This window comes from Xyrauchen texanus, chromosome 27 (genome assembly GCF_025860055.1).
Source record: "Xyrauchen texanus isolate HMW12.3.18 chromosome 27, RBS_HiC_50CHRs, whole genome shotgun sequence".
NCBI classification, from domain to species: domain Eukaryota; kingdom Metazoa; phylum Chordata; class Actinopteri; order Cypriniformes; family Catostomidae; genus Xyrauchen; species Xyrauchen texanus.
Window position 1 is genome coordinate 41,175,961 of NC_068302.1, and position 144,179 is coordinate 41,320,139.

General features: G+C 39.9%; 6 protein-coding genes across 11 annotated transcripts in view; 1 reads left to right on the top strand and 5 right to left on the bottom strand.

Annotated features, from left to right (window-relative positions):
* Positions 1-13,989: 13,989 nt before the first annotated feature.
* Positions 13,990-67,342, bottom strand: loxhd1b (lipoxygenase homology PLAT domains 1b). Its single transcript, XM_052093891.1, has 41 exons — positions 66,694-67,342; positions 62,994-63,108; positions 58,770-58,850; positions 58,493-58,677; positions 58,202-58,300; positions 55,907-56,055; positions 52,110-52,233; positions 51,769-52,019; positions 51,492-51,627; positions 51,255-51,415; positions 49,224-49,310; positions 48,997-49,132; positions 47,085-47,239; positions 46,842-47,002; positions 45,892-45,968; positions 45,594-45,790; positions 45,303-45,495; positions 45,049-45,209; positions 43,633-43,948; positions 41,238-41,389; positions 39,220-39,350; positions 38,878-39,023; positions 38,512-38,616; positions 37,010-37,138; positions 35,344-35,508; positions 30,989-31,170; positions 30,798-30,914; positions 29,226-29,388; positions 28,202-28,356; positions 27,808-28,017; positions 25,988-26,114; positions 23,791-23,999; positions 23,344-23,529; positions 23,084-23,211; positions 22,856-22,973; positions 20,300-20,477; positions 19,962-20,147; positions 17,229-17,399; positions 17,008-17,143; positions 14,544-14,696; positions 13,990-14,470 (listed from the first exon to the last, which is right to left on the bottom strand). The coding sequence occupies exons 1-41, from the start codon at positions 67,340-67,342 to the stop codon at positions 13,990-13,992; spliced, it is 7,161 nt and encodes a 2,386-aa protein (XP_051949851.1).
* Positions 67,343-73,039: 5,697 nt separating this feature from the next.
* ptger4a (prostaglandin E receptor 4 (subtype EP4) a) lies at positions 73,040-79,212 on the bottom strand. The gene is made up of 2 exons (XM_052095000.1): positions 78,389-79,212; positions 73,040-75,537 (listed from the first exon to the last, which is right to left on the bottom strand). Exons 1-2 carry the CDS (start codon positions 79,163-79,165, stop codon positions 74,989-74,991), a joined length of 1,326 nt encoding a protein of 441 aa, XP_051950960.1. The 5' UTR covers positions 79,166-79,212; the 3' UTR covers positions 73,040-74,988.
* Positions 79,213-102,654: 23,442 nt separating this feature from the next.
* Positions 102,655-111,557, bottom strand: mrps27 (mitochondrial ribosomal protein S27). The gene is made up of 11 exons (XM_052095002.1): positions 111,475-111,557; positions 111,188-111,265; positions 110,866-110,936; positions 109,286-109,344; positions 107,753-107,867; positions 106,803-106,881; positions 106,560-106,675; positions 105,323-105,425; positions 105,068-105,210; positions 104,552-104,692; positions 102,655-103,085 (listed from the first exon to the last, which is right to left on the bottom strand). Exons 1-11 carry the CDS (start codon positions 111,548-111,550, stop codon positions 102,846-102,848), a joined length of 1,221 nt encoding a protein of 406 aa, XP_051950962.1. The 5' UTR covers positions 111,551-111,557; the 3' UTR covers positions 102,655-102,845.
* Positions 111,558-118,209: 6,652 nt separating this feature from the next.
* Positions 118,210-127,966, bottom strand: LOC127621415 (zinc finger protein 366-like). 5 transcript variants are annotated; one of them, XM_052094991.1, is made up of 5 exons: positions 127,718-127,949; positions 124,947-126,129; positions 122,217-122,408; positions 118,792-118,966; positions 118,210-118,710 (listed from the first exon to the last, which is right to left on the bottom strand). In XM_052094991.1, exons 2-5 carry the CDS (start codon positions 126,078-126,080, stop codon positions 118,334-118,336), a joined length of 1,878 nt encoding a protein of 625 aa, XP_051950951.1. In that variant the 5' UTR covers positions 126,081-126,129; positions 127,718-127,949; the 3' UTR covers positions 118,210-118,333. The 5 variants fall into 5 exon arrangements, with proteins under 5 accessions (XP_051950951.1, XP_051950952.1, XP_051950950.1 ...); XM_052094992.1 differs by having other exon boundaries at positions 118,210-118,703; positions 118,792-118,901; positions 124,947-126,132; positions 127,718-127,836; XM_052094990.1 differs by having other exon boundaries at positions 124,947-126,132; positions 127,718-127,836.
* Positions 127,967-137,101: 9,135 nt separating this feature from the next.
* On the top strand, positions 137,102-138,204 carry LOC127621435 (fatty acid binding protein 1-B.1-like). Its single transcript, XM_052095022.1, has 4 exons — positions 137,102-137,245; positions 137,340-137,512; positions 137,591-137,683; positions 137,795-138,204. Exons 1-4 carry the CDS (start codon positions 137,119-137,121, stop codon positions 137,846-137,848), a joined length of 447 nt encoding a protein of 148 aa, XP_051950982.1. The 5' UTR covers positions 137,102-137,118; the 3' UTR covers positions 137,849-138,204.
* Positions 138,205-139,474: 1,270 nt separating this feature from the next.
* smyd1b (SET and MYND domain containing 1b) overlaps positions 139,475-144,179 on the bottom strand; it is a 17,653-nt gene continuing 12,948 nt past the window's right edge. The window contains exons 7-10 of one of the 2 annotated variants that reach the window (XM_052095011.1): positions 141,591-141,683; positions 141,344-141,507; positions 140,234-140,402; positions 139,475-139,948 (exon numbers count right to left, since the gene is read on the bottom strand). In XM_052095011.1, the coding sequence (XP_051950971.1) occupies positions 139,793-139,948; positions 140,234-140,402; positions 141,344-141,507; positions 141,591-141,683 (582 nt within the window). In that variant the 3' untranslated portion in view covers positions 139,475-139,792. The remainder of the gene's footprint in view (positions 139,949-140,233; positions 140,403-141,343; positions 141,508-141,590; positions 141,684-144,179) is intronic. The other variant, XM_052095012.1, reaches the window with a different exon arrangement.

Below are 144,179 nucleotides of genomic sequence, written 5' to 3' on the forward strand. Positions count from 1 at the left end.
GAGTTTGTGTTTTGTGCAAATCATTGTGAAATTCTACTATTGAAAATGCAGTTATCGATAAATAATTATTTTTACTAGTAATTTATGTGTATTTACGTGAGTTATTTTCATTTTTGATAAATAATTACCGTCTTCTCTGGTGAAACACTAATTACTGATATCAAAAATGAAAATTTTCACTAGTAGTAATTCCATTGCTGATTTCAAGAATTAGCATTTTTGCTAGTTCTAATTCAATTGTTGACATCAGCAATGGAGATTTGTACTATTGCTACAATGTAATTATTTGTATCATGAATTGGTATAAAAATAATATTTTTTACTAGTTAAAATGCAAATTCTTGATATCAGCAATGGAATTACTGCTAGCGAATACGCAATTTCTTTTTAAAAGTAAAAAAAAAAATAAAAACGAAAATTCTTGATTTAAAAAAACGTAAATTCTTGATTAACAAAAATACTTAATTACTTGCAGAAATACCCATTCCTGATATCAAAAATGGGATTCCATCCAGTAAAAAAATCCTGAAAAATATCAATAGCAATGGAATTACTGCTAGCGAAAACGCTAAATTCTTGATTTAAAAAAGAAATTAAAAATTTAATTTTTTTAATTTAATTAAAATAAATAATTACTTGCAGAAATACCCATTCCTGATATCAAAAAATGGGATTCCATCTAGTAAAAAACCTAGTTTTTAAAATTGCATTTTAAGAACTTAAAAGTTCGTAATGCATTTTAACTAATCGAATTTCACTCCAGCTTTAAACGCAAGAACGGATATCTTTACTATAAATTCTGACAAGTTGATATTCCAATTTCACAAATCAGCTTACTAGTACAAATATAATTTTTGATATCAATAATTAAATTGTTAATCGTACAAATCTCCATTCCTGATGTCGACAGTTTAATTAGAACTAGTAACGATTATATTTTTTGATATTGGTAAAATGTAGTCAAAATGCCGTTATCAATCAAGAATTGTTTACTTGTAATTTCAATGTATTTCCTTGAGTCATGATGTTATCTTTGATCAAGAACGTCTTCACTGGTGAAACACTAATTAACGATATCAAAAATGAATGTTTTCACTAGGTAAAATGGCATCGTTGATATCTATAATTCATATCCTGCACGTAATAGAATGTCAAAAGGTCTTGCGATGGTCTCAAGTTACCACGAGTGAAATATGAACCTTAATGCCTGTAGCACAAGCACACGTTTTACTAGTAACAGCATAACTGGGTGTTTTCATTAGCTCTGCGACTTGTGGTATCGCTTGGTCGTACAACAGCATTTTAGAGCAGCTCTAAAGTCATAATGTGCATGAAACCTGTTTGCTGCCATTTCTAGAGGACATAAGGGAGTAAAGCCATTTGTTTTATAGAAACCAAACATAACTTTTCTAAACTGTTCATTATCACGTTTGTCTATTTCTTTTTCTTACTGTTGCCAACCTGTGTGTGGGGCTGTACAGCTTCTCTACGTCAGTAGCTGCGATGCTGGAAATAATATTTATTGTCGTCTTAATGTAGTTAGCGTTATTTTCGTGAATGCACTCTTTCTCTCTCTGATGAGGTCAGCCTGATTTCTGTGTGATTGTTATTAAACTTCCTGTTTCTGCATTTGCACTCTGTAATTGGTTTCCTTGCGTATCATGCACTCTATCTTAGACTAAAACAAGGGAACGGACTGTAACAGCGCTTTTTATTTTCACGTAACAGTAGTCGTTGCTGCCTCACTGACCACTTTTTAAATATATGTGACTGTTTCTGTAGCATTTCAGATGTTTCGAAGATGTGTTGAAGTGATGTAGTACATTTGACAAAATGACGTTCTTGATTTAGCTTTTTTGCGACATTTCCGGGTGGCTAATTCTTGAAAGACTTTAATTTGATCAAACGGTTCCAGTTAATCGTTAATGTAGCATGTCAGTGTGCATTACACGTGCATTCGTTTTTTGTGACTGCGTGGCGCCTTCTGCGTTTTATAGTTTACACATGATATTGTGTGTCAGAATGCCTTAAGTATTTAACAATCATAATTTATGACTAACTTTACCTACTATGGGTGCATACTTTAAGTTATGTATCACAATGTAATCAAACTATTTATTTACATAACGCGTGTATAAATACCTCATTGTGCTATACTTTAATGGGAGTGCTTTGCATGTGGTTGTGCTTTAGTTTAAAGGGCCATACGTGTAAAAAAAAAAACCCAAGGGCGTGCTAAAATGTGCTTGTATGTGGTGCTGTAGTTTTTGGTTACATTCCATTAAATGCAATTTTAACGCATCTGTGAGCTAGTAGACAGTAAACTGTTAAAATGGACTGGAGTTGTTTTGCATTTGTCTCTATTTTTGCACTCTCAGCTTCGCGGCCTCTCACTGGCATACTGAAAACATACGTACACCACATGTCCGCTCATCTTGTTTCTCTTAAAATAATAATTCACCTAGAAATAAAAACATTGGCATCATTTACGTGCCCTCATGGCATTCCCAACCCTTATTACTGTGCCACACAGAAGGAGAATTCCGTTCAGTGACCACGACTGTCAAAAAGACGAAAGTATCAAAAAGTCGTTAAATTGACTTAACGACGGGTTCGTTATGTCACGAAAAACGTTTACGCTTAATACGTTAAAATCTACGAATACGCAAGTCAGGCATATGAATTATCATTTGAAAGATTAGAAACTTAAATTTTCAGAGATAACCATCACCAAATAGCAAAGTAAGGCTTTAAAACATTCACGTAGAAATGTAGCGCCCTCTAGAGGTGATGCGGTAGAAATGTTTATCCATCCATCCATCCATCTTCAACCGCTTATCCGAAGTCGGGTCGCGGGGGCAGCTGCTCCAGCAGGGGGCCCCAAACTTCCCTATCCCGAGCCAGTCTTCCCCGAGTCTTCCCCGAGGCCTCCTCCCAGCTGGACGTGCCTGAAACACCTCCCTAGGGAGGCGGCCAGGGGGTATCCTTACCAGATGCCCAAACCACCTCAACTGACTCCTTTCAACGCAAAGGAGCAGCGGCTCTACTCCGAGCTCCTCACGGATGACTGAGCTCCTCACCCTATCTCTAAGGGAGAAGCCCGCCACCCTTCTGAGGAAGCCCATTTCGGCCACTTGTACTCGCGACCTAGTTCTTTCGGTCATGACCCAACCTTCATGACCATAGGTGAGGGTAGGAACAAAAATTGACCGGTAGATCGAGAGCTTTGCCTTTCGGCTCAGCTCTCTTTTCGTGACAACGGTGCGATAGAGCAAGTGCAATACCGCCCCGCTGCCCCGATTCTCCGGCCAACCTCCCGCTCCATTGTCCCTCATTCGTGAACAAGACCCCGAGGTACTTGAACTCCTTCACTTGGGGCAAAACCTCATTCCCTACCTGGAGTACGCACTCCATCGGTTTCCTGCTGAGAACCATGGCCTCAGATTTAGAGGTGCTAATCCTCATCCCAGCTGCTTCACACTCGACTGCCAGCTGATCCAGTGAGAGCTGAAGGTCACGGACCGATGATGACATGAAGACAACATCATCTGCAAAAAGCAGCGATGAGATCCCCAGCCCACCAAACTGCACACCTTCCCCACCCCGACTACCTCGATATCCTGTCCATGAATATCACAAACAGGATTGGTGACAAAGCGCAGCCTTGGCGGAGACCAACCCCACATGGAATGAACTCGACTGCGTGCCGATGACCGGACACAGCTCTCGCTTTGGACGTACAGGGATTGGATCGCCCTAAGAAGGGATCCCCCACCCCGTACTCCAGCAGCACCTCCCACAGTATCTCCCGGGGACCCGGTCATATGCCTTCTCCAGATCCACAAAACACATGTAGACCAGATGGGCATACTCCCAGGCCCCCTCCAGGATCCTTGTGAGAGTAAAGATCTGGTCCGGCTGCTCCACGGCCAGGACCGAAAACCGCATTGTTCCTCTTCAATCCGAGGTTCGACAATCGGCCGAACCCTCCTCTCCAGCACCTTGGAGTAAACTTTAGCAGGGAGGCTGAGAAGTGTGATACCCCTGTAGTTGGCACACACTCTCTGATCCCCCTTTTGAAGAGGGGAACCACCTCCCGCTCTGCCACTCCTTAGGCACTGTCCCAGATTTCCACGCTAATGTTGAAGAGGCGTGTCATCCATGACACCCCTCCACATCCAAAGCTTTCAGCATTTCTGGTCGGATCTCATCAATCCCCGGGCTGTGCCACTGCGGAGTTGTTTGACTACCTCAGTGACCTCCCCAGGGAAATAGAATCTGATCCCCCATCATCCTCCGGCTCTGCCTCTACCATAGAGGGCGTGTTGGGATTTAGGAGTTCTTCAAAGTGTTCCTTCCACGCCCAATAACCTCCTCAGTTGAGGTCAACAGCGCCCCATCTTTGCTGTATACAGCTTGAATGGTTCCCCGCTTCCCTCCTAAGGTGGCGGACGGTTTTCCAGAAGCACTTTGGTGCGGACCGAAAGTCCTTCTCCATGGCTTCTCCGAACTTTTCCCACACCCACTGCTTTGCCTCCCTCACGGCCGAGGCCGCAGCCCTTCGGGCCTGTCGGTACCTTGCAACTGCCTCCGGAGACCTCCGGGACAACAAATCCCAGAAGGCCTCTTTCTTCAGTCGGACGGCTTCCCTGACCACCAGTGTCCACCATGGTGTTCGAGGGTTACCACCCCTTGCGGCACCTAAAACCTTGAGGCCGCAGCTTTCCACCGCGGCTCGGCAATGGAAGCTTTGAACATTGCCCACTCCGGTTCAATGTCCCCAACCTCCGCAGGGATGCCTGGAAAGCTCCGCCGGAGGTGTGAGTTGAAGATCTCGCAGACAGGGACCTCCTCCAAACATTCCCAGTTCACCCGCACTACTCGCTTGGGCTTCCCAGGTCTGTCCGGAGTCTTTCCCCACCCCCTGACCCAACTCACCACCAGATGGTGATCGGTTGACAGCTCTGCCCCTCTCTTTACCCGAGTGTCCAAAACATATGGCCTCAGATCCGACGACACGATTACAAAATCGATCATCGACCTTCAGCCTAGGGTGCTCTGGTACCACGTACACTTATGAGCATCCTTATGTTCGAACATGGTGTTTTGTTATAGATAATCCATGACTAGCACAGAAGTCTAATAACAAACATCCACTTGAGTTCAGATCAGGGAGGCCGTTCCTCCCAATCACGCCTTTCCAGGTGTCCCTGTCATTTCCCACGTGTGCGTTGAAGTCACCCAGCATCACTATGGAGTCCCCTACTGGGGCCCTATTCAGGACTCCATTCAGGGTCTCCAAGAAGGCCGAATACTCTGAACTGCTGTTCGGTGCATATGCACAGACAACGGTCAGAGTTTTTCCCCCACAACCCGTAGGCGTAGGGAGGCGACCCTCTCGTCCACCAGGGTAAACTCCAACGTAGTGACGCTCAGCCGGGGACTCGTGAGTATCCCCACACCCGCCCGTCACCTCACACCCTGGGAAACTCCAGAGAAGAATAGAGTCCATCCCCTATCCAGGAGTACGGATCCAGAGCCAAAACTGTGCGTCGATGTAAGCCCCACCAGATCCAACTGGTAACGCTCCACCTCCCTCACTAGTTCCGGCTCCTTCCCCCCCAGTGAGGTGACATTCCACGTCCCCAGAGCAAGCCTTTGCTGCCCGGGTCTGGTCCGTTGAGGCCCACGGCCTTCACTGCCGCCCATATGACAGCGCACCCGACTCCTGCGGTTCCTCCAATGGGTGGTGGGCCCAAGGGATGTAGGGGGGGTTCCACGTTGCTTCTTCGGGCTGTGCCCGGCCGGGCTCCGTGACAAGCCCGGCCACCAGGCACTCGCCGACGAGCCCTCCATCTGGGCCTGGCTCCAGACGGGGGACCCGGGCTTCCTCCGGGCAGGGTAACTCCTCCTCTTGCCGTTTTATCCATGAGTCATTTGTGAACCATTCTTAGTCTGGCCCCTCACCTGAGACCACTTTGCCTTGGGAGACCCTACCAGGAGCACATGGCTCCAGACAACACAACCCTCAGGATCATAAGGGCACACAAACCTCTCCACCACGATAAGGTGCTGGTTCCCGGAGAGGAGAAATGTTTATATAAAAATAAAAGTCCTTCACATAGCACATAAATGGACAATGTCATATCTCAAATGAAAGCTCTCGCTCTCAGGAATTCGACTGTACTGGTTATTTTGTTGCCCTAATATCACAGTTCAAAAGATTATCAAAATAATATTTTTTACGTACCGCTATTGAAACGGTTCACACGGTTGCTCCGGGATTATAGTAGTTGAGTTGAAAGAGAAAACTCACCATGAAAGTAAACAGTTAATACTAGTTTCGCCATAGTGAGTTCTGAATTGAGGTCGTTAAAGTGACTTAACGACGGGTTCGCTATGTCGCGAAAAACGTTTACGCTTAATACGTTAAAAGCTACGTATACGCAAGTCAGGCATATTAATTATCATTTGAAAGATTAGAAACTAAAATTTTCAGAGATAACCATCACCAAATAGCAAAAAAAAAGGCTTTAAAAAATGTGTGTAGAAATGTAGCGCCCTCTAGAGGTAATGTGGTAGAAATGTTTATATAAAAATAAAATTCCTTCACATAGCACATAAACGGACAATGTCATATCTCTAATGAAAGCTCTCGCTCTCAGGAATTTGACTGTACAGGCTATTTTGTTGCTGTAATACCACAGTTCAAAAGACTATCAAAATAATATTTTTTACGGACAGCTATTGAAACTGTTCACACTGTTGCTCCGGGATTATAGTAGTTGAGTTGAAAGAGAAAACTCACCATGAAAGTGAACAGTTAATACTAGTTTCGCCGTAGTGAGTTCTGAATTGTGGTCGGACATATTTCAGAACGCAACGACACGTGAAATCGAGCTTGCGTTTCTAGTTGATACGCACTTGCGTAGCGTATGTTTCGACCCGTAAGATGCTTTTGTCATTTTGGGAGTTTGACAGACATGGTCACTATGAACTGCATTACGATTGTGTTCAATGGAAAATATAACATTACGTCGGTTTTTAATGACAAGAACTTTCATTTTTGGGTGAACTTTAACTTAGTATTTGAACGGGTGGTGATTAGCGAGGAGTGGATTAAATGCTGATTATAGCTGATTGTCTCTTGTCCATTTGGCTTTACTTTAAGTGATGCTTATTTTGCCTATTAGTAGCAAATTTGTTTACTTTTTTTGTGTAGTTACTTCACAAGAGGAGCTTTAAATCGTCTCAATGCATTAATACCGTTAGTATTGTGGTACGTTATAGTATAGAGACCGTATCATTCATTTCTTATGGTGTAATATTACACAATATTCTGCCAAAACAGCATTGTGTTATAAAGTAGAAAACACTACCATGTCGATGTGGCGGATAACCCAGATGAGATTTCGTTTTCTGCCACACAAAATGAAGCCGAGTGGAATTGTATCTAGTTTTGTGCTCGTATAAACACTTCTGATGGTTTCAGAAAACGATACAAGGAAAAAGAAAAGTGTAAAATGGCTTTATATTTCATGATTTTCTTTCTCTAGCCTGTGTAGCCTTAAAGTGTCTTTGGTTTAATCCATTTGTCCTGCAGATTTTGGACATAAGCAATAGTAGTTTCATTGGGATTGGTAGATTCTAAAGCACAAGCTCTGTAATGCATGTCTTTCTCAGGTTTTAATATGCGTATGAGAATGGATACATACTGTATGTTAAAATATTTCTGATGTTTTTTCTGCTGCTGACAAAAAAGAAAATAGAAACAAAAAAAAATAGTTAACCTTCCAGTGAAGGGAAGAGGCTCTTTGTACGAGACACTGCTGTGTGCTGTTATTGCGCAATGTTTCTGACATCGATATTTTATAGCTCAAGTAGAAAAATATGTATTGACAATATTTAAGCAATAGCTTGGTGATTATAATGTATGATAACTAGATAAGTGTTCATTGCGTTAAAAAAAGAAAATCTTATATTCCCTTTTGGTGGATTTTGTACTGTATTTATTACTAATGATGATGCAAAAAGTTGCATAGCTTAACCCAAATTTGTCTTTTTTTAATTTCTTGTCTTGTATATGACCCTTTTTGTATGTGTTTTTTTTTTTTTTTTTTTTTAAATAAAATGTTGAAAATGTTTAAAGGTAACAGTTGTACATTGCACTTTGTAATCTGCACATTGATTGGTGAATATTAGATATATTGATTGATTAATTGGTGGTTGTTAAAGATTTTGACTATCGTCATAAAGTCTGGTCCACTTTGCATCTTCTAGCATCCACTTACACAGGAAGAGACCGCCGGACTGAGACGTTATCAACCACACGCAGCGTGTTTATCTGAAACAAAACCAATAAGGGGGGTGTTTACTGTACTGGAGAAACTAACTAGCTAGTCACAACGGTTTCTGGTTGATTTGAACCCCAAAACATCTCCAAACAAATAAAAGATAATAATTGTACATAAGAACTAATTACACATGCAGACATGATTTTAGTCATGAGATTTCACAGAATGAGTTTCATTCTGTGTCATTTGAGTCATCATTGAGTCTGTGTCGTGTATTTGGCGCCATCTCCTGGTGGTCATATGTAACATTGTTACACGCACACACACGCACACAAACAGACAGAAGCACACACACGTAGACAGACAGACACACACATGCACGCACACACACGTAAACAGACAGACAGACAGACAGACACACGCACACAGACAGACAGACACACGTAAACACACAAAAAGAAAGACAGACACACATGCACACACACACGTAAACACACAGACAGACAGACACATGCACACACACACACGTAAACACACAAGCAGACAGACAGACACACACATGCGCGCACACACACACAAGTAAACAGACAGACACACACACACACACACACGTAAACACACAAGCAGACAGACAGACACACACACACGTAAACACACAAACAGCCAGACACACACATGCACACACACGTAAACACACAAACAGACAGAGACACACACATGCGCGCGCACACACACACGTAAACACACAAACAGACAGACAGACACACACGTAAACACACAAACAGACAGACACACACATGCACACACACATGTAAACACACAAACAGACAGACACACACACACGTAAACACACAAACAGACAGACACACACACACACATGCACACACACACGTAAACACACAAACAGACAGATACACACATGCACACACACACGTAAACACACAAACAGACAGACAGACACACACATGCACACACGTAAACACACAAACAGACAGACACACACACACAGACAGACAGACAGACACACACATGCACACACACACACACGTAAACACACAAACAGACAGACAGACACACACATGCACACACACACACGTAAACACACAAACAGACAGACACACACATGCACACACGTAAACACACAAACAGACAGACACACACACACAGACAGACAGACACACACATGCACACACACACACACACGTAAACACACAAGCAGACAGACACACACACACACACACACGTAAACACACAAACAGACAGACAGACACACACATGCACATATATAATGTATCAATATATCGTCACTTTCGAGGGGCAGTACTTTACATATACACACACAACCACTCACCGATAATAATAACCCATAATATGAACTCTAGAAGTATTCTTATATTTTTAAAAACTGCAAAAATCTTTGGCAACAATGGACAATACGCCGCAAAGCTCATTTGCATGTGAAAATGGTCAGTGGCGAATTTGCCATAAACTCTTGATTTTCAGGGACCGCTTTTAAATGCATTAGTTTTGTAACTTTAGGCCAACTGTGGCAGGATATTCAACATTATCCAGTTAAATCAGAGCTGTGGTGCGGGAGATGCTCAAAGGGATGCAGGTTCTAGTTTGATCCCCAGTGATAACATCATATTAAAATACGGTCCATTCATTTAGCAAGAACTCATCCCCACTTATTATTGTCATATATATCGGCATTTTCAACTTAAGTTATTTAAGGGAACATTAAATAACTTCAGTATATATCCAAAAGAAACCGATAAGAACTAAGAATAAAACCGTTCAGCTAGGCTTTGCTAGCATGTTTTAACACTAAGCTAGGTGTTGTTAGCATGTTGCGAAGGGTTGCTAGCATATTTAGCATGTTGCTAGTATGATTTATCGTGTATCTTAGTGTCGATAGCATGTTTTAACTTGTAGCTAGCAGTTTTAGCATGTAGTTTGCATGTTATTAGCATGTTTTAGTAGACATTACTAACACATTTTAACTCTTAGCTAAGCATTGATAGCATGTTTTTGCACTTTACTATGTGTTCCTAATATGTTTTATCACTTAGCTTGGTGTTAATAGAAAATCTTAGCATGTAGCTAGGCTTTGCTAGCATGTTCTAGCACTAAGATAGGTGTTGTTAACATGTTGCGATGAGTTGCCAGCATGTTTTAGCATATGTCAAAGGGTTGCTATCATGTTTTAACATGTTTCTAGGGGTTTTTGCACTTTACTATGTTTTCCTAACATGTTTTAGCACTTAGCTTGGTGTTGATAGCATATCTTAGCATGTAGCTAGGCATTGCTTGCATATGCTAACACTAAGATAGGTGTTGTTAACATGTTGCTAGCTGTTACTAGCATGTTTTAGCATGTAGCTAAGATAGTGTTAGCATCTTTTAAAAAGGCATGCCATAAACTCTTGATTTTCAGGGACCGCTTTTAAATGCATTAGTTTTGTAACTTTAGGCCAACTGTGGCAGGATATTCAACATTATCCAGTTAAATCAGAGCTGTGGTGCAGCGCACTGTGCATGTGTTCAGGAATCAGGACATGCGGGAGATGCTCAAAGTTTGATCCCCAGTGATGACATCATATTAAAATACGGTCCATTCATTTAGCAAGAACTCATCCCCACTTATTGTTGTATCATATATATCGGCTTGACAAATGTTGTAAACAAAAAACAGACTAGAGGAAATGAATTAATGACCACTGCGAAATACCGTCAAACTCAACTGTAAGAAACACACAAGCTTTTATAAGCCTCTCCACAGCTGATCAAGGTCAGTCATCAACACTTCTCATGACATCATCAGAGCAATCAGCCAATGAAAGACAGACATACATTGGCTTTAATGCAAGACACCCACAATTAAAGGGCACCACACCTTTAAAAGTGGAGCAGCGACAGATAGTGATGATTTATATGATGGTGATTTATACGGTGCTTTAATGAACAGTTACAAGATATTTAATGAATGTAAATGTAGTGATCAGACTTTTGACCGGTTGAATTCAATCCAAATAAAGTGTCATGGTTTGGGTTGCCATAAGTCTAGGATTGTCTGCATCATTGCAAAAATCCTGGATGCAAAAAACTCCATTCCAGGACGCAAAACGTCCAAATTCAAACGTTTTCCCAATGTCCTAGACTCTATTCTAGGACAAGAAACCGATCAAACAGGCTCTCCTAAACCGCTCTCTCATATCCATCATTAGAAAGTCTGATTCATTTTAGTGAATTAGTTTGTTTGGATGATTCATGTAGATTTATTTACATAATGACATATCTGTTCAAATGCTGTTTAATGCTGATAGTTGCACAGTGTATTTAAAAAATATAATGCTTTAATGTAGTTTTGCCCTGTTGGTAAAAGCTGGTAGTGCAGCTAGCTGTCTTCAGATATTAGCTTCAACTCAAAATTGCTCGGGGACAGAATAAGTCATTTTATTAAACTTTTACACAATCAAATTATTGATATTATTGTCTGAATTAATTATATGATGTTTTGTGGTCATTTCCATCTCAAACAAGGTATAAATGGTCATAAAAGTTATTGCTTGAATGATGACCAGCAGTAAGTTACTTGTTTATGTTATCTTTAGGGTGTCCAGGACTTGTACAGGGCCAAGGCGGCACCACTATTTAGGGTTTGAACATTTCAAGTGTACTCTCCTGAAAACAATGTTATGGATTCAGAATATATGAGATATGAAAAAACTTCAACGCTGTATGGTACACTTTTTGTTCTATTGGAATATTGGAATATTTTTCCACATTTGATTTTTCTGACATGAAATTGCTCTAATAACAATATAAATAGACATTTTTGAGAAAAGAAAGAATTGTCCAAATTTTGGGAAACATTGCCACATGGCAGCGCTGTACCTGTATGTAATGGAAAATGGCCCAAAAACTAGTTTTTTTCAAAATGATTAATTTCTCCTTCAATTAAATAATTATTTATATACATATGTATATACTGTACATGGAAACATGGAACTCCTACAAGCTCAAATGAAGTGAAAAAATATGCATTCTATAATATTGCTGATATCGATGCCCATTTCATTATCTCGAAGGCCAAGCTCTTCTATTGTTATTCAAAAGAGCTAACTGCACTCTTCTTGCCTTTTCCTGAAAAGAAATATAAATCATGATTGTTTTGTTCCATTTATGCATAATTATATGCAATTATATTGTGGTTAAATGCAATAATGTAATTGATGCACATGTCTGTTAAAATTACCAATGAGAAAATGCAAACTTTGAGGTTGGCTGGAAAAAGTCTAGTCTGAAAGTTTAAAGTTTTATAAGCATAGAAATTTAAATAATGTGTACTGTCTTGCATGTTTTAGCATGTTGTTACCATGATGCTAGCATGTTTTGCACTTAGCTAGGTATTTTTAACATGTTGCTAGGTGTTGGTGACATGATTTAGCATGTTGATAGCATGTTTTAGCACTTCACTATGTGTTCCTAGCATGTTTTAGCACTTAGCTTGGTGTTGCTTGCATGTCTTAACATGTAGCTAGGCTTTGCTAGCATGTTTTAACACTAAGCTAGGTGTTGTTAGCATGTTGCGAAGGGTTGCTAGCATATTTAGCATGTTGCTAGCATGATTTATCGTGTATCTTAGTGTCGATAGCATGTTTTAACATGTAGCTAGCAGTTTTATCATGTAGTTTGCATGTTGTTAACATGTGTTAGTACTTAGTTAGACATTACTAACATGTTTTATCTCTTAGCTAAGCATTGATAGCATGTTTTTGCACTTCACTGTGTGTTCCTAGCATGTTTTAACACTTAGCTTGGTGTTGCTAACATATCTTAGCATGTAGCTAGGCTTTGCTAGCATGTTCTAGCACTAAGATAGGTGTTGTTAACATGTGGCGAAGGGTTGATAGCATGTTTTAGCATGTTTCTAGGGGTTGTTATCATGTTTTAACATGTTGCTAGGTGTTGCTAACATGTAGCATGTTTTAACACCAAGCTAGGTGTTGCTAGCATAATTTAGCACCAAGCTAGGTGTTGTTAGCATGTTGCTAGCGCATTTTAGCATGTAGCTAGGCAGTGCTGACATATAGATATGCAAGTAGATATGCGTTGCTAGTCTGTTGCTAATATGGTTTTGCATGTCACTAGGCATTGCGTTCCATTGTGGTACAGTGTTGCCATATGACAACGTTCATATTTTCTCAATTTCCTGTAAAGCTACATTAGACAAAGTTGATCAGTTTACAACAAATATAATTAACTTCTTGAAGATGAAAAAAAATGATGTAGAAGAAACATACTAAAATATGTTTAAGACATTTGTGGAGCCCTTCAGGAGGCAAAATCAAACAGCATGTGGCTTCAAAAACTACATATTACAGGGTACTTTAAAAAAGTGCCCTTTCATTTACAACAATGCATTATGTTGTAGTTTCTTACGCAAGGTGAGAATGTGAATAAAAATAAATGGTTAACAACTCAAGGTTGTTTGGCTGCTGACACAAAGGTTGCAGGTTCGATCCCAAGAGAACATAATCCTGCTCATCAACAAGGCTTTTGGTTCAAGAGATTTTCCCTGCAGTAAACATTAATTCTGATAACAAAAGAGGTTTATTTGAATTTTTGTAAAAATGTACAAATTAGTCTTTGTCCCGGGCCTGAATCAGGCTTCAGGTATAAAAGCATTCGTTTAATATTTGGGGTAGAGCACTCTTTGAATTTGCCCATCTGCTTTATTTTTGTCCAACCACTTTCCACAAACGAATATGGTGGTGACCCAATTGGCGGTGTTTGTGACCTCCACGCACTCCAGGAACCATCCGGGTGACGTGCTGCTGTTGTCATGTTCAACTCTGACCCTCAACAGTTCCCCCAAATCCAGCATCTCCAGCAGGAAGCGGTCCGTGCGTCCTCTTTCAAACAGGTTTCTGAACTTCTGCTTCAGCGCTCGCTTGCCCGAGTCTCCGTTGACGCCGTAGATCGTGATAAAGACGTTGGCATCGGTGGCGGCTCCCTTCACGTCTCCCGTGATGATGATAATTTCATATTTGACCGGCACCAAACTGTGGACTTTGCTGGCGAAACTCTCCACAGTTTTGGTACACTCAAAAGTCATGAATTCATCTTTTTTGGCTGCCAGTGGGATCTGAGCGTCACAGGTGAAATAATATCTGTGGAGGACAGACGGAGCCAGAATGACTGTCTGTTGTGTTTGAGTAATGAGAATATTACAAATGTACTCACTTGTTTCCAAGCTCTTTCTCGGTCACCACCACTTCCTGCACGCGCCAGAAAGATCCACTCTTCACTTTTTTCTCCTTCGTTATGTGGCCCAAACAAATACCAACTATCTCTCCCAAATTTTTGGAGGAATACTCAAACGAATCCGTGGCACCACTGAAATAAACAGTCACATTATATTTGCTTTTATTTCCAATTATACTAATGAAAAGTTAATGGACAAATTACCATACTTCACTGTTAAAAAATAGTCATAATGAAGAATGAGTAGGTGCGTCAGAATGTTGCAAAATTGTAAAAATTGGTCTCATTTTAAATAAACTTTGAAATTTTGTTCTAACTTCAAAAGCATGTTATTTTGGTTCTGTTTGCTCTCCCTGCAGTCTTATTTCATTCCACTAGATGTCAGCAAGTACTCTAGAAAAGTTATTTAATCTACGAACTTCGATCACAATATACAGATCTCAAATGTAGGTGGCGCTCTAACACAGCTGGACACTCACACAATTGACATCTAGTCAATTGCATGTTCCCCACTGTTTCATCAATATCCCGGCCTCTGAATGGACTAGAAGCTCAATCGAGGTGTCTTCGGAAAGCTGGGATCAATAACGTATAACGTAGAATTATCAACAATTGATAACATGTCGTCATAGGGTCATGACCGAAAGAACTAGGTCACGAGTACAAGCGGCCGAAATGGGGTTCCTCAGAAGGGTGGCGGGCTTCTCCCTTAGAGATAGGGTGAGGAGCTCAGTCATCCGTGAGGAGCTCGGAGTAGAGCCGCTGCTCAATTTGCGTCGAAAGGAGTCAGTTGAGGTGGTTTGGACACCTGGTAAGGATGCCCCCTGCCCGCCCCCCCAGGGAGGTGTTTCAGGCACGTCCAGCTGGGAGGAGGCCTCGGGGAAGACCCAGGACTAGGTGGAGAGATTACATCTCCACACTGGCCTGGGAACGCCCTGGGGTCCCCCAGTCAGAGCTGGTTAATGTGGCTCGGGATAGGGAAGTTTGGCGCCCCCTGCTGGAGCAGCTGCCCCCGCGACCCGACTTCAGATAAGCGGTTGAAGATGGATGGATGATAACTTATCGTGAGTTTTCTGCTGATCTTTTTCTGGACATCTGAGATATACATTTTTACCAAGCAAGCTCATAGAGAATGGATTAAAAAACGGCTAATTTTGAAGAGAACAGCCTAAGGTAAGAGTTGATATAGAGTTTTGGCTAATTTGGGGCTTACAGAAGCAGTGATTGGAGCAGACATGACACCTTTATCTTTGCTGTCTTAAGGTGGTTTGACATATAGTTTGTTTTGAGTGAACCAGCGACCCCAGTTCGGTTAAAGTGAACCAGAAAGGGAACCGGCCGCAAATGAGCTCAGTGCTTTTGGTGTTCACAATGTAAGTGGACTTAAAAGAGGACCCAGTTACCTTTTTGGTCCTCTTGACGTTATTGTGGTCTCAGACCCCTTGTTGTTCCAACCACAGCTCCTTAGAAACTCAGACCCCATTGCAGCTAGGGCTGTCACGATTATGAAATTTGGCTGACAGTAATTGTTCATAAAAAATTGTGATTTATTATGATAATCAATTGTCATAGTTCTTAAGGTGTACATATACTTATTACAGATAGGCCCACACGTTAACTAGTCATTTATTGATGTTTAACTTGTAATCGTATAATAAAATGGGCAATATGATGACTTTTAAGGCTTTGAAGAATATTGCATTTTCATAAAATGACATAAGTGACTGGTGTTCTCATCGCACAAATCAATCGAACCACAAATGGACCCATAATCGAACCTCAGGAGGTGGTCTGAGTATGGTTCGCTTTTGGGTGCTTTGAGGGGGGTCTGAGAACACTTACCATGGCACTTTTCTGCTGCATGGTACTTTTTGGGGGTTTTCCACTGTGGATTGCACCTGGTACCTGATACTTTTTTAGTACCACCTCGGTTGAGGTTGCAAGCGGGCCGAGCCGATACTAAATGTGACATCAAAACCCTGCAGATCACTGATTGGTCAGAGAGAATCGTCTCTACCAGCGTCACTGGATTTCCAACATGCGATATCAACCCGCTAGTTTTAAAGTTAGCAACAGCGACAACAGTATCATTCCTAAACCGGCGAGCAATGGGAGGGAGAGTGCGCTGTACTGGCGTTGATCCACGATGGAGGATGGTACGTTTTGTTACGCTAACTCTATATTCTGCTCTATATAAGCTTCACTTTATTTAATTGACCATGCAACAACTGCTTTATGCAGCACAATGAGCTAGTCGCTAACAGCTAGCGCTCGTGTTATTGTTTATGGTCAGTTTGTGTTGTGTTTAAGATGATGTCACGGCAGTAGAGGCGGCGTAACTATGACGATCAGCCTATAATCCCAGCCACAATGAGGCGGCACTAAACTGCAGTGGAAATGCAAGCTCAGAACAGCAAAGCGAGTCGAGGCGAGTCGAACATACCGCGTAAATCTCTTTTTCTTTGAGTTTTCCATCATAAACTCCTTTGAACGTCCTTTCCTTCCCTCCAGCACGATCCAAGCGTTCTCCTTCGTCTCGGCATCGTCAACGTTGGCTGTTGTGATCTCGATCTCATATTCTGAAAAGACAAAACATGTTCAAAATTCACATGCACAAAACGGAGTCATTTTACTAGTGTTACCGAGTAAATGTCCCATTCTTACTGGTCTTGTCACTGACATCCAGAATATCATTATTGGCACACGCCAGCTCTCTCATGATCTGACCGTCGTCTTCATTTTTGGCGAGCCAACGGTCACACGGGAAACGGAAGGTTTGACTCAGAAAATCGTCTTTTATATCAATGTATTCCAAATGCCATCCCGGAGCAGGACCTGATGACAAAAGTTCACATTTGTCTTGGAAACTTTTAACCACTTTTAACTCTACGCTACTTTTCAGATGCCTTTTGTTTGGTTTTGTTTAACCTTTGTCACTGACGTAGACTTTCAATCTTAAAATCTGAAAAACCATCATAAAAATATGAATTGGCCTACAAAGAAATTAATATACAATTAAATAAGCATAAACCATTGGGAAACATTTTTGCCATTTCTACTAAAATTACGACTGCCCCTCAGATGTGGTGTCATTTCACCACAACCAACAATTTAAGCCCAGTTTTATTTATTTATTAAGTTAGTGTACTTAATAGTTAGTGTAAGAGCATACTTGAGATTAAACATGAATATATGTGATGTTTTAAGAAATGCACCCAAGATGAAAGGTTGAAAATATTGCCGTTGTGTGCATATTATGATGTATTAAATGCTAGCTATGAAATTAGTCTTAGCAAGACAAATTAATTAGCTATTTCGTTTAAAAAAAAGGAAGAATGACGTAAATCTCCTGTGATGCATGTACATACACTGTTGGACATTTGCTAGTTAGTAGACCAATTAACCCTCCTGTTCTGTTCAACAAGGGCCGCTTTGCTGTTTGCGGTCATTTTTGACTTTTTGAAACAATTTAAAAAGGTAAAAATAAAATCTTCTTCCCTAAAGTAAAAGTATGGTTTTTAGATATTATTTATATATACAGTTCTCAATTTCACCATTCATTTGCATATGGAAATAAGCACATTTATGCAACTTAAACACTAAAAATTGAAGATTGAAAATCATGTTATGACAATAATAGCCAGTAGATGGCGGCAGTGTTCTATGCAGCCACGCGCTGTGCTGTAATTCTACATTTGACCTCAAGTTATGCATTTAGATTTAGGCATTATCAAACTGTCAAAGTTTAGTTTTTTTACTGTTTTGAAGAGTTAATTTTTGCAATGTCACTTTATGATTACAGCAGTCAAACCTGATCTGGTGTTACAAAGAAGACATAACATAATAATTTTGTTACCAATAATTTATTTTAAAAATCAAAATGTTATAACTTAAAATTAAATTCATAATAATGTAAAGACAATCAACAGTAATAAACAGCAATAGACTGAAAATTCAATTTAGGGTATAAATCAGACTCAGACTTTGTTGTTTGGTCTCTGTGTGCATACGTGCGTGAGTGTGTGCATGACTGTCTGTGTGTGTGTGCGTGAGTGTGTGTGTGTGTGTGTGTGTGTGTGCATGACTGTCTGTCTGTGTGTGTGTGCATGTGAGAGTGCATGTGCGTGAGTGTGTGTGTGTGTGTGTGCATGACTGTCTGTGTGTGTGTGCATGTGAGAGAGTGCATATGTGTGTGTGTGTGTGTGTGTGTGTGAGAGAGAGTGCATATGTGTGTGTGTGTGTGTGTGAGAGAGTGCATGTGTGTCTGTGTGTGTGTGAGAGTGCATGTGTGTGTGTGTGTGAGAGTGCATGTGTGTGTGTGTGTGTGTGTGTGTGTGTGTGTGTGTGTGCATGTGTGTGTGCGTGTGTGTGTGCATGTGTGTGTGCGTGTGTGCATGAGTGTGTGTGTGTGTGCATGTTAGTGCATGTGTGTGTGTGTGTGCATGTGTGTGTCTGTGTGAGAGTGCATGTGTGTGTCTGTGTGTGTGTGTGAGAGTGCATGTGTGTGTGTGTGTGTGTGTGTGTGAGAGTGCATGTGTGTGTCTGTGTGTGTGTGTGAGAGTGCATGTGTGTGTGTGTGTGTGTGTGTGTGTGAGAGTGCATGTGTGTGTGTGTGTGCATATGTGTGTGTGTGTGTGAGCGTGTATTTATCACTTTGTGGGGACCAAATGTCCCCATAAGGATAGTAAAACCCGAAATTTTTGACCTTGTGGGGACATTTTGTCGGTCCCCATGAGGAAAACAGCTTATAAATCATACTAAATTATGTTTTTTGAAAAGGTAAAAATGCAGAAAGTTTTCTGTGAGGGTTAGGTTTAGGGGTAGGGTTAGGTTTAGGGGATAGAATATGAAGTTTGTACAGTATAAAAACCATTATGTCTATGGAAAGTCCCCATAAAACATGGAAACACAACATGTGTGTGTGTGTGTGTACATGACTGTCTGTGTGTGTGTGTGTGCATGAGTATGTGTATGTGTGTGTGCATGAGTGTGTGTGTTGCATTGTGGGTTATGGTCTTACCCCCTCATGTCTGTGTATGTGTTCTGCTTTGTGGCTGATTTATAGATTTGACAAAATAAAAATAAAAAACTGCTCTGTGTTTTAGTCTTTCCCATTCATTTCCTACGGTCAAAACGCAAACATCAAAGGTGCCGTTTTTTTATTTGTTTTATTTTATGACTACTTATACTTATTGAATCAAGTCCAAATTGTTCTTGTGTTTAGATGACAAGTGGAGGAAGTCACTACCAGAATAGGAGGGTTAAATAAACTAGCGAGAGGGTGAAAAATTTTCAAAAGGGAGTTTATTTTCTAAGAGTCCACAGGGCCAGAATTGGCACTCCAGATAAACTCCAGATAAACACTGAGATTTTATAAAGTCTGCATGTTTTTCTCACCTTTATTGTCATGCCACACTCTGACCTTTGACAGTTCACCCAGACTCAGAATGTCCATGAATCTGAACACATCCACCTGTTTGCGCTCAAACTTGTTTCTGTTGCTGCTTTCCTTCAATGCCAGCATCCCTGTGTCACCGTTTTCCCCAAACACAATCAGAAACACATTGGCATCTGTACCAGCACCTGCACAATAACACATGACAACTGTTAAGATTCCCACATTACCTCATGATATGCATTTACTACAACACAATCGCAAAAGATATCTCTTTAGTATCTCCGTTGTTTCTCCTACAGCAAATGGAGACTTGTCTCCTGGTTCATATCTGACATACCTGCAACATCACTGGTTTTGACCTGAATGATATATGTGGTTTTCTCCACCATCTCCTCGTCGTCCACCACTGCAGGAAGTTCACACACTTTCGTTCTTTTGGGTCCTTTGGTCTTCGAGAGCCACTCCTCATATGTGAAGACATACACGTCCTCAGTGGTCAGATTTCTCATCATCATCTGGATCATGTGACAGAATTAAACAAATGGGGGGGGTTGGGTGGTGGGATCGAGCAACCTTAAAGCCCAGGGCCCCCCCCCTGGTAGTCAAGGGCCCCTGGGCACTGGCCCCATTGGCCCAGACTGTAATTTATCCCTGAGTGCATTCAAAAAGTATTCAGTCCCCTTAATTTTTTCACTTTTTTTGTGTTGTAGCCTTATGTTAAAATGCTGAGTTTAAAACGTTTTTTTCACATCGGTCTACACTCCATACCCCATAATGACAAAGCAAAAATCAGATTTGTGGTAACTTTGAAAATTAATATAAAGAGAAGACTGAAATATCACATTGGCATAAGTATTCAGACCCTTAACTCAGTACTTAGTTGAAGCACCTTTGCCAGCGATTACAACATCAAGTCTTTTTGGGTGTGATGCAAAAAGCTTTGCACACCTGGATTTGGGGATTTTCTGCCTCTTCTCTGCAGATCCTCTCAAGCTCTGTCAGGTTGGATGGGGACCATCGGTGGACTGGCATTTTCAGGTCTCTCCAGGGATGTTCAATTGGGTTCAAGTCCGAGCTCTGTCTGGGCCACTCAAGGACATTCACAGAGATGTCCTGAAGCCACTCTTGTGTGTTAGGGTCATTGTCCTGTTGGAAGGTGAATGTTCAGGCCCAGTCTGAGGTCCTGAGCGCTCTGGACCAGGTGTTCATTAAGGATATCTCGGTATTTTGGTGCATTAAGCTTTCCTTCAACCCTGACCAGTCCCCAGTCCCTGCCACTGAAAAACACCCCCACAGCATGATGCGACCACCACCATGCTTCACCGTTGGGATGGTATTGCGCTGGTGATGAGGGGTGCCTGGTTTCCTCCAGACATGATGCTGCCACCACCATGCTTCACCATTGGGATGGTATTGCGCTGGTGATGAGGGGTGCCTGGTTTCCTCCAGACATGATGCTGCCACCACCATGCTTCACCGTTGGGATGGTATTGCGCTGGTGATGAGGGGTGCCTGGTTTCCTCCAGACATGATGCTGCCACCACCATGCTTCACCGTTGGGATGGTATTGCGCTGGTGATGAGGGGTGCCTGGTGTCCTCCAGACATGATGCTGCCACCACCATGCTTCAGCATTGGGATGGTATTGCGCTGGTGATGAGGGGTGCCTGGTTTCCTCCATACATGATGCTGCCACCACCATGCTTCACCGTTGGGATGGTATTGCGCTGGTGATGAGGGGTGCCTGGTTTCCTCCAGACATGATGCTGCCACCACCATGCTTCACCGTTGGGATGGTATTGCGCTGGTGATGAGGGGTGCCTGGTTTCCTCCAGACATGATGCTGCCACCACCATGCTTCACCGTTGGGATGGTATTGCGCTGGTGATGAGGGGTGCCTGGTTTCCTCCAGATATGATGCTGCCACCACCATGCTTCATCGTTGGGATGGTATTGCGCTGGTGATGAGGGGTGCCTGGTTTCCTCCAGATATGATGCTGCCACCACCATGCTTCACCGTTGGGATGGTATTGCGCTGGTGATGAGGGGTGCCTGGTGTCCTCCAGACATGACGCTTGGAATTGAGGCCAAACAGTTCAATGTTCATTTCATAAGACTAAACAATCTTGTTTCTCACCATCTGAGAGTCCTTTAGGTGTTTTATTATGTGTCTTGCACTGAGGAGAGGCATCCGTCGGGCCACTCTGCCATAAAGCTCAGATCGGTGGAGTGTTGCAGTGATGGTCGTCCTTCTGCAAGTTTCTCCCGTCTCCACACGCGATCTCTGGAGCTCAACCAGAGTAACCATCGGGTTCTTGGTCACCTCTCTTACCAAGGCCCTTCTCCACCGATTGCTCAGTTTGGCCGGGTGGCTCTAGGAAGAGTCCTGCTTGTTCCAAACTTTTTCCATTTAAGAATTATGGAGGCCACTGTGCTCTTGGGATCCTTCAATCAGCCAAAATGTGTTTGTATTCTTCCCCAGATCCTCGACACAATCCTGTCTTTGAGCTCTGCAGGCGTTCCTTTGATCTCATGGCTTGGTTTTTGCTGTGATATGCATTTTCAGCTATAATACCTTATATAAACAGGTGTGTGCCTTTCCAAATCATGTCCAACCAATTGAATTTGCCACAGCTGAGCTCAAATCAAAGTGTAGAAACATCTCAAAGATGATCCAGAGAAATGGGATGCACTTGAGCTCAATATATGAATACTTTCTGAATGCAGGGTATATATATATATATATATATATATATATATATATATATATATATATATATATATAAATGTACATGTATATACAGTATATACTGCATATAATTATGACAAAACAACTATCAAACAGGAATTTAAGGCACCATCTCTTCAAGTGAAGACAGCTGAAACTGACTGACTTTGTCAAGGAACCAATCAGGTCGACTTCCTGTTCCATCGATGCGAACACGCAGTTTTTTCAAGGGAGCGATGTCATCTATCTCCAAGATAAATGTGTCTTCCTGTCCTCTCTCGAACCTACAGACGCACGAACGAAGAGCAAACCCATGAAGATAGAAAGAACAACACCATCTGACAATATAGTCATGTAGGCGGGCATAACACTTTCTTTCTATCTGAATTTGTACCTGTCCTCATTTTTCTGTAGCTGCATCTCCTCTGTGCTCCCATTGGCCCCAAACACAGTGACATAAATGTTAGTGTCTGTTCCTGCGTTCTGAGTGTCTCCTGTAACAACCGTCACCTCGTAAACAACCTGAAGAAGAGAGTGAGAAATGAGACAAACGGTTCTGTCAATGGACCTACACGTCAAGAACCCGTCAGATTAAACCAAGAAAGTTCAGGAAACAATGGATGCATCTCAAGTGTCTTATGTCTTTCATTGCACCTTTCTGATAATACTGATAGTTGTGGCATCCAGTATGTTGAAGACTCTCGTTGTGAGACCGTCTCCTCGGTCTTTGGCGAGCCAGCACTTGCACAGGAAGTTGTATTGGATCCCTTTAGTGGGCACAGCTACAGACAGTTCATTAACCAGCCAACAGCTCTCTGGAGTCGCTCCGTTATGACCCAACTGAAGACCAGAAAGAGAGTTGAATCTTCAGCCATCAGGATCAGTTGTTAAACTAAACCCAGAAAGCAAGAAATCTGGGGCGAATCTGGCTTACTTTTGGCACTTCTGGTTTGGTTCTGGCAGTCGACACGGCTCATCCGTCGTTGTATTTTACATCAGAATGCACTCAGTTTTAAGACTTTGGTTTTACATTCTTAGCAAACATGACTACTTTCATGTAAATTAGACTTTAAGGATTTTTAGAAGGATTTTTGACCTCACCTCAACTCTTTTAATTTCGCCCACATCGAGTCCAAAGCAGTGAAAATGCTCCATACTTCCTGCAGCAAAGTCTTTCTTCCCTTCGGGCAGATCGAGCCAGAGTCGCTCTGTTTCCAGATCGTTTGGGCCGATGATGATGACATAAACTCGACTGGTGGTGCTGGCGTCACGGTCGTCTTCTGTAGACACGGTGAAGTGGTACGGGATCACTGTACAACAGACAATAACAACAATTACTTCAAATATGGCCCAGGAATGATACTTTAAGTGAAAGTAAAAAAGTATTCATATTAAATTGTACTTAAGTATCAAAAAAGTTACTTTTTTCCTTGCTAGAATGAAATCAAGAGAGGAGAACGCTTGAGGCGCTGAAACAACAATGACTTTTATCAAGAGTAAAACGGCAGATTATCAGTGAATAAACACTTACTTTTCACTCTGTTCCTCACACAATTCTATCTTATGACATCAAAACACTTTTACGATCGCACATGACTTATTTGAACATTTGCGTTACTCATTTTACATTTACAAGCTTGTTTAAATGTGATTTAATTGCGCGGCAGCTCGACTGATGGAGCGGTGCATATGCGATACAGCGGAGCGGGTACAAGTCCCAAAGAGCACACGAGTCCACACGCGAGCCCACACGCGAGCCCACACGCGAGTCCAAAGTGTCATAGAAGACACCAGAATGACGTGTTTGCTTCAGACATTGTGTTTTTCATCTCTCGTTTGCTTTTTATGACACTATCAGTTAGGTTTAGGTTTAAGGTTTGGGGTATTTTACCTAAATGTTACATAATATACAATTTATATGAACATCAAATATGAGAATTACTTTTACTATTACTCATAACTGCTCAGTATAACTTGGTGATACAAAGTTATGAAAGAAAAATATTATTTTCAACTAAACTTCGTTAAAAACTCAAGACTAAACTCAATCTGATTAGTTGAAATAAGGCGATTTGAAACAGGAGATGTTAAACAGGTCAGGTAATCGTTTTACCAACAGATGTTTCAGCAAATAATCCAGCACTTTTAGAATGATCCCCAAAAACTAATTGGAAGGATTTTGGGAATTTCACCCTCTACAGTGTGTGTGTGTGTGTGTGTGAGTGACTGTGTGTGTGTGTGTGTGTGTTAGTGTGTGTGTGTGTGTGTGTGTGTGTGTGTGCGAGTGACTGTGTGTATGTGTGTGTGCGTGTGAGTGTGTGTGTGTGTGTGACTGACTGTGTGTGTGTGTGTGTGTGTGTATGTGTGTGTGCGTGTGAGTGTGTGTGTGTGTGTGTGTGTGTGTGTGTGTGTGAGTGACTGTGTGTGTGTGTGCGTGAGTGACTGTGTGTGTGTGTGTGTGTGTGTGTGTGTGTGTGTGCAGTGACTGTGTGTATGTGTGTGTGCGTGTGAGTGTGTGTGTGTGTGTGTGTGTGTGTGTGTGTGTGAGTGACTGTGTGTGTGTGTGTGTGTGTGTGTGTGTGTGTGGACTGACTGTGTGTATGTGTGTGTGTGTGTGTGTGTGTGTGTGACTGACTGTGTGTATGTGTGTGTGTGTGTGTGACTGACTGTGTGTATGTGTGTGTGCGTGTGAGTGTGTGTGTGTGTGTGTGTGTGTGTGTGTGTGTGAGTGACTGTGTGTGTGTGTGCGTGAGTGACTGTGTGTGTGTGTGTGTGTGTGTGTGTGTGTGTGTGACTGACTGTGTGTATGTGTGTGTGCGTGTGAGTGTGTGTGTGTGTGTGTGACTGACTGTGTGTGTGTGTGAGTGTGTGTGTGAGAGTGTGTGTGTTAGTGTGTGTGTCAGTGAGAGAGTTTGGGGGGCTAAATGTAAGTGAAGTTTTTATAAGTTAAAATATAAATATAATTTATAAATGTACAAAAAAGTCTAAATAATATAATGTGCAAAGCAACAATTAATGTCTGGGTCAAAATTGAATGCTTATATCTCTTAAAAAATTGTATAAAAAAAACTGAAAAAAATATGTATTATGTGTATTTTGATAGTCTCGACAAAGTCCCAAAGTTTGGTTCCCGTACTAAAAATAATGTGGTATTAAAAAATTATAATCTGCCTCTCCCGAGTCAAAAAGGAGCCTGATAGTAATAATTATAATCAGCTAAAGAAACGACTTGAGAAATATCCGCTGTGGTTCTTCTGTTCAATGACATCATGAGGGGCGTGTCATGTGATGAACTCACTGGGACCCTCTTCCATTGAGACGGACTTCTTCTTCTTTTTCTTCTTGTTCATGTTGCCGTCCAGACCGGCTTTAGGATTCTGCATGTTCCTCTTCACATTGTGAGGATTCCTGTCCCCCTCATAGCCCTAATGTATAAAGTATATGAGGTATAAATAACGCCTTATGTTATTTCTACTTCTCTTAAAGGAATAAGTCACCCTAAAATAACAATTCTGTCATTATCCATTCATCCTCATGTCGTGCCAAACTCCTATTCTGTTATTGTTCATTGGCACACCAGAGCATTTGTAGAGAACACTGTTGGGTGTAATCGGATTACAAAGTAATTAGTTACTGTAATCAAATTACTTTTAAGCACAAAAGCTGTGTAAAGAATTACATTTGAAAACTCTTGTAATCAGATTACAGTTTCTGACCTTTAATGAAAGTAAGTACTTTTAAGTACATTACTTGAGTTACAAATATTATTAATGTGTAATAGTTACACTGAACAAGGAGAATATTTACATTATTTTGAATCTGTTGAGCAGAAAAACTAAATAAATTATTTGTCGCGTGTTTTAGAAAGTAACTTAAAAGTAAAGTAATTATTAATGTGATTACTTTTCCAAAGAAGTAATTTGTAAAGTAATCTAATCATAATTGTAGAGAAGTAGTTAGTCATTTGTAGTGGATTACTTTTTATTTTTAATTTGTATTTATTAATTTACCCAATACTGGGAGAGAATATTCATGCAGCTCTTTTACATAAAGCAACAGTTCATGGTGACCACGTCTGACATGTCACAAAAATGACCAAAAATGGCATAAAAGTAGAAAATAAATGTTTCACTGATGATCTTCAACACTACCAGATCTTAAATGAAACATGGCACAGTCTTGACGTCATGATGTTTGATGATGTGGATGTTACTGATCTGCGTCAATGATTATCAGTGAAAAGGGACTTAATTTGGGTCAGTTATCATCTCTGTTTGGGTCTGTTCTACAAAGCCCTTCAGAAGAACTGGATTATAAAATGTTTTTTATGTTTTTTCTGCTGATGTAGAGAAAAGATGTGTGTGAAAATACTAAAATTCTTAATTTGTGTTCCACAAAACAAAAACGGCTTATGAGTTTGGAACGACATGACGGTAAATAAATAATGACAGAATTTTCTTTTTATAAGGTGTATTTGTGCCTTCCTGAGCTTATGTCCTACAAAAACAAAACTAAATTTTTTTAAATGTTTTTTTTTTTTCTCTCAAATTTCTTTTTTATTTTCAAAAATATCTCTTGTCCTCAAAAGGCAACACTTTTGTTTGCTACCTAACCAAACAGCACTGCAAAAAAAATAAAAATAAATAAAAATCACGTTTTTTTTCTTTCTATCTAATTATTTTTCTCTCTACATATTAAAAAAATAAAACAAAAAACAAAAAAAAAAAAAAAAAAAAAACGCATGCGGTACCAAACTCGGCCACCAGGTGTCACTATCAGTAAGCATGAAATCTTACGCTTGCACTGTGACAGATGACAGATGTGGGACTTGATCTGTTGATTTGTAGTTGTACAAAATTATGACAAAAATATTTTGAAAACCTTAATCAAGGAAAGATATTTTTGTAAAATATCATAGTTATTTTTACTACTGAACATTTTGGAGAGAAATGTTTTTTGAGGGAATAAAAAAATTTGAGAGAATTATTATTTTTTTATAGAATTTTTTTTAGTGTGACAGAAAACACTTCTTTTTTTTTTTTGTAGGACAAATTTTACAGAGTAAAATTTTTCTTTCAGTGTTGTTCAGGGCTTCCATACTTTACAAGCTTCCATCACCTTGATATAGAAAATCCTTTCAATGCGCTTGTCTTCTTTCTTTCTGGAGAGCCATCGTTCACACAGGAAAATATAAACCTCTTCTGTCTCCACGTCCACCACCTCCACCTGATCCAGATACCAGTCTGCAGCCGCCAGCGAGTTATCATGACGTATTTTGATCTTAAACACCTGACCGAGATCCACAGCCTCTATACTGAACTTATCAACCTAGAAAAAGACGTTAATTTCAATGTTAACATGTTGAATTATACGCTAGCAATCTGTCTAGCGGCTCTCAACCAGGTTAGCACAGTCATGTCTGAGTCGCTCTGGTAAGGAAATGAGTCTTCCCGGAAAATAAATGAAATACAAACTTGGACACTTTCTGAATGTGCCAGTTGAAATCACTCACTGCTCCTCTCTCGAACTTGTTACTGCTGCTCTCTGATTTACTGAGTTTGCGTTCTCCAGTGTCACCCATATCTCCATAGATGGTGAGAAACACGTTGGCATCAGTGCCAGCTCCGTGCATGTCACCTGTCCGCACCGACACCTGATACGTGTGAGCTGAAGAAAGAAAAATACCATCCACAACACAAAACAAGACAGACACAAACACAACAACATCATGTGTTAATAGTTTTGGACATATAAAGTAATGGACACAATTTTTAAACATGTCGGCGGGTACAAAGGGGGGCGTTATTTCACGAAAAATTTTACGCTTAAAACTTTAAAGTCTCCGTGTACATAAGTCAGGCATATGAGGTTTCATTTGAAAGCTTAAAATTTGGACTTCTCAAATATAATCATCACTTCTGCATTTATGTTACATAAAGTAACAAAATAAGGCCTCAAAACGTTCGCGGTGAAAATTAGCGCCCCCTAGAGGTAATGCGGTATACATATTTATATATAAATAACATTCCTTATCATAGCATATAAATGAGCAAGTCATATATCAAATGAAAGCTCTCATTCTCAGGAATGTGACTGTGCAGTTTATTTTGTTGCACTAATACCACAGTTCAAAAGATTTTCAAAAGAATCACAAAGTGAAATATGATTTCTGTAACTCATCAAATACAAACGTCTCATTTATGCGCCGATAACTGCTGCTGTAAGCCCCAAATAGCTAAAAACATATCTGCTTTTACCTTAGGAAGATCTCTAAAACATGAGCCATTGTTTACTTTTCTCTGAGCTTGATTGTGTGAACAATCTAATGTTATATCTTAGATGTCCAGAACAAGATATGCCATCCAGAAGGAACCGCATGCAAAAGAAAATGCATGCGGTTCCTTCTGTGTTAGAGCGCCCCCTACATACTATTATTTATTTATGCAATTAGTGAGCTTTTACATTTGAGTGTTTAAGGGGTTAACGGAGGTTATAGGTGTGACACTGTGTGTAGGATGAATGTTAATGTATCGTACTCTCCAGAGCGTCCTCCACCTCGATCTCATTGTGTTTGAGCGTCCCGTCTCTCAGCAGTTTCTCAGTGATGATGTCAGAGGGCACAAGTTCTCTCACCGTCTCCCCGTCATCTTCAGACTTCGCCAGCCAGCGCTCGCAGGGGAATATAGTCGTCTCTGAACCCTTCAGTGTTTATAGTCCATATGTACACACGACAGTTTAACACACATTACTATAAATACTACATTTAGCACAAATGTACATTATGCACTACACAGACACAACAATATCTGGAGCCTTTATTCACACCTAAATGTCTAAATTTAATTGCATTGCATAAACAATTAGGTGTAAATATAGTGATAAACAGCAGCAATTAACTCAATATTTCACTTAAAAATAGAGGGACTCAAGTGAATACGTGAATAATTTATTTAAACTGATTCTTTTTACATGAAACGTTCAAACAAACCCACTATAAACCGAAATAAATACAAAAATTATTCCGTTTACAACGCTAAAAAATAATGAATCGTTTTTAACCGGATTATTTAAATGAACCGAATCCCTCAATTGAATCAGAGTTCACAATGCTTTATATAAGGGAATCATTTATTTTATCTGGTTCATTTACATGAACTGTCCAAACGAACCGAATCACTCAAATGAATCAGAGTTCCAAACGCTGAATATAAGGGAATCGTTTATTTTATCTGGTTCATTTACATGAGCTGTCCGAATGAACCGAATCCCTCAAATGAATCAGAGTTCACAATGCTTTATATAAGGGAATCATTTATTTTATCTGGTTCATTTAAATGAACTGTCCGAATGAACCGAATCCCTCAAATGAATCAGAGTTCACAACGCTTTATATAAGGGAATCGTTTATTTTATCTGGTTCATTTACATGAGCTGTCCGAATGAACCGAATCCCTCAAATGAATCAGAGTTCACAATGCTTTATATAAGGGAATCGTTTATTTTATCTGGTTCATTTAAATGAACTGTCCGAATGAACCGAATCCTTCAAATGAATCAGAGTTCACAACGCTGAATATAAGGGAATCGTTTATTTTATCTGGTTCATTTACATGAGCTGTCCGAATGAACCGATTCACTCAAATGAATCAGAGTTCACAATGCTTTATATAAAGGAATCGTTTATTTTATCTGGTTCATTTAAATGAACTGTCCGAATGAACCGAATCACTCAAATGAATCATAGTTTACGATGCTTTATATAAGGGAATCGTTTATTTTATCTGGTTCATTTAAATGAACTGTCCGAATGAACTGATTCACTCAAATGAATCAGAGTTCACAACGCTTTATATAAGGGAATCGTTTATTTTATCTGGTTCATTCACATAAACTGTGCGAAAAAACGGATTCACTTAAATTATTCCTTTTTCACAGCACTATATTAGAGGGGTGTTCGTGAGTGTTGATCACTTCCTTTGGCTCTACTGCTGCGTTCACTATATAAAGGGCCAAATGTGTTTTGTGCTACTCGCTGGAAAAGTGACACTATTGTGACAATCTGAGCTACTGTCAAAAAGTGTTTTCTTCAGCATAGAGACCAGTGTTACCTTTCCTTTCCTTAAAAGTCTTCTGATTTCCACCCTGTCCAGGTGCCAGCCCGGGTTTGTTCCTCTGTTATCATGTCCGATACGAATCTTCTCGATGATGTCTCCAACATCTTCCAGCTTCACAGAAACAATAAACACGGTTCAATAAGCACGAGTTCAGTGCAGTCTGTGAAAGATTATTGTGCACTCACCTCCACGATGAACATGTCTTTAGCTCCTCTCTCAAAGTACAAGCGTCGTTCTCTTTTATTTACACACAGATACTTCTGCTGCGAGCACAAGGCATTCTGTCCGTAGAGAACGATGAAGACATTAGCGTCAGTCCCCGCAGCGAACACATCACTCGTGAAGGTCGTGATCTCGTACGGGACAACTGGAGACGGTGAAGGAGAAACAAACACAAAAGCACTTCTTCAAATAATAATAGTTCAATCTTCATTGATCTTTGTGTCCATTTGCCTGGTGCTTTATAGAGTATTGTGAAGGGGATATTCCTTCCATAACAACTTTCATAGCAAGGACAATAGCAGTCGTAAACTTAGCCAACTCTAATATTTCATTGGACCACCTTTAGCTTTGATTACGGCGCGTTCGATAACCTCATGCAACGTCACAACATTTATTCCCATCCAGAGTTGCATTAATGTTTGTCCGAGGTTTGTGTTGATGACGGTAGAGGTACAGTCTTCTAAAGCACATCCCAAACACTTTCAATGGGGTTAAGATCAGGACTTCCGATGACTCTTGGCATTGTCGTCCTGGAATATGCCCGTGCCATCAGGGAAGAAATAATCCATTGATGGGATATCCTGGTCATTCGGTACATTCAGGTAGTCAGCTGACTTCATTTTATCATCACATAATGTTGCTGAGACGAGACCTGACCGATTGAAGCACCCCCAGATCATAACACCGCCTCCAGACGCTTGTACAGCGGGCACTATGCATGACGAGGGCATCATTCTTACCCTGACGTGCCCATCGCTTTGGAATAGGGTAAATCTGGACTCATTAGACCCCAACGCTGAATATAAGGGAATCGTTTATTTTATCTGGTTCATTTACATGAGCTGTCCAAATTAACCGATTCACTCAAATGAATCAGAGTTCACAATGCTTTATATAAGGGAATCATTTATTTTATCTGGTTCATTTACATGAACTGTCCAAATGAACCGACTCACTCAAATGAATCAGAGTTCCAAAGGCTGAATATAAGGGAATCGTTTATTTTATCTGGTTCATTTACATGAACTGTCCAAATGAACCGATTCACTCAAATGAATCAGAGTTCCAAAGGCTGAATATAAGGGACTCGTTTATTTGATCTAGTTCATTTACATGAACTGTCCAAATGAACCGATTCACTCAAATGATTCAGATTTCACAATGCTGAATATAAGGAACTGTCCAAATGAATCAATTCACTCAAATGAATCAGAGTTCACAATGCTGAATATAAGTGAATCATTTATTTTATCTGGTTCATTTACATGAACTGTCCAAATGAACCGATTCACTCAAATGAATCAGAGTTCCCAACTCCGAATATAAGGGAATCGTTTATTTTATCTGGTTCATTTACATGAACTGTCCAAATTAACCGATTCACTCAAATGAATCAGAGTTCACAATGCTTTATATAAGGGAATCATTTATTTTATCTGGTTCATTTACATGAACTGTCCAAATGAACCGATTCACTCAAATGATTCAGATTTCACAATGCTGAATATAAGGAACTGTCCGAATGAATCAATTCACTCAAATGAATCAGAGTTCACAATGCTGAATATAAGTGAATCATTTATTTTATCTGGTTCATTTACATGAACTGTCCAAATGAACCGATTCACTCAAATGAATCAGAATTCCCAACTCCGAATATAAGGGAATCATTTATTTTATATGGTTCATTTACATGAACTGTCCAAATGAACCGAATCACTCAAATGAATCAGAGTTCCCAACTCTGAATATAAGGGAATCATTTATTTTATCTGGTTAATTTACATGAACTGTCCAAATGAACCGATTCACTCAAATGAATCAGAGTTCACAATGCTGAATATGAGTGAATCGTTTATTTTATCTGGTTCATTTACATGAGCTGTCCAAATTAACCGATTCACTCAAATGAATCAGAGTTCACAGTGCTTTATATAAGGGAATCATTTATTTTATCTGGTTCATTTACATGAACTGTCCAAATGAACCGATTCACTCAAATGAATCAGAGTTCCAAAGGCTGAATATAAGGGAATCGTTTATTTTATCTGGTTCATTTACATGAACTGTCCAAATGAACCGATTCACTCAAATGAATCAGAGTTCCAAAGGCTGAATATAAGGGACTCGTTTATTTGATCTAGTTCATTTACATGAACTGTCCAAATGAACCGATTCACTCAAATGATTCAGATTTCACAATGCTGAATATAAGGAACTGTCCAAATGAATCAATTCACTCAAATGAATCAGAGTTCACAATACTGAATATAAGTGAATCATTTATTTTATCTGGTTCATTTACATGAACTGTCCAAATGAACCGATTCACTCAAATGAATCAGAGTTCACAATACTGAATATGAGTGAATCGTTTATTTTATCTGGTTCATTTACATGAACTGTCCAAATGAACCGATTCACTCAAATGAATCAGAGTTCCCAATGCTGAATATAAGTGAATCATTTATTTTATCTGGTTCATTTACATGAACTGTCCAAATGAACCGATTCACTCAAATGAATCAGAGTTCACAATGCTGAATATAAGTGAATCGTTTATTTTATCTGGTTCATTTACATGAGCTGTCCAAATGAACCGATTCACTCAAATGAATCAGAGTTCACAATGCTGACTATAAGGGAATCGTTTATTTTATCTGGTTCATTTACATGAACTGTCCGAATGAATCAATTTACTCAAATGAATCAGAGTTCACAATGCTGAATATAAGTGAATCGTTTATTTTATCTGGTTTATTTACATGAACTGTACAAATGAACCGATTCACTCAAATTAATCAGAGTTTCCAACGCTGACTATAAGGGAATCGTTTATTTTATCTGGTTCATTTACATGAACTGTCCGAATGAATCAATTTACTCAAATGAATCAGAGTTCACAATGCTGAATATAAGTGATTCATTTATTTTATCTGGTTCATTTACATGAACTGTCCAAATGAACCGATTCACTCAAATGAATCAGAGTTCCCATCGCTGAATATAAGGGAATCGCTTATCTTATCTGGTTCATTTACATGAACTGTCCAAATGAACCAATTCACTCAAATGAATCAGAGTTCACAATGCTGAATATAAGTGAATCGTTTATTTTATCTGGTTCATTTACATGAACTGTCCAAATGAACCGATTCACTCAAATGAATCAGAGTTCCCATCGCTGAATATAAGGGAATCGCTTATCTTATCTGGTTCATTTACATGAACTGTCCAAATGAACCAATTCACTCAAATGAATCAGAGTTCACAATGCTGAATATAATGAATCGTTTATTTTATCTGGTTCATTTACATGAACTGTCCAAATGAACCGAATCACTCAAATTAATCAGAGTTCCCATCGCTGAATATAAGTGAATCGCTTATCTTATCCGGTTCATTTACATGAGCTGTCCAGATAAACCGATTCACTCAAATGAATCAGATTTCACAATGCTGAATATAAGTGAATCGTTTATTTTATCTGGTTCATTTACATGAACTGTCCAAATGAACCGAATCACTCAAATTAATCAGAGTTCTAATTTGAAATAAATCTGGACCCATCAGACCACATGACCTTTCTCCATCGCTCCGCAGTCCAATCTTTATTATCCTAGCACACTGAAGTCGTTATTTCCCGATTGGCCTCACTAACAAGTGGCTTTCTTGTGGTCACACAGCTTGATGCAGGACAATAATTTGCCCCTTCTGAAACACAGACCACAGGACACATCTTCCAACATGGGTATTTAAGAAATGAGAAGCTGCACGCTGCATCAGTTACAGTTCAAATAATTGTTGCCAACTGAAACATGTTAATCACTAATTAATAATGATAATATTATCATTAATCATTTATTAGATGTGGACAAAAAAGAAGCGTGATGTCATCGACCCATAATATCTATAGTTACATGTTTATCGTTTGCATGCATAATTTGAGCTATTTAAACTGATGTGTAGAACGAGCATTTAAAACGGTACTGTCTCTTTAAGAGTCGGTTCAACGAGCGTCTCAGAAGAGTTTTGGTTGATACTAACGAGAGTGAACGGCTTCTTAATATGACTATAATGTTTCTATTGTTGTTGTTGTTGATCAACAGCTGACTGTAAAGAACAGAAAGGATATTAAAAGAAACATTATTCAATGACGAATGGATTGTGTGGATCTCGTCTTTGGACACTCATTACACAGAACGAGTCAAACTGAACTTTTGCAATGAAACTCACAATGTTAGTGAGTCAATGAGTAAAAGACAGAAATGCTGTGTATGTTCAGCGGGGCTCCAGCGAGTGATTTATAGTTTCTTACATGGAGTATAAAGTTCAGTCTGCAGGTCAGCAGGATACAGATCTCTCACCATCGCTCCATCATCTTCTCCTGAATCCAGCCAGCGGCCACATGGGAACCGGAGTCTCTGGCCCTGAGACGGAGCATCAATCTCTACCCAGTCCAAAAACCAACCAGACGATCCTCCTGAAAAAACAACAGGGTTCCCACAGGTCCTGGTGCCATTTCTCTACAGTATATTCAACGGTCTTAGGACTCAAACGTAATGAGAAAAGTCAACTATATTCATTACATTAAATATAATGAAGTGCTGGTGGTGTAAGACACTTAACTCCAGGTTGCTCCGGGGGGATTGTCCCTGTAATAAGTGCACTGTAAGTCGCTTTAGATAAAAGGGTCTGCCAAATGCATAAATGTGAATGTAAAGAAAATCATAATGAGATTTAATGCAGACTTTGGTATCTTTTATTTATTTATTTTAATCTCCATTTCTCCCTAATTTGGAATGCACAATTCCCACTACTTAGTAAGTCCTCGTGGTGGCGCGGTTACTCGGCTCATTCCGGGTGGCAGAGGACTAATCTTAGTTGCGTCCGCGTCTGAGAGCGTCAATCCGCGCATCTGATCACGTGACTCGTTGTGCATGACACCGCGGAGACTCACAGCATGTGGAGACTCATGCTACTCTCCACGATCCACACACAACTCACCACACGCCCCATTGAGAGAACCACTAATCACCACCATGAGGAGGTTACCCCATGTGACTCTACTCTCCCTAGCAACCGGGCCAATTTGTTTAACCCATGTGACTCTACCCTCCCTAGCAACCAGGCCAATTTCGTTACCCCATGTGACTCTACCCTCCCAAGCAACCGGGCCAATTTGGTTACCCCATGTGACTCTACCCTCCCTAGCAACCGGGCCAATTTGTTTACCCCATGTGACACTACCCTCCCTAGCAACCGGGCCAATTTGGTTACCCCATGTGACTCTACCCTCCCTAGCAACCAGGCCAATTTGGTTACCCCATGTGACTCTACCCTCCCTAGCAACCGGCCAATTTGTTTACCCCATGTGACACTACCCTCCTAGCAACCGGGCCAATTTGGTTACCCCATGTGACTCTACCCTCCCTAGCAACCGGGCCAATTTGTTTACCCCATGTGACACTACCCTCCCTAGCAACCGGGCCAATTTGTTTACCCTCCCTAGCAACCAGGCCAATTTCGTTACCCCATGTGACTCTACCCTCCCTAGCAACTGGGCCAATTTGGTTACCCCATGTGACTCTACCCTCCCTAGCAACCGGGCCAATTTGTTTACCCCATGTGACACTACCCTCCCTAGCAACCAGGCCAATTTGGTTGCTAAGGAGTCACTCAGCACTCCCTGGATTCAAACTCACAACTCCAGGTGTGATAGTAAGCATCAATACTCGCTGAGATACCCCCAGACTTTGGTATCTTTACAAAGCTGAATGCAACATGAATGGAGTGCTTCTGTACAGCTGCCAAGCAACTTAATACTGGACGGGCAACTGACTGTTTGTAAGCAGCTTTATGTGGCATTCGAGCGAATAGTGTCTGAACAAAACCTTATTCAATACCACCTGTCATTCAACCCCAGTGTAGCCTAGATTCAAACACCTGAACTGGCTGAAAGATTAAATGGCTGTCACACTCACCTGCGTTATCGTGGCCAATTCTCAGTTTCTGAAGTTCCCCGAGGTCTACGGCCTCCACGGTAAATACGTCGATCATTCCCTTCTCAAACTTGTTTTTATGTGATTTAGAGGCTTTCAGGTTGATGATTCCTGTTTGTTCGCCAAGCGGACATGAAAACAGGCATTTTATTTTTCATTCAGTTCCCTCAAATTGACTTTTCATTGACAAACTACGGTGTCCTAAATGATCATGATACATCTTTTAAAATTGTAGTTTAAAATGCATTTATCTAGCTTGTAGAAATGTAATATTTCTGTCCATATTGGTGTCATATATATTTAAAAAAATAAAGATGTAAAAATGTCAAGTGGTGTAACTGTCAAGTTAAAGGTGGTAAAACACTTGTCTTGCACCTTGAATACACTTGAGTGTGCATCACGTAAAACACCATAACTTAACTCATAAAACACATAAACGCACACAAAACATTTTTATCACATGACAACAAAATGGCGATCTGTATGTTGGTTAACCCAAGTGTGCCGCACAAGCCCTTAAAAGTGAAGCCAAAACGTCTCGATCGCCCCCCGGTGACTGGTCCTAGTATAGGTCATAAGCCCCGCCTCCCCATGTTATTCAACGGGACGTGAGACCAACTAAACAATTAAATTACACTTCACATATCTTTTTTCCAAAGATAGTTTCTGTCATTTACTGTCGTTTCTATCACGTTGATGTCATTTCAAGTGTTTGTTTTCAAAATAAGTTTGTTTTTATTTATTTGATGCTATAAAAACTCTGCTGTGACATCATGATTGACAGCTGTGATTGACAGGTTCTCTGAGTGAAGTAGTCACTGAAGCACAAACAGACTTTTTTTCGGGATCTTCGGAGGACTGAGAAGATTGGAGCTTTAAATGTAATATCTAAATTTCTATAATTAATTATTTCACACCGTCATAAGTCAAAAGTCAAAAGTGCAGGGGCGTGTGCTTGCGATTGATTCGGCGAGAGTGAGGGCGGGGCCTTGATTTCACGGCTTTACTTCCTGCTCACTACTGCGCAGGTCTGGTCTCGAAATCGCAACTGCGCAGACTCAAGTCCCAAGATGTCAGCGCCATATCGGGACACTGGCGGCTTCAGTTCTCACCAATGGAAAAGAGCGAAGGGGCGTCGGCCATCTTTTTTTTTACAGTCTATGGGTTAAACCCATGGGCTTGGAGGAGGTACCCTTTAGGTACCCCCATAATCAAAACAAGACAAACCTTTTTGAAAAAATAATTATTCACTGATTATTTTTAAGAGACACTAATAAGAGATTTTTCCAAACTACTTATGTCAACATTTCTATTTTCAATAATTCCAGCTTTTAAATTAAACTTATTTTTTACTGTCTCTGGACAGTTACACCACATGACATTTCTTACTTAAAGCCCCAGAAAAACGATCAAAATGACTTTGAACTCCTGTTCATCACGCCATTGACCCTTATAGCAATAACAGCCAAAGTGTGCGTCGTCACCTGTGTCGTCATTCTCTCCATATAGGATGGCGAAGACGTTGGCGTCTGTTCCCGCATGCTTCTTTTCTCCTGTTTTGATTCTCATCGTGTATGTCGTTGACATGGCTACAACACAACAAATAAGAGGCCATTCTTTGAACATGTCGAAATGATCATTATCGTACATTTCGTTTCATAACATCTCAAATTGACTTAGGGAAGAGTGGGGTAAGTTGTGCCAGTTTTTACTCAACCTAATTATATTTCAGGATGCTATCAATCGACATCAAAGGACAATATCTACAAGATAGGGCCATAGAAATATATATGTTATCAGCATAACTACCACTATACAGTCACATGACCGAGAATCAAGGGGCCCGTCACCTTTCTGCTCCAAGCCCAGTGTGGCCCCAGACTCCTCCTCGTCATCATCCTTCCTCATGAAGGCCTCATCCACGGGAACGAGCTCTCGTGCGATCTGACCGTCATCTTCATCAACTGCCAGCCAGCGATTACAGGGGAAGTAATACCTGCATTGAAACCCGATAGGAAGAGATATTTAGATCGCCTGAGCGGTGAGAAGCTTGTGTGTAGTTCTGTGTTATGTGGCGGGATCTGTAAGCAGTTTAACTCAGTGAACTCATGAATAAATCGACACATGGTGATCTTCATTTGATCCAGGCTCCTCAAGTGATATCTGTGTCAGGCCAGAATCTCAGGACTCACGTGGTGTCATCTTTAGTGTCCACGATTTCCACCCGGTCCAGATACCAGGCCGACTGTTGGCTGTTGTCATGACGAATCCTCAGTTTCTTCAGAGGTCCCAGTTCAACTGCTGTGATGGAGAAATTGTCCTCCTGCATTTCAGCAGTTGAAAGCATACAGGTGGTGTGACATGTTTGCAGAACAGAGGAAAAGATAATCTCTACTGAAAGAAATGGAGAAATTATTGATTAAACCAGCCTAGAAACCTGATAGTGGGAGACCACCTTAAACCAGCTAGGAACAGCTTTTTCACACACAAATATATATATAATATATAATTGTTCATAAGAATTAATTACACATGCAAACACAACAATGACTAAAGGTTTGCATAGCATGCAGACATGATTTTAGTCATGAGATTTCACAGAATGAGTTTCATTCTGTGTCATTTGAGTCATCATTGAGTCTGTGTCGTGTATTTGGCGCCATCTCCTGGTGGTCATATGTAACATTGTGCTTCATGTGGATTATCTAATGATCTATACATCTGATTATCTTGTGTGTGGACTCGACTGAAAGATAATCACAGACTCTAAATAATGTTATGTCATCTTTTATGTTACGTTTATTTTTCACGATGTTATAAGTGAAACTGCGATATATATAAGCAACACCAACGTAATTGTCAAAGACATATATTTAGCTGTTACTCGCTATATTTTAGTCTAATTAAAACAACTTGTCTGATTGTATTTTACTCTATGAGAGCTTTCCAACAACATATGACACATGAATATTTGATGAGTTTCATTCTGTGTCATTTGAGTCATCATTGAGTCTGTGTCGTGTATTTGGCGCCATCTCCTGGTGGTCATATGTAACATTGTGCTTCATGTGGATTATCTAATGATCTATACATCTGATTATCTTGTGTGTGGACTCGATTGAAAGATAATCACTGACTCTAAATAACGATGTGATATATTTTGTTCTGTTTATGTGTCGGGAAGTTATAAGTGAAAATGCGGCATATAAGCAGCAGCAACATAATAGTCAAAGACATATATTTAGCTGTTACTCGCTATATTTTTGTCTATGAGTAAAACAAAAAGTCTGATTGTATTTTACTCTTTGAGAGCTTTCCAACAACATATGACACATGAATATTTGATCAATCTGATGTTTTTACTGATTGTAATAATATGTGCAGTGCAATTAAAAAAATTTAAAATTATAAAAATGTAACACTTCTGATTTATCTGCCAATTTGAAAGCACATGTTCAGTTTTGGTCATAATGTCTACATGCATTGGAAAGTCGAGCTTTTAAACTTTCAAACGAGTCCTATTTTGTGTTGCTGTCATGGGTGTTTTGTTGATTTATGTTTTGAAACATTTAGTTCCTGTTTCCTGTCATGTGTTCCTGGTCATGTGATGTACTGTTTTCCCTCCATGTTCACGTGTCTTGTCTTCATTGGTTCATTGTTTGATGATCTTGAGTTCTGTTTGTTCATTGGTTTATGTTCTCCTATGTCTAACACTCATGTTTTCCATTGTCCCTGGTCAGGTATTGTGCATATGTTTACATCAAGCCATGTTTTAAGTCAAGTCAATTTCATGTTTATGTTTCTCGTTTGAAGTTTGGCTTTTTTGCACATTGCACGTAAACACCTTTAAACCTTTTTACCTTTGCGTGCATGCCGTTTTATATTTTGACGTAAAAGACAAGTCAATGTAATGTAAACAGTGTTGTGTTGCATTTTTGTATTGTTGTGCTTGTAAACACAATCATTGAGTCTGTAAACATCAGATCATCGCTCTGTCACATTGGCCTTGATTCAGTGCAGCATATTCAATGTGTGCGTTCAATAATAGATGAGTTCACATTAACAGATGAGTAAGAGTATACGACAACATCTACTGTGAATAACACAAGAGACGTGATCAGATTGCCAGACTTCCTGCGGTTAGCGAGAAGCCACGACGTGAGATGTTTCACCTCCTCTCTTTAGACATGTATGAGTGACATCATCTCACCTGTCCACGCTCAAATTTGTTCAGATGGTTTGATTTTCTCAGGGGTCTCTCTCCGGTGTCTCCGTTCTCGCCATAGATGTTGATGAAAACATTGGCATCGGTTCCAGCTCCCATCATATTACCTGTGAACACGTTGACCTCATATGTGTTTTCTGTGGAGAAAACAATTGTATAACGTTGTTCATTATTTAAGAGCTTGATTTTCAGTGATACTCTGGCTAAAATGATCTGTGATTTTGCAACTTTTAAATACTTAATGCTTTGGACACTCTGAAAACACCCTGAGACCCTTTGGAATAGGATTAGATTTTTACACTTTCTAAAGAAAATGTGAGCGGTGTATGTCTGTGAAAACATCTGTCATGGTTGGTTTCTAAGTAGCTGCTATGTGGTTGTTTATGTATTCTTTGTGTTTTTACAGTGTTGGCATGCAGTTGCTGGGGTTTTCTGTATGGTTGATTGATGCTTGGCTGTTGCTAAGGTGTTCTATGTCGCTATGAATTTGATTTGGAGTTCTGGGTGGTTGCCAAGGCATGGTGTTATTTGGTTACTATGATGTTCTGTTACTATGTGGTTTCTAGCATTGCTATGTGGTTACTAGGGTGTTCTGGGTGTTTAAGCGTGTTGCTATGCATTTACTAGTGTGTTAGCAATATGTGGAAATGGTAATATTGCATTATGTGGTTGCTAAGGTGTTCTGATTGGTTTTTATAGTGTTGAAATGTGGTTGCTAGGGTGTTGGTAATATGTGGTAATGGTAATATTGTATTATGTGGTTGCTAAGGTGTTCTGATTGGTTTTTATAGTGTTGAAATGTTGTTGCTAGGGTGTTGGTAATATGTGGTAATGGTAATATTGAATTATGTGGTTGCTAAGGTGTTCTGATTGAGTTTTATAGTGTTGAAATGTGGTTACTAGGGTGTTGGTACTATGTGGTAATGGTAATATCGTATTATGTGGTTGCCAAGGTGTCCTGAGTGGTTTTAAGTGTGTTAATATGTAGTTGCTAGGGTGTTGGTAATATGTGGTAATGGTAATATTGTATTATGTGGTTGCTAAGGTGTTCTGATCGGTTTTTATAGTGTTGAAATGTGGTTGCTAGGGTGTTGGTAATATGTGGTAATGGTAATATCGTATTATGTGGTTGCCAAGGTGTCCTGAGTTGTTTTAAGTGTGTTAATATGTAGTTGCTAGAGTGTTGGTAATATGTGGAAATTGTAATATTGTATTATGTGGTTGCTAAGGTGTCCTGAGTGGTTTTTAGAGTGGTGCTTTGTGGTTACTAGGGTGTTCTGAGTGTTTTCAACATGTTGCTATGCAGTTGCAAGGGTGTTGTCAATATGTGGAAATGGTAACAAGTGGTTGATAAGTTGTTCTGAGTGTTTTTGAAGCATCGCTATGTGGTTCCAAGGTTGTTTTTGGTGGTTGCCAGGGTTTTGCTATGTTGTTGCTAAAATCTTCTGAGTGGTTTTTAGCATGTTGTTATGCAGTTGCTGGGTTTTCCAAGTTGTTGCCAGGACGATGCTTTGCAGTTGCTAAGGTGTTCCAAATGTTGTTGTTTTTTGCATATTGCTATGAAATTGCTAGGGTGTTCCGAGTAGCTGCCATATGTGGTTTATAAGGTATTCTGAGTGTTTTAGCATGTTGCTATGCAGTTGCTTGGTTGTTGCTTAAATGTGGTAATGGTAACAAGTGGTTGATAAGGTGTATTGGGTGTGTTTTTTAGAACATTGCTATGTGGTTGCTAAGCTCTTCTGAGTGGTTTTTAACATGTTGCTATGCAGTTCCTGGGTTTTTCCAATTGCAGTTGCTAAGGTGTTTTGAGTGTATTTTTTAGCATAATGCTATGTGGTTGCTAGAGTGTTCCAAGTGGCTGCCATGAGTGGTTGATAAGGTATTCTGAGTGCTTTTTAGCATGTTGCAATTCAGTTCCTGAGGTTTTCCAGGTGGTTGCCAGGGCAATGCTTGGCAATTGCTAGGGTGTTCTGAGTGGTTGCCAGATGTGGTTGTAATGGTGTTCTGAGTGGTATTTAGCAAGTTGCTATGCAGTTGCTAAGTAACAACCAATTTTAGTAGCACCCTTAAAACCACACAGAAAACCCTAGTAACCGCATAACAATATGCTAAAAATTCTGATCTCAGTTCAATGCCGAAATTTGAACAGAAGAAGAATTGTTTTAGGGATTTGAAAAAATACCAAAACAAAGGTCAGAGCAACCATTATAGGGAGTTTAATTTATATAATGCTTTTCCCTTGCTCAAAGCGCTCTACAAGCAACTGGTGGGACATTGAAGCAGCATGTTTAGCCATGGCAAGCACCACTCATTCTGAATGGACAGCATTGATCTCACAGATGAATGACATGATTGACAGATAAAGGGGCGGGGTTTATACCCTCCAGTTCTTCGTTGCCTTCTGGTAGAAGTTCTACCACCATCTCTCCATCCTCTTCATCAGATGCCAGCCAGCGATCGCAGGGAAATAAATACGTCATCACCACCTCTCGCATCTCTTCCTCACCTCCCTCCTCATCATCCTCATTTTTCTTTTTCTTCTTCTTTTTCTTTTTATCTTCTTTCTTCTCTTTTGGCACCAGGGCCATCATCAGGCGCTTGATCTCCACCCTGTCCAGAAACCAGCCAGAACCGATACCCGCGCCGTCAGTACCGACACGGACCTTGAAGATTTTTCCAACATCTTTAGCTTCAACCTGTTGCAATGACACAGATCAGAAATGGGTGTGATGATGAAGGTTAGATCAATGTCTCTCAACTTGTTTTGCTTTTAGGACTCTACATTGGGCACAACAACCTACCAACACTGTTTTTAATACGAAAGTTTCAAATTTAGCCCCTAGCCCCATTCTGTTCTCTAGATGCATCTTTCCCACATCTTGCATGCTTTCCTCTCAAACTTGAGTACACAGAGTATTCTCTACAGTTTTGAACAAGTAAAAATGTTAGTAAAAAAAAGTACTATAATGATATTATATCTGTTAGGGTACAATGGGGCTGAAGACCTCCCAATGGTGTTCCTATTGGATGTCATTTTCCCCTAAAACATTAGATGGCAGAAATATCTATTACACCTCCTAAACCTCTGTAGCAACGCTTAGCAACATGCTAGCAACACATAGCTAAATGCTAACAATGCTAGCAAAAGTTGGCAACAGGCTAGCAACACCAAGCAATAACATGCTAGAAACATTTTAGTAACACCTAGCAACATGCTAGTAGTGCCTAGCTACATTCTAAAACATGCTTAATATGCATATAAGCATGTTAGGAACACCTAGCTTCATGTTAAACGCTCACACACACGCACGCACACACGCACGCACACACACACACACACACACAAAGAGATTCATACACACACACACACACACACACAAACACACACATACTGACACAAACACACACACACACCACACCCTCACACGCAGGCACGCACGCATGCATGCACACACACACACTAACACAGACACACACATCACACCCTCACACACACACACACACACACACATCAGACATCACACATCACACCCTCACACACACTAACACAGACACAGACACACACACACACACACTCACAAACACATTGACACAAACACACTCTAACACACACACACATCACACATCACGCACGCACGTGCACACACACACACACACACACACACACACACACACACACACACACACACACACACAATTTAGGGTTAGGGACCCTAACACCTAACCCTGCTCTCCACAACCCAATCAGAACATACCTGGGACCCACCCGCTGAGAACCGCTGCTTTAGACATTTACCTTGAATATCTCTGTTGTTCCTCTTTCAAAATTATTTGACCTGCTCCCCAGACCGAGGACTTCAGACTTTCCCTGATCTCCATATATCTGGATGAAAACATTAGCGTTCGTGCCACCCCCCCAGATGTCCCCCGTTACCACGGTAACCTCATAGTTTATTACTAGAAGAGAGTAACACAAACAACTGACATTCAAACAGAATTCTGAAATTTCATGTGATACAATGTACTGTATTATACTGTATGAGTGTTTACATTGTTCCACATCGAGTATTTCACTGGGGTAAATCTCCACTTCAGTTTTCCCATCAGCCTCATCTCTGCACAGCCAGCGGTGACTGGGGAACATGTAGTGACTGCCATGATTGGGCACCATGATCTGAACGCTGTCCAGAAACCAACCGGCACGCATTCCCTCATTAGTGTGACCGATCATGAGCCGGTTGATCTGCGTCAGAGACGAATAAATGCAAATCTTAAAGGTTTACAAGAGCTAAAATTATCGTCTAGAGTTTTAATATGTCAGTCAAAGAAGTGAACACATACCTGCCCAATATCAAAAGTGTCAACGGTGAAAATATCGACCCGTCCGGTCTCAAAGTAATTACGCAGGTTGTTGTCAGAGACCACGAGCATCATTCTGCAGGTGTCTCCCTTCTCACCGTACAACTTCACAAACACTTTAGAGTCTGAACTTCCTCCGCTGACATTCCCCGTCTTCACTGCGATGTGATAGCTGACATCTGAACCCAAACAATCGTCCGATTGAACTCGTCATTCAAAGCAGCGATCAACTGGAATATTTATATAACAGTATAATGTGTCATAAAATGATTAAACTGACTGTAAAGTCTTTGTCCATCTGCGAATGGCACCAGCTCACGAACAATCTGGCCGTCGTCTTCATTGCGGTCGAGCCATCTGAACAGATGAAGATAAATATGGAGAAAAAGCCAAAAGCTAGTTACAATGTAAGTCAATGGGGAACATATTTATGAGGGTTTAACCCTTTACGCTCTGAAGATGTTTTTAAAGATTGTTTATGTTTCAGAGGCACACCCAAAATTAAAGGCTTATAACTCGACAAAGAAAAAAATAAATAAACGAAATAACAAGGAGAGTCAAGTGTTTGGTATCATTGTAAAGAAAACTTTTCATTTTTTTTAAATGATTTAGATTGCGACATTCTGAGACTCTCAGTCTAAGAAACTGCTGGAAAATGTAATTAATTAACATTATATATCTCTATGGATGTATAGAGATGCAAACACAACAATGACTAAAGGTTTGCATAGCATGCACACATGATTTTACTCATGAGATTTCACAGAATGAGTTTCATTCTGTGTCATTTGAGGCATCATTGAGTCTGTGTCGTGTGTTTGGCGCCATCTCCTGGTGGTCATATGTAACATTGTGCTTCATGTGGATTATCTAATGATCTATACATCTGATTATCTTGTGTGTGGACTCGATTGAAAGATAATCACAGACTCTAAATAATCATATGTGAGATTTTATGATCTTTTTATATATAAGCAAAAACGCGGCATATAAGCAACAGCTTCATAATTGTCAAAGACATATATTTAGCTGTTACTCGCTATATTTTAGTCTGTGAGTAAAACAAATAGGCTGGTTGTATTTTACTCTTTGAGAGCTTTCCAACAACATAAACACACATTTTGATTTTGTGTTCAAATGATGCACTTTTGAGGCGCTAAAGTAGCTAAATTAATGCCTTTTCAAACAAAAATGAGTGTGGACGTGGCCTTAGTAAAAGAGGACAGTAACCTGTCACATGGGAATTCTACAGCCTGTGACTCAGCTTGCCCCTCCTCTCTGATGGACACTTTATCTAGGAACCAACCGCAGCCTCCGCCCCGCCCATCATGACCGATTCTCACCCTGTGCACCTGACCGATACACACCGCCTCGATAATGAACTCGTCAGCCTGTGACAAAACACACACAGAAGTTAGTGTGACAAACAGTGGTGTGTTCTTGAGACTAGAGCTCCGTTAAAACTCGACTCACGTTCCCCTTCTCAAACTTGTTAACGTTGTTCTTGCAGTTGACTAGGACACGGTCGCCAGTGTCGCCACGGTCACCGATCAGACACAGAAAGACAGAAGCGTCAGTCCCACTGCCACCCATGCTCCCCGTGTAGACGGTCACTCGATACTTTATAACTGCAGGAAAACAAGCATAACATTTATCAGTCAGCAAAATTAGCATATTCATGTACACCAAACAAAATCTATCTCTTAACCCTTTCATGCATTGCTCGGGTCTTTAGTGACCCGGGACCTCGTTCATTGTTTGGGGGAGTTATGCTGACACCTCTTTAGTATTCCTCAACCTTCCTCCTCTGAATAGTATAAAAAAAAATAAATAAATAAAAAATAAAAAAAGCAAAATAATATATAGATTTTTTTTCGTAACAGCGTAATTACCATAAGTGTATAGGGTCATAAAAGACCCGAGATATGTAATAGAGTCACCTTGTTTTTGTGCTTGCATAAATCATATTTTTTGGATTGTTAATATCTATATAGGTTTACTATCACAGGCAGGACCATAGCAAGGTATTCTGGGCCGCCGGACTCTATATTGCTCTGGGCCCCTTTCCTATTAACAATTGTGGAGCGGAGGGGGGCAGGGCCGGGTCGGAATATCGTGCACCCGGTCCCCAATCGGCCTGATGTGGTGCCGAAGCCCAGGAAGGCGGAGGGATGCCCGTCGCAGAGTCCTCGACCCCTCCGCGTCTCTGGGGACGGCAGGGCACTCCTCCGCCCCCGGCAGCGGCTCCCTCGCTCCAGGTGGTCGGGGTATCCAGTCCCCACTTGCCCCGCGGACGACGGCTGACGGAGTAGCCCTGACCGCATCCGGGCGGTCGGGCTACTCTGTCACCCGGCAGATAGCAGCGGCGCTCCCCAGGGTGGACGGCAGTGTCGAGGACTCTGCGATGGGCATCCCTCCTCCTTCCCGGGCTTCAGCACCAATGTAACATAGTTAAGGATGGGCAAGGAGGCGGGTGAACCGGCTTGTCATCATAAATTATAATTTAATTAAACTCCAACCAAAAGCACAAACATAAACACACACATGACGGACATGCCCGTAATTCTCTCTCTCTCGAACCATCGTCAGCGGCCGCCTTTATCCCTCACGCACCTCATCAGGCCGATTGGGGACCTGGCGCGCGATATTCCGACTCGGCCCCGCCCCCCTCCGCTCCACACTCCTCCCGCCGTTATCTCAGGCCGGGGTGCCACCGGCATGACGTACACCCCCCCATCCCTGGGGCGGAGTGCATCTTGCGTCCCGCCTTCCTCTCCCCGACGGGCGCTTGACCACGCCCCCACTGCCACAACAATATACAGCTTGGAATTTTTTGTGGGGCCACACTGGACCTGTGGGCCCCTAGAACCGTTTCACCCAACTAGCTATGGCCCTGATCACAGGATATATACTTCTTTGTTATTTCCAGACAAATATTCATATACATTTCGTCTTGTTCTCAAATGGTGGGTCGCAATGCAAAAGTGTGTCACAGGTCTGTTCTGGTAATGCTAAATGTGAATAATGAAATTCAACTAACCACATAATCGTTCATTGTTGTGATAGTAAAATAAATAGAATTACCAGCTTGATAGAAGCTCGTCAAATTAGACAGATGTCAGCATGGACGGGTCATCTGACATAAACTTATCCTTAAAAACCATCAGCAAGACCAAAGACAATATGACACAGACTTTATTAAATACAGATTCACTTGCATTGAGGAGAAAGATGGTTTGTGTCGAACACACTTGCGTTTAGAGCGAATCACTGACTGCCAAGATGAATTATATTGATTATTAATTTTAATGTATTTTAATGTTTTTCAAGGACATTTTTAGACTTTAAAGCCAGTAAAACCAGTTCAGATGCGAGTCGTCCACACCTGGCAGAGGTTCTGTAATCAGTTCTCCTGTAGCTGTAAGTTCTCGCACCACCTCGTTATCATCTTCATTAGTGTCCAACCAGCGCTCACATGGGAATTTATACATTTCCTTTGTTAACGTTTTCATTATGGAGATCTGTGCAGACATAAAGTAGATCAATACTCACACATCATGCGTCTCATAATGTGAAATGTTCAATATAACAGGAACATCTGTCTTATCTTACTCGACTTAAATGCCAGCCAGCGAACGGATTTCTCTTCTCGTGCCAAATTCTCAGTTTTGTCAGTTTCCCGAGATCTGGTAGTTCAACCTGAGGGATAAAATTAATGTAGAATAAATCACATTCAAAGCAGATTTGAAGGAAAACCTCTGAAATGAATAAAAGTGTACACACATAAAACACTCTCACTGATGTGTCCCATAAAAAACATGCTGGAACTAGAAATCCTCTGCCCATTTTCAGTTAATCAAACCAAAAATATTTAATTTGTCCCAACGCAAATGGATTAAACTGTCAAGACAGTTATTCTAGTTGCATCAACTTTTTGAGTAATATGAACAAGGGAGGATTGAGTAAACCTGACAAAAGTAAAAGTCATTGATTTTAGTGTTGTTTGTGTACTGTGGTGTAAATTGTGTGTGCTTTAACCCTTTAAGCTTGAATGGGCCCATCAGAAACAACAATTGTCAAAATATGAATACCTTCAGTCTTCACCAATACAAAATGGGTGTAGTCTGAAAGATTAAAAGCTCTACTTTTCAATGCATGTAGACATTATGACAAAAACAGACCAATTATAAGCGTTTTCCTTTTTTATAATTTATAAAACAAAAAAATTGTACTGCACATATTATTGCAATCAGTAAAAAAATCAATCTGATCAAATAGTCATGTGTCATATGTTGTTGGAAAGATCTTAAAGAGTAAAATACAACCAGACTATTTGTTTTACTCACTGATTAAAATATAGCGAGTAACGGTGACATAATTCTATGTCTTTTGACAATTATGTAGGTGTTGCTTATATGCCACGTTTTTGCTTATAACTTCACGAAAAATAAACGGAACTTAAAATATCACATATTTTACATCGAGTCCACACACAAGATAATCAAATGTATAGATCATTAGATAATCCACATGAAGCACAATGTTACATATGACCACCAGGAGATGGCACCAAATACACGACACAGACTCAATGATGACTCAAATGACACAGAATGAAACTCATTCTGTGAAATCTCATGACTAAAATCATGTCTGCATGCTATGCAAACCTTTAGTCATTGTTGTGTTTGCATGTGTAATTAGTTCTTATGTACAATTATTATCTTTTATTTGTTTGGAGATGTTTTTGGACACTATGATACATTATATTTGTAATGTTGTAACTATTGATTGCTTTGTCGTATCAACACAAAATTTTTCTCAGATACAGTTATGTGGCAAACAATGTTGCGCCAAACACCAGTCCAATTATACAAAGATATAATCCAGTTATCCAGGTGCGTAGATCCAAAAATATGCAAAGGGACAGAATGATGAATCTACACTCAAAAATGGGCCAAATCTCACATGAGTTTATTTATACAGAGGCCTCAACAGAGTAAATAAAAGAGCAAAAAGTGCAGCTGCAAAACATTTTAGGGTTACCCCTTCATCAGTGCTAAATTTAGCACAGATGAAGGGGTAAGCCCGAAAACATTTTGCTGCTGAAATTGGCACTCTTTTTTACTCCATTTTCCATTTTTGAGTGCAGATTCAGTTTCGATTGGAATTCGCTAAATGTCATATAACAAAAATATGAAATCAAGTAAATTTTTGGCTCAAATTTGTTTTGTGATTTTTCATAATTTTCTTTGGCTGAGAGTCTCAAGATGTATCATAATCTACTGTATATCATTTAAAAATAATAAAAAGTTTTCTTTACAATAATATCAAACACTTGCCATCCAAACAGGAAATCTTTAAAAATGCCTTAAAGAGCGTAAGGGTTAAATATTGTATATTCTGTGTATAGATTGTAAAATGTATGTGATATGGTATGTTGAGTGCGAGTTTTAGCGCAACCCACCAAGTCAAAATCCTTCAGTAAGTTAAACTTTTTTGGCTTTTTTAGCAATTTTTAAGCCAAACACCATATATAACATATATATTCAAGCTTGGGGTACACCGTGTTTAAAAGTTTAAGAAGTAGTCACTGAAAACCCCATTTTAACCTGAATATTGAGGTTTTATAGAACAGCTTACCATGAACTTATCGAGCTGGCCCTGCTCAAAGTTATCGGTTTTATTTTCGAGTCTCATCTCATCAGACTTTCCCTTTTCTCCGTATATCTGCAGTAAGATAGACGCGTCGGTTCCTGATCCAGAAATATCCGACGTCCAGATCCAGAGAGACCAGGGATGCTCTGAAGAGCAGGAAATTAATTTAACTTCATGAACTTCACACCTCTGTCTCTCTCACATCACGATCAAACGACTTACTCTTTTGTCTCCTCTGTCTCAGTGAGACCATCTCGTACAGTTCCCTCTCGATTATTCCATCGCCTTCATTCTCATCCAGCCATTTGGAGCAGGGGAACGTCTGCTCGATTCCAGTGAACGGACAAAACACGACCACCTTCAACACAAAAGCAGACTTTAAAAACAACCCTTTTCTAGCTTCTAAAAGATCAGTAGTCTTGAGGCGCTCATTTTGAAAGTGTTTGTTTTTAACGTTTATTCCAGGCAAATGTCTTCCTAGATATGATTTTCCTCTCACCTTCTCACAGTACCAGCCAGCACTGACTCCTCCATTATCATGACCGATCGTCACTCGACTCAAAGGACTGAGCAGAGCTGCGAGCTCCACGTTAAAGATGTCGGTGAGACCGCGCTCAAACTTTCCTCCCTCCAGGAAGACCTTCCCGCTGTTCTTTATGCCTTTAGAACCGTGCAGGGTTGCCTGGATTTTGGAGTTGGTACCAGCACCTCTGACATTCCCAGTCACCACCTGAACATTATACACAATACCTGCAAAAGCATTGTTATAATGCATAACTGCAGTCTGATTCTTGAAAGATTTGACTTTGCATTTGGCTTTGAGAAGTTCTGAATGTTTACCAGTTGGTTGACTCCCTCCAACCAAACTATCTCTCTGTATTTTTCCATCATCTTCATCGATGGCAAACCACCGGTTGATTGGGAACTCATACACACTCTTGTTTCCCAAATCATCCACAATCACCTGAAAATAAAGCATGCAAACTAATTAATACAGCTGCATATGCTGGACTGAACGGGTATCAGCTCAGTATTGTGGCATGTTTGTGATGGATGGTGTCCGTGTGAACAATCTATGTGCATATCTGCATGTGTGTCTCATCAGGAAACTAATCCAGGAGAGTAGTGTGGTGTTTCCTTTCAGTGTGGATAAGATGACTAGAGCTTGAGTGAATGACCTCATCCTGTACGGACAATCTGATAGATGTGATATGAGGTGGAGCACGGGCACTTCACTAGCTCACAAACCTGTTACCACGGCTGTTACATGCTCGTGTGTGTTACAGCACAGAATGAAAGGTACAATTCAACGTTCAAACAGTCTCTCTTGGTCTGCATTATACTTAGGGTTGGAAATGGAGAACTGGTTCTTATTCAGACATTCATTCAAGATGCTAAATGTGAAAGAAGGACACTTATGGTCTGGTCATTTTCAGTGAATCGGTCACTAATTGGCTACTACTGACTGCTCAAAAATTGCATGGTTTTTGTTTAGTGCTGAGTTAAAAGAATATTCCATGTTCAATGCAATTAAACTCAATCGACAGCATTTGTGGCATTGTGTTGATTACCAACAGGGACTAAAAATGAATGTTTAAAAAGTTATTTTTAAAATTACAGTACTGTGCTAAGGGGTGGGTGAAATCCCAGATGCAGTGATGTCAGATCTCGCAACAGAAACAAGATCTTTTTTATCATTCATGGATTATAGGAAAACTCAGACAGCTTCATCATGCCAAAGTGGATGCTTACATAAGTGGGGATAAAACATTGTACAACCAGGCCAGGAACACACCTACTAAGGTAATCACAGTGGTTAAAAGAAGCTACTCTTATAAGCTGAAAAAAAATTTCAGCCAACAATCCTGCATCTGTGTGGAAAAGCCTAAAAATCATCACCAGGTATAAGACACCACCCCCTTACACTGTATCAACGAATGGCTGATGAACTGAATAATGCAGGTTTGAAAAGCCCAGTCTCACACCCCACACCCACTCTGAACTTCCCTTCACTCACACATCAACACCTCCTGGAACCCCCCTCCTGCTACTCAACCTACACTTATGAGGATGTGTGCCGGGTCTTTCAGAAACAAAAGACTAGGAAAGCTTCAGGCCCAGACAGTGCTTCACCTGCCTGTATGGAAGCCTGTGCTGACCAACTGGCCCCCAACTTCACACAGATCTTCAATAGATCCAATAGACTGGATCAGTGTGAAGTTCCCTACTGCTTCAGACGATCCGCCATCATTCCGGTCCCCACAAAACCCCAAATCACAGGATGACTACAGGCCTGTTGCTCTCACATCTGTGGTCATGAAGCCATTTGAGAGACTAGTTTTGACCTACCTGAAGTACATTACTGGACCCCTTTCAATTTGCTTACCGAGCAAACAGGTCTGTGGATGATGCAGTCAACGTGGGATTGCATCATATCCTGCAACATCTAGACAGACCAGGGGCATATGCAAGGATTCTTTTTGTGGACTTCAGTTCGGCTTCCAACACCATCATCCCAGCTAATCTCTGGACTAAATTACACAAACTCCCTGTTCCCATGTCTATCTGTCAGTGGATCACCAGCTTTCTGACAGACAGGCAGCAGCTAGAGAGACTGGAGAAATTCACTTCCAGCACTTGTACGATCAGCAATGGTTCTCCTCATGCATGCGTTCTCTCTCCACTATTCTTCTCCCTGTAGGAATGTCTGCACTGCAAAAGACCCCACTGTCAAGCTCCTGAAGTTTGTAGACAACACCACGGTCATCAGCCTCATCTGCAACGGTAACAAGTCTGAATACAGATGGGAGGTTGATCAGCTGGCTGTCTGGTGCGGTCACAACAACATTAAGCTGAACCAGATCAAAACAGTGGAGATGATAGTGGACTTCAGGAGAAATCTCCCCGCACCACACATCACCATCCTGAACAGCACTATGGCACCAGTGGAGTCATTCAGGTTCCTGGGCTCTACAATCTCTCAGGACCAGAAGAGGGACACCCACATAGACTCTATTGTGATGAAGGCTCAGCAGAGGTTGTTCTTTCTTAACCAGCTGAGGAAGTTCACAATGCCACAGGAGCTGCTGACTCAGTTCTACTCGGCCATCATTGAGTGTCCTGTGTACATCTATAACTGTTTGGTTTGGTTCAGCCACCAAATCAGACAGAAGGAAACAACAATGGACAGCCAGGACTGCTGAGAGGATTATTGGTGCCCCCTGCCCACCCTCCAAGACCTGTACCTGGACCCCACAGACCATGCCAACACCCTCTTTGAACTGTTGCCCTCTTGCCAGCACTACAGAGCACTGAGGACATCCAGGCAGAACAGTTTCTACCCACAGGCCATATTCCACATGACCAATTAAAGTGCCTCAGGACTCCCCCATAGTGCATTAATGTAAATACATAACTCATGTACATATATAAATTAACTCAGATTTAATTCAATAACTGTACAAACCCCTACCTTGCACATACATTTCCACTTGTGGTGGATTTATCAGCAGAGAAAAAATACAGTTTGCAGGGTTCTGGGTATCTCGGCGAGTATTGATGCTGACTATCACACCTAGAGTCACGAGTTCGAATCCAGGATGTGCTGAGAGACTCCAGTCAGGTCTCCTAAGCAACCAAATCGGCCCGGTTGCTAGGGAGGGTAGAGTCACATGGGGTAACCTCCTCGTGGTGGTGATTAGTGGTTCTCTCAATGGGGCGTGTGGTGAGTTGTGTGTGGATCGTGGAGAGTAACATGAGTCTCCACATGCTGTGAGTCTCCGCTGTGTCATGCACAACGAGTCACGTGATAAGATGCGCGGATTGACGGTCTCAGACGCGGAGGCAACTGAGACTCGTCCTCCACCACCCGGATTGAGGCGAGTAACCGCACCACCATGAGGATCTACTAAGTAGTGGGAATTGGGTATTCCAATTCGGGAGAAAAAGGGATAAAAAATTCAAAATAAATAAAATAAATAAAGTTTTCACTCCGGAACAATTGACAATTATTTTTGTTCCCGTTTTCAGTTACGTTTTCATTCCTTGAACTGTTCTTAGTTCCTGATAACCACAAAAAATTATTTCGACTCGTCCTGCCTTTTCTTTATAAAAGTACATATGTGTGTTCCAGTGAGACATTTACAATGGAAGTCAATGGGGGCAATTTTTGGAGGGTTTAAAGTCAGAAATGTGAAGCTTATTATGTTATAAAATCACTTGCATTAATTCTTCTGTTTAAACTTGTGCATTATTTGAGCTGTAAATTATTTAAATCATGATTTTACGGTTTACGGCGTTACGTCGTCATGGCAACGAAGCTGTATAATTGTAAAAGATGCAGTTGGTAAGTGATTTAATGACGGTAAAATCATGTTAACACACATATTGTTTATGTCTTGTGTCTATACTTTTGAATCAGTATTTTAATATTGACAGATTAAACCCCATTGACTTGCATTGGAAGTGACTCACTGGAACACACATTTGTGCTTTATTAAAATAAAAGGAGGGACGAGTCGAATTAGTTTATAAAGTAAAGAGGAAACAGTACCAGAATTGTGAAAGTCTATTTTAAAGTTTCTTCAACAATGTCTTTTGTTTATGGAGGTAAAGTTTGTATTTTACTCATGTTTTACCTTTTCTACAAACCATCCAGCCGAAGAGCCTTTGTTATTGTGTCCAATTGTGATTTTTCTCACTCGTCCTAGATTTGGCGCCTCTATGGTGAATTTATCTTCTGATCCTCTCTCAAAGTTGTTTTTATCATTGTCTAAACGTCTCTCTCCTTTGGGACAGATAAACAAATCACAATGTCACCTGATATGGTATATCAACATGATTTGAGTACAAATGCATTTAAAAAAAACAGATCATAGGAAATGTGATCACATTTGCACCTTAACAGCCCAGCAGCGAGAGACTGCACAGGAAATACAGCAGCGAGCGGTGTAATCCCATGTGTGCTATCATATTCAGTGTCTTACTGAGGACACGCTCAGTGTATGGACGCTTTAGATCTCCTCAACTGGTCAAGCGGCGACACAAAATGGTTCCAAAATAGTTTTTATTGTACAAAATTAAACAAAAAAGTATTTAAAACCACTCATTAAAATGTAATAGTATTAGCACGAACTGCATAGGCTCAGCAGTCTGCACAATAATAAACATAATATAGGCTGAATAGGAAAAATAACAATGTTGTAAATGCATAAACAACAGAAGCTAATTATAAGAAATTACAGGCTGCCTCAATGCAAATTCCACATTCAACATTATTTGCATTTTTTTTGTACATTTTTCTTAATATTTTTTATTATTTGCATGTGTTTGCATGCCCATTTTATGAATGCAACACATGCAAATAATGCACGTGCAACAAAATATTATTATTTATTTTTTATTTGTCTTTGTTCCCGGGGTAGTAAGGGTTATTTCATAATTGCTTATGCCTCAAAAGTCTAGAAATTGGCTTTTATTCCCCACAAACTTTGCTTTTGTGACCAAGACAGTGATATTTTGAAATGTAGCTATTTTCCAGAACATTCTAGATAGATTCAGTGCGGAGTAAACTTGGAGTAACTTCTAGAACTTTCCAGTAATATAAATAGTAGTATAAATACAGGGGATACATATCTGCATTTTTCTGAGATGGCATCAAGAGGCTGCAAGCATCGGGCAGATGCATTTTGCCACGTCTGCGGCCAATTCATCAAGACAAGCGCTAAAAGTACTCCATGGAAGAATCTGCTGAGATGTGTGAGGCCAGTAAGGCATATTTCGGCATGCCTGTTGGGGATCAAGACAAGCCCTGGGCATCTCATTTCACCTGCAGGCACTGCAAAACAACTCTGGAAGGTAAGATGGACAATTGTTGCTTGGAATTTTGTGTTATACATTTTTTTGGTACGCCTTTGGGACAGCAGGGACACCAAGGTGCACTACCACAGGTGGGACTGGCCACAGCAGACAGAGTTCTCCATGGGGAGGAACAACGTCAAGTGGGAACCACTGATGGACCCCCGGAAGGTGCTGACACCACCACCACTGCACATCAAATTGGGCCTCATGAAACAATTAGTCAGAGCTCTAGATAAGGAGTCGGCAGCTTTCACGTACCTTTAAGACTTCTTCCCTAAAATATCTGAGGCAAAGGTCAAAGCCGGTGTATTCATCGGACCACAGATAAAGAAGATCCTGGAGTGCAATGAATTTCCTAAGAAGCTCACTAGTAAGGAGAAAGCGGCTTGGAACAGATTTGCCGCAGTGGTTCGGGGCTTCCTGGGCAATCACAAGGCTGAAAACTATGTGGAGCTGGTTGAGACTGAAGAACTACGGCACAATGGGCTGAAGGACGTCCCACAAAGTCCATATCCTTGATGCTCATCTTGATAAACTCAAGGAGAACATGGGAGCATACTCGGAGGAGAAGGCGAGCGCTTCCATCAGGATATACTGGACTTTGAAAGGCGCTACCAAGGATAGCATAATGATGGGAGGCGACATTTGAGGGCTGATTCGTGAAAGTGATCTCGAAAAACGACTCACTTCTAAACCTTTTATAGTCATTTTTGTATTACTTTAGTATAAATACATGTTCATTTGGATTTATATGTTGTTTTTTATAATAGGATGCAGATGCTGGAATAACCGGAGAAGAACCTCAGAATTAAATGGCACTTGGTTTACGCCTTTTCGTGCATTGCACGGACAATTTCGCCAAATCCACTTGCACCTAGAATTAGTGCGGGCTTGTACGAAAATACCAAAATGTCATGGCCACACCCATTGACTTAGCGAGTTTGGGTTAATGTTAGATTTTTGAATACGTTTGATTTTTGATAGCTATCAGCATATTAGTGTGCATTTAAAACACTCACTGATATAAAGGAGAAAGTAACACTTAAACAGGACATTACCAACATCCTGGTTACCTGTATCACCATTTTCCCCAAATATATTGAGGAAGACATCAGCGTCTGTCCCACTGCCTTTCACATCTGCCGTGAAAACACTCACAACGTATTTATTATCTGCAACCAAAAAAAAAAGCACAATATCACATTTAAAAAGGCAATGCAAGAGCAAACAATTATAGAGAACTATTTGAACAAAAGCAGAGCAGATATTAAATGGAAACCATCTTGAATGCAGTTTCGGGTCAATTTGACCCGTTTAAAATTTTAACTTTAAAAGAGTGAAATCAAACTCCAGGAGTCTCTCACATTTGGGCATGTCCATGGGGTCGAGAGTGCCGAGGAGGTCGCGAACAAATAGGCCGTCGCCCTCGTTTCTGCTCAGCCAGTTGTTGCAAGCGAAATAGAAACGTAAATGTGGTCTGTTCATGTCTGTGACGATGACCCGGTCCAGAAACCAGCTGGCGTTCAGGCCCGTATTATCATGTTCAATCCTGACAGGATAAAGTCAACAGATAGTGGTGATATATTATTCATATATTATTTATCATATTTATTTTAAAAGTGATAAGTTCTGCCATCTCACCTAATTTTTTTTAAAGGTCCAACATTGTGTGTTTTTATACGGAAGACATCGGTTTTGTTTTTTTCAAACGCTGTTCGATTCCTGCAATAAATGTCAATGAAAACAACATCGCACATCATCATTTCTGAAAACACAGGATGCAAAAGCTAACAGATAAGAGAACAACACTCCCTAAATCTCAATAACAACCACACATGGTCAAGACACAGATTGTATTAATGTGAGAACTCAAGGGAATATGGATTTGATCATTTTCAGACAGTCTCGTAGATTATGACTTTATAAATCCCCTTATGGTCCATAAGGGGATTTATAAATGCATACAGTTTAAACATACAGTAGGCTTCTGTAACAGAGTGATAGAGTCGTAACCCCGCCGGCGGGTCAGCAGACTTGAAGAGGTTACGACTCCATCACTCTGTTACAGAAGCCTACTGTATGTTTAAACTGTGTGCATTTTAGCAATATTTTGGAATAGAGATGCAATGTGAAGCCTCAGTTGCATTCCTTCCAGGAATGGCACCCCCGTGCTATATCGCAAAAAACGTTTAAGCTTAAAACGTAAATTACCCAGACACTAGCAAGTCAGGTATATGTGGTATTGTTTGATAGCTTAGAATCGAGCCTTTTCATAGATAACCATCAATTATGCATTTATGTTACTTAAAATAACAAAATAAGGCCTGGAAACATCCGAGTCGCAAATAAGCGCCACCTAGTGGTAATGCGGTAGAAATATTAAAATGAATGTAAAAGTCTTTCAAATAACAGTTGTAATAGTAATAGTTCGCCCAAAAATGAAAATTCTCTGATCATTTACTCACCCTCATGCCATCTGAGGGATCATATATCCAGTGGCGGCATTAATGTCTTCTAAAACGAATCGATCACTTTGTGTGCGAAAAATAACAATATTTAAGCACTTTTTAACTATATTAGATCTCTTCGAGTCAGGCCTTGACGAATGGCCACATTTACTCGAGTGCTCCCGTGAGCCCAACGTGTTGGCACGTTCCTTCAACTCATTGATTGTGTGTCGGTCATGCATCAGTTCACGTGCCATCACACTTACTTCACGGGAGCACTCAGGTAATTTGGCCATTCGTCAACGCCTGACTTGAAGAGATCTAATATAGTTAAAAAGTGCTTAAATATCGTTCTTTTCACACACAGTGTGATCAATTCACTTTAGAAGACATTAATGTCACCACTTGAGATATGATGGATTACTTTAATGCTGACTATCTGTGATTTTTGGGCCTACAAATATCTAATCACCATCCACTCCCATTCTAAGGACCAGCTGAGCTGGGATATTTTTATACACATCTGGGATGGCATGAGGGTGAGTTATCCCTTTAAATAGACAAATAATATATCAAATTAAAGCTCTCATTCTCAGAAATGTGACAGTGACATTTTGTTGCACTAACACCACAGTTCGAATGATTTAAAAAAATAATACAAAGTGAAATTTGATATTCAAATACAAACGTATCAATTATGGGCCTATCGCTGCTGCTGTGAGCCCCAAATTGCTAAAAAAGTCATATCTGCTCTTACCTTAGGCATTTATCTAAACAATTAGCCATTGTTTATTTGTCTATGAGCTTGTTTGTGTGAATAATCCAATGTTATATCTTAGATGTCCAGTACAAAATATGCAGTGCAGCAGGAAATGCTAAACAAATCATCAGAAATATAAGTTATCAACTATTAATGATATATAGCCATTGTAAAGGGGAGGACCTCAACTTTCTAATGACCCCTAGATTGAGCTTGTAGTCCACTCAGAGGACGAGATATTCAATGAAATAATGAGGGTGTTGCTTGAACTGAACATTAGACTGAATGTCTATGGACGAGCACATCTGTGAGGGGTAAAATGTGTTAGAGCGCCCCCTACAGTTCACATCTGTGAGGGGTAAAATGTGTTAGAGCGCCCCCTACAGTTCACATCTGTGAGGGGTATAATGTGTTAGAGTGCCCCCTACAGTTCACATCTGTGAGGGGTATAATGTGTTAGAGCGCCCCCTACAGTTCACATCTGTGAGGGGTAAAATGTGTTAGAGCGCCCCTACAGTTCACATGTGTGAGGGGTATAATGTGTTAGAGCGCCCCTACAGTTCACATGTGTGAGGGGTATAATGTGTTAGAGCCCCCTACAGTTCACATCTGTGAGGGGTATAATGTGTTAGAGCGCCCCTACAGTTCACATGTGTGAGGGGTATAATGTGTTAGAGCGCCCCTACAGTTCACATCTGTGAGGGGTATAATGTGTTAGAGCGCCCCTACAGTTCACATGTGTGAGGGGTATAATGTGTTAGAGCGCCCCTACAGTTCACATCTGTGAGGGGTATAATGTGTTAGAGCGCCCCTACAGTTCACATCTGTGAGGGGTATAATGTGTTAGAGCGCCCCTACAGTTCACATCTGTGAGGGGTATAATGTGTTAGAGCGCCCCTACAGTTCACATCTGTGAGGGGTATAATGTGTTAGAGCGCCCCCTACAGTTCACATCTGTGAGGGGTAAAATGTGTTAGTGCCCCCTACAGTTCACATCTGTGAGGGGTATAATGTGTTAGTGCCCCCTATAGTTCACATCTGTGAGGGGTAAAATGTGTTAGTGCCCCCTACAGTTCACATCTGTGAGGGGTATAATGTGTTAGAGCGCCCCCTACAGTTCACATCTGTGAGGGGTATAATGTGTTAGAGCGCCCCCTACAGTTCACATCTGTGAGGGGTATAATGTGTTAGAGCGCCCCCTACAGTTCATATCTGTGAGGGGTATAATGTGTTAGAGCGCCCCCTACAGTTCACATCTGTGAGGGGTAAAATGTGTTAGAGCGCCCCCTACAGTTCACATCTGTGAGGGGTAAAATGTGTTAGAGCGCCCCCTACAGTTCATATCTGTATATTGTGATGGAATGTGATAGAAATACAATTGTAGTACTTGCTGCCATCTAGTGGATAAGACTTTTTGGAGGGAGATGGAGTGAACAAAACCTTTGAATGCTTACAAAATTAGGACAAAATACAAAAGAAAATATATATATAATTTTTTTTCCTAATTTTGTAAGCATTCAAAGGTTTTGTTCATATAAATATATATAATTTTTTTATTTAAAGTTTTATGAATAATATATCTATTTTTTTTTTTGGAGGGTTTTCTGAAAAATGAGAGCAATATTTGGCAATTAGTCCACATTATGTGTAAATAGTGAGCTTTTAAACTTAAGTGTGAAAAATTGCAGGCGACAGCCCAAAAATACCCTTTGAAGAGATTAAGAAGGAAATACTTAACCTTTCATGCCCTTGGTTTCCTTAAAAACACCAACAATTAGATTTTACAACAGATTTTCAGAAAATACATGATTTCTAGCAGCCAAATATACCATGCATTTGCTGTAATAATATATTAAACACACATATTCTGTAATTTTGCTCAAATATTCAAATTATTAGATTAGTTCTGGGTTGCTACGATGCCATGTAACATTAAATAATAGTCATTTGAATTATGTGTGTCGTGAAACAGAATAGTAAAGTGCTGTAGTCTTTCTATAAGAGAATGAGCTCCAGCACAATGCTATACATTTCCATTAAACATTGAACCAGTTTTATTCACACTGAGTTCATCAGGTTGATGTACAGCACATGCATATTGTAGCCGTTCATCATGAGGATTTATTACAATCCTTTCCATGCATATTTAAGCACTTGAATTATCTTTATGACAGTGTTTGCAGGTCAACAGATGCCTGTGACATGCACTATGCAAACATATTGGTCCTTGATGAAAAGTTCTAGAATATCATGTGCACATGTCAGCATATCCACTAAAGACATCACAAAAGAAGATAAAAATCAGTGTTATATTCCCTTCATTATTTAAAGGAAACAAACGCAAATACCTCTTCTCTGTGCTGTGGAAAAGACAGAACAAAAATAGACTTACTATTTATTCAAATGAAAGTTTTAAGGGCTAAACAATAATTGAACACTTCCTGGCAGGTTACGGTTGCAAGAAACCCTTAAGCTAAGAAAACCCTATATTTTACAATTATAACTAAGTCAAGGTTTTCTGAACTTAAGGTGTTTTTTTGCAACTGTGCCCAGGTAACCAGAAGAGGAAATTCATTCATTATTAACAAAGACACTTATGAAGCAGTTTCAGGTCAGTAATCACATGTGAGGCCTGTAAAACCTGTCACACGGACTCACTTGCTGGCAAGATGCAACTTGGGTGTGATGCCATATTCTCCAAAGAGTGTGATGAAGACATTGGCATCTGTACCCGCTCCACTCACATCTCCAGTGATGGTCACCACCTCATACACTGCAGAGCGGCAGTGAGAAAGCTGCTGTCATTGGATTAGGCACAGAATGAACTAGAAAGAGATCTTGTGCATTATTTATGAGGAGATTCCATAGCAGAAGCATCGTTTGGCAGATCTGCCATATGCTGAGATCACATCCGCTCACTCTAATGTGAATAACACATACGGAGGATCAAACAATCAAACAATCAAACAATCAAGGTCCATTTCCTCAGGCCCAAATTGCAACTTTAAACATAATTTGAGACACACAAAAAAAATGAATAAAAATCATCATGCCTTGAAGTCCTGACATACAAAATCAGAATCAAAAGTAAATCCTAGCAGTAACACAATCTTCCAGAACAGAAAGGAAAAGAGAGTTTGGTGTGTTTAATAAGGGCTTTAGCTGTTTAAAGTGTTTTTTGTAATGTTTAAAGATTTGAGATGTTTCAAGATCGTTTTATGACAACATTTGAGGTATTTAAAGTGTTCTGCTAGTATAAAGAGTGATGAATTAAGTATTTGATGTGCAATTTAAACACCTCAAAGGTTGTCAAAAGATTTTAAACATCACAAGCACTTAAATCCTCACTCTTGAAACTAGCAGAACACTTTAAACACGTCATACGCTGTCATAATATGATCTTCAAACACTTTAAACATTTAAAAAACCTTTAAACACCACAAACACTTAATTCATCCCTCTTTAAATTAGCGGAAACACTTTAAACACCTCAAATGTTGTCATAATATGATTTTTGAAATGTTTAAGGATCATATTATGGCAACATTTGAGGTGTTTAAAGTGTCCAGCTAATTTAAAGAGTGATTAATTAAGTGTTTGTGGTGTTTAAAGTGTTTTTGAAATGTTTAAGGATCATATTATGACAACATTTGAGGTGTTTAAAGTGTCCAGCTAATTTAAAGAGTGATTAATTAAGTGTTTGTGGTGTTTAAAGTGTTTTTGAAATGTTTAAAGCTACTTTTATGACAACATTTGAGGTGTTTAAAGTGTTTCAGCTAATTTAAAGAGGGATGTATTAAGTGTTTGTGGTGTTTAAAGTGTTTTGAAATGTTTAAGGATCATATTATGGCAACATTTGAGGTGTTTAAAGTGTTTTTGAAATGTTTAAGGATCATATTATGGCAACATTTGAGGTGTTTAAAGTGTTTCGCTAATTTAAAGAGGGATGAATTCAGTGTTTGTGGTGTTTAAAGTGTTTTGAAATGTTTAAAGCTACTTTTATGACAACATTTGAGGTGTTTAAAGTGTTTCCGCTAATTTAAAGAGGGATGTATTAAGTGTTTGTGGTGTTTAAAGTGTTTTGAAATGTTTAAGGATCATATTATGGCAACATTTGAGGTGTTTAAAGTGTTTTTGAAATGTTTAAGGATCATATTATGGCAACATTTGAGGTGTTTAAAGTGTTTCCGCTAATTTAAAGAGGGATGAAATCAGTGTTTGTGGTGTTTAAAGTGTTTTATAAATGTTTAAAGCTACTTTTATGACAACAGTTGAGGTGTTTAAAGTGTTTCCGCTAATTTAAAGAGAGATTAATTAAGTGTTTGTGGTGTTTAAAGTGTTTTTGAAATGTTTAAGGATCATATTATGGCAACATTTGAGGTGTTTAAAGTGTTTCCGCTAATTTAAAGAGGGATGAATTTAGTGTTTGTGGTGTTTAAAGTGTTTTTGAAATGTTTAAGGATCATATTATGGCAACATTTGAGGTGTTTAAAGTGTTTCCGCTAATTTAAAGAGGGATGAATTCAGTGTTTGTGGTGTTTAAAGTGTTTTGAAATGTTTAAAGCTACTTTTATGACAACATTTGAGGTGTTTAAAGTGTTTCCGCTAATTTAAAGAGGGATGTATTAAGTGTTTGTGGTGTTTAAAGTGTTTTGAAATGTTTAAGGATCATATTATGGCAACATTTGAGGTGTTTAAAGTGTTTTTGAAATGTTTAAGGATCATATTATGGCAACATTTGAGGTGTTTAAAGTGTTTCCGCTAATTTAAAGAGGGATGAATTCAGTGTTTGTGGTGTTTAAAGTGTTTTGAAATGTTTAAAGCTACTTTTATGACAACATTTGAGGTGTTTAAAGTGTTTCCGCTAATTTAAAGAGGGATGTATTAAGTGTTTGTGGTGTTTAAAGTGTTTTGAAATGTTTAAAGCTACTTTTATGACAACATTTGAGGTGTTTAAAGTGTTTCCGCTAATTTAAAGAGGGATGAATTTAGTGTTTGTGGTGTTTAAAGTGTTTTGAAATGTTTAAGGATCATATTATGGCAACATTTGAGGTGTTTAAAGTGTTTTTGAAATGTTTAAGGATCATATTATGGCAACATTTGAGGTGTTTAAAGTGTTTCCGCTAATTTAAAGAGGGATGAAATCAGTGTTTGTGGTGTTTAAAGTGTTTTATAAATGTTTAAAGCTACTTTTATGACAACAGTTGAGGTGTTTAAAGTGTTTCCGCTAATTTAAAGAGAGATTAATTAAGTGTTTGTGGTGTTTAAAGTGTTTTGAAATGTTTAAAGCTACTTTTATGACAACATTTGAGGTGTTTAAAGTGTTTCCGCTAATTTAAAGAGGGATGTATTAAGTGTTTGTGGTGTTTAAAGTGTTTTTGAAATGTTTATAGCTACTTTTATGACAACATTTGAGGTGTTTAAAGTGTTTCCGCTAATTTAAAGAGGGATGAATTTAGTGTTTGTGGTGTTTAAAGTGTTTTTGAAATGTTTAAGGATCATATTATGGCAACATTTGAGGTGTTTAAAGTGTTTCAGCTAATTTAAAGAGTGATGAATTCAGTGTTTGTGGTTTTAAGGTGTTTTTAAAATGTTTCAAGATCATTTTATGACAACATTTGAGGTGTTTAAAGTGATCCACTGTTATAAAGATGGATTAATTAAGTGTTTGTAATATTTAAAGTGTTTGAAGATCATATTATGACAGCGTATGACGTGTTTAAAGTGTTCTGCTAGTTTCAAGAGTGAGGATTTAAGTGCTTGTGATGTTTAAAATCTTTTGACAACATTTGAGGTATTTTAAGTGTTCCACTAGATTAAAGAGTGAGAAATGACGTGTTTGTGGTTAAATTGTTTTTTTTAATGTTTAAAGATCGTATTATGGCAACATTTGAGGTATTTTAAGTGATCCACTAGTATAAAGGGTGATGAATTAAGTGTTTGTGGTTAAAGTGTTTATTAAATGAGTGATAAAATTATTATTTTTGTATTTAAATGTTTTGTGGTGTTTAAACTGTTTTTGCCAAGTTTAATGGTATTGGTTTTTTTTTTTTACAATATTTGAGGTATTTAAAGAGTTTCGCTTTAAAGGGTGATGAAGTTAAAGTGTCTTTTATAAAGTATTTTGGAAATGTTTAAGAGTGTTTGAGGAGTTTAGGAAATTGAAATTTTCAGGTGTTTATAAAGTGAGGAATTGTGGAGTGTTTGAAAAGGGTTTTAGATGTTTTAATATTTGAGACGTTAAAAGAGTGTCTAAGAAGTGAAATACTATTAGATGATGTTTTTGAGAAGCAGTGTTTGTTGATTTAATAGGTTTTAACTGCTAAAAGAGTGTTTAGAGAGCATCTGAGCTGTTTACCTTTCTTCTTGTGGTATTCATCTTCGTAGTTCTCCACTTTTTCATGCTCATAGTTTTTCAGTTCATTCTCATAGATCTCAACATAATCAACTATTTTTGATTTCTTCTTCTTCCCTTTTCCTTTCTTCCCTTCATCGTCGCTTTCAGTCGCCCCTTTCTTGGACTTCTTCTTTTTCTTCTTCTGCGAGTCATCGTTTTCCTCCTGCTCTGATTCCTCTTTCTCCGCTTTCTTCTTTTTTTTCCCCTCCTCTTTAGATTTCTTGTCTTTGGATCCCATGATGTTCTCGTCAGGCTCTTTCTCCCGTGACCTCTTTTTAGCACCAGGCGTCACTTGAACGACATCTGGAAGGCTTTTACGTCCCTTCTTGTATCGGTCACCTTCATCTTCACTGCTGCTGTTCACTTCCTCTTCATCTTTCTGTTTAGAGCTCTTCTTCTTCTTCTTCTCTCTTCGGTCACTCGTTCTCACATCAGGCGCATCGCTGACTGATTCTGTGTCCTCGTTGGATTTCTGTTTCTTCTTTTTACTGCCACAATCTGTCACGCTGATCTTGGCTTTCCGTCTCGACTTTGATTTCTTCTCCTTACCGTCATCGTCGTCCTCTTCGGTTTCTTGTGACTGCTGTGTTTTTTTCTCCTTCGAGGGCATTTTTAATTTATTTACTACCGTGTAACTTTAACTGTTGACTGTGTGTGTCCAGGTGAAAGAAGACGAGGGTGACCTGTGATGCTCGCCAGACCTGCCAGGAAGAGACGGGCCGCGGGTGAAACTCTGGAGCCACAGCGGGACTTTCTTAACCTGATGACAGCTGCTAACTGACCTCATTAAATATGACACACTGGGTCATGTGACTCATGCAGGTGTCACCTAGAGTCAAACACACACTGTAGTAACAGGAGGGTCATTGCTGTTATGTAGTACTTTTTTGAACTCTTCTTGTGCACTATTTTCCTAAAGGGAATAGCAGGATTTCAGAAATATGTTCTGTTCAAGCTCAGGCACTTCGACTTTATTAGTTGTAACTTACTTGATTATTTACATAATGGCAAGAAATAGAACAAGAAAACTAAAGTTAGTCATTGCTCAGTGAATGATTGACCATTTACATCAGAGTCTTTAATTTAAATATTTCTTTGTTAATGTATTTTTAAATGTTTATTATCAAACAGAATGAATGTTTAATAGTGAGACGAACCAACGAATATCTAAAAAAAAGGGAAAATTCATCAAATCCATTGCTATCATTGTCCATTTCTCACCGATATTATGCCACTTCCTGGAGGATGATCTTATTAACCCTTTAAAGCCGTGAGTGTCAGATACGATACATGACGTTTGACGGCTCCTTTCACTCTTTGTTCAAGCTGACGAGCCAAACGACCTATAGTATGTAAGTTTCACATGTTTATGGCACCATCTAGTGGTTATTTGTGGAAAAGGTGGTTTCAATGTTTATGTCGATCTATTTATAATGGCTTGTGCCTCAAATGACCCTCATGTTGGGATAAATAACAGCTTATTTTAATAAAGTAAAAGTGACTAATGATTACATTGTCACTGATGTTTTAAAATGAGTATTTGCTGAATATAAGCAACTTGTGCTTGGTTTAAATTTTGTATATTATTTTATTGATAATGCATGTTGAAATCCATGAATCAAATATGATACAACAGACTTTTGATGAATATCTCACAATCTCCATTAAATTACATTCATGCACACCACATAAAAATCACAGAGCTTTGAAAATTCTGACATTTTATAAGATATAGTTCAATTATATAGTACGTTTTTAAATGCACTGCATGATAGGAACGACGCAGGTGACAAAATGATTCAAAATTTAGACTGTTTTAGACTTAATGAGGCCAGTGTCACGAATACAGATACAAGGAAGCCACTACTGAAATCTAATCCAGGACTGAAAACATAATCTCCGTCTAGAAAACCCAAACATACGATTTGCACAGAGCGACTTTTGAAAACATTCTCAGAGTTAAGCCTAGAAATGAAGGTTGTAGATATAGTGAGAAAAAAGGACAACACATTCAAATAAAGGTTTATATTGTGATTTAGCAATATATTTGGTCACCAGATGATGGAGACAAACCTACAGATGAGATTCAGCATCAGTGATGTATGGAACCATATTTCAACGCTTAAAATAGTTTATTTAGACTGTCATGTTACACACTCAATTCACTTTAACTCTCTGTAGTTTTGTTGGGGGTTATTGGGGAGATTATAAAGATGTGGAAAACAAGAACATAAAATAAATGTCATAAATGTGATCATAAACTGCACGGCTGCTTACAGCTGGGAACAAATTTTCCATTGACACTCATGATTATTTACTGTATTAATCCATCAATATCATAATGTAAATAGAGCTGATGATGAAGACACTTTAAAAACAAACATGAAGGATCAGGATCATGAGGAAATGATGCAAGTCATTAGAACCCTGCACTTATGTTGTCAGCAGCAGGATCTGAAAACATCGGGAGGGATTTGGGTATATGTATTTAATGTTCTAATGTATCACATTTCTTCAGTCCTTTTAGATTTGTAGCTCTTTGTAATTAAAGGGACAGTACACACAAAAATGAAAATTCTCTCATCATTTACTCAGATGTGTGTGACTTTCTTTCTTCTGCAGAACACAATGAAGATTTTTAGAAGAATATCTCAGCACCGTGAATGTTGACCAGAACTTAGAAGCTCCAAAAAGCACATAAATGCAGCATAAAAGTAATCCATACGACTCCAGTAGTTTAATCCAAGTCATCAGAAGTGACATGATAAATGTGGGTGAAAAACAGATTCATATAAATTCTCACTTTGAACAGACCTCTTATGTGCATTCACAAAAGGACAGATTTCTTCTTCATCTGTTTTTTTTTTGGCGATTTGTATTCTTTGTGCATTTTGCCACCTACTGGGCATGGATAAAAAAAAAAAAAAAAATGGAGGGATAAAGAAAGGAAAATAATAAATAAATCATATTTGCACAACAGCCCAACAAGTGGCGATATGCACAAAGAAGTTTGCGTAATCGCCAAAAAAACCAAAAGATGAATGTGAAAGTGAAAGTGGAGATTTATAGTAAAAAAGGGCTTACATATTGATCTATTTCTCAGCCACACTTATCCTATCTCTTCTGAAGACATGGATTAAACCACTGGAGTCGTATGGATTACTTTTATGCTGCCTTTATGTGCTTTTTGGAGCTTCAAAGTTTCTGTCACCATTCACTTGCATTGTATGGACCTACAGAGCTGAGATATTCCTCTAAAAATCTTAATTTGTGTTCTGCACAAGATAGAAAGTCAAACTGAGATGACATGAGAGAATGTTTATTTTATGGGAGAACTGTCCCTTTAATTAGTGACCTCTTCAAAGGGGAGATATCAACCAGTTTGTTTTCTTTGATACCACAGCTGATGTCATCAGCACTGTAACGACTTTTAATTGAGTTAATTTTCATATGTTTACATTAACACATAAAATGTAGGTCAGGTGGAGTTCATGTTCGCTTTGGTCTGAACGATTGTAAACAAAGATGAAACTATAACCAGCAACGGTTCCATGGGAACAGTTTTAATCTCACTGGTTAGGAAGCCCGTAAAATTATATCCGTATCCTGAGTGTAAAGACTGTTTATTAAAGAATTAAGAGGGCAGGGAGGTCTGTAGATTCCTCGCCTGAAGCTCTGGATGTTATCATCTGTCTCTGTGTGTATCAATCAGTCTGATGAGATCTTTGACTGCCGTCTGTTTATCCTCACATTAAATGAAACCCTTCACTGCGATCTACTCTGAGCCTAAAACTACAGTGCAATTGACTTGAAAAAAGGCCCCTAGAGCTTCATACTAATTTCCTTTGGCTTGCTGTTCTTAAAGCTGACATTCGGTATTGAAGTTAGTGTGTCATTATGACAAAAACAACAAATCACAGACCAGCTTTGTCAACGTTTACCTCGGAGATTTCTAATGCGATTGTTTTCATTCAATGACACTGATTATGTGAAACTGATTTCAGCACACTGGCCATCTGATGGAATAATCCCAGTCTCAGCTCACACATGCCATCTATGAAAACATCATATACAAAACCTTTCTTTAATGATGAGCATTTTAATTGATGAGCTAATCAGACATTTCAATGGGAGAATAAACCCAGATAATAATGCATTATTTAGTGTATAATTACACAGAAGTGTTTATGCTGTTTATAGACATGTGTATAATGTGATCACAGCATCACAATGACCATCTGGATCTTTTATGTTTGTTAATTGTCACTATTGTTACGTTTCATATGTTGAATGTTGATATCGGTGCGCGCCTGGTTCACAACTTTTACCCTAAAATCATGAAAGACATTGATTGTATAGTAGCGTACAAATTGCAAACATCACTTCCTGATTGATTATTTTAAAATATAGTATTGTGGCACGGCGGAGGCGGGACGGGTCGTGATTCCGCACATCCGGCCCCTAATCTGGCTAATTAGCCCTTGAGAGGGATAAAGACCGACTGGAGACGGCAGTGTGAGAGAGAGATTTACGGGTGGCTGTCCAACACGTGTGTGTGTGTGTGTGTGTGTGTGTGTGAGTGTGTGTGTGTGTGTGTGTGTGTGTGTGTGTGTGCTGTGTGAGTGTGTGTGTGCTTGTGTGAGTGTGTGTGTGTGTGTGTGTGTGTGTGTGTGTGTGTGTGTGTGTGTGTGTGTGAGTGTGTGTGTGAGTGTGTGCTTGTGTGTGCGTATGTGTCAGAGTGTGTGTGTGTGTGCGTGTGTGTGTGTGTGCGTGTGCGTGAGTGTGTGTGTGAGTGTGTGCTTGTGTGTGCGTATGTGTCAGGAGTGTGTGTGTGTGTGAGTGTGTGATAGAGAGTGTGTGTGTGTGTGTGTGTGTGATAGTAGTGAGTGTGTGCTGTGTGTGAGTGTGTGATTGTGTGAGTGAGTGTGTGTGTGTGTGTGTGTGTGTGTGTGTGTGCTTGTGTGAGTGTGTGTGTGTGTGTGTGTGTGTGTGTGTGAGTGTGTGTGTGTGTGTGAGTGAGTGTGTGTGTGTGAGTGTGTGCTTGTGTGAGTGTGTGTGTGTGTGTGAGTGTGTGTGCGTGTGTGTGTCAGAGTGTGTGTGTGTGCGTGTGCGTGCATCTGTGTACGTGTGTGTGCATGTGTGTGCGTGCGTGTGAGTAAGTGTGTGTGTGCGTGAGTGTGTGATAGAGAGAGTGAGTGTGTGTGTGTGTGTGATAGAGAGTGAGTGTGTGTGTGTGTGAGTAGAGAGTGAGTGTGTGTGTGTGTGTGTGTGTGTGTGTGTGTGTGTGATAGAGAGAGTGAGTGTGTGTGAGTGTGCATGTGTGTGTGAGTGAGTGTGCATGTGTGTGTGTGTGTGTGTGTGTGTGTGTGTGTGATAGAGAGAGTGAGTGTGTGTGTGTGCGTGTGAGTGTGTGTGAGTGTGCATGTGTGTGTGAGTGTGTGTTTGTCTTTTGGTTTAAGTTCATAATTAAAATATTAATTATATTGTCAAGCCGGTTCTCGCCTCCTCCAGGAAGGAGGAGGGATGTGCCGTAGTGGATTTCTCGGTGCTACCATCCACCCCAAAGGTGCATCCGCGGCCATCCGCTGGAGAACGCAGGAGCCCGGTCGCCTGGAAGCGGAGGAACGGCCACTGACCGCGAGGGGAGGAGGGGCTTCCAACCAACCACCTGGAGCGGTTACTGTTGCCAGGGGCGCGGGAGATCCCTATCGTGCACCAATAACGTGGCGGGGCGTTCCGTCAGCCAGGGGCCGGAGGGCTGCCTCTGATCCGCCCAGGGAGGCGCGCTGTCATCCATTAGAGGGTGGAGGAGTGGCCGAGGACCGAGCTCCGTGTTGGCCTTTCCCTCTCTTTTTAAAATGTTTTGTTAATTTGGCACAATCGCCATTACGGCGTGTATATGCCACATTTCTTGTTTCCCTCCCCTTGTCCCCTCCCTCATCCAGGTAGACGGGTATGACCCAGCGGCAGATGGGGCGGAAGGCACACCCCTCCCCCAGGGAATGAGGGGGGGTGTACGTCATGCCGGGGGCTCCCCGGCCTGAGAGAACGAGGGTTGACTGTATATTATGATCAAACTTTAGTGGCAATCCCACAATTCCTCCATGTAATACAGTGCAATAAATAGTGTTCTGTTACAAACACATTTCAGATGGGAGAAAATGAATTAAATTAGGGAAGTTCCCATCCAATAAACACCATAATGGTGACTACAAATGAAACACAGTTACCCCACAATGCAGTGCAATATTGTATTTTATTTTTTACAGTAATTTGTTGTATTATTACAGAAAATGACCAACCCTGCATTGATTTTTATTGTGAGTACAGTATTATATTGTTAAATCTTGTGAAAAAAAATATATATAGTGCACAAACATCCTAATTCTAGAATCCTACTGAATCTGTATCGTATCTTAACTTCAGATCTCATTTCAAACATTTTTAAGCTCTTGAGTTAAAGTTGCTGTAAGTGATTTTTTAATGGAAAGGCATGCAAAGAAAATGTCCAACTCCCTGGAAGATATGAATGAAATAAGTGTCCTCTGTGACCGCTCTAGACTTCAGCGGTCTCTGACACTTTCTGCCTGTCAATCATGTTGCCCGTTCTCATTGTATTGTAGTTGCAGAGAATTATTGAGGCTTAATGCCATTTTTATGCCATGTAGTTCATAACAGTTGCCAGTAGAGGGCGCTGTTTCACTGCTGTTGTTTTTAACAACCGTTTCTGCTCTCAATAAAGCTCATTTGGTATATTTGGGGTGCTGGGTTTTGGAAAGAGGGGGTGTGCCTAATCCAACGGCCCAATTTGTGGAAATGCTAGAATGGCCAAAATTGCTTACAGCACATTTAAAGTGACAGTACACCCAAAAATGAAAATGCTCTCATCATTTACTCACCCTCAAGCCATTCCAGATGTGTGTGACTTCCTTTCTTCTGCAGAACACAAATGAAGATTTCTAGAAGAATATTTCAGCTCTGTAGGTGCATACAATACAAATACATTTACATTCAAATTAGTCATTTAGCGGACTTTTATCCAAAGTGACTTGTCATACAGTTCAACAACATCTGCAGTGGCTTAATTGTGTTCGACGGAGCATTGCAGTGGTCCAGTCTTGAAATGACCAGAGCTTGGACCAGGATCTGTGTAGCATATTCAGGAAAGGTCTAATTTTCCTGATGGTATAAGTAAACATGGTCCAAAACTTTTAAGCTCAAAAAAGCACATAAAGCCAGCATAAAAGTGATCCATGTGTGTACGGTATCTAGTGGTTTAACCCTTGTCTTCTGAAGCAATATGAGAAGTGTAGGTGAGAAACAGTCAATAAATCTCCACTTTCACTTTCACATTCTGAAAGTGAAAAAGGAGATTTATAATATAAAAAAGGATTAAAGGATCTGTTTCTCACTCAGAGTCATTGTATCTCTTTAGAATACATATATTAAACCAACGGAGTCGTATGGATTACTTTTATGCTGCCTTTATGTGCTTTTTGGGGCTTCAAAGTTCTAGTCACCATTCATTTGCATTGTATGAACCTACAGAGCCGAAATATTCTTCTAAAAATCTTCATTTGTGTTCGGCAGAAGAAAGAAAGACACATCGGAGAAGGCATGAGGGTGAGTAAATGATGACAGAATTTTCATTTTTGGGTGTACTGTCCCTTTAAGGCTTGCTACCTAACATATTGCACTGTAACACTGAGTATACAGACCAAACTGTATTTAACATTAGGCCTTGCATGCCTTAATGCTTTTATAAAACGGTTAGTGCATAATAAAAATGTAAAGGATGCATATGCCATCCTTCCACTTGAATAAGTTTAGTGATAACGGCTTTTGACCAATCAGCATCCAGGAGTGGGACTATCCGTTTTAAACATGCTCTTTGGGAAGCAGGACGCAGAGAGTTTTTGTGACAACATTTGGACTAGGACATTTCCTGTGCAGCTTGCTTTCTGTTGATGTTGATGTGACTGTTTTGAACTCTTTTGGAAAAATAAACATGTATGTATACTGTATGATGGCAGTCAGAGGAGTTTTAATGTACAATGAACTTAACCGGACTAATCCAAAAGATCATTTGAGAAATGTAATTTGTGGATGATATAATCGTTTTCATCCAAATAAATAATCTCATTTAATGCCATAAAGATAAGGAGCGCAATCATAGTCACTATTTCACTTTAATAATCCGGCATTTGATCAAAGTGCACTTTTCCATCTTTTATTAGAGGAGATGTTTGTGTTGAGTTAAATGCTCTTCTCTTGGACAGTCTCACTGGTGATCGTCCTCTGTAAGGACTGGTCTTTAGGTTGAAGGTTTGCTCCATTTAACAGCTGTATGTTTGTGCATTTTGGGGCCTCGTTGTCCAAACTGTTCCGATTGGAGGATTCAGAACATCCTTCAGATGGACACGACCCACGCCGGCTTGATTGACAGGTGTCCGGGTAGCTCTCTGTGGCTTCGGGCAGATAGAGGAAAGTCTGTGAGGTGCTGGTGACCTCTTTGACCTCTCGAGACACAACAGAAGGAGATTCTCTGGAGATAATGGAGGACACCTGCTGTCCATCCACGCAGCGGAAGTTGCCTTGAGCCTGTTGCCTCTGAGAGCCGATCTTACAGAAAAGACACTTGATGTTCTCGATCAGTTTTGAGAGCACCGCTTTCCGTAGCAGGATATAAATCCAGGGATCTAGAATGGGGTTGGTTGAAGCAAATCGGATGGACAATAGATCTGGATTTTGATCAAGTCTCCTTTCCACTGGAGTCTTGTAAATTTGGTTGAGAAACACCTGCACCTGTAAATAAAACATGACATGATTTAATGTTGTTACCATGTCTTGCACCGCATGCATTTGACCAAATAACAGGGAGTTAATGTGGCCATAAACTGGATTAATAAGAATGTTTTGGGAGTTTAAATAAAGTTAATATCGATTCTGTACTATTTCCAGGACACTTATCAATAATAAGCGGAGACATTGATCATAACCGCCTTTGTGGACGTTTCTTCAACTTCAGGCACTTTTAGTGGATATTTTATGCATCATAAATACACACAAATTACAGCTTGACTGGAAATGATGCTCAATAAAAGTGATATTAATTTCCCTTGATTTGTTTTTGTTTTGTCTCGTCACTCACACTTTTATCCACTTGATTATCAAGTACAATAACTTCACAACTAAACTTCAGTAGGGGATTAATTGTTTGTTGTGATGTCACAATTGTGTGACAGTCGTCAATTATGACAAATTGATACAAATAATTTTCCACAGTAAATAATTAAATAGTTTATTTCACTCTTTGTTTAGACTATTTTAGTTTTAAACGTAATCATTTGTATTTTTATAATGTCATTTTATTGTAAAAAAAAAAATTATTAATGGATGTATAATATATTTATAATGTCTTATAATGTATGTATAATGTTTTAAAAGTGTATTTATAAATACATTATAAACGCATTTACAAATTCATTTATAAACATTTATAAATACATTATAAAACATTTCACATTATAAATAAATTTATATTGTATTTATAATATATTTATGTGTAATGTTTTATAATGTGTAAAGTTTTTATAGTGTATTTATAAAACATTACACATTATAACTTCATTTATAAACACATTTATAAATACAATATAAAACATTATAAATACACTATAAATGTATTTATTGTGTATTTATAATGTATAATGTTTTTATAGTGTATTTTTAAAACATTATACTTATAAATAAATTCTACATTATTTTAAAAACATTTATAAATACACTATAAATGTATTTATTGTGTATTTATAAATGTGTTTATAAATTAATTTATAATGTATAATGTTTTATAGAGTATTTATAAAACATTACACATTATAAATAAATGTATAAATACAATATAAATGTGTAATGTTTAATAATGCAATTAAAATGTTTTATAAATGTTTATGGTGTATTAATAAATTTGTTTATAAATAAATGTATAATGCATTTATAAATGTATTTATAATGCGTAATGTTTTATAAATACTACATTAAATTTAGATTTAAAAATTAAAATAAATTATTTTATAAACATTTATAAAAACACTATACAACATTATAATTACATTATAAAATATTACGCATATATATTGTATTTATATTATATTTATAAATGTTTATAAAATAATGTATAATGTATTTAAAAGTGTAATGGTTTAAAAATGCACTATAAAACATTATACATCCATTATACAACATTACACATTATAAATACACAATAAATACATTTTTAGTGTATTTACAATGTTTTATAGTGTATTTATAAATGTGTTTATAAATTAATTTCTAATGTATAATGTTTTATAGAGTATTTACGAAACATTACACATTATAAATGTATAAATACATAATAAATTCACAATAAATACATTTATAGTGTATTTATAATGTTTTATAGTGTATTTATAAATGTGTTTATAAATTAATTTATAATGAATATTTTTTGTAGAGTATTTATAAAACATTACACATTATAAATGTATAAATGCATAATAAATTCATTTATAAACACATTTATAAATACACCATAAAAACATAATTTCATTATAAAATATTACACATTTATATTGTGTTTATAATGTTTTATATTGTATTTATAAATGTTTTTATAAATTTATTTATAATATATTTATAATGTGTAATGTATAAATGTTTTATAATGTATTTATAAAACACATTATAAATACATATATAAATTAATTTATATACACGTTTATAAATAACCATAAAAACATTATAAATACAATATAAATGTATTTATAATGTGTGATGTTTTATATTGTATTTATAATGTTTTTATGGTGTGTTTATAAACGTGTATATAAATGTATTTATAATATATTTATAATGTGTAAAGTATAAATGTTTTATAATGTATTTATAAAACATCACACATTATAAATGCATTTATATTGCATTTATAATGTTTTATAGTGTATTTATAAATGACTTTATAATGCATTTATAAATGTAATTATAATGTTACATAATGTATTTAGAATGTAATTATTGTAGATTTGTTAGTAGACAGACTTTATATTTCCTGTCTGGGTCTAAAAGCTTAAACAGTGAACTATATACATAAAAGGCATTTGAAAAGTAGGAACATTTTAAAAATGATATATAAAAAAAAAAGTACAAAAATAAATAAATAAAATAAACGTTTCCAAGTCAGTGACTTTCGAATTAAAAAGAAAAAAAGGAAAAAAGTTTTCAGTCTGTCAGTTTTAGTACAAATCAACCTCTGAGAGAGACAGTTGAAGAAACACCCTCTTACAGACGGTCAGACCTTCATGTTTGCATTGAATCACACGAGATGCTCTTTGGAACATTCGCATATGAAGCTTTCGGACAGAATTTTGAATCCCACTGCGCATAGAGTTGAGGTGAGATGACGTCATGACATGTTTATCCACTCTAAACAACACTAACCCACAATCCTCTGCCGTTCATTCTGATCTGTTAAACAATGTAGAAAAAAGAAGGCATGTGGGACACCAATAACACGTGAAAGTTCTGCTGTGAGAAAGTTCTGGTGTCACCGATAAGCGTCATATCTGGGCCGACAGTGATCTGTGACATGTACTGAATTCCCTGAGAAACTTACAACAAGTGGAATTGAGCATATGAGCACGACAGCTGAAGTGGCGATGAGAAGAATGACCATCTGGATTTCAGCACCAGCGAGACATCCATAGCTGCGGCCCCTGCCGGGATCAGACGCTCTCCCCGGGTCAGTGCCGAGCGACATGCGCCTGACGAACCGCCGGTGCATCCGGATCAGAGCGCCGCACACCAGCACATTACAGATGACCGTCATCAGAATCAGAACCGAACTGAACCCAGCGTACATGTATGAGAACACCGCGTGCGTGGTGACATTAGTCCTCCAGTCGATGAAGCACCAGGTTTGAGGGTACTGCATCTTCACCTCTCCGAACCCGACGCTCGGGAGCGCGCAGAAGAGGATGTTGGATGCGTAAATGGCGAGGAGCGTCACAGCCGCGAGTCTCTTATCCACATAATCATTGTAGAAATACGCGTGATTGATGGCGATGTATCTTTCGATGGACATGGCACAGATGATGCTCAGACCTGCTAAGGAGAAGAAGAGCAGAACGAAGCCGAAGTACTGGCACAGCGGGTCTCCATCCGGCCACGAGCCCTTCACATAAGTGGCGATGGTCACCGGACTCGCCAGGACCGTTCCGAGGAGATCCGTCACCGCCAGACCGCACACCAACGTGTAGAAAGTGGTTTCTTTCTGCTCCTTTCTGGATTTGCAGAGCACGACGATGGCGATCAGGTTACTGATGACCCCAAAAATGAACATGATCGCAGGAATCGTCGGTTCCATCACGCGTAAAACGGTGCCGTTGTTCATGTTGATCTGGTTTATCCATTAAACGCTGAACTCTTCTCGAACTCTCGTGTTCCAGCAGTTTGCCATTCTGCAGGACAGAGTAAAGTCTTATGAGACTCTTATGACATGTCAGTTACCCTCATACAGACACTGTAAATCTGATTTTACCGCCCCGCCTGCTCACGTCAACTTCAGACGGGCTGAGAAACAACTGAACGCCCAAACACACACAACACTGACCATAGAAATCACTGGGTCAATACAAGCTAAACTTGAGGTTAGATCAAACAGCATGTGGCATAATGTTGATTACCACACATATGATTATTTCCACTCGTTCCTCCTTTTCTTTAATAAAAGCTCAAATGTGAGTTCCAGTGACACACTTATAATGGAAGTCAATGGGGGTCCATTTTTAGAGGGTTTAAAGTCAGAAATGTGACGCTTATTATGTTATAAAATCACTTGCATTAATTCTTCTGTTTAAACTTGTGCATTAATTGAGCTGTAAATTATTTAAATCATGATTTTACGGGTTTACTGCGTTACGTCGTCATGGCAACGAAGCTGTAAAATTGTAAAAGATGTGGTCAGTGTGTGATTTAATGACAGTAAAATAATGTTAACACACATATTGTTTATGTCTTGTGTCTATACTCTTGAATCAGTATTTTAATGTTGACAGATTAAACCCCATTGACTTGCATTGGAAGTGTCTCACTGGAACACACATTTGTGCTTTATTAAAGAAAAGGAGGAACGAGTGGAAATAAATTATTGTGGTAATCAACATTATAACCCAGCCAGAACTGCTAAAAGTGCTCAAAACTGCTCTAAATCCAACCACATGGCCAGGCTGAGGGACCATCTTAAGCTAGTTTTATCTGGGTTAGTTTTCTTTCAGCAGGGAGACCTTAAAGGTGCCATAAGTGATTTCAGCCATTCTGCTTCCACGAGACTGAGGCATTGAGCTTTATTGAGAGCAGAAACGGTCGTTAAAAATGACAGCAGTGAAACAGCGCCCTCTACTGGCAGCTGTTATGAACTACATGGCATAAAAATGGCATTATGCCTCAATAATTCTCTGCAACTACAATACGAGAACGAGCAACATGATTGACAGGTCATAAATCACACTATATAGAGCAGACTAGACGCATGCTACACAGGGCCGACTAGACGCACGCTACACAGAGCACACTACACATGCACACTATACGCATGCTACACAGAGCACACTACACATGCACACTATACGCACGCTACACAGAGCACACTACACATGCACACTATACGCATGCTACAAGCGCACACTACACATGCACACTATACGCATGCTACACAGAGCACACTACACATGCACACTATACGCATGCTACACAGAGCACACTACACATGCACACTATACGCATGCTACAAGAGCACACTACACATGCACACTATACGCATGCTACACAGAGCACACTACACATGCACACTATACGCATGCTACACAGAGCACACTACACATGCACACTATACGCATGCTACAAGCGCACACTACACATGCTACACAGAGCACACTACACATGCACACTACACATGCACACTATACGCACGCTACACAGAGCACACTACACATGCACACTATACGCACGCTACACAGAGCACACTACACATGCACACTATACGCACGCTACACAGCACACTACACATGCACACTATACGCACGCTACACAGAGCACACTACACATGCACACTATACGCACGCTACACAGAGCACACTATACGCACGCTACACATGCACACTATATGCACACTACAGAGAGCACACTACACATGCACACTATACGAATGCTACACAGAGCACACTACACATGCACACTACACATGCACACTATACGCACGCTACACAGAGCAGACTATACGCACGCTACACATGCACACTATATGCACACTACACATGCACACAATTGTTATCCATGTCTGCACTAACGATGTCCGGCTTCGCCAGTCGGAGATCACTAAAGATAATGTTAAAGAGGTGTGCAAATTTGCAAAAACGATGTCAGACACTGTAATATGCTCTGGTCCCCTCCCTGCTCATCGTGGTGACGAGGTTTATAGTAGATTAGTGTCACTGAATGGCTGGATGTCTGAGTGGTGTCTGCAGAATAAAACAGGATTTATTGACAATTGGAAAAGTTTTTGGTGTAGACCTGACCTGCTAAAGAGAGACGGACTCCATCCCTCCAGGGAAGGTGCCGCTCTCCTCTCTAGTAATTTGGCTCATAGACTTAATAATGATATTAATTGACTAAATGGGGCCCAGGTCAGGAAGCAGACAAACTGGTTAATCCGAACGTCTGCTAGCTGCCATGAGACGTCACACAGGTCACATAAACTACAACACATAGAGACTGTATCACCTAGATATCTCAGAGACTGTGTCTGTTCCCCGAACTACCAAACACAAAACCCTCACTAAATAATTTAGAAAAAATTTTATTAAGGTCAAACTTGAACAAAACAAACAAATTAAAAATAAACATCATATAAAAATAGGGCTACTAAACATTAGATCTCTTGCTACCAAAGCACTAATTGTTAATGAATTGATTACAGATCATAGATTGGATGCGCTCTGTTTGACTGAAACCTGCTTAAACCGGATGAACATATTAGTTTAAATGAATCTACTCCCCCAGGTTATTGTTATAAACATGAACCTCGTCTGAAGGGTCGAGGAGGAGGTGTTGCTACAATTTACAGTGAAGTTTTTGGTGTTACTCAGAGGACAGGATATAAATGTAAGTCTTTTCAACTAATAATGCTTAATGTGACACCGTCAAATATAAATAAAAAATCTCTGTTGTGTTTTTACCCTTGCTACAGTGTATAGATCACCGGGCCGTATTCTGATTTCATTGGTGAATTTGCTCATTTATCAGATCTTGTAGTTACTGTAGATAGAGCCTTAATTGTTGGTGACTTCAACATTCACATAGATAATGAAAATGATACTTTGGGATTAGCATTTATAAATATTCTCAACTCTCTTGGAGTCAGACAAAATGTAACAGGACCAACTCATCGCCATAATCATACGCTAGATTTAATTCTTTCATATGGAGTTGATGCTGATAATATAGAAATTCTGCAACAGAGCGATGACATCTCGGATCATTGCCTCGTCTCTTGTATGCTGCGATCAGCTACTGTTACTCAATCTACACCACACTATCGTTCAGGTAGAACTATTCTTTCCACCACTAAAGATCACTTCACTAATACTCTTCCAGATCTATCTCATATACTCAATAAACCACAAAGCCCAGAAGAACTTGATGAAATAACAAAAAATTTAAATGCAGTCTTCTCTAGCACCCTTGATGTTGTCGCCCCACTTCGATTAAAGAAAATTAAAGAAATAAGCCCTGCACCATGGTACAATGATCACACTCATGCTCTCAAGAGAGCAGCTTCGGAAAATGGCAGCATGTGGAAAAATACAAAATTAGAAGTATTTCAGGGTGCATGGAAGGATAGTGTCTGTAGCTACAAACACGCACTCAAAGCTGCCAGGTCAGCATATTTTAGTAAACTCATAGAAAATAACCACAACAATCCTAGATGTTTATTCAGTACTGTGGCTAAATTGGTTAGGAATAAAGCCTCAACAGAACCAGATATTACGTCACAGCTCAAGAGTAATGACTTCATGAATTTCTTTACAGATAAAATTGAAATAATCAGAAATAAAATTGGAATTATGCAATCATCTGTCATAGCACCTCAGAAAACAGTGTCGAATAATTTCCCTCATGTGCAACTTCAATCCTTCGCTATCATAGGTCATGAAGAGCTAACAAAACTTATCGAAACATCAAAAGCCACAACTTGTTTGTTAGATCCTATACCAACTAAGCTCTTAAAAGAGGTATCTCCTGTAATATCAGAACCCTTGCTAATTATAGACCGATTTCAAATCTCCCGTTTATGTCAAAAATACTAGAAAAGGTAGTATCCTCCCAAATATGTTCATTTCTACAGAGAAATAGTATATATGAAGAATTTCAGTCAGGATTTAGACCTCATCACAGAACAGAGACTGCACTTATCAGAGTTACACATGACTCTTATCATCTGATCGCAGCTGCATTTCTCTTCTAGTGCTTTTAGATCTTAGTGCTGCATTCGACACGATAGATCACGACATTCTCTTGAATAGGCTGGAGAATTATGTTGGAATTAGTGGAGTTGCATTAGCATGGTTTAGGTCATATTTAGCAGACCACTACCACTTTGTCTATTTAAATGAGGAATTGTCAAACCAAACAAAAGTAAAGTATGGAGTGCCACAGGGATCAGTTTTAGGGCCTCTGCTTTTCTCCATGTATATGCTTCCCCTGGGAGATATTATCAGGAATCGTGGAATAAGTTTCCACTGCTATGCTGACGATACACAACTTTATATTTCTTCAAAACCTGATGAGATTTCACAATTCTCAAAATTATCAGAGTGTATCAATGAAATAAAATATTGGATGGCCAGAAATTTCCTTCTACTCAATTCTGACAAAACAGAGGTTCTAATTATTGGACCAAAAAAACTCTAAAAATAAGCCACAAAAATATAATTTGACTCTAGATGGATGTACCGTTACATCATCTTCAACAGTGAAGAACTTAGGTGTTATATTTGATACAATATGTCCTTTTGAAAATCAAATTACAAATGTTTGTAGCACAGCATTCTTCCACCTAAGAAATATTGCTAAATTAAGGCATATGCTCTCTGTTGCTGATGCCGAAAAACTAATTCATGCATACATGACCTCAAGACTAGATTATTGTAATGCATTACTGGGAGGATGTCCAGCAAGATCAATAAATAAACTTCAATTGGTTCAAAATGCAGCAGCCAGAGTGCTGACGAGAACCAAGAAATATGATCATATTAGCCCCATTTTATCATCGTTACATTGTTACCCGTTAAATTACGTATTGATTTTAAAATTCTGTTAACTATGTACAAAGCTTTGAATGGTCTAGCTCCGCAGTACTTAAGTGATCTTCTACCACGCTATATTCCAACACGTTCATTAAGATCGCAAAATTCTGGCCTATTAATAGTTCCTAGAATATCAAAATCCACTAAAGGAGGAAGATCCTTTTCATATTTGGCTCCTAAATTATGGAATAGTCTCCCAAACACTGTTCGAGATGCAGACACACTCTCTCAGTTTAAGTCTAGACTAAAGACTCATCTATTTAGCCAGGCATACACCTAATTTATCCCACAATTAGGCTGCTTTAGTTGGGTCTGCCGGAACCAGAAACCAGAAACATTGAGCATGATATCTTACTCTGCAATAAATTGAATGGCATCTACGCTTACATCTTTTTATTTGTTTCCCTGTCTCAACCTCGGGACTCTTATCCTGAGGTCACCAGAACCGGCTGGATCCAGCACCATTCCTGCTTCATGTTGGAGTCCACTGCTACATGTCGCAGAATGATGATGACTAAATGCAGCCGCTGCCAGCCAAACATCACTTCAGTCTATTATGACGGACTTCAGAGGATGAAATTATGCCAACTCCAGCCTGCATCACCTCAGTCTATTTATGGACTACGATCCTGAAATGAAATGCTTAGACTAACTATTGCCAACAAAAGCCTTCATCAGCCAATTATCAAGGACAATTGCATCTATGTGAACTTCTGCAATTAATCTAGATGGACTTCAAAGACTTTGGTCATTAATCTTACAGTTCAAACACAATCTATGTTTAATCACTGACCCTTAACACTTACTTAGTTTAATAATTTTAAACCATGATTTTACCTATACATAATTAATATTTACATTACATTCATAATGTTAGCCAGAGGGGAACTGGCCCCCACAGTGAGTCTGGTTTAGGGTTAGGGTGGGGTCAGTCAGAGGGAACTGGCCCCCACAGTGAGTCTGGTTTAGGGTTAGGGTGGGGATAGTCAGAGGGAACTGGCCCCCACAGTGAGTCTGGTTTAGGGTTAGGGTGGGGTTAGTCAGAGGGAACTGGCCCCACAGTGAGTCTGGTTTAGGGTTAGGGTGGGGTTAGTCAGAGGGGAACTGGCCCCCACAGTGAGTCTGGTTTCTCCCAAGGTTATTTTTCTCCATTAATCAACATCTTATGGAGTTTTGTGTTCCTTGCCACAGTCGCCTACAGCTTGCTCACTGGGGTTATTAATACAATTATAATTTAATTATTTATAAACACTATTAAAATTCGTATTTTATCTAAATTACACAATGATGATTTATCGACATTATAGACATTACAGTTCTTATCGTCTGTTAATGCTGATATTCTGTAAAGCTGCTTTGAAACGATGTGTGTTGTGAAAGGCGCTATACAAATAAAATTGACTTGACTTGACACTATATGCACACTACACAGAGCACACTACACATGCTACACAGAGCACACTACACATGCACACTATACGCATGCTACACAGATCAGACTATACTCACGATACACATGCACACTATATGCATGCTACACAGAGCACACTACACATGCACACTATATGCATGCTACACAGAGCACACTACACATGCACACTATATGCATGCTACACAGAGCACACTACACATGCTACACAGAGCACACTACACATGCACACTATACACATGCTACACAGATCAGACTATACTCACGATACACATGCACACTATATGCATGCTACACAGAGCACACTACACATGCACACTATATGCATGCTACACAGAGCACACTACACATGCACACTATATGCATGCTACACAGAGCACACTACACATGCACACTATACGCACACTACACATGCACACTATATGCATGCTACACAGAGCACACTACACATGCACACTATATGCACGCTACACATGCACACTATATGCACGCTACACAGAGCACACTACACATGCACACTATAGGCATGCTACACAGAGCACACAACACATGCACACTATATGCATGCTACACAGAGCACACTACACATGCTACAAAGAGCACACTACACATGCACACTATACACATGCTACACAGATCAGACTATACGCACGTTACACATGCACACTATACGCACGCTACACATGCACACTATACGCACACTACACATGCACACTATACGCACGCTACACATGCACACTATACGCACACTACACATGCACACTATACGCACGCTACACATGCACACTATATGCACGCTACACAGAGCACACTACACATGCACACTATAGGCATGCTACACAGAGCACACAACACATGCACACTATATGCATGCTACACAGAGCACACTACACATGCTACAAAGAGCACACTACACATGCACACTATACACATGCTACACAGATCAGACTATACGCACGTTACACATGCACACTATACGCACGCTACACATGCACACTATACGCACACTACACATGCACACTATACGCACGCTACACATGCACACTATACGCACACTACACATGCACACTATACGCACACTACACATGCACACTATACGCACGCTACACATGCACACTATACGCACACTACACATGCACACTATCATGACGCTTACACATGCACACTATACGCACGCTACACATGCACACTATACGCACGCTACACATGCACACTATACGCACGCTACACATGCACACTATACGCACGCTACACAGAGCACACTATACATGCACACTATACGCACGCTACACAGAGCACACTACACATGCACACTATACGCACGCTACACAGAGCACACTACACATGCACACTATACGCACGCTACACAGAGCACACTACACATGCACACTAAACGCGCGCTACACAGAGCACACTACACATGCACACTATACGCGCGCTACAAAGAGCACACTACACATGCACACTATACGCACGCTACACAGAGCACACTATACGCATGCTACACATGCACACTATACGCACGCTACACGCACACTACATAGAGCACACTACACATGCAGACTACACAGAACAGATTTTCTACTTTAGGAATGATACATGATGATACAATGTAAAGATAAACAATCATGAATATAGTTTACGCTTTAACTTGTTTAATGTAAAAAGTGTTTAATCGTTTCTGCAATATTTACAATATATTTGGAAGTCAAAATGTCACAATAATACTGACTCTCGTCTCAGTGCAACAGGTAACAAGGAAAAGCATCCCGAGTTTACCAATCAACAAATGTTTCAGATGTGATCCGTTCATTGTGTGTAATTAACCCTCATCAGTCAGGAATGTTTTATATAAAGACAGTTTATGTACAAGTTTATACCGGTGTGACCCCAAACTAACTCAACATATTATTTGTACAAGTATGTGGTATTAAGAGAGATTAGACATGAATGCGATAACAGCGCCGTGTAATCATGAGCCAATCTACAGTTCAGAAAGAAACATTGAGGTTTTGGCACATCATTTCTGCGTTTGCCGAAGAGCTTTTCTATTTCTAAACACAACATCTACCGACAGAACAAGTGCAGACACGCCAGTGTGCCAACGAGCCGTTCCCATCCCAAGCTTTGATCCGATTTATTTGGACATTTTATATGCTGATTCAACGAGCCGTCACAAAGTTTCATTTATTATTGTTGTTCAATGCATAATTACAGCATACTTTCACAGTTCTGATGACTTTTATTCTTGATTTATTCTGAATTATTCCAAAAGGTGGAAAATAGTCATAATAATGAAGATGTGCATCATAAGAAATGTAGTTTTGATCCATTACTTGGACAGAAACGTCAAGCATTTGTTTGCAAAGCTGTTCTTGTGCGCTGGGAATTCCCAAGCTTCCTTGGAACTCCTGTGTCCAATTCAGTGTTTACAGGGGTGACTTGAGGTCATGTGCCCATCTTTACTTCATATGAATTCTGGACAGGATTTGAGCATGTTTGTTTGGCCCGTGATAACATCTCTTAAATGTAAATGATGCTTCATGGACAAAAGCGTCCTCAGTATTGTCTGGATTAAAAGTAAACTGTTTAAACTGGGAAACGTCTGAACAGAAACTCAAGCCATGAATTCACTGGCGGTCATCATTTATTCACCCTCATGCTGTTCCAAATCAGAGCTACTTCTCATCTCATCTCGGACACCATTCACTTTCATTGCATTCTGCCGTCTTTTAGAAGCTCCTGATTTACAGATAAACAGTCTTTGATAGAAAAAGGAGGAAATCACATCAACATGATTAGAATTAGTCTCCGTCCTATCAGATCATTTCAGCGTTTATGGTTATGTGCCGGAACAGGCACATTCAATTTCACAGGGAACCCCCCCCAAACACATCAGAGTGCTTGATATCAAGAATTGCAATCAAATTTAAGATCACTTTGGCTTGCATCATAATAGAATAAGTGGATGGAAAGGCCCAGAATATATTTGATTCATTTAGTACCTGTCAGATAGACGTGATACGTGAAACCACTTCCTGTGGCGTGTGTCGTATCACATTTGACAGATTCCACAAATCGGATTAGGTGGACAAGGCCAACAAATAACCCCCTCATTACCGCCCACTCCAGCCCCAACACAAACTATGACTGACCGATCCCATTCATTCATTCATTCATTCATTCATTCATTCATTCTCAAGCTCAGACTGTCTGCGGTGATTCAGTCCAAAAACACAAACATTCCTATAAATGAGTTTAGGCATTAGAGATGTATTTAGTGTTCACAACTGTCCCGAATTAGCCCAGACATCCTTCATGCTGGCCGAAATGTACAGAATGCCAGTCGTCTTGTGTCTCGTCCCCGGTTGGATGCCGTACTGCTGTGGACATTCATCAGATCAGTTCTGATCAGTATCTTTAGCGCTTGATCAGGATTATTACGGCTCTGTTAACTGACACTATACAGTGTGTGATATTGGACAATACAAATATATGTTGATTTTTAAATCACGTTTACTTGAAATTCGTGAAACAAATTTGACAATAGAAAGTGTTAACCGGATAAAGTTCATCAAGACTTTGAGGTACGCTTGACAAAGTCATGTCTGAACTCGTTCTTAAAGGCTTTAGTTTGATGGTTTATGGATATTACAAAAGACAAACAGCCGACTAGAACGATGGTACATAAACCATCAAACAGACAGAATGAGAGAGAGAGAGACAGAGAGAGAGAGAGAGAGAGAGAGAGAGAAACAGAAAGCGAGAGAGAGAGAGAGAGAGAACAGAAAGCGAGAGAGAGAGAGAGAGAGAGAGAGAGAGAGAGAGAAACAGAAAGCGAGAGAGAGAGAGAGAGAGAGTGTAAAGGCCTTGTGTGCAGTGGTGTAGCCAAAGTTGGGCCGGGTCGCACCCAAATAAGACCCAGGCCCACCTAGAATATTAAAGATTATTCTTTGACTGTGTGTGTGTAAGAGTGTGTATGTGACTGTGTGTGTGAGTGTGTGTGTGACTGTGTGTGTGAGTGTGTGTGTGACTGTGAGAGTTTGTGTGTGTGAGAGAGTGTGTGAGAGAGACAGAGAGAGTGTGTGTGTATGTGTTTGTGACTGTGCGAGTGTGTGTGTGAGAGAGAGAGAGTGTGTGTGACTGTGTGTGTGTGACTGTGAGAGTGTGTGTGTGAGAGAGAGTGTGTGAGAGAGAGAGTGTGTGTGTGTATGTGTTTGTGACTGTGCGAGAGTGTGTGTGAGAGAGAGAGAGAGAGAGAGAGAGTGTGTGTGTGTGTATGTGTTTGTGACTGTGCGAGTGTGTGTGAGAGAGAGAGAGTGTGTGACTGTGAGTGTGAGAGAGAGAGTGTATGTGTATGTGTATGTGACTGTGTGTGTGACCGTGAGAGTGTGTGTGTGAGAGAGAGTGTGTGAGAGAGAGTGTGTGTGTATGTGTTTGTGACTGTGCGAGAGTGTGTGAGAGAGAGAGAGAGAGTGTGTGTGTATGTGTTTGTGACTGTGCGAGTGTGTGTGAGAGAGAGAGAGAGTGTGTGTGACTGTGTGTGTGACTGAGTGTGTGTGTGTGAGAGAGAGTGTGTGTGAGAGAGAGAGAGTGTGTGTGTGTATGTGTTTGTGACTGTGCGAGTGTGTGAGAGAGAGAGAGTGTGTGTGAGAGTGAGAGAGAGAGTGTGTGTGACTGTGAGTGTGAGAGAGTGTGTGTGACTGTGAGTGTGAGAGAGAGAGTGTGTGTGACTGTGAGTGTGAGAGAGAGAGTGTGTGTGACTGTGAGTGTGAGAGAGAGAGCGTATGTGCGCGTATGTGACTGTGTGAGTGTGTTTGTATGCGTGAGTGTGTGACTGTGTGTGTGTGTATGAGTGTGTGTGACTGTGAGTGTGAGAGAGAGAGTGTGTGTGACTGTGAGTGTGAGAGAGAGAGTGTGTGTGACTGTGAGTGTGAGAGAGAGAGTGTATGTGCGTGATGTGACTGTGTGAGTGTGTGTGTATGCGAGAGTGTGTGACTGTGTGTGTGTGTATGAGTGTGTGTGACTGTGAGTGTGAGAGAGTGTGTGTGACTGTGAGTGTGAGAGAGAGAGTGTGTGTGACTGTGAGTGTGAGAGAGAGAGTGTGTGTGACTGTGAGTGTGAGAGAGAGAGTGTGTGTGAGAGAATTGGATACAGCAGCAGCAGGTCATGATCCACATGAGCTCCTGAAACTTTACAACTTTTTAACCTCTGGAGTGAAGCAAACCTAACAAAACGCATATCAAACCGAAGATAATAGCAAGAGGAATATTAAGAGAAACTCTTAATAATAATATTGAGGCAACTGGGAAACACCAAGGCAGTACAATCGGGAGGAGAACTGGACAAAACAGAAGATACTGGAATCAATTGACATCCAAAAAACAGGCAAGACTGATTCTCCATCTACACTACATTTACTGTAAAAGACTGTTGCAAATTAGTGAACCAGAACTAAAGAAAAATAAGTTAATTCTGGGTCAAGTGAAATATATTGAATAATATAAAAATAGCATAAACAACTAGCATCAGTCTGACAGTGACAGTTGGAAAGTGACAGTTAGAGAAAATCAAATCAAAACAATGGAATGCAATGCAGGGAGCCCCTCCCCACTCCATCACATACCCTCAGACTGTCAAGAATGCAAAGGACAAGAAAGCCTTTAAATACAGCCTGCTGAAGAACAACCCAGAGACTCTGATGGCAGATGTTTCACAAAAAGGGGACAGAGACATCATCACTAATCTGCTCCTCTACACAACAGACTGTAATATTTGGCACAAGATAATCTGTCAATATTACAAAAGTTATAGAAAATTAGGCATCTGTAATGGCAGACAAATTCAAATTTATGAAGAAAATGACACTAACAAGGCATTTCTAACTGTAAATATCTACCATAATGGAACCATAATGTTCCAGGGGACTGAAGCATGTCTCAGCTCTGTCCAGGCAAACTTTACCAGCCTAAAAGCTCTGGCAGATGCTGAGAAACCAACACAGGGAGCTGCAGGAGACAGTGAAGCCCAGAGCTCAAGGGAGGGGCGGAGCCTAACACTGATGACGGCGACTCACAGCTGGAGCAGTCTGTCACTCAGATCAGAAACAGTCTCTCCCTACAAGAGGTAGAGCTGGTGGAGCTCAGGGAACTAGCACTCTCCTATGCAACATCCAATGAGCGCTTCCAACACCTGGAAAATAAACTCAGTCACCTCACAGGAGACTTTGAAGCTAGTGTTAAGGAGTTAAGAGGAGAGATACAAAATCTGCAGCAGGACAGAGAGACCCTGAGTAAAGAACTGAAAACAGTCAGGGAGGTGCTGATGCTCAGAGAGGGAGAAATACAACGCCTGAGAGAACAGACAGAGCTCCTCACACACACCTGCAAGCAGCAGCAGCCCAGCTCTCCCACCAGCCAGACAGCAGCAGCAGCAGTCCACACTCCGACACCAAACTCCAGCTCTCCCAGCAGCCAGACAGCAGCAGCAGCAGCCCACACTATGACACCAACCTCCAGCTCTCCAGCAGCAACACCACCACCGATGTCACAGGCAGAAGCCTCTGAAGGCCCCCAAGAGCAAGAAAATGCCCTACTGAATACAGAAATCATAATTCTAATTGATTCAAATGGTAAATTCGTAAATGAAAAACAGCTCTTTCCTGGCCACAAAACATTAAAACTCTGGTGCCCAAAAACAGATAATGCCCTACAACAACTGAACAAAGACAATCTGGGTGAACCTAGCCACATCATCATCCATGTGGGCACGAATGACCTGAGGGCACAACAAGAGCGAGTGGCAGAATCAGTGACACGGGTGGCCATTAAAGCAACACAAACCTTCCCAACTTCAAAAGTAGTTATCTCCACCATCCTACCAAGATCAGACATCCATCCTCGCACCATACACAGAGTAAACACAGACATCTCATATAGATGTGCTGGAATGCCAAACGTTCACCTGGCACATCATCCCACACTGGACATCCACCACCTCCATGACCACGTCCACCTCCATAAAGACAGTGTTCATATGTTTGCAAAAACCCTTAAAGACGTGGCCTTGGGCCGAACCCCTGGCAGCCTTCCAAAGAACGCCAAAGCACCCACTACCCCTCAGCCAGCTGAGACGGTTTATTCACGCAGCACCACAAAACATCGTCTCTCCACACTCAGCTGAGCCCTACACTACAACCCCTACCCAGAGACCTGCACCCTATCGCCAACTCACTGTACCTCCACCCCCCGCCCTGGGCCTCGCCACCCACATCCTGCCCCCCTGCATCTGCATCCTGGACACCACCGCCCATGGCCTGGACCTCCACACCCTGCTCTCTACCACCATCAGCAATACCCTGCACCACAGGACCATTTCTCCTGGCACCACAACCACAGAAGACCCAGAGCAGCTCCAGCGAGGAACAGCATCTCAGCAGAACAACGGCCCAGTCCACATCCACACCCCCACCGGCCCGAGCAACAGGAGCAGCTGAGTTATGCTGCAGCCCTGAAAGGACCAAGCCACACCAACCTAGTAGAGATTAAGGACCTTCTCAAACTTATATGCACACGTCTGGAACAGTAGTCGTGAGTAAAAGAGATGCATACGATATATTTAGAAAAAAATAAAATATATATGTATATATATATATATATATGGGTATATGTATGTGTATGTATGTATGTGTGTATGTATATATATATGCATGTATATATATATATATATATAGAGAGAGAGAGAGAGAGAGAGAGAGAGAGAGAGAGAGAGAGAGAGAGAGAGAGAGAGAGAGAGAAGAGAAAAAAAAAAAAAAAAAATCATAATTTGGTTTACACATGTATACTTTGATAATATGTTAGACATAGGTTTGTATTACTCTAGAGCTTTATTAAGATTGTAGAATTTTTAAACTTGACTAAATGAAATCATTGACGATTACAATGTGGAATATTCAGGGTATTAATTCATCCAGTTTTGGTAACAAAACCCAAAACTTAGATTTTAAGAAAAACATATCGAACATGGACATAATCATACTACAGGAAACTTGGCGCAGAACTGATAAAGTCACTCTTTGTCCCTCAGGATACTGTGAAACATCTCTGTCCTCTAGAAAGCACGAAAGAATCACACGTGGGAGAGATTCAGGGGCATCATAATCTGGCACAAACAAGAAATTGATAATTACATCCAAACAATTAAAAAAGAAGAATCACACATCTGGCTCAAAATCAACAAGCACCTTCTCCAAACATCAAAAGACGTGTTCTTATGTGCTCTTTATATTCCTCCCCTGAATCTCCCTACTATAATGAGAACATCTTTGAGACCCTCCACAGCCAAATCAACCACTTCCAGGCCCAGGGAAGTGTGTTGATCTGTGGGGATCTAAATGCCAGAACAGGATCCCTACCCGACTACACTACAGAAAATGGGAATAACCATATTTTCGGACAAAACTTCCCACAAAACACCGTAAACTTCCCAAGGTTTAATTCCGATGCCCAAGTGAATAAAAACGGGAAGCTTCTGATTGAGCTCTGTCAAAGCCTCGGTCTGTACCTCGTCAATGGCAGGGTGAGGGGGATTCTCTAGGGAGGTACACCTACAGTTCATTTCATGGTTGCTCAACAGTAGATTACATGATCACAGATTTAGATCTATTCTCTTTCAGAGCATTCACGGTCAGACCACTAACACCCCTATCAGATCACAGCCAAATTACTGTGTATCTAAAAAGGACAAAACATTTGAACATAACTTCACAGCCCAGTAAGCTGTACAACATCAGAAAGAAATACAGATGGGCGCAAAACAGCACAGAAAAATATGTGACAGCAATGGACCACCCAAAAGTATGCGCACTTATAAACAACTTCCTGTGCAGAGTTTATCCTCATGATGGAGATGGTGTAAATCTGGCCGTGGAGAACATCAATTATATATTTGATTATTTGGCAACTATATCTAACCTCAAATCCTCCAAGAAATACCATAAAACCAAACAAGAGAATGAAAAATGGTTTGATTTAGACTGTAAAACAATGAGGAAAAAATTAAGACAATTATCAAATGAAAAACACAGAAAACCAAACGATGCAGATCTGCGCCATCAATATTGTGAGGAACTTAAACAGTATAAAAATACACTCAGAACAAAGAGAGAACAGTGCACGCAAAATCAGCTCAAAACTATTGAAGAATCGATACACTCAAACAGTTTCTGGGACAATTGGAATTCCCTGAATAAAAAACAACATGAACAAACAGCCATACAAAATGGAGACATCTGGAAAAATCACTTTGAACAACTTTATAGTGAAATAAAAATGAACCCAGAACAAACTCAAATATATGAAAAAAATATCAATATGGAACAAACAATTGGTAAATACCAAAACCCATTAGACTACCCCATCACAGAAAATGAACTGATTGACAAAATCCAGGCCCTAAAAATCAAAAAAGCAAACGGACCAGATGGCATCCTCAATGAAATGCTGAAGAACACACAGCACACATTAAGATTGGCCTTACTGAAACTGTTCAACTTGGTTCTGAGTGTTGGTCATTTCCCTGACACCTGGAATAGAGGACTCATAACGCCCATTTTCAAGAGTGGAGACAAATTAGATCCAAACAATTACAGAGGCATCTGTGTGAGCAGTAATCTGGGGAAGATGTTCTGCAGCATCATCAACACAAGACTCGTTCACTTCCTTACCGAGCACAATGTCCTGAGCAAAAGTCAGATTGGATTCTTACCAAATTTTAGAACATCAGACCATATCTTCACCCTACATACCCTGATTGACAAATACATCAACCAAAACAAAACCAAAATATTTGCTTGCTTCGTAGATTTCCAGAAGGCCTTTGATTCAATTTGGCATGAAGGCCTTCTTTCTAAACTTTCAGAAATTGGTGTAGGGGGCAAAACATACAACATCATAAAAACAATGTACTCAAACAATCAATGTGCAATTAAAATTGGCAATAAACAAACGGAGTTCTTCACTCAAGGGCGGGGTGTGAGACAGGGCTGCCCACTATCACCGACCCTCTTCAATATTTACATTAATGAATTGGCTGAAACTCCTAGAACAATCCGCAGCTCCTGGCCTCACACTACATGACTCCAGTATAAAGTTCCTGCTGTATGCAGATGATCTGGTCCTGCTGTCTCCAACAGAAGAGGGTCTACAGCAGAACCTGGACCTCCTGCATCAGTTCTGTCAGACCTGGGCCCTGACCATTAACACAACTAAAACAAAAGTACTAACATTCCAGAAAAGACCCAGATGTCAGGGAAAGAGACACAATTTCACCCTTGGTACGACCAAAATTGATCATACCACAAACTACACATACCTCGGGCTGAAATTCAGTGCAAACGGAAACCTCAACTTGGCCGTGAATGAACTGAAAGCGAAAGCAAGAAGGGCTTTCTATGCCATTAAAAAATCTATCCAATTTGAAATACCAATCAGAATCTGGCTCAAAATATTCCAGTCAGTCATTGAACCTATTGCACTATATGGCAGTGAAGTTTGGGGTCCTCTCCTAAATCACCAATTTGACAAATGGGACAAAAATCCGATTGAAGCCCTGCATACAGAGTTTTGTAAAAGCATTCTTCGGGTACAGAGAAACACACCTAATAATGCATGCAGGGCAGAATTAGGCCAATACCCTCTATTAATCCACATTGAGAAACGAGCCATCAAATTTTGGAAACATCTAAAACTGAGTGACCCCAACTCTTATCATTATAAAGCCCTTAAAAACCATGAAGTGAACGCTGAGAAGAGTCCCATCATCCAGCTGGTCCTGAGGCTCCACACACAGACTAACACGACTAACAATAATCAGCCTCAGGACACAGACACCCTCATCCACACAATCTGGCCCAACCAAATGATAAAAGCACAAAAAGAAAAGTACCGAACTTATTGGAATGAAACAACACAAAAACAAAGTAAACTACAATGTTATTTGACCCTAAACAGAGACTACACGACAGCAGAATACCTGAGTACAGTCAGAGACCACAAACTGAGGAAACACATGACGAGGTACAGACTGAGCGACCACAGCCTGATGATAGAGAAGGGCAGATACAGACAGAGCTGGATGCCCAGAGAGGGCAGGTTATGCCCGTACTGTAACCAAGGACAAATAGAAACAGAGCTGCACTTCTTAACCACCTGCCCTAATTATAATGACATTCGAAAACACTTCTTTCCCAAATTTGAAATGATTTGTCCCAACTTCAATAAGAATGATGCACAAGCTCAATATTTACTTGGTGAACAAAGAGACTGCATTTCACTAGCAGCAAAATACATCAATTCCTGCCACAAAAAGAGGGAAGAGTCGACCAAACAGTGATGCGCCCATTTACACACACACACACACACACACACACACACACACACACACACACACACACACACACAAATACACCCACACTACACACACGCTCACACACACACAAATACACACACACACACACACACACACACACACACACACGCTCACTCACTCACACACCACTGAAAGTATACACACTGTTAATTATTATTATATATATATATTATTATTATTATTATTTTTATTTACACACTTGTTCAATACAGAATTTGTTCTACTGTTAATTTTCATGCTCATATAAATGCTTTGGCAATACAATGTATAATTTGTCATGCCAATAAAGCTCATTTGAATTTGAATTTGAATTTGACTGTGAGTGTGAGAGAGAGAGTGTGTGTGACTGTGAGTGTGAGAGAGAGAGTGTGTGTGACTGTGAGTGTGAGAGAGAGAGTGTGTGTGACTGTGAGTGTGAGAGAGAGAGTGTGTGTGACTGTGAGTGTGAGAGAGAGAGTGTGTGTGACTGTGAGTGTGAGAGAGAGAGTGTGTGTGACTGTGAGTGTGAGAGAGAGAGCGTATGTGCGCGTATGTGACTGTGTGAGTGTGTTTGTATGCGTGAGTGTGTGACTGTGTGTGTGTGTATGAGTGTGTGTGACTGTGAGTGTGAGAGAGAGAGTGTGTGTGACTGTGAGTGTGAGAGAGAGAGTGTGTGTGACTGTGAGTGTGAGAGAGAGAGTGTGTGTGACTGTGAGTGTGAGAGAGAGAGCGTATGTGCGCGTATGTGACTGTGTGAGTGTGTTTGTATGCGTGAGTGTGTGACTGTGTGTGTGTGTATGAGTGTGTGTGACTGTATGCGTGAGTGTGTGACTGTGTGTGTGTGTATGAGTGTGTGTGACTGTATGCGTGAGTGTGTGACTGTGTGTGTGTTTCTGTGTTTATATGAGTGTGTGTGAGTTTGTGTGTTTATATGAGTGTGTGTGACTGTGTATGAGTGTGTGTGTATAATTTCTGCCAATATTAACCCTATAAAGAGCTGCATATCATATTTCATAAACAATTTTCAAAAAACTACTTCAACAAATATATTTGGCTGAAGTCCTGATGTGTACGGTGTAGTAGATTCTACTGTCTGCCATGAAAGTGAAATCTTTCCTGATTTTGACAAAGTAACAATAATGTTTATTATCTCTTTGAGAGAGAGAGAGAGACAGAGAGAGAGACAGAGAGAGAGACAGAGAGAGAGAGAGAGAGAGAGAGAGACACAGAGAGAGAGAGAGAGAGAGAGAGAGAGAGAGAGAGAGAGAGAGAGAGAGAGAGAGAGAAGAGAAGAGAGAGAGAGAGAGAGAGAGACAGAGAGAGAGAGAGAGAGAGAGAGAGAGAGAGAGACACAGAGAGAGAGAGAGAGAGACAGAAAGAGTGAGAGAGAAGAGAGAGAGAGAGAGAGAGAGAGAGAGAGAGAGAGAGAGATCTTATGACACTGTTGGCTCAAGAGAAACTTCACAGCTGCATTAAACCAGCAGCAGTATTTGACCTGAACTTAATGGTTTTTAGGCAAAACTCATAAATATAAACAAATAATATAAACCCCTAAAACTTTTCATTTTGTCAGTGTTGAGGACAACCCAAAAGTCTAGCGTTTCTCTGTTTTTATCACTTAAAGGGTCAAAAATGACCCGATCATAACGCAGTTGTTGCTCCTGCCGGTGCGCACACTACACGACGAGCTCCTCTTTTACATCGGCTCTGAAGACACGTTCCGGCTGATCGATTGCTAGATCATTTCAAAAACAGCAAAATATGGTCCAATATATCAGTCTGGCTGTTAAATAAAACATCACCAGTAATCATAGTTCATCAAAAACACTTGCTGACATCATGACACATCACCGCTGATGTGAATAAACTTCCTGTCCCGCCACATGACTGGACTGAACGTTTGAACACCTGGAACAAAACGACAGCATCATCACGTCTAAAGGGCGAAAGTGATCCTCTAGAACTCAGACAAACAGAACGAATGCATTCGCCTCAAATACTCCATCTTAAAAACACAAGCCTCATTAACCCTCCACACACCACAGAAGAAGACAAGACTGACTGGAGATATTAAACGCTTTTGGAAAACACCGTCGGGCACAGATTTGGGTTAGGAAGGAGATTTATAGCATGCCGGAGGGAACGTCTTTACGGAGGAATGTTTGTGTTCTGTTGGCTGAATCGCCGCCAGATTCACACAATGAATATTGAAGCGTTTGAATAGAAGCAGATCGAGCTGATTGGCCGACAGCATTTCTTCAAAACAACACTGTGTTTCTAACTATAAACTAACGGCGCTTACACAACAGATCAGAACATGTTTACAACATTTCTGACATGCTGCCTGCACTGTGAGAAGAACATGATGATTCTACAGTCAAGCTAAATGTAGCCTATAGATCATTAGACATGTACATCTAATGTAGCAGCATATAGACTCTTGGAAAACATGGAAAGTTTGCAGCAGGACTGTGCTAGTAATGTCAATGTTGATTTAGTTTTTCAGCACGGCTCGTGAAACATTGGCTTAACCTCTCGAGACCCCGTGTACACACACGTGGACATTATGTTTTGGCTTCGCTGTAGGATATGCATTATTTAATTTCATATAAACCAACTGATCTCAGTTCAGGAGACTTTGGACTGTCAGTAAAGGGTTAAACTTTTGATGCACGAGTCATGTGACAAAGCAACACCTAAGCTGAGTGTCTTTGGGAGAAACGACAATAAAACTACATCTGTTAAGAAACCAAATTAAGTTTTTATATTAAAATCTGTTTGAGTCAAAAGATGAGTGTCTCTAGTTTCATCCGATGTGCCATTTTAAAAATTTCAGCAATTTAGCGCGAATCAGCACACACATTGGCTTAACCTCTCGAGACCCCGTGTACTGATAAACACAACGACCACATTCGCTCTCCTATCACTGTTCTGAGACCAGTGCAGACAGACAGCACACTGGAGGTTAAGTCATGCACTAAATAGGGAGCAAGGGACCATCCTATAGCTCTCCTATAACTGTTCTGAGACCAGTGCAGACAGACAGCACACTGGAGGTTAAGTCATGCACTAAATAGGGAGCAAGGGTGCATCCTATAGCTATCCTATAACTGTTCTGAGACCAGTGCAGACAGACAGCACACTGGAGGTTAAGTCATGCACTAAATAGGGAGCAAGGGACCATCCTATAGCTCTCCTATAACTGTTCCGAGACCAGTGCAGACAGACAGCACACTGGAGGTTGTCATGTACTAAATAGGGAGCAAGGGACCATCCTATAGCTATCCTATAACTGTTCTGAGACCAGTGCAGACTGACAGCACACTGGAGGTTAAGTCATGCACTAAATAGGGAGCAAGGGAGCAGAGCATCCTATAGCTCTCCTATAACTGTTCTGAGACCAGTGCAGACAGACAGCACACTGGAGGTTAAGTCATGCACTAAATAGGGAGCAAGGGTGCATCCTATAGCTCTCTATAACTGTTCTGAGACCAGTGCAGACAGACAGCACACTGGAGCTTAAGTCATGCACTAAATAGGGAGCAAGGGAGCATCCTATATCTCTCTATGCAGTTAAGTGCGTTCACTCCTAAAATCGGATCAAAAGTTCAGTTTCAGGCTGCAGATGATGTTTGGATCACTCAATGATCATCAGTTCATAGATTCAACATTTATAATGGATCATTTTATTTGAACATGATTGACAGTGATTGGATGATGCTGGACGTTACTTTGAATCTGAATTAATTTTGATAATTTATGATGTAACATCTCATGAATAATCAACACTCCTGGACACATATTAAACTATTTGATGAAAAATATGTCATACAAAGTCCAGTAAACATAAAGCTAAATCAATATTTGGTGTGACCACCTTTACCTTTAAAACTGCCCCGATTCTCCGACATTACACCTGGACACAGTTTCTCTTGGTTGTTGGAGATCGGATGTTTCAAGCATCTTGGAGAATTCTCCAGTTCTTCCGTCTCGATCGCTTCAGTCTCTTTATGTAACCTCAAACTGACCCGATGTTCAGTGGGGGGCACTGTGGGGGCAATGCCATCTGTTGCAGGACTCCCTGTTCTTCTATTCTAATCTTTTCTATTTGCAGAAGTCATGTTTGAGAGTCTAACATTTATATTTCCTATTGACACATTAAAGCTGAAGATATAAATAACAATCATAAGACAAATGTTTTGGTGAAACATCTTAAGTGCTTCTTTTGCACAGTCCTGTATGTATAATATATATATATATTTGCATGTTTCATAGGCACTACCAGTAACAAATCAAAAAGTGAAATGGAAAACGGTTTGGCTAAGTCTCATTAGCTGGTTTAGCTTGTTGTGAATATTAGAGGTCTGGAACCCGACCCGTGCCCGACAAAACACATGAGTCACATTAGGTAACCAAATTGGCCCGGTTGCTAGGGAGGGTAGAGTCACATGGGTTAACCAAACTGGCCCGGTTGCTAGGGAGGGTAGAGTCACATGGGGTAACCAAATTGGCCCGGTTGCTAGGGAGGGTAGAGTCACATGGGGTAACCAAACTGGCCCGGTTGCTAGGGAGGGTAGAGTCACATGGGTTAACCAAACTGGCCCGGTTGCTAGGGAGGGTAGAGTCACATGGGGTAACCAAATTGGCCCGGTTGCTAGGGAGGGTAGAGTCACATGGGGTAACCAAATTGGCCCGGTTGCTAGGAGGGTAGAGTCACATGGGGTAACCAAACTGGCCCGGTTGCTAGGGAGGGTAGAGTCACATGGGTTAACCAAATTGGCCCGGTTGCTAGGGAGGGTAGAGTCACATGGGGTAACCAAATTGGCCCGGTTGCTAGGGAGGGTAGAGTCACATGGGGTAAACAAATTGGCCCGGTTGCTAGGGAGGGTAGAGTCACATAGGGTAACCAAATTGGGCCGTTTGCTAAGGAGGGTAGAGTCACATGGGGTAACCAAATGAGTCTCCGCGTGTCATGCACAATTTTTCTTTCGACATCTTATCAAAACAAACCATCTGTTCAAACGATTCACTAAAATGAATCAGACTTTCCAATGCTAACTGGTCTCACAGCCTTGCCAGCTGGAAAGTACCTAAAAGCAGCAAAATACCAGACTTGTAGACCAGGTAAGACCAGAAAAACAACTTGGGCTGGCTCATGTTGATAAAGCATTACACCAACTACAGCTGCAAAATATCTTCAAAATCCAGCACAGAAATGAAGGAATTCCTTACAAATCGCTTCAGATTACTGATTTTTCCTCTTTTGTCAGAGTCTCCAGATAAGCTCAGAAACACAGTGACATTCGCCGTCTCACCAGAGCAGAACTGAATGTGTTTTGTCCGCTGTGATGGTGTCTGCGATCAGAGGAAACTCTGATGCCAAGAAACAGAAAACATAAAGGTGAAGAATTACAGCAGAACGGCTTGTTTGATCGATAACACTGTTGTATAATACACAAGACGAAACAAAGGCACACCCAAACAAAACCCTTTAGACGATACACTCCTGCCAAATAAAACTAGATTTGAATATTTACTGAAGAAAATGTGAACGGTGATGGTCAAAACAATACTTACCGCCACACTGTCTGTGCTGTGAGTGCTAAAGTCATGTAGTTTAATACTTCAGTATGAGGAAAGTGAACAAATATGAGAATTTATAAACTTTTATAGTTTATTTATACTGTTCAGATTTACAGCGCATTGAAAAAAAAGAAAAAAAGATTAAAATAATATTCATATGCAGACTTCATCTCAATTGACCCAACCAATGACAATAAACATGACAAACAATGCTCTGCCATCTGGTGAAGTTACCAGGAAGCGTCTCGGACGAGTTGAGACATCAACACATAAACCGTCACATTGTGGTGTTACTGGGCGGCACTCGTCTTCTGTTTGTTCAGACGCTCTCGCTGGGCGTTCTCCCTCGTCTCTCTCTCTCTCTGAATGAGCTGATGTCGCTCGGCCTCCCAGTGTCGCACTCTCGTCTGGTACTCGGCGATGTCCGATTCCTCACAGGCGGTCAGCGTCTGCTGCGTCAGGATGGACGTCAGGGACTCCAGGCTTCTCGAATCGATCTTGTCCTGAACCGCGAGTCGTTCGCTCAGCTCCTGTCAAAGCATTGAATTTAGAAACAGAATGTGGGACTCTTTGTTATTCATTTAGGCCACGCCCACACTAGAGGTCAACTGGTAGTGGATTTTGCAGATACCGATAGCTAAGGTGGTGGGAAAGGCCGATTAATCGGTTATCGGCCAGTATTTTTTTCAATTGATCTATTCAATGTAGATTCCTTATAAAATCCAACAATACTACAATTTTTTGTTCAGCCGAAATGACAATAATAACCAGAACAAAAATGAAGATTTGGTGCATAATGCAGGACTTTTTAGTATAAATAAGCCCGAAACACACTAGGGACTCTTATTTTGAAATTCCTATTATAATGAAAAACTATCAGCAACTATCGACAGATTTCTACGATGACCGATTGTTCCAAGAAGCAACTATCGGTAACGATTAATCGGTTTAAACGATTAATCAGTTTTAATAATTAATCGGTCTACCTCTAGTCCAAACTAAACACTTTCGAAAACACCATTATTAGTTTCCTAACTGGATTTTGCAGATACCGATAACTAAGGTGGTGGGAAAAGCCGATAACCGAATAATCGGCCAGTATTTTTTTAAATTGATCTATTCAATGTTAAAATTCATATTCTTTCTTTACTATGGCGGGCAAAGAGTCCTAAATTAATAAAATCCCAAATGTAGTTTTTTTGTTCAGCCGAAATGCCAATAATAACCAGAATAAAACATTTAGATTTGGTGCATATCGCAGGACTTTTTAATATAAACAAGCACAAAACACACTGGGGACTCTTATTTTGAAATTCCTATAGTATGAAAAACTATCAGCAACTATTGACAGATTTCTACGATGAACGATTGTTCCAAGAAGCAACTATCGGTAACGATTAATCAGTTTTAATGATTAATCGGTAACAATTAATTGGTTTTAATGATTAATTGGTCCACCGTTAGTCCAAACTAAACTCTTTCGAAAACACCATTATTAGTTTCCTAACTGGATTTTGCAGATACCGATAACTAAGGTGGTGGGAAAGGCCGATAACCGAATAATCGGCCAGTATTTTTTTTAAATTGATCTATTCAAATGTTAAAATTCATATTCTTTCTTTACTATGGCGGGCAAAGAGTCCTAAATTAATAAAATCCCAAATGCAGTTTTTTGTTCAGCCGAAATGCCAATAATAACCAGAATTAAAAAAAAATAGATTTGGTGCATAATGCAGGACTTTTTAGTATAAACAAGCACAAAACACACTGGGGACTCTTATTTTGAAATTCCTATAGTATGAAAAACTATCAGCAACTATCGACAAGATTTCTACGATGAACGATTGTTCCGATTGATTAATCGTCCACCTCTATTCCAAACTAAACCGCTTTCTTTCGAAAACACCATTATTAGTTTCCTAATGTCAGGAATGGAGAGCATTTTAAAAGTTTCTGTCATTTTATCTGAGAAGTAGAAAAATGCTTGAAAACCAACCTTGAAGCGGTCGATGTACTGTGGTAGTTTTGCTCTCTCCAGTTGATCTTCTTCATCTAGGTCATTCTCGGTCTGGTCTGGAGAGTTCTGCCCGTCAGGAAGCGTCGAGAGCTCTGTGAGAACGTTCTCCACAAACTCCAGCTGAGAGACGCAGAAAAGGCCCAATCTTCAATAACTGCTCATTGCATGAAAGTTAAAACAAAGAGGCTTCCAGTGCATTCGATGTCAATCTTATTAGCATTTGTACACTGGGAATCGAACCCATGAATTTGGTTGTTGCACCAGTCCAACAGCCTGATATTTTGATTATAAAGTAAATGGTTATTTCCACAAAAAGCGTTCAAATGAACATAACTTACAAAAGTTACATTCTTGTCAGAATAGTGCTTAAACATTAACCACTATTCTACTGGAAAAACACTTGTGTGGTTTCTCCTCAGGCCAAGTCAATATGCAACATGGCAATAAATAAGCCTCATTACAGTAATTTAGCATGTTATCGTCATAAATACTCACAACTTCCTTAGATAACTTCACGTCTCTGAAGTCGGCACACACAGTGTTCATGATGTCGAGGGCTCGCCCAAGATAACCAGAGGTCCACGTCAACGGCATCCCATGAAACACAGAGTGGATGCCTCTAGATATCTCCACTGTACCTGGAGATTAAGACAGATTAAAACCAAATTAAAGTGATTTTTCAAAATGGCATTACAGGAGAATGTGCATGCATTGTTAGCGTTTAATTGATCAAGTATAGAAAGTACGCACCAATAAGAGCAGAACCCAGAAGCCGAGCGCTGAATCCCACAGAGTTCTCCTGCTTCAGTCCAGCTAACAGCAGCGACGCTCCGATGTTCCTCTCTTCCTGCCACTGAACATTTACAACACAGATTCAACATCATTTCACACAAGCAACACCAATATGGAGCTATAACAATGACAAAAGTATTCGAGTTAGGGCTGTCGATTTAACGATGTCCCCGGACCGTAATAAAGAACATGTCTGCCATTGTAGTACCACGTGTTTTCAGCAGGGGGCAGTAAGCGAAACTCCAGCAGTGCAGACAACAAACACACTTAGGATTGTTTGACACTAGTGACAGCACAAGAGGAGGACGGACACATTCTTGTGTTCCAACACAGCTGTACGGAGCGCAATTCCGAATGCACGGATCCTGAGACGGGCTTATCTAAATTTCAAACTTCATTGAACTTGACACGGCCACCTAAAAACGTTGCGTTTATGACGTGACGCTACCAATGCGAGATGCTTCAAAATCGTCCATCTGACGCAGGTGTACATTGACGCTGCATGATAATAAAATCTATTTACGAATTTGATTGCAAAATAGGTTGCTTTGGCCAATGAACGTTGTTTATTGACAGTGCCTCACCTGTGAAGTATCAGCACTATACTAATATTCTACAGCCATAAATTTCTTAAAATTTTTACCAATTAAATACCTTAAACTTTACATCACTGCTAAGAACGCAGAAGCGAGTGAAAACACTGGAGACCAGAAATTGAAAACAGTCGAATCGTGGAACACTTCCACGTTCAGGAAAAATGTGGATAGCATAACAAAAATAATTTATCATAGTATACAAAATGTCTCCAATATGACTAAAGGTTTCATAGCATGCAGACATGATTTTAGTCATGAGATTTCACAGAATGAGTTTCATTCTGTGTCATTTGAGGCATCATTGAGTCTGTCGTGTATTTGGCGCCATCTCCTGGTGGTCATATGTAACATTGTGCTTCATGTGGATTATCTAATGATCTATACATCTGATTATCTTGTGTGTTATTCTGTAATCTGTATTTTTAAAGCCAAACAAAATTTGAAACTTTCAAAATACAAAAATGTACACAAAAATCTTATAGATTCAAATGCGTTAGTCATAGTTACAGCTCTATACACAAATACTTCAAATGAAATAAAGTGTCCAAAACTGTGACATGATTTGATTATTTTGCTAGGTTCAGTATTGATCTACTTACACTGAGTTCAGGTTTGGTTGCCAGATATTTGCTGAGGGCATAAAGTGACAGTATCTGAGTGGAGATCTGGTCAAAAGCTTCCTGAAGCATCACCTCCTCCACAACTGAACACGCTCCTGAATCGAACACGTGATATGAGATTCATACGCGAGAGCACATATGGCCAGTAAAGAGACTTTCATGATCGTCTACTGTATGTCTGATGCAAATAGTATCCACTGGATGATGAACAGCATTACAAACCTTTGAAGTCTTGGTCTTTTAAATAGGAGTCAATAAGAAGATTAAACGTGAAATCGTCTGGAAACATGCCAAACTGAACCTACAGGAGAAATAAAACCTTTTTACAGCATACAAATGCACGCTTTAAACTATGAGTAAAATGAACAACGGTTATGTATTTTAAATGTCATTTCACAAAGTGAGAACATTTGGACTAGCGGCCAACTGATATTGGATTTTGCCAATACCGATAACGAAGCAGATTAACCAGCCTATATTTTTAAAAGTTGATTTATTGAATGTTAAAAATAGTTTCTTAGTCCTTCAAGAGTCAACAAGAGTCCAAAATGAATAAAATCCCACATGCATGTTTATCGTGCAATCAAAATACCCCAAAATAACCAGAAAGAAAATTGGGGTATAACGCTGGTCTTTTAACTACGAATAAAAACCAAAATACACAGGAAGGCTCTTATTTTTAAATGCATCCTCTCCCAGCTCACATGGGAAAGAAGTGAAACATGCACTCTTACATTAATCTACAATGCATCACAAAATAAACACAATAAAGTATGTTGTTAGATAGGCTAATAAATTGTGCATGAGCAGTAATTCATCAATGGTAGATCATTAGCGATCATTTGTCATAATAGTCTGGTGTTCCAGTAATCTGGTTTTGTACTTTTCTCTTGGGACACAGTTAGTCAAAATCAACAAGAATATTATCATAAACATATTTCTACTCAACAACGACCACTTTGGAACACTAATTTTCATTAGTTTGTAAATTGGACTCCCCGCAACCCCCGAAAACCCCCCCCCAAAAAACATACGGCAGCTATTGCCATTGATTTTTCCAAACAGGAACTAGCGGTACCGTTTAATCGGTAAAACCGATATATCGGTCGACTATGAATATACAGTATATTGGTCTTATTATAAAGATCAATCTGTAATGGCATGTTCCAGACCTTGTTCTTCAGGGTGTAAAGGGCTTTGTCTCTGGCTCCATATTTCAGACAGTGTCTGAACCAGCTGTGAACGGTCCAGTCACGGAGATACCAGCAGTTTGGACTGTGACGAAACCTGAGGAGATCACACGTCTTATGTAACCGTTACAATTACATAAACTCATTCTATTAGGGATGCACGTTATACTGGCGGCCGATAAATGGGAAAATCCAAATATTATCATCACGCCAATATTTTCGTCGATAATTTGTTGCGGTTCATTTAGTTGCGACTGCAGCCTCTTCAGGCAGGGACTCGGGCAGCCGCAACGACGTACACAACGTGTCACTCTGTGAGGATTATTTCAACATCTCTGCACCTTGTAACGTTGTATTTAAATTGTTTAAGTTGGGTCAAATGTTTTGGGGATCCTTCCACAAGCTTCTCACAATAAGTTGCTGGAATTTTGTCCCATTCCTCCAGACTGAACTGGTGTAACCGAGTCAGGTTTGTCGGCCTTCTTGCTCGCACACGCTTTATCAGTTCTGCCCACAAATGTTCAATCGGATTGAGGTCAGTGCTTTGTGATGCCGCTCCAATATCTTGACTTTCTTGTCCTTAAGCCATTTTGCCACAACTTTGGAGGTATGTTGTGCCTCCAAATGTACATTGTCCATTTGGAAGACCCATTTGTGACAAGCTTTAACTTCCTGTCTGATGTCTTAAGCTGTTGCTTCAATGTATCCACATAATGTTCCTTCCTCATGATGTCATCATCTATTTAGTGAAGTGCACCCATCCCTCCTGCAGCACCCCCACAACATGATGCTGCACCCCCATACTTCACTGTTGGGATGCTGTTCTTCACCCTTTTCCCTCCAAACATAATTATGGTCATTATGGCCAACCAGTTAAATTTTGGTTTCATTAGACAAGAGGACATTTTTTATATTTTTGTTCCCATGTGCACTTGCAAACTGTAGTCTGGCTTCTTCATTGCTGAGCAGCCTTTCAGGTGATGTCCATATAGGACTGGTTTTGCTGTGGATCTAGATACTCGTCCACCTGTTTCCTCCAGCATCTTCACAAGGTCCTTTGCTGTTGTTCTGGGATTGATTATCACTTTTCACACAAACTACATTCATCTCTAGGAGACAGGATGCGTCTCCTTCCTGAGCGGTGTGATGACCGTGTGGTCACATGGTGTTTATACTTGCATGTGGAAAAACCCAAACACATAACAGGGTACATTTATCTTGAAATAATTCCCACAGAGTGACTCAAGATGGCTAAAAACACTAGTTTGTGAGTGATACGACTCTGCTTGTATTTTATGAGTTGAGAGTTTTCTGAACTTTACTATCATCATGATGATTTGACCGTATGTTTGAGGATTAAAAATGGAAGGGAAAAAATATATCAGTTATCGGTATCGGCCCAGAAATGCCATATCGTTGCATCCCTAAATTCTACAGATGCACCATTACAACATAAGTATTGAGCAAAAGTTCAAACGTAAGCAATATTAACTGGATTTGTTTAGTGATACTTACTTATATAGATAATATTCTGCTTGATTAACTTCCTCCCTTGAAGATATATTATCTATAAACTAAAAGTAATAAAAGATTAACTTTGCCTTACAATGACTCTCAAACACACAAACTACATCAGACAGTTTAATCCTCATTATATGCAAACATATAAATCAACAATCAACTCAGAGGTCCTCAGCTCAAAAACCTGAATGATGTATTTTGTTGTATTATTATTTCTGGTGAAAGAAATACATAAAATTAAGACGAAAGCCAAAATATCAAATACTAAGGATGAATATTTACGGCATAATCCACTATTTTGTTGAGTGGGTCAAAATGGCAATTTTCACCTTTGATTTTAGACCAAAACCTCTGATTAAAAAAAAAAACACACACATACATATATATATATATATATATATATATATATATATAAAACCTTAGAAAAGTGGCAGCATCATTATATTTTTGCACAGATATTGGGAGGTCCATTACTAAAATCCTTTGACTTTAGCAATCCTTGTTGCATTATATGCCAATGGTGATTTTTTTTTTTTCGTGTTCTTTTTCCAAAGTTGACGTGCCTATAACTCAAGAAATATTAAAGACATCTTAATTTCCTTTTAGATGGTGGTTCAGAACAAACCTTTCTTTGGGTATCTTCATTTATAAGTCTCTATATGGTTTAGTCGCTGAGATATGAGGCTCTCAAAGTGGCTCCATGTGCAAAGTGTTGAATTTTACCCACTTTCAATGGGCGAAAAACCAAATGTGAGTCACTTTGTATAACACTGATACTTATTGTAATTAAGGTGGAATAATGCTGAAACTATCTGTACCTTTATTTAATCAACTTGACCATTTCAGTGTATTTTTGGCATTCAGGCATTGTTAAAAATGGGCATGTTCCATGCAAATGTTTTGATAGAGGGAAACAAGATACATTATTTGTACTTCAGGCATTCCTCTTTTAAAAGACAAAAAGTATCAGCTGTCTGCAATGTGACCCACGTTTGGTTTCTGACCACTGAAAATGTGTACAATTGAACATATTACTCATGGAGAGCCTCATATCTCTGGGAGGATGTTAAGATATCTTTCATACTTCTGGAGTTACATGTACACAAACTTTAGAAAAACAACACAAAATAGTGTTTTATCCCATTTTTGGACTCTCACCATTGGCATATAATGCAACAAGGATTACTAAAGTCAAATGATTTTAGTAACAGATCTCCCAAACTCTGTGAAAAAATAACACAATGATGCTGCCACCTTTCTAAGGTCATTTCTTTTATCAGTGGTTTTGCTCCAAAGTCACAAGTCAAAATTGCCGTTTTGACCCCCCTCTACAAAATAATGGATCACTCCGTACATATTCATGCATGACATTTGATATGTTGGCTTTCATCTTCATTTATGCATTTCTTTCACCAAAGAAAAAAGAAAGAAAAAAGATAAAAATCAACATTTTGAGTTGGGATCTCTGGTTGAGTTGACGAAGAATGACCCAGTTGCAGTTTCATCGTGTTATCTTTCATTAAGTGCATTAAAATTAGTTTTTAGGATACGGACCGAAAAGCAACTTGTCTCACCCTGGCTATGATTAAAGAGCTCACAGGAAACTTCCTCTCATATGATCTGTCCATCACAGACGCAAGTTGGGCTGCAGGAGGAGATTAAATAAAGATATAGATGTTAAATGTGCAAATATAAGCAGGCACATTTACAATAGACTGTCAGTGGCCGAGATTGAAATGGCATACTACTACCCTAAATATTTTTAAACTGTAGTAAGAGTACTATGGTGGTATATGCAATGGGCTGTTCAAACACAACACTGCCCTCTGTCGAAACACTGCAGTATATATCTGATATGTAAATGTGTGTGTTGTTGTGTTGTAAATGTCACATCACCGATGTTCTGTGGGTCTGTTTGTCTCTGCTCCCATACAGAAGTATCGGTGTATGCAGCCGACAGCAAACATCTTCTGACTAAAATCACACAAAAACAGCAGGTTAATAAATTAGTTGCGTTGGACCCCTGACAGAAACGCACAAACGCGCGCGTGCGCATCGTGTGTCACCTCCACTCGCATGTCACGCGCACAGAGACATAAATTTAAAGCCAGACCGCTCAATATTGATCAAAATCTGACCCTAGTTTGACAACATAACAATCACTAACTGATATTGACACTCACCGATCGATCTGTGATTGACACATTTGGAAAAGGTTCGAACAGGAATCAGACAGCGCTGCAGGATGGAGGCCGCCATCTTTAGACTGAACCATTCCACTCTGACAGAGAGGGGAGAACCATTGCGTATCATCGTTCCTTTTTTATAAATTTGAATTAACTTTGATACATAACATTACTAAATACATTTATATCTCATGAAATTGTTTTAAATGCATAGACTCTAACACTTGCCTATCGTATGTGTATAATCTTACACTACCTTTTACGGCTAACCCAACACATCTGCTGTGGTACAATCTGACCTCTCGCACACGCCTCATAGTTCTAAATGTAACGTTAACTGAGCCAGAGACTATTTAGCCCGAGACGGAGCACTTGTATTAAAACGAATGATAGAAATTCGAACGCCTAATATGGTGGATGTAGAAAACGAAGTCCCGGCTTACATGTAAAAGAGCCAATCATGTTTTAGATACAGACATCACCTGTCAATTAACTCGAGAATGTGCATGCGCATTAGCTATACAAGCCGGAATAAATAGCGTTTTTAAACGTGATCTGAACTTCAGAAGCACAATTGTTGTCAGGTTTTACTGCTGATTTGAAATATGTTCTTTGATAACAATCTTGACCAACTATTTTGGAGATATCTGTCTTTCCCTTTTCAAGTAGATATGAGTTGTGCTTAATGCCGCATGTTTTGGGATGGCCGCCGAGTGTTCTGACTGGCCCTGGAAGGGACTTTGACACGATAGAGGGCGCGCTGATCTCAGAAAATCTCTTAGTGACATCCGCTGTCAATCTATTTCAATATTCACATACACGAGAATGCTCAAGAAGTCACAGTTCTTCTTATTTTATTTACTTATTTTTAACCATTGAGGAAAAACGGTTCATTGTTTTATTGAACAGTTTATTATTATTTCCCATTTTAAATGTACATTTAATAATTTTTAAATCAATATTTGTATTACTTTTTATTCTCATTTGTATTCTTAATTGCTTTTATTTATTTTTATGTATCAGTATCTTTACGTTTGGCATAAATCAAATATTAACGTGACGGACGGTAAGAACATTCATGTTTGTGCAGATGAACAGATTGTTTGGTCTAAAACATCCTCTGAGGAACTAACTGTTTTTACAAATGGCAGAAACCAACATACAATGTATACAATGAAGTGACCGGCGGAAAGGTCTGTGTGTTCAAATACAGCCAGAGTCAACTTGTTTCCCATCACAGTCATTCATTAAACAGATGACTGAAGAATCACACGTTTATTTTGTTTTCTTGAGAAGGCTCCAATCCGTTAATGTTATTGGCTGGTATGGATTTAAATCTGCACACAGGCCATAAACCGTTGGTCTCTGGCGTTACAGAAGTGGAACAGAACGGGTCGAGTGTGGTTTTTATTTTTCATAGTCGTGCACCTTTCTCAGCAGCACATTTACAGTAACATCTTTGTCCTGATTTATCCAGAACTTTCACTTCAGCTGAGGCGCTTCACAGTACCTGATTCTGTGTGTGTTTACAGGCCTTGGACCGAAACATTGAGGTGTTTGGAAGACAGGAAGAGGATCTGAGCACTTCCTCTTTGCTTTCAGAGTTTCGTCAGGACAAAAGCCCAGAAGGTGTGGCGCCTAAATAAGGCCTGAACGCCATATGAGAAACTTATATTCTCGAGCAGCTTTAAATGGGATTTTGTCTGTCTAAAACAGAGGCAATTATTCTATATATATATCCCCTCCAAGTCAGATCTACGCCTCTGCTGGCCTCTAAGGCCAAAGGATTCTTCGTTCGGCCATGATGCCGCAGTATGCGTGACGTCAATTTCGTCATAATCCAGTCTGCGCGGCCTGACCGCGCGCTGGCCAGATTTTCTCGACTAGTGGACGTGGTCATCGTCTGTGCGCATGCGCCGGCCATTGACTACTAAATAGCGTCACAAAGAAGTTGTAGTGGGCATGCGTCAAACGCGTTCGTGTTCGCTCGCGATCTGAAGAGTATACTCACAAAAATAACGCGGTAAACCAGGCGCGAGCCGATCCTACACTCCCAAAAACAAAGTATACCCGGGTCTTTAATCTAGAGGCAGCATGAGTCCTAAAAAAAGCTTCTATTTTGCATTATTTTCTAATATATACAGCTCTGGAACAAATCAAGAGACCACTGCAAAATGACCAGTTTCTCTGTATTTGCTATTTATAAGTGTGTGTTTGGGTAAAATGAACATTTTTGTTTTATTCTATAAAGTTCTGACAACATTTCTCCCAAATTCCAAATAAATTCAATGTAATTTAAAGCATTTATTTGCAGAAAATGACAACTGGTCGAAATAACAAAAAAGATGCAAGTTCATATTGATTTTTAAACAATACAATACTAATGTTTTAACTTAGGAAGAGTTCAGAAATCAATATATTATAATAATAATAATATATATATATATATATATATAACCCTGATTTTCCACCAGATTTCACAGTGGGTGTGAGACACTAGGTGGGTTTCCATCCAACAATCTTAATGCGCATAAATCCTAAATGGAAACACTTGATATGCGAATAAACTTTCTAAATTCACTTAGAATTGAATGCAATAGGAGAAGGACACATTAAGATGATGGAAACGGTTTATTCGCCAGTCGTGCATGTGTTATGATTGTGCGATAGCTTGACGTGACTAGCCCACCGAAAGGTCATGATAATGCGCATTATGTAGTGGGTAGAAACGTGCAACAATTTGTATTTTCTTAAATGAAATGTGCTTAATGCGAAACATTTTGGATGGAAACCTTGCAACTGTGGCTTAGGCCTCTCCAGGTCTCCGTCGGACCATTAGACGATCAGGTGGAGGATTGGTGATGATTGGGGGGGTGCTTCAGCAAGGCTGGAATTGGGCAGATTCTTCTTTGTGAATGACGCATGAATCAAGACCTGCTGTTATGACAATGTTCCCCAATGCTGAGGATTGGTTTCTCCAGCAGGTCAATGCCCCATGCCACATAGCCAGATCAATCAAGATGTGGATGGAGGAGCACCGGATCAAGACCCTGTCATGGCCAGCCCAATCTCCAGACCTGAACCCCATTGAACACCTCTGAGATCAAGAGGAAGATGGACGGCCACAAGCCATCAAACAAAGATGAGATGCTTGAATTTTTGCACCAGGAGTGGCATAAAGTCACCCAACAGCAATGCAGAGGGCATGCCAAGAAACATGAAAGCTGTGATTGAAAATCAGGATTATTCCACCAAATATTACATTTACTTTACATTTATGCATTTGGCAGACGCTTTTATCCAAAGCGACTTACAGTGCACTTATTACAGGGACAATCCCCCCGGAGCAACCTGGAGTTAAGTGTCTTACTCAAGGACACAATGATGGTGACTGTGGGGATCAAACCAGCAACCTTCTGATTACCAGTTATGTGCTTTAGCCCACTACGCCACCACCACCACCAAATATTGATTTCTGAACTCTCATGTTCAAACATCAGTATTGTGTTGTTTAAAAATGTATATAGGCCTACACTTGTTTTCTTTGCATTATTCGAGGTCTGAAAACATGGCATATTTTTTGTTATTTGGACCATTTGCTATTTTCTGCAAATAAATGCAAATGCTCTAAATGACAAAAATTGTATTTGGAATTTGGTAGAAATGTTGTCAGTACTTTATAGAATAAAACACAAATGTTCATTTTACTGAAACTGCATCATCTGCATTTACATCTAATAAAGTGTTATATCTCCTTGGAGACATACGCTGGATTGTTATTTTGAATAAAACTTGATGATTTAAAGGATTCATGCTTGTTGATGTAAATCCGCTTCAGCTGTATTAAAAGCGTTAATAAAACCCGCTTCCGATAATAAACGACGGTGATTGGCTCATTCATTCCAGCGCTGAGAAATGTAACACGCACCACATGGCAGCGCCATCTGAACGCCGTCCGGACCTCTAGATAAAAATAAACACCCGATTAATGATACTGAAACACTTTAATAACCATCAAATAAAAAACGGACAATTTTACAAATGCTGTCACGTGCTGCTGGCCATGTGGTTAATCCGGCCCATATGTGTATTTGTCATATATAGGTATATAAATCATGAATTCTTTCTCCTTTATAATCTCTTTGTGTTGTAAACTGAACTCGGCCAAACTGGGAAACAACAACATGCTCAACAATGAGAAGTATGTTGTGTTCTGTAGAGAGAAGCTCGTTTGATCCGTGTTTGTGAAGCATTCTTCAATACTTCCTGTTCTGTTGAGGAAGTATTTGCTTTTTTAAGGAAGAAAATCTGCCCAAAACTTTGTACTGTAAAAATAGAGTAAAAGTACGTGTACTCAAATAACAGTTGTTTGGTGAGTGGAAAATAGTTTAGTCTTAAGAGTAAATAATTAATCTGCTTTTGTGATGTTATACAGTAGTTGTACACATGACCCTTCACTCAAAAACATATTTTAAGATTTAAGCATTTCAATTTCATAAATAATAATAAAGAGTAATCTTTAACAAAAAATGTAATTAAAATAAATAACTAAACAAAATATTTTCAGTTTTGTTAATTAAATTGTATTTTAAAAAATACAACATTTCATTTGATTGTATTTTGTTATAAAACTGAAATGAGTAAATCTTAAAAATAGGCTAAAATGTAAATATTTTATGTTGGTTTGACATTAAAAATACACAAATTGTTAAGTTTTAGAGTAACTAAATAAATAAGTTTTAATTTGTAATGATTATTATATATATATATATATACATTTTTATTGCTTAAAATTGCTACAATTTTCTATATCTTGAATTGAGTAATCTTTAACAAAAAGAAAGAAAAAATGACAAAATAATAAATAAATGTTTTCAGTTGTGTTAATTACATTACAAGTGAAAAATTACATTGAATTGATTGTATTTTGTTATGAAACTGAAATGTGTAAATCTTAAAAAATAGGTTAAAATGTAAATTTGAGTTGGTTTGACATACAAAATACACAAAACTATTTTAGTCTTAGAATAAATAATTAAATGTGCTTATTTGATATTATAATGATATTATACAGTGTTTGGAAAAACTTTCTTATAGGGGACTCTATAATATATATATATATATATATATATATATATATATATATATATATATATATATATATATATATATATTAAGATAAAAAAATACTTTTTGTTTTAATTTTTAATACTAAATTATTTTATAAATTTTAGCATTTCAGTTTCATAACAGAATTTCTTAACATTAAATTGATTCATATTTAACAATAAATAAATAGAACTAAACTAAAAATTACAAAATTTCATTTGATTGTATTTTGTTATGAAACTGAAATGAGTAAATCTTAAAAATAGGATAAAATATAAATATTTTATGTTGGTTTGACATTAAAAATACACAAACAAAAATTATTTAGTTTTAGAGTAAATAACTAAGTCTGTTATTTTTTTTAAGTTTATTATTTAAAAATATAAACATTTTTAATGCTTAAAATTTTAAGGATTTCAATTTCATAAAACATTTATTAGAATTTAATTGAGTAATCTCTAACAAAAAGAAAAAAGAAAATAAAAAAAATGACAAAATAATAATTAAATGTTTTCAGTTTTGTTAATTACATTTAGTGAAAAATTACAACATTTAATTTTGATTGTATTTTGTTATGAAACTGAATTTAGTCAATCATAAAAATGGTCAAATATGTGAATATTTTGAGTGTACTGGCAGAATTGATTCACTCTCATGCAAAAGTTTCAGTGTTTACTGTGTTAAATGTAAAAGTCACATTTTAAATGAATTTATTGTACATAAATACTGATTTACTTTTATAATCACTTCACAATTTAATATCATACATATTTACATGGTTCATACATTTTAAAACGATAATAAAAAAATGAACAAAAGAAAAAATCATGAAGCTGCCAGTGTTCAATCAACCCATTCATCCTTAATTTATCAGTTACATTTAAAGCATTTACACCTCCATTGAAGACAATCAGCATTAATGGTCAAGAATAGTTCAACATATTAATCATTTTGCATCAATACAAATTTGCTTCTTAACATTATATTAATTTAATTAAAGAATATAAAATCTTACTAGTAAAATTAACATGCTAGACTTCTGAAAATCAACATAATTTCACAGATTTTTGTACATTTTCACTGGAAAATCTACTCAAATAATTCACCCAAATATAAAAACTCTCTCATTATTTACTCACCCTCATGCCATCCCAGATGTGTGACTTTCTATCTTCTGCTGAACACGAATATCTCAGCTCTGTAGGTCCTTACAATGGAAGTGAATGGTGACTAGAACTTTTAAGCTCCATAAAAGCACATAAATGCAGCATATAAGTAATCCATACGTGGTTTAATCCATGTCTTCAGAAGTAAAACAGATCAACATTTAAGTCCTTTTTTACTATAAACCTCCACTTTGACTAGTAGAGGGCGATATGCACAAAGAATGTGAATCGCCAAAAACAAAAGAAGAAGAATGTGAAAGTGAAAGTGGAGATTTATAGTAAAAAAAGGGCTTAAATATGGATCTGTTTCTCACTTACACCTATCATATCACTTCTGTTGACATGGATTAAACCACTGGAGTCTTATGGATTACTTTATGCTGCCTTTATGTGCTTTTTTGAAGCTTAAAAGTTCTAGTCACCATTCACTTTCATTGTATAAACTTACAGAGCTGAAATATTCGTGCTCTGCAGAAGAAAGAAAGTCATACACGGGGTGACATGAGGGTGAGTAAATGATGAGAGAGTTTTTATTTTTGGGTGTACTGTCTCTTTAAACATGATCCTTCACAGTGTGTTTGTCAGTGTGTGTCGAGTTCTGCATCAGAGACGGAGCTCTGTTGACTCTCACAGTAACTTCTGCTCTGATGCTCCTCTTTGTCAACGTAACATTTCTTCTCCTCATGGGCCTCATCGTCCTCCCCGTCATCTTCATCATCAGCCTTTCTGGCCTCCAGCGCTGGGTTGTAGACATCAGGACTGTACTGGCTCATTCTGTACAGACTGTCCTCGTCTTCCTCTCGACTGGAGCTCCCGCCGCGGACACTCTCGCCATCAGATTGAGAAAGTCGAAGCTGCCCGTGGGGCTTCTGCGACAGATCAAAGGGCTCTTCCTGACGGATGCGGGACAGAATCCGCAGCGGGGCCGAGAGACACAACCGCCTGTGACGCCTGAACACTTTCAAGAGAGGAGACAACGTACATCATCATTATTAAAAACGATACAAACTAAACCAAGAGTTCTACTGATGGGTCTTACCTCGGGCGTCCAGTCCTTGATCCATGATCCCGTGTTTGACCTTCATGTGGCGGGTCAGATTCCCCTTCAGAGTGAACTTGCTGGCGCAGTAAAGACATTTGAAGGGTTTGCTGTCAGAATGCAAGTGCATGTGGCCCATGAGATTATGCATTCTGTTAAACTCCTTTCCACACAGCTGTGAAGAGAGTAACTATTCAGACTTTGACCTGATAAAATCAAGAAATTTGAGCTATGATCGGCTCACTTATGGCTGTGTCTGCATATTAAGATGGGAATAGGAGAAAATCTTTTTTAACACCAAAAAAGTCAACGGAGCTGTAAGCGAATTTTCCATGGAAAAGTATGCAAACGTTCCTACTCCATGAAGGATATCACTGAGATAAGTGTTGTAAGATATATCTGGGACCGCTCTAGACTCTGTAAACAGCAAACAACGCTTTCGACCTGTCAATCATGTCACTCGTTCTCATTGTATTGTAGTTTCTGCGAATTATTGAGGCTTAATGCCATTTTTATGCCATGAAGTTCATAACAGTTGCCAGTAGAGGGCGCTGTTTCACTGCTGTTGTTTTTAACGAACGTTTCTGCTCTCAATAAAGCTCATTTGGTATCTCTGGATTGTGGGGTTTTGAAAGAGGGGGCGTGGCTAATCCAACGCCTCAGTCTCGTGGAAGCAGAACGGCTGAAATCACTCACAACACCTTTAAATACTTCAGTTGTTACACTTAGTAACTAAGTAGTCTAAAAAACTTAGACTTGCTCCACCAATGTTGCAAACCTAGAGTTGGAATTGCGTGAAATGTACACACTTAAACATGGAAATCGCTAACATTAGCTGTTGTATAATCATCATTCGCTCTATTAAATCTGAATGGATGAGCCACATTCGAAGCTGTTTAAAAAAAGCCCATTAATGCACACCTGTGACTACTTTAATTATTTAAAGGAATATTCCGGTTACAGCTCAATCGACCGGATTTGTGTCATAATGTTGATTACCATATAAATGTATTTCGACTCGTCCCTCATTTTCTTTAAAAAAGCACAAATGTGTGTTTCAGTGAGACATTTACAATGGAAGTCAATGGGGCCAATTTTTATAGGGTTTAATGTCAGAAATGTGACGCTTATAATTTAATAAAAGCACTTACATTAATTCTTCTGTTCAATTCGTGCATGTGGGAGTCTGAGTATCTCAGCGAGTATTGACGCTGACTAGCACACCTGGAGTCATGAGTTTGAATTCAGGGCGTGCTGATTGACTCCAGTCAGGTCTCCTTAGCAACCAAATTGGCGTGGTTGCTAGGGAGGGTAGAGTCACATGGGGTAACCAAATTGGCCCGGTTGCTAGGGAGGGTAGAGTCACATGGGGTAACCAAATTGGCGTGGTTGCTAGGGAGGGTAGAGTCACATGGGGTAACCAAATTGGCGTGGTTGCTAGGGAGGTTAGAGTCACATGGGGTAACCAACTTGGCCCTGTTGCTAGGGAGGTTAGAGTCACATGGGGTAACCAAATTGGCCCGGTTGCTAGGGAGGGTAGAGTCACATGGGGTAACCAAATTGGCCCGGTTGCTAGGGAGGGTACAGTCACATGGGGTAACCTCCTCGTGGTCACTATAATGTGGTTCTCGCTCTCGGTGGAGCGTGTGGTGAGTTGTGCGTGGATGCCGCGGAGAATAGTGTGATGCCTCCACACGTGCTACGTCTCCACGGTAACATGCTCAACAAGTCACGTGATAAGATGCGCGGATTGACGGTCTCAGACATGGAGGCAACTGAGATTCGTCCTCCGCCACCCGGATTGAGGCGAGTCACTACACCACCACGAGGACTTGGAGTGCACTGGGAAATGGGCGTTCCAAATTGGGAGAAAAAGGGTGTATTATTTGAGCTGTAAAGCTGTTTAAAATAATTGTTTTTCTGGGATTACAGGCTTTAGGGTGTTCTGTTGGCATGGCAACAAAATTGTAAAATTAGATATACCATAAGTTCACACAGATGTGGTCAGTGAGTGATTTAATGACAGTAAAATCATGTTAACACACATATTGTTTATCTCTTGTGTTTATACTTTTGAATCAGTAGTTTAATGTTTACAGATTAAACCCCATTGACTTGCATTGGAAGTGTCTCACTGGAACACACATTTGTGCTTTTATTAAAGAAAAGGAGGGACGAGTCGAAATTAATGTTTGTGGTAATCATTATTATGACACAAATGCTGTCGATTGAGCTTAGCTAAAGTCTATATTAGCAAGTCAGTCCAATGTCGGTCATCTTTGTTTCCAGTCATAAAAGTGCAGCTAATATCTACTTGAACAGGGAAAGACAGAAATCTCCAAAACTGATCAAGATTACATTCAAAGAACATATTTCATATTTCAGCAGTGAAATCTGACAACACTGGAATCCAAAATGGCGCCTCTTTACCTCATATAACAATATAAAACGACTTTTCCTGGCTTTTATAGCTAATGCGCATGCGCGAGTTGATTGACAGGTGATGTCTGTATCTTAAAGGTGATTGGCTCTTTTACCTGTAAGGCGAGACTTTCTTTCTTAATCCGTTGACCGTTGGGCATGTCATTTTCTCCCATTCGTTTTAACAGAAGTGGCCCGTCTCTACTAAACACTCTCTGTTTTAACTTGTATTGAACCATTTAAAGGGATAGTACACCCAAACATTAAACTCCTCTCACGATTTACTCGCCTTCAATCCATCCCAGATGTGTTCTGGCTTTATGCTTTATTTTAGTGCACTAAGCCGAACTTAATTAGAGCGTGAAAGTAGATTTATTCATAATCAAGTGTTTATTATATGAGGAACGCTGAAGGAATTCTCATGATTTGCTAAACCGAAAATAGAGTCGTCGTCGTTCTCACAGAACGAGTTCTGTAAAGTGTACTCCTCTTCTGCTGTCCTTCCTTTGCATTATCTTTTTATTAGGGTGGTCCTTTCCTTCAGGAGGAGAGAGAGAGGGACTGTAAACTGGCCGAACGGGGCCGTGAGAAAACAGGAAGTGCTCCTGAGCGCAAGAGAAAGCGAGATGAAATCTATTTGTGGGTCTGTTCTCGGGGGACGAGAGAGCCATTGTTACACACTCAGTTTGTGCAGCGATATCCTTCCTACAGACGAAGAGACACCCAACTGCCAAAAACGTATCTGGTCATCGTTTCGCCCGACAGTCCCAGAACAAGGTCACAAGCATTCAAAACAACAAAGACTATGTGATGGGTTGGTCACATTTATGCTACGATGAAATGAAAGTGAACGGCGACTGAGGTTGCCAGAGCCTTGCATCTCATTTTGCATTTGTCACTTAAAAGTAAGTCATATGGGTTTGGAACTGCATGAGGGTTAGCACTGGTTGTATCCATTTTAGTACACATAGTAAAGTGACAACTCATCATTCTCGTTGACGTACCTTGCATTTGTAGGGTTTGATTTCCGAGTGGACGATCATATGAGCCTTGAGCGTTTGTTTCTGGACAAAGCTCTTGTAGCACAGGTGGCACTGATACGCCCGGATGTTGGTGTGAATCAGAGCGTGGCGTTTCATGTTGGCGAGCAGCGTAAACTCACGGCCGCAGATGCGACACTTGTGCTCCTTCACTCCCTAAAATACACAGAGATTGAGACAAGTAATCCACAAGACACCAAACAGTCACGGGCCTGTTTCACACTTCCTGTGTCTGCGTTCACACGGACAGCGTTTCTACTATGTAACAGAACTGCAGCTCTATCCTGAAAATAAAGTGAATAGTGCATTTCCACCTTATATAGCTCATTATGTGCTGCAAAAATATGCTCAGCACTGAAACTCAACTTGCAGATACACTTCCGCTACGTTTCTATCTATCTCACCCCTTGTTTAAAGCTAGCTTATACCTACAGAGCCTCAAAGAGGACAGGGAGGGAATTTATTTTCCAAAATAGTGTTGTGTTCCCTCGCAATAGGTTTGTGTTTTCTCACAAATAGTTTGGCATCCTCTCGCAATACCATTATCCACCCCTTACGAAAATGAAAGCAATGGTTCACCCCAAAATGAAAACTCCACACAATGCAAGTCACCCGGTTCCAAAGCTTTGAAACACCAAAAAGCACATAAAGGCAGCCTGCAAGTAATCCCGTGGTTTACTCCATGTCTTCAGAAGTGATATGATAGGGGTGGGTGAGAAACAGATCAATATTTAAATCCTTTTTTACTTTAAATCTACATTTTCACTTACACATTCTTCTTTTGTTTGTGGTGATTCAAATTCTTTGTGCATTTCGCCACATTTTTTATAGAATTTATAGTAAAAATGACTTAAAATATTGATCTGTTTCTTACACACCTATCATATGTCTTCCGAAGACATGGATTAAACCACTGGAGTCGTATGGGTTACTTTTATGCTGCCTTTATGCGCTTATTTGGAGCTATAAAGTTCTGGTCAACATTCACTTGCACTGTAAGGACCTTCAGAGCTGAGATATTCCTCTAAAAATCTTAATTTGTGTTTTGCAGAAGAAAGAAAGTCACACACATCTGGGATGGCACGAGGGTGAGTAAATGATGGAAATTTTCATTTTTGGGTGTACTGTCCCTTTAAGCATCTTTAATACAGTAGCCACAATTGAACTACAGTATTTGTAGTAAAAACATAGTAACCACAAAAATGTCAATGGTTTTACTGCATCAAATATAATTCATAATAAATATAGCTGCAAGCAGCAATTAACGGGGTTCAAGCCCATTAGCACCTAAAACAATGTGCCTTAATTTTCAGAACCATCATGTTAGGCAGTACAGAAATATGGCATTTTTACCTGTGTGACTGTTACAGCGCCACCAAGAGGAAAAGGTTCACATTTTTTTTCATGTGTCCTCAGATTGACGTCCTACATAAATGTCCAAAATGTGGTGATAATATCTCATTCCGTTCACGAGTTATAACCATTTAAGTAAATGTGGCCACGGCCACTTTGAACGTTTTGGCGTACCGTTGCGACAATGAATCGAAAGTTCAAACTTTTTTTTATACTTTTAATACTATTGGGACACTTCAGAGAATCTCTCTGCACTGGTTTGGTTCCGATCGGGCAAACGGCCTAGGGCTAGTTTGAATAAGTCATTTTTTTATTTTTAAATAATCCTAAATATTTAACAAACAATTTGATTCACACCAATGCTTCTTGAGGCAAAGTTGTTCAGAATGAGGTAATCTATCATATGGTATGAATAACGTGTGTCTGAGTGAAACACAGCGGTAAATACAATGATTTATGTGCATGAAAAACACGATAGCGACGTTTTGTTCCGATCTGCCTTTTTTAACTTTAGCTATTAGCTGCTAAAAGTTGATTGGTCGATGGCGGCCATGTTTGTCAAGATATGCGACTGTCCTCATAGACCTTAATGGCACCCTGGACAAAGACACTGCATGCAAAAATTCAAGTGGATCGGATCAAGGGTTCCATAGTTAGAGCCATTTTTAGATTTTTCATTATTATAGTGCCACCAAGTGGCAGAGGCACACAATATGTTGAAGACCCCATACATAAGTGTACCAAATTTGGTGATAATATCTCATTCCATTCACGAGTTATACCCATTTTAGTAAAATTGGCCACGCCCACTATGCTCGTTTTGGCGTACCGATTGACGATGAATCGAAAGTTCTGCTGAATCTTTCCGCACTGGTTTCGTTCCGATCAGGAGAACAGCCTAGGACTAGTTCAAACAATCCAAAATTGCGAGAAAATGAAAGGGCGGAGCACAAATTTGGTGGCATTACAAAAGACGCAAGGAATCACAGGACAAAAGTGTGTTTGCAAGCCTTGCGGTTCAAGAGTTAAGGCCCAAATTTTTTTTGTTTTGTTCACTGTAGCGCCCACGTTTGGCCGATCGGGGCGATTCCATGCCTATGGCTAGCCAGCCGGAGTACTACCATTCCCCCAAATTTCAAGTCTCTAGGCCTTACGGTTTGGTCTGCACAATCAGTTTTATGGCAGAAGAATGATAATAATAATCTTTACAAATACAATAGGGATTCAGGCCCTAATTAACATATGGTTAATAAGTGGCTCCATAGCTTCCTCTTTACATACACATACATTTTAAATACAAATAAAAACATGTGTAAATTCAACGTCCTGTCATCTGTGTACCTTGTGTGTCAGTGTGTGCTGCTTGAGATGATGTGATTGGACAAACTCCATCCCGCACTCACTGCAGATGAACGGCCGAATGTCCTTGTGTTTCATCATGTGATTCTGCAGCTGGCTCGGATACTGGAAGCTCTTCCCGCACTCGCTGCAGTCGTACTGGACCGGCCCGCGGTGCACCGTCAGGTGCCGTTTCAGCTGAGCCAGCGTCGGGAAGTCCAGTCCGCATTCCACGCAGACGTTCTCCTGACCTCGCTCGTGCTTCAGCTCGTGGGCGCGCAGCTCGCTGGGGTACGCGAAGCCACGTGCGCAGACGCTGCAGCTGTACGGTTTGACGTCGCTGTGCTGCATCATGTGTCTCTTCAGGTGGCTGGTCTGCGTGAAGGCTTTATGACACACCTGGCATTTGTGCGGCCGCGCGCCCTGATGAGTGAGCATGTGCGTGTGCAGGTGGCTCAGCTGTTTGAAGAGCTTCCCGCAGAGGGTGCAGCCGTGCGGTTTGATGCCGCTGTGCCCCAGGATGTGTGTAATGAGGTTGTATTTGGAGGTGTACGACTTTTCGCACATGCGGCACTTCCAGCGCTTTTGACCGCCACCTACGTCGACGTAGTAGCTGTCGTCTACGTGGACGTTCAAACCTAGTTTCTCAGCACTGGTCAGAGCGTATTTGCTGCCCTCTTGACCTCTGCGACGATGGTACCTCAACGCCTGGCTCTGGTAGAAAGGGTTCCGGGAGAAGTGGGCGACGGAGCCGGGCAGGAGGAAAGGGAACGGGACCAAACTAGGATGGAACGGGGAAAAGTATGGCGATGGGGAGTGCACGAGCAAGCGAGGGGAAGCGGGCCACAGCGGCAGTGGCTTCACTGTCTCCTGTTTGACCTGTATGCCATCATACTGGCCGATAACACGATGCAGTCGCAGTCTGTTGAGGTCGATCATGTCAGGGGCGTAGCGGTGGGGTTGAGGCAGGACAGGTTGAGGGAAAGGGTACGGAAGGAGAGAGAGGTCAACGGTTCTGGTGGCGCAATCATCTGCCCGCTTGCCGTAACTGTCTTTTGAATCCATCTTGAAGTTTGTTGGTTCCTCGGGAGAACTCGGAGAGACCTGGAAGTTACACGTTCGGGTTGCTCGGATCATTGGTGTTCGGTTCGCTTAATAGAGCTTCAGCTGTGGATTTGCCCATAACCTGCTTGAAAAACAGAATGAAGATGAATTGGTGAACTTTGTGTCAAACGCCCACTAGAACTTTCAATGTTCCCAAGATCCTCACGGGGCTTCGTTTTACACTTGAACTAGAACTAAAACAATGCCAAACTCTACCAGAACGCCCACAATCAGTCGGTAACCCAGATAGATCGCTCAGATAGATGAAGTTCTCTTTTACTTCTCTTTAAGTTCCTCTGTTCATTTTTCACTTCATTAGTAGAGGAACTCCTCTTTTCCATTACAGACCATTTTTTTGTGCTTCCATCTGAGTAAAACAGAGTCTCAGAGGTTCATCAGTTCTCATAAATATCATCAGTCTTACAGTATCAGCTGAAGGTCCTGAAACAGGACCAAACGAATGCAAACATCATCAGAACTTTAAGTACTTTTGCTTTAAGCACAGATTTATAATGATTATAACATCTCGGGTAACAACAACTGACATAAACATCTAGAGCATGTGGAAATTGAAGTGAAGACATATAATAAAATTGTGTGTTTTTTACAATCTGTCAAAATCAGCTATAATGTGTTATATATAATCACACTATATATATATGTATATTTCACTGTATTTACAGTAAAGCATTATTATGATTAAATGCATAGTTCACCAAACATCCCTCATATTGTTTAAAACCCGTGTGACATTCTTTCCTCCGTGGTACAGAAACAGAGATGTTAAGTACAGTAGAATGTAAGTCTCAGTCACCATTCACTTTTAATGTATATAAAAAAGATGCCATGAAAGTGAATGGTGACTGAGACTAACATTTTAACATCTCCGTTTGTGTTCAGGGGAAGACGGAAAGTCCTAGAACTTAAACTTTTGGTTGAACTGTCTCTTTAAATATTTAAATTACACAATAGGTGTTGTGTTGCATTGGTAAGAAATGCATGTATATATACACGTAAAAAAGAAAAGTATGTATATCATGTGTATGTATGTTAAAAGAAGGACGTGTATTTCAGTTGTTATGGAAAGTAGAGAATGTGAAATATAGATTACTTTGATGGAAATTTTGGGGGTTCAGAGCAAAAATGCTGAAAGATGCCCCCAAACTTCAACATTTGGTGGCAAAAACAATTATATAATAATAATAATAATAATATATATATATAAAACATATGATAAAGTTCTTAATATTCTGTTCTAGGTATACAGATTATGTCCAAAATGATAAAATGAAAGTTGATGTAATAGTTAGAGTAAGAGGTAACACGCTCTTGAGAATTTGTTTTAATTAATTGATTAAATTGAAGCATTTGACACAAATAGATGAGACGCAGTTTATATTTGAAATGGCTAGTCAAAATATGCCCTCATTAATATAAAAAATGTATATTTAAGTCTTTGAGTCATGCTGTCATTATCCAAATCAACAGTGCAGAACACTCCAGAAGTTTCACTAAAACATGAACTGCACCCAAAATGACACCACCTGTATCCATCAACAGCACCAACCGCAACGCTCAATGAGCTGTTAAACACAGATGATACACCCTCAACACACTGTTTGTGCATGCATGTGTGTGTTATCAGGCTGGCAGCGGCCCGTGTCTCTTACCTGTCACACGCCCTGCGCTCCTCACAATGAGCCGCTCAAACTGCATTTGAAGTGACTTAAGACACAGAACAGGAAGAATCACTTTGTTCTCATTTTTCAGATGAGTACCTTCGCAGAGAAGGAAGGAAGGGAGGAGAGGAAGTCAACAAGCCTGTGCTTTCCTGCTCGAAAATAAGGAAACACTAGATACACATCTCCATTCCTCCTCGAAACACTGCAGGACTGTGAGGACTGGACGCGATGCGTATGATCGCATGCAGAGATTGTATGAAGTACATCACAACAGAGACAATCAATGTGTTTCGTTATCATCATCATCAGCTTCTACATGGATAACAATGGAAAGTGATTCAATTCTATCATGATTTGCTCCATTGTGCAATCTCCAACTTTATATTTCACATAAAGGATTCTGCTGGACTTATTGTGAGGTATAAATGTTGATCCGGTGATTTGAGATTCGGTAAATGAAATACAAACTCTCCCCTATAGCAGACTGACAACAACACTTTGGTGACTTTGACCAAATAAGCCCACGTTCAGCTGTTGACGTGACCTCATCGGCGGCTCTGTGAGATGAGATGCAACTTTGTAAATTGACCTCACACAATCAGTGATATTCCTCTGGAAACAGCTAATTGAGCTGATCTCATGGAAGTGTGTGACATCATCTGTGTCATTAATAAAGGATTATTAAAGAAGTTAACCTTTAGACTCAGCAAAGAGGCCATTTTTAGTTAGACATCTTTACCCTCCAATAAACTTCTGTTTCCCTTTCCCTTGTGATAACCCCAGTTCATCAATTACAGATTCGCAAGATCCTTTACAACCCAACAAATATAGAACTAATGCTAATGTGTCTTTCCGTTACATGTATATGTGACTAATGTCTGTGTAATCTTCCTCATGCGACAGCAGTTACACTGAACGTGACCTTAGGTCATGTGAGGCTGCAGTCAGTGACCTTACATCTGCCCTAATCAGATGACACCATTAAAATCTCTGAATATTGTATGTCTCATTAGATTTAAGCAGTAAATGTGAAGCTGCATCACTCACTCTGTCCATCAGGTGGGTATATAAAGACCAACAAACGGCTGTTTAAAACACCGTCATCAGATTTACATCGTCTCTTACTCGACTGATCGATGTCAGCTCTCAGTAAGTCTCATTTTTAACATTTCATTATGAATATGGTTAATGGTTTTCATTGGTGGGTTCTTGGTGATGGGTTCTACTCAGTTCTCTTTGGGGAGTTCTCATTGGTGGGTTCTTGTTGATGGGTTCTGCTCAATTCCTTTTGGGGAGTTCTCATTGGTGGGTTCTGTTTGGTTCTTGTTGATGGGTTCTGCTCAGTTCTCTTTGGGGAGTTCTCATTGATGGGTTCTTGTTGATGGGTTGATTGAGCAGAACCCATCTTGTTGATGGGTTCTGCTCAATTCTCTTTGGGGAGTTCTCATTGGTGGGTTCTTGTTGATGGGTTCTGCTCAGTTCTCTTTGGGGAGTTCTCATTGGTGGGTTCTGATGGGTTCTTGTTGATGGGTTCTGCTCAGTTCTCTTTGGGTGGGTTCTCATTGGTGGGTTCTGTTGGGTTCTTGTTGATGGGTTCTGCTCAGTTCTCTTTGGGGAGTTCTCATTGTTGGGTTCTGTTGGGTTCTTGTTGATGGGTTCTGCTCAGTTCTCTTTGGGGAGTTCTCATTGGTGGGTTCTGTTGGGTTCTTGTTGATGGGTTCTGCTCAGTTCTCTTTGGGGAGTACTCATTGGTGGGTTCTGTTGGGTTCTTGTTGATGGGTTCTACTCAGTTCTCTTTGGGGAGTTCTCATTGGTGGGTTCTGTTGGGTTCTTGTTGATGGGTTCTGCTCAGTTCTCTTTGGGGAGTTCTCATTGATGGGTTCTTGTTGATGGGTTCTGCTCAATTCTCTTTGGGGAGTTCTCATTGGTGGGTTCTTGTTGATGGGTTCTGCTCAATACCTTTTGGGGAGTTCTCATTGGTGGGTTCTGTTGGGTTCTTGTTGATGGGTTCTACTCAGTTCTCTTTGGGGAGTTCTCATTGGTGGGATCTGTTGGTTTCTTGTTGATGGGTTCTGCTCAGTTCTCTTTGAGTTATCTTTGGTGGGTTCTGCAGGGTTTTCATTGATGTGTTCTACTTGGTTCTAATTGGTTAGGTTCTTCTGGTTTCTCATTTGTAGTAACTGTTGGATTCTTATTAGTAGTTTCTGCTGGGTTTTGTTGGGTTGTCATTGGTGGATTCTCATTGGCATGATCATGATAATCATCTGTTTTCTATTTTTCCTTGTAGTTATGTCTGGAAACAGTCTGTGTATTTCTCTACTCTGTCTACTGTCTGTCTGTTCAGCCTGTTACATCTCCAACTGCCCAATAGGGGGCAAAAGATCACCTGTAGATGCCCCGACTTGCAAGGTAAGAAACAACTGAGCACAGTACTTGTTTAGCAGAGAAAGGTTGTTTAGCTCTTTGACTTGTGAATTAATGCAAACCATAATGTTTCTTTTTTTACTTAGTAAAGCCATTTACAATCAATCATGGACATTTCTTACATTTAATTTTACCCTCTTAATGTTTCTAAAATTCTTTCAAAAATCTGTGATGTTGATAGTTTGATTACATGATGTAAACTGGCCATCATGATAAATGTCTGTCTTGTAGTGTGTGTCGTGTGGTCCTGGGAATGCAGGCCATTGTTAAAGCCTCAGTATCTGCTGTGGAGCGACTCTGGGTTGTCTCTTGGGTTCTCCAGAGACAAAGAGGAGAGTCGCCTGCCGAGCCCTTGTGAGTCCGGAGGGAAACCATGTGGAGCTGAAGGACACTACGCTGCTCCATGAGTCTGCTGTGTCTCAGGTCATTTAACTATGTCAGGTAATTTAGATAAAGGCATTGATTTTTACCTTCTTTTACCTTGTTGATGGGTTCTGCTCAATTCCTTTTGGGGAGTTCTCATTGGTGGGTTCTGTTTGGTTCTTGTTGATGGGTTCTGCTCAGTTCTCTTTGGGGAGTTCTCATTGATGGGTTCTTGTTGATGGGTTGATTGAGCAGAACCCATCTTGTTGATGGGTTCTGCTCAATTCTCTTTGGGGAGTTCTCATTGGTGGGTTCTTGTTGATGGGTTCTGCTCAGTTCTCTTTGGGGAGTTCTCATTGGTGGGTTCTGATGGGTTCTTGTTGATGGGTTCTGCTCAGTTCTCTTTGGGTGGGTTCTCATTGGTGGGTTCTGTTGGGTTCTTGTTGATGGGTTCTGCTCAGTTCTCTTTGGGGAGTTCTCATTGTTGGGTTCTGTTGGGTTCTTGTTGATGGGTTCTGCTCAGTTCTCTTTGGGGAGTTCTCATTGGTGGGTTCTGTTGGGTTCTTGTTGATGGGTTCTGCTCAGTTCTCTTTGGGGAGTACTCATTGGTGGGTTCTGTTGGGTTCTTGTTGATGGGTTCTACTCAGTTCTCTTTGGGGGAGTTCTCATTGGTGGGTTCTGTTGGGTTCTTGTTGATGGGTTCTGCTCAGTTCTCTTTGGGGAGTTCTCATTGATGGGTTCTTGTTGATGGGTTCTGCTCAATTCTCTTTGGGGAGTTCTCATTGGTGGGTTCTTGTTGATGGGTTCTGCTCAATACCTTTTGGGGAGTTCTCATTGGTGGGTTCTGTTGGGTTCTTGTTGATGGGTTCTACTCAGTTCTCTTTGGGGAGTTCTCATTGGTGGGATCTGTTGGTTTCTTGTTGATGGGTTCTGCTCAGTTCTCTTTGGGGAGTTCTCATTGGTGGGTTCTGTTGGGTCCTTGTTGATGGGTTCTGCTCAGTTCTCTTTGGGGAGTTCTCATTGGTGGGTTCTGTTGGGTCCTTGTTGATGGGTTCTGCTCAGTTCTCTTTGGGGAGTTCTCATTGGTGGGATCTGTTGGTTTCTTGTTGATGGGTTCTGCTCAGTTCTCTTTGGGGAGTTCTCATTGGTGGGTTCTGTTGGGTCCTTGTTGATGGGTTCTGCTCAGTTCTCTTTGGGGAGTTCTCATTGGTGGGTTCTGTTGGATTCTTGTTGATGGGTTCTGCTCAGTTCACTTTGGGGAGTTCTCATTGGTGGGTTCTGTTGGGTTCTTGTTGATGGGTTCTGCTCAGTTCTCTTTGGGGAGTTCTCATTAGTGGGTTCTGTTGGGTTCTTGTTGATGGTTTCTGCTCAGTTCTCTTTGGGGAGTTCTCATTGGTGGGTTCTGTTGGGTTCTTGTTGATGGGTACTGCTCAGTTCTCTTTAGGGAGTTCTCATTGGTGGGTTCTGTTGGGTTCTTGTTGATGGGTTCTGCTCAGTTCTCTTTGGGGAGTTCTCATTGGTGGGTTCTGTTGGGTTCTTGTTAATGGGTTCTGCTCAGTTCTCTTTGAGTGGGTTATCATTGGTGGGTTCTGTTGGGTTCTTTTTGATGGGTTCTGCTCAGTTATCTTTGGGGAGTTCTCATTGGTGGGTTATGTTGGGTTCTTGTTGATGGGTTCTACTCAGTTCCCTTTGGGGGGATTCTCATTGGTGGGTTCTGTTGTGTTCTTTTTGATGGGTTCTGCTCAGTTCTCTTTGGGGGGGTTCTCATTGGTGGGTTCTGCAGGGTTTTCATTGATGTGTTCTACTTGGTTCTAATTGGTTAGGTTCTTCTGGTTTCTCATTTGTAGTAACTGTTGGATTCTTATTAGTAGTTTCTGCTGGGTTTTGTTGGGTTGTCATTGGTGGATTCTCATTGGCATGATCATGATAATCATCTGTTTTCTATTTTTCCTTGTAGTTATGTCTGGAAACAGTCTGTGTATTTCTCTACTCTGTCTACTGTCTGTCTGTTCAGCCTGTTACATCTCCAACTGCCCAATAGGGGCAAAAGATCACCTGTAGATGCCCCGACTTGCAAGGTAAGAAACAACTGAGCACAGTACTTGTTTAGCAGAGAAAGGTTGTTTAGCTCTTTGACTTGTGAATTAATGCAAACCATAATGTTTCTTTTTTTACTTAGTAAAGCCATTTACAATCAATCATGGACATTTCTTACATTTAATTTTACCCTCTTAATGTTTCTAAAATTCTTTCAAAAATCTGTGATGTTGATAGTTTGATTGCATGATGTAAACTGGCCATCATGATAAATGTCTGTCTTGTAGTGTGTGTCGTGTGGTCCTGGGAATGCAGGCCATTGTTAAAGCCTCAGTATCTGCTGTGGAGCGACTCTGGGTTGTCTCTTGGGTTCTCCAGAGACAAAGAGGAGAGTCGCCTGCCGAGCCCTTGTGAGTCCGGAGGGAAACCATGTGGAGCTGAAGGACACTACGCTGCTCCATGAGTCTGCTGTGTCTCAGGTCATTTAACTATGTCAGGTAATTTAGATAAAGGCATTGATTTTTACCTTCTCAGATATTAGAACAGTCAGTTTGTCCATTCTAATCTTATTGTGTGATGTTACGTAATGTCCTTCTTGCACATCATTATGTTCTAATATGTTTGTGTTGACATCATTTTTTATAATCATAATTTATAATTATTACAGAGATCTGCAGCATTGATCAATCATGTTCACTCTGAGACAAACCTGACTTACAAAACAGTGGCAGAAACATCCTTATGAGGCTCTTACACCAGCCTATTGCCACCAGAACCCACCAATAAAAAAAACAAAACACACCGATGAGAACCCAACAAATGCAAACCACAAATGAGAACCCAGAAGAACCCATCAATGAGAACCCACAAATGGGAAACCAGTGGAATCCACCAATGAGAACCTATCAGAGCTGCTCAATGAGAAATGAGCAGAAACCACCAATGAGAACCCAACAAATGCAAACCACAAATGAGAACCCAGAAGAACCCATCAATGAGACCCCACCAATGAGAAACCAGTGGAATCCACCAATGAGAACCTATGAGTGCCCCTCAATGAGAAATGAGCAGAACCCAACAATAAGACCCCGAATGAAAACCACAAATGAGAACCCAGAAGAACCCACCAATGAGAAACCAGTGAAATCCACCAATGAGAACCTACGAGAGCCCCTCAATGAGAAATGAGCAGAACCCACCAATAAGAACCCAAATGAAAACCACAAATGAGAACCCAGTAGAACCCATCAATGAAAAACCAGCTAAATCCACAAATGAGAGCCTATGAGAGCCCCTCAATGAGAAATGAGCAGAACCCACCATTAAGAACCCAAATGAAAACCACAAATGAGAACCCAGAAGAACCCATCAATGAGACCCCACCAATGAGAAACCAGTGGAATCCACCAATGAGAACCTATGAGTGCCCCTCAATGAGAAATGAGCAGAACCCACCAATAAGACCCCGAATGAAAACCACAAATGAGAACCCAGAAGAACCCACCAATGAGAAACCAGCGAAATCCACCAATGAGAACCTATGAGAGCCCCTCAATGAGAAATGAGCAGAACCCACCAATAAGAACCCAAATGAAAACCAAAAATGAGAACCCAGAAGAACCCATCAATGAGAAACCAGCTAAATCCACAAATGAGAGCCTATGAGAGCCCCCCAATGAGAAATGAGCAGAACCCACCATTAAGAACCCAAATGAAAACCACAAATGAGAACCCAGAAGAACCCATCAATGAGACCCCCACCAATGAGAAACCAGTGGAATCCACCAATGAGAACCTATGAGTGCCCCTCAATGAGAAATGAGCAGAACCCACCAATAAGACCCCGAATGAAAACCACAAATGAGAACCCATAAGAATCCATCAATGAGAAACCAGCTAAATCCACAAATGAGAGCCTATGAGAGACCCTCAATGAGAAATGAGCAGAACCCACCATTAAGAACCCAAATGAAAACCACAAATGAGAACCCAGAAGAACCCATCAATGAGACCCCACCAATGAGAAACCAGTGGAATCCACCAATGAGAACCTATGAGTGCCCCTCAATGAGAAATGAGCAGAACCCACCAATAAGACCCCGAATGAAAACCACAAATGAGAACCCAGAAGAACCCATCAATGAGAAACCAGCTAAATCCACAAATGAGAGCCTATGAGAGCCCCTCAATGAGAAATGAGCAGAACCCACCATTAAGAACCCAAATGAAAACCACAAATGAGAACCCAGAAGAACCCATCAATGAGACCCCACCAATGAGAAACCAGTGGAATCCACCAATGAGAACCTATGAGTGCCCCTCAATGAGAAATGAGCAGAACCCAACAATAAGACCCCGAATGAAAACCACAAATGAGAACCCAGAAGAACCCACCAATGAGAAACCAGCGAAATCCACCAATGAGAACCTATGAGAGCCCCTCAATGAGAAATGAGCAGAACCCACCAATAAGAACCCAAATGAAAACCACAAATGAGAACCCAGAAGAACCCATCAATGAGAAACCAGCTAAATCCACAAATGAGAGCCTATGCGAGCCCCTCAATGAGAAATGAGCAGAACCCACCATTACGAACCCAAATGAAAACCTCAAATGAGAACCCAGAAGAACCCATCAATGAGACCCCACCAATGAGAAACCAGTGGAATCCACCAATGAGAACCTATAAGTGCCCCTCAATGAGAAATGAGCAGAACCCACCAATAAGACCCTGAATGAAAACCACAAATGAGAACCCAGAAGAACCCATCAATGAGAAACCAGCTAAATCCACAAATGAGAGCCTATGAGAGCCCCTCAATGAGAAATGAGCAGAACCCACCATTAAGAACCCAAATGAAAACCACAAATGAGAACCCAGAAGAACCCATCAATGAGACCCCACCAATGAGAAACCAGTGGAATCCACCAATGAGAACCTATGAGTGCCCCCAATGAGAAATGAGCAGAACCCAACAATAAGACCCCGAATGAAAACCACAAATGAGAACCCAGAAGAACCCACCAATGAGAAACCAGCGAAATCCACCAATGAGAACCTATGAGAGCCCCTCAATGAGAAATGAGCAGAACCCACCAATAAGAACCCAAATGAAAACCACAAATGAGAACCCAGTAGAACCCATCAATGAGAAACCAGCTAAATCCACAAATGAGAGCCTATGAGAGCCCCTCAATGAGAAATGAGCAGAACCCACCATTAAGAACCCAAATGAAAACCACAAATGAGAACCCAGAAGAACCCATCAATGAGACTCCACCAATGTGAAGAGCAGAACCCATCAAAGCCCTCCGCACTTATGCAACAAATCACTTTATATGTTGGATAGACAGTAGGAGTAGTTACTGACTGTGTAGTTGAGGTGTGAAATAAATCTGGTGAAAGAGTTCAGTTGATTATTAGAGTCTTCATTATGACTGTTTCTATCAGCGCATTAGGACACATTACATCACTTTGATGTCACAAGAAAAAAGATAAGATGTGCAAAAGACAATCTATGTGGCGAACTTTATGCTTTTATTTAGTGCTTAGTGTTATCTGCAGGAGTGCTTTGAAGTATTTGTGCAGTTTCTGCAGTTTATGCAGACACATCACCGAAGTTCTGCAGTTATGTGTGTGAGTGTCAGTGACTTACTGATAAAACACAACTAAATAACTGTATAGTCACTGGTGTTTGAAAGAAGCTGCTGCAGTCCGCCGTACCAATGTGAACAATACAGCCAAACATGAGCTAAAAAAACGACATTATTATATCCGTAGGAAGCAGATTTTAACATCACATTTCCTGTTACAGCTAACAAGATTTTACAGTAAATCAAGGTTCATTTCTCAGATTATACATGAAGGTTTTTGTCCCGTGCATAATTCTACATGCCTAAAGAAAGACTCTTTTATACTTAGTTACAGATCATTCGTTCAGCTTTAGACACACTATTTATTTGCCACATTAAATCTGCCCAGAAGTCATAATAATGACTCGGATCTATTGATCATATGATCTATTTTTATCAAACTCATGACTCTTAAACAGTGCAAAAAAAGGAAGAAAGAAAGAATTAGAAGATGACATCACTCATTATTGCAAAGCTATTAAGTGACAAAAGTCAGGGCTGTCGCAAGGTATTCTGGGACCACTGACTGCATATTGCTCTGGGCCCCTTTACCATTAAAAAACGGTTTCAGTTTAGAATTTGTTGTGGGCCCCTTTCGACCTGTGGACCCCTAGAATCATTACCACCTTTCACCCCACTAGCTACAACCCTGATGAAATTACAACAGTTTGAAGTTTCATCCCTGTGGGTCAATTAATATTCTGACATGCACCATAAATATCTGCAATAGTGGAAGCTGTACCAACATTAAGTCTGATAATGTGTGATGATGAAATACTACTGAGGGCAAAGGTTAAGGCCATGATGCAATTAGTTAAACATTTCTGACCAATTTCCCCTCAGAATGAACTTATCCTACATGACAATCCTGAGATTTTACAGAAAAGGACCAATCAGGAGCATCCTTTCTGGTTAATCATTATAAATCTGCATGTTTAACAATATAAAAGTATTTCAGATCAGCTACTCCACACTTACTCTGCTGGTCACCATGTCTTTCACTGGGAAATTTCTGCTGGAGACTCAGGAGGGTTTTGTGGAGTTCATGAAGGCCGTTGGTGAGTGTGCCGTTGTGTTTGTTGATTATGTTTGAGGTTTATTGTCATACTCATAACAGTAAGTGCATAATGAATCATTTGAAACATCTTGCAGGTCTTCCTGATGATCTCATTGAGAAAGGCAAAGACATCAAGAGCCTCTCTGAGATCGAGCATAATGGAGATCAGTTTAAAGTGACCGTGACGACTGGACCCAAAGTTCTGAGCAACACCTTTATGATAGGACAAGAGACTGAGATTGAAAACCTGACCGGAGAGAAAGTCAAGGTAAGACCTGCACTCCTGCAGACAGATACAGAACTCTTTTAATAGCGTTACTACTAATAATAATGTCTATGTTTCTAGGCTGTTGTGACTAAAGAAGGCAACAAGTTGAAAGTGGTTCTGAACAGAGTCACATCCATCACAGAACTCGTGGATGACAACACGATCGTCAATGTGAGTGAAAAGACGGCCATTTTTCAAACATGACTTCATATCCCACATATTGGCCACATTGAGAGTCTCGTGTGCTAAACTGTCCCTGATGGTGCTATTATTTTGTTTCAGACTATGACTTTGGGCGACATCGTCTACAAGAGAGTGAGCAAACGTGTGGCGTAATACAAAAAGAGAGAATATAAAGAAAAATAAAACTTTTTTTAAGTTCTGTGTGTTTATTTTGTGGGGAAAGTAAAAAAATAAAGTGGAGATTTTGTGTTCAGAAATACTCCTGGGGAAGACCAACCACAAATGAGATCTTTTTAGGACCTCAAATGTTTCTCCAAGACCGCAATGGAGATTAAATGGAGACTTTTGCTGAAGAAAAAGACATTAGTAATCACACGTGTGTCTGCACTAGAATTTCACTAGAGATCTTAAATATGAATATTCAGTCATTGTTTACTCACCCCTGTGTTGTTGTAACTCTATATGACTTTCTGTCTTGTTCTGAACACAAAGGGAGAAATTGTGAATAAATGTTGTGCTCAGTGATGTCATACAATGGCAGTTTATGGTGACACCTCTTCAAGCTTCAAAAGAACACAAAAGTATCATTCAGAAGTCTAATTAATTATTCATGAGACTCATGATTGTTATGATACGATAAGATTTGATGAGAAACTGAAATCTGATGTGTTATTTAGTGTAAATGTTCACTGACCGTTGATCTCCTGTGTGTGTTCATGATAGGACACGAGAGCAACAGTTCACACACACCCCTCATGACATTGGGGCGTTCAAGAGAAAACTCGTTGTGTTTATCTAAAAACAGTGATAGTGACAACAGAACACAACTGCACACAAAACAGAGAACAGAACTTACTAAACATGTCTGAAGAGTTTGTAGTCGAAGTATTGATGCATTTCTGTGCCCAGCCTTAATAAACTGTTGAGAACGTTTTTGGACCGGTGCCAGTTCACAGTGGACGGAGATACCTGTGCGATGCCGAAAATAGAAAACAAGCAATCGATAGAATGTACCATCGCTCATCACCGCTGGTTAGGACAAAAACTCTGCCTGTATGTTTCTGTTTGATTTACAAGTACTCCATTCATAATAATAAGGCTGGGCACAGAAATGCATCAATTCTTCCTCTACAAACTCTTCAGACATGTTTAGTAAGTTCTGTTCTCTGTTTTGTGTGCAGTTGTGTTCTGTTGTCACTATCACTGTTTTTAGATAAACACAACGAGTTTTCTCTTGAACGCCCCCATGTCATGAGGGGTGTGTGAACTGTTACTCTCGTGTCCTATCATGAACACACACAGGAGATCAACAGTGAACATTTACACTCAATAACACATCAGATTTCAGTTTCTCATCAAATCTTATCGTATCATAACAATCATGAGTCTCATGAATAATTAATTAGACTTCTGAATGATACTTTTGTGTTCTTTTGAAGCTTGAAGAGGTGGTCACCATAAACTGCCATTGTATGACATCACTGAGCACAACATTTATTCACCATTTCTCCCTTTGTGTTCAGAACAAGACAGAAAGTCATATAGAGTTACAACAACACAGCGGTGAGGAAACAATGACTGAATTATCATCTCTGGTATCAATCTAAAATTGTGCTGTCCACATCTCTTTACTCTTATTGTACATCAACGATTGACACATTTGAGACTATATTTAAATCTCAAAGGAGTTTTAGGACTAACAGCTGAGGCAGAGCCGATACTTAAATCATCATTAGTCTCTCAAACTATGAAAGTTAAGAGTAATAACATTTTCCTCAGTGTCTGAAACACGTTTTATTGGCTGAGAACAAAAGTCAGACCACAAACATCATTCTTTCACACCTGATAACATTTTAATTAACAAAACAAACAAAGCTTTACAATTCAAAATGCCACTTGCAAAAAAGTCCTAAATCCATATTACCCTGTTACAATCGTGACATAATCAACATTTTGAGAAGTGTATCCAAGAAGCAATGAATCTCCAGGTGTTCATAAATGTCTAAACTTTAAATAAGTAGTAGTAATTACTCTGAACGTCGACCCGAGTGTGTTAAGTCACAGTGGATTGCGTTGTATGTCATTCGGTGTGTGATGTCACTTCCTGCGGAACAGGTTTTTGATGCCCTCATTGGCCGGTTCTGCCATCATTTTCATGGGCTGGTTCTTGAGCGCTGCCTCACGCATGGAGTGATAAACATATTCGTTCTCTTTGAACATGCGCAGCTCCATTTCTGTCTGCACACGCATGGCCTGAAAAGAAATCAAATGTACTCAATTCATTCAAGATTGTGAAGAGGTTTTTATTTACTAGAGTTTTTGAAGCTACTTTGAAACTGACGGTTACCATCCTAAAAGCTGCCCATAATTAAATAATGGTTAAACTACAGTCAAATTACCCTTTTACAAAGTATTTACTTTAGCTACACTACAAGTTACATTCTTGCAGAGTGCATTTACTATTGTATATTATGAACTTGATTATGTACTGGATATATAATAAATACAGAAAATGTATTGTTTTGTAACCGTCTTTACCTCCAGGTCTTTGGTGATGGGATGAGTCGGTCCGTGGGTGATAAGCAGGATGGCATAAGCCTTGCAGATCATGCCATGAGCCACCTCTATGTGCCCGGCCTGCCAGAGTGTCACTCCCGCCCTCATTGTAGCCATTCCGAGCTGGGCATTGTTTGGATGGTACAGTTTTCTGTTGCAATGATTAAAATACAAAACAAAGCAAAAATAATTAGTTTCAGATGATTGCATAAGAACATTATGTTCACATGGCAACACTTGAGTAGATGAAAAATGAACATTAAACATTTTAGGTTAAAATAAATGTATATTGTGCATACATTATAAGGAAAAGTGTATGAGCAGAACGTTCCTATAACCATGAAACAACGTTGAGAAAACGTTTGCATAATAAAATGTCTTTATGGGAGAACGTTTCTGAACGAGAGCATGGAACATTCCTATAACCAAGAATGTTGAGAAAACGTTTGCGTAAATAGAAAATGTAACATTCCAGCAACGTTTTAACCCCTGAGAAATGTTGAGAGAACTTTTTTAAGGAACGTTCTGAACGAGAGCATGGAACGTTCTAATAACTTTCTGCAGAACCTTCCTATAACCAAGGAAAAACGTTTAGAAAACGTTTGCATAAAAAGAAAATCGAACATTCCAGTAATGTTTTACATTATGTTTTAAACATTGAAAAATGTTGAGAGAACTTTATTACATTGGAATGTCCTGCAGAACCTTCCTGTAACCAAGGAAACTGGACATTTTTTACATTCTTAGAATGTTCAGAAATAACGTTTTCACAGCCTAAATCTAACGTTAGAAAAACGTTCTTAGAACAAAAAATTGTTAGATGGGTGTTTACTCATAACCTGTATTTAGTTTTTTCAAATAGACCCTAGTTAGAGAAATTATAATATATTTAAATAATATTTATACCTCGATATATAAAGTTAAATGTCATTATTTTGGACAGAATATGGAATGTTCTGGCTAATCCAGGACAGCTGGCAACCCTAGTTTATGGACATATTTGTCCAGCCAAATTATGGATTTCTAAGAGGAAATAAGGAATTACGTTTGTCTTTAAGGACAGTGAAATGACATTGTAAACTGCTCACTTACATGTATCCCTCCACCATCTTGCGTGAATAGTACGAAGCCTCATCGACGTACTGCAGGTATGACAGCACCTCACTGAGGGTACACCACATCCTGAGCTGATAGATGTGCGTGTCGGCCAACACATTCTCCTGCTTCTCAGCACACTCTCGACAGATTTTCACCACCTCAACAAACATTCACAACACATCAGTTAAATCACTGCAGCCACGTCTGTTTGTTAAGCAGTTTGTCTGTATCGCATCAATACCTCGTTGTAGTTTGCATCTCTTCGTGCCTTGTCCATCTTTTCCAGCATTTTGCAGCTGTATTCTGTGATTTCTTTTACCTTTTCGTCTGGTACCTTCAGAACAGAAAACAAAGTATAATGTTTAACTCCTCAAATGACCCGATAGCTACAAGCTAATATTTCCTGTACAAAGGAACAGGTTTACAAATGTGTACTTTTTCTCAAACTCATTGCAATGTTGTTGCAGCTACTTTAAAAATGTGCCAAAATACTTGTTAATTCATAACGAAGTCGTACTTCTGAAAATGTTATAGTGAAACTGAAAATTTAAAAGCTAGTAACATCACTATTTTTAGTTACTTACTAAAAGTAATCCATTACAGATTACTAAGATTGTAATGAGACTAATTGACTTCTACAGCTAAAAATGTAATCACATTACTAATTACTTTGAGTACTTTTAAGGTACTTTCTAATACAATATCTCAGAAAAATTAGTTTTTCTACTAAACGAATTCAAAATAATGTCTATGTTATCATTTATATACATGCATTTCATCTGTCACAGAAACACGTTTAAAATGTATTATAAATAAATAATGTAATTTTTGAATACGTTTAAGCCAAGTAATGTACTTAAAGCTGAAATATGTCATTTCCGCGACACTTAACGGCAACAAACAGAATAGAGCGCAACAGTCTGGCTCCGGAAGTAAAACTCCCATTCATTTATCCCATAGACGAACTGATAATCGACGATAACTTATAAAACTTTAAAGACCGACCTACTGTGAGCTACGAGGTTGTTCACCGATGGTATATGCTTCCGTTAAAGCCGCCTGTCTGCGTAATCTCAACTTCGTTGTTTAAAAATCGCCTTTGATAGCAGAATTCACAGTAAACAACTACATTACCCATGGTGCATCAGAGAAATATCCACCAATCAGAGAACCGCGGCCAACGAAACCGTGAAACGTGGCTTGGAGTGACCGCATGCTCCCATGATGCACTGGGCATGACGTAATCAAGTCTCTTCACCCTTAAACTACTTACTGTATATATTTGTACATATCGGGATTTTCTGCAATCAACGTAAAACATCCTGTTTCTATTCTTATAACAACTACCTTAAATAAATATTTTTATATATTTTCATAGTTTTTTATTCACTGACATCATTCGCAATGCATCATGGGATTGTAGTCCGTGCCCTTATGAAAGACGATAAGTACACAGTCTTGTATCTTTGTCTTTTTGTCTGATTTTCCAAAACTTTTTTGCCTCCAAACAAAGTTTGTGATGTTGTGATTCTCCCCAGAGCTGGTTGGGTTGGTTCATGGCGCACAACTCTTTCTTTATGGATTTTATTAAAAGTCTATGGAAGACATGAATGGGGAAATACTTCCAGAACCCAGACGGCTGAAAAAAGTGGGCGGGCACTATTGTGCTCTATAAAAAATTCAAAGCAGCTTTCCGAACACGCCCCTCATCTGCAGTTGTTCAAACAGTCAGATGGTCCCGCCCCCAACTCACACCATTGGTTGAGTGACGTTGTTGGGGCGGGTCTGAAGTTGCGTTCACACTGCCATCGACACAGAGCAACAAAACCACCTCATCTAATTCATTTCAATGACAGCTGGCGACTTCCGGCAACACGAGTGACGGCGACCGTTGGCGACCGGATGTGGGCGTGTCCAGCGAAGTGACAAAGTTGAGAAATGTGTAACTTTAGTGAGCGACAGCCAATACAAGAGAAGATTGTAGAGCTCACGTGATCCTAATATTTTAATAATAATAATAATTGTAAAGACACAGTGCTGTTTAGACTCTCCATACACACCACTAGCGACCTAACCGCCAGCCACTGGTGACATCAGCGACAAACTAGCCAAACAGACAGTATAGCACATTACTTTGAAATCAGATTACACCAAACACGGGTGGATTGAGGTTCTCATAGGCCAACGACAAACACAAGTCTTTTAAATGATGTCTTCAGTTCTGTGTGTCAGTAATGTGAGTCTTAAGTCTCCAGGAATTCTGTTTCTTATCTATGGAGGCTTCTCCTTTGACCAACTAACTCAAGGACTGCTATATATAACCCCACTAATCTCTCTAGAGCCGCAGGCCTGCAGATAGCTAGGTGGGTTTTGGCACTCTCCTTTATTTCAGCCTCGGGAATAAATGTGCACATATGTGTCTGCATCTCTCATTCATTCATTCATTTGTAGAATAGATCTTTGTTACGCTTTACTGAGCTTCACCGACCTCATGAGCACACAGCATAGTCACTCACTATTCCTAATCACATGTGGTATCTTTGGTCTTTAATCTTATCTTAGACATTTCAAGCAGAACTGTTATTCATGGTAAATGGTCTGCACATATATAGCACTTTACACTGTGACTCATTCACCCATCCACCCATCCACCCATCCACTCACACACGGATGACAACAGAGTTGCCATGCAAGCCGCTAGATGGCCAATGGGAGCAACTTGGGGTTCAGTGTCTTGCCCAAGGACACTTCGGCAAGTCAAGGACACTCGTGTGGGCCGGGAATCAAACCACCAACCCTGCGATTAGCAGCCGACCTGCTCTACCACCTG

What these genes read in the sequence shown, in the direction of transcription:
- LOC127621415 (XM_052094991.1), bottom strand. Translation starts at nt 126,080, where the DNA reads ATGATCCGAGCAACCCGAACGTGTAACTTCCAGGTCTCTCCGAGTTCT. An exon ending in AGCACACACTGACACACAAG is followed by an intron (nt 122,409 to 124,946) that starts GTACACAGATGA and finishes TGTGTATTTTAG; the next exon opens with GGAGTGAAGGAGCACAAGTG. An exon ending in TCAAACCCTACAAATGCAAG is followed by an intron (nt 118,967 to 122,216) that starts GTACGTCAACGA and finishes CTCTCTTCACAG; the next exon opens with CTGTGTGGAAAGGAGTTTAA.
- loxhd1b (XM_052093891.1), bottom strand. Translation starts at nt 67,342, where the DNA reads ATGCCCTCGAAGGAGAAAAAAACACAGCAGTCACAAGAAACCGAAGAG. An exon ending in GGACCTTTAAAAAAAATTAG is followed by an intron (nt 58,678 to 58,769) that starts GTGAGATGGCAG and finishes TTATCCTGTCAG; the next exon opens with GATTGAACATGATAATACGG. An exon ending in GCGAAATTAAAAGAGTTGAG is followed by an intron (nt 23,530 to 23,790) that starts GTGAGGTCAAAA and finishes TCTGGTCTTCAG; the next exon opens with TTGGGTCATAACGGAGCGAC.
- ptger4a (XM_052095000.1), bottom strand. Translation starts at nt 79,165, where the DNA reads ATGAACAACGGCACCGTTTTACGCGTGATGGAACCGACGATTCCTGCG. An exon ending in TATGCTCAATTCCACTTGTT is followed by an intron (nt 75,538 to 78,388) that starts GTAAGTTTCTCA and finishes TTTTATTTACAG; the next exon opens with GTGCAGGTGTTTCTCAACCA.
- mrps27 (XM_052095002.1), bottom strand. Translation starts at nt 111,550, where the DNA reads ATGGCGGCCTCCATCCTGCAGCGCTGTCTGATTCCTGTTCGAACCTTT. An exon ending in TGTCAATCACAGATCGATCG is followed by an intron (nt 111,266 to 111,474) that starts GTGAGTGTCAAT and finishes GTGTGATTTTAG; the next exon opens with TCAGAAGATGTTTGCTGTCG. An exon ending in CAACCAAACCTGAACTCAGT is followed by an intron (nt 105,426 to 106,559) that starts GTAAGTAGATCA and finishes GTAAATGTTCAG; the next exon opens with TGGCAGGAAGAGAGGAACAT.
- LOC127621435 (XM_052095022.1), top strand. Translation starts at nt 137,119, where the DNA reads ATGTTTAACAATATAAAAGTATTTCAGATCAGCTACTCCACACTTACT. An exon ending in TGACCGGAGAGAAAGTCAAG is followed by an intron (nt 137,513 to 137,590) that starts GTAAGACCTGCA and finishes CTATGTTTCTAG; the next exon opens with GCTGTTGTGACTAAAGAAGG. An exon ending in ATGACAACACGATCGTCAAT is followed by an intron (nt 137,684 to 137,794) that starts GTGAGTGAAAAG and finishes ATTTTGTTTCAG; the next exon opens with ACTATGACTTTGGGCGACAT.